The sequence below is a fragment of the Nyctereutes procyonoides genome, unplaced genomic scaffold, assembly GCF_905146905.1.
Source record: "Nyctereutes procyonoides isolate TBG_1078 unplaced genomic scaffold, NYPRO_anot_genome, whole genome shotgun sequence".
NCBI classification, from domain to species: Eukaryota; Metazoa; Chordata; class Mammalia; order Carnivora; family Canidae; genus Nyctereutes; species Nyctereutes procyonoides.
In genome coordinates, this window is record NW_026575134.1 from 1,192,978 (window position 1) to 1,314,873 (window position 121,896).

The following is a 121,896-nucleotide window of genomic DNA, read 5'->3' on the forward strand; positions in this document are numbered from 1 at the left end:
AAGGAGAGGATGGAGACACAGGACCAGTGCCTGGGGAGGAAGAAGTGGAAGGGCAAGGTGGGGAGGGGACAGGGGGCGGGCGTGCCTTTCCATTCAGCTGTCACACGCTTGCCCACTTAAGGATTCACCAGATGCAATTCAGACGCCTTTTTAAAGGGGTTTTTGAGATCTCAGACCCTCTCTTACTTCTTAAGCATGCATTCCATACTTCCAAAAACTAGGATGAGCGTATTTCTTGGAATGCTCCAAGCATTTTCAAATCATGTGTCCGCTTCATTAACGCATGAACTGAAAATGAAGTTCACCTGCATTTTAAAAGTATTTGCCAGAAACCCATTAGATAAAAATTATCATATGTATGAAACTAGTGAGCTCATGTATTTTATGAGATTCTGGTCAAGACTGGTGCCAACATACAATTAAGTAAAGTTACGGAGGATTTATAACTGTTGCTAACACTGGAAAATATATGAATATTTATTTGATTTCAGATTGTAAAGTCTTTGGGGCATTTATGGAAACACAGTGAGTCATTGGTTATTGGCTAGTGCTCTAACACAGATTTCTTCTTTTAATTTTTAGGCCTTTTTCCCCACTGCAATGTCATTTACAACTTTAGTGTTTTGGGGGAGTCTCAGTGGCTCAGTGGGTGAAGCATCTGCCTTGGGCTCGGGTCATGATCCCAGGGTCCTAGGGTGGAGCCCCACATCGGGTTCCCTGCTCAGCGGCCGGGGGGGGGGTCTGTTTCTCCCTCTCTCTCTACCTCTCCCCCAGCTCAGGCTCTCTCTCTCTCTCCCTCTCTCAAATAAATAAAATCTTAAAAGAAAAGTTAAATTGAGTTTTTCATCAATTTAATATGCAAACAACATACCAGCAACAGACCTAAAGGTGGATGCAGTAAATGAATCGCAGAAATGTTCACATAATGTACAAATAAATCAGTAAATGGAAGAAAATATGGGGAGAGTGGCCTAGAGAAACAATTCTGGAAACCAAGTGACTTCAGACAGAAATCCTTTCTGTGTGTCTCTGATCTTGCCTACCCCTTTGTTGTGTTGATACGTGTGTTCACGGCACAGGGGAGCAAAAGCATATCCCTGTGTGTGTGTTCAGAAGGGGGAGCGGAGCAGAGCTGCCTACGTGTGGCCAGGAACCCACCTACATCTCCCTCCCTCTTTTGGATGAACCCAGGGAAAGAGCTTCATGTTGGAAAGCGTCCTTAAAATTTGAAAAAAAAAAAGATGTGTTATTTAGAATAAAAAAAAAAACCTTTTCAGATTAGAAGGAGGAGGAGGAAGAGGAGGAGGAAAAGAAGGAAAAAAAAAGAAGAGGAAAAAATAATTTTATTACCGAGTAAAGGCACCATGTGAAACAGTGCCTGGCGGTTCTTACCGTCTACGTGGCTGGGCCCCTGGCAGAGGCCTGGAAGTGCACTGAGGAACTCCCAGCCCACCTGGGAGTACAGAGACTGTGCTTGCCACCGGCAGAGAGTCCAGTGACCATGCAGGCTGACCCCTGGATGCAGAGAAGCCACCCCCACCTCCCCACGAGCAGCTCCCATAATAATGAATGGAAACAAGGCCTTGCTTCCCGTGCAGGGGATGGAAATGCTCTTCTCTGGGCAATTCAACTAACCCCTAGGAAACACCTAAAGATAGTGTCAATAATTACCCTCACAAACAGCTCGAAGTAGTTGGGGTCAAAATTAACGAGCTCTACTCATTTCAGAGCTTCCAATTAGCTTTCAATCCCCTACTCCTAATTACGAGAAGACAGTCATGTATTACCATATATCTGAGAAAGCTCCTATCTAGGAAAAGAGAGACTTCCGGAAATAATCAGGGGGGAAAAGCAATTTGGAGGAAAGAGAGATCATGCTGGCAGAAGAAAACTAAAACAAAACAAAATTAACACGCTCAGAGGAAGAAACTACAATATATGCTATTTTATATATATATATATATGTATACGTTATCTTTTATATATATTTCATGTTCTTATATGTAGTGAATGTAGAAATAAATATAAGAATTCTTAATAAATAAGAATATACTTATATATAAATAATTCTCAATAAACAAGAATATAATTCTTATACATGAATAATATTAATAAGTAAGAATTATATGTACGTATTTGCCATATATGTGCCATTGATTTAGGTCATATGTATAATATTCAATAAAAAGTGAAGAATTTATAAGAACTAAAGCCATAATAGCATGAATATAAAACCAAATTGAAGAATGTACAAGGAAAGTCAAAGAAACCTATGAAAAATGATTAGAAAAACTAAAACATGAAAAATATAAAATGTAAGAAATGTAGTTTCAGGAAAGAGGCTCCAACAGCCCAGTAAAAGGAGTTCCAAGAAAATATAACCAAGAAAACAAAGTCATGACAACCATCAGCGAAGTAATTCAAGGAACCTTCCAAGAACAAAGGACATGAAGGGTTCAGTTAAAAGGCCTTGTTTCTGTTTTCCAATTAAGATCTAAGAAGCTGAGAAGCGTTACTCGAAACCTCACTACAAGAAAAAAAAAAGGGATAATTTAAAAATCAGACTTGTTCTCGAATCCATCAGAGAGCCGAGACTGTAAGATAAAATCTTGAAGACAGACTTCTCACCAGAAAATGTTCAAGGGAGAGGAAATGAGGGATATGCTTAAAGTACGAATTACAAGAATTACAAACAAGGTGAACCCAGAATTCTATTGAAAAATACCTTTCAATAAAAGGCAAAATACAGGCTTTTTCAGGTAAGCACAAGCTTACGAAAGCCGTTAGCAGCTGACGCGCACTGGAGGAACTGGTAGCCGCGGCTCTTCAGGCAAAGGCTAGGATGGCAGGCAGAAACGCGGATCTGCGAGCGACGCGCACGAAGGTACACAGAGATCTATTGTTCCTTGTGTGTAATTGCTCTAAAATATGATGAGCTGTGAAAAACAACAGAGCAACCACACATTCCATGTTTATATCCTATGTAAAAGTAAAACGTACGACGAAACAAACATCACAAATGATGGGAGGGAAAAGTTGGATGAATCCAGCTGAAAGATCTTTACGCGTTTCCGGCAGTATAATATTTGAAGATGTGGATGTGATTTGGATGTGATTAACTCAAAATATATACATCTAAACCCCCCTCCAAAAAAACACCCAAAAATAGATGTTAAAAAAGAAGACCAAATGATAATCCAAAAATGGGTATAGAAGGGAATCACAAAAAAAAAAAAAAAAAAAATACTGAACTAAGGGGGCTGCCTGGCTGGCTTAGTAGGCAGAGCACACGACTCTTGATCTTAGGGTTGTGAATCCAAGTCCCACGTTGGGTGTAGAGATTACTTCAAAATAAAATACATTTTTTAAAGATTTTATTTATTTATTCATGAGAGGCACAGAGAGAGAGAGAGAGACAGAGAGAGGCAGAGACACAGGCAGAGGGAGAAGCAGGCTCCATGCAGGGAGCCCGACGTGGGACTCGATCCCGGGACTCAAGGATCACACCCTAGGCCGAACAAAGGCAGGCGCTAAACTGCTGAGCCACCCAGGGATCCCCTAAAATAAAATATTTTTTAAAAATACTGAATGGTTGCAATAAAAGAAAAAAGAGAAAAAGTGATAAAAGTTCAAATAAAACATGACTAGCAAGATAATAGATCCTAATGCAATCATATCAAAAACCTCATTAGATATAAACGATGTAAGCATAACATCTAAAAGCAGAGATCACCAGAATGGATAACGTAGTAAGACCCAAATATATGCTATCTGTAACAGAGCCGCTGTAAATATAAAGACGTGCATGCACCTGGCTGGCTTAGTCAGTGGAGCATACAACTCTTGATCTCCACATTGTGAGTTCGAGCCCCATGTGGGGCATAGAGATCATTAAATAAATAAATAAATAAATAAATAAATAAATAAATAAATAATAGATGGGTAAAAGCTGAAGGATGTAAAAAGATATATTTTTCAAATTGAAAGAAAAATGGAACATCTATACAAATATTAGACATAGTACCTTTAATAATGCTGCCAGGGATAAAGAGGGTCACTGCATAATTTTCCTTGTAGCAACGATGCTTCAAAATACACAAAATGAAAAGAGAAATATAGAAGTCCACGATTGTAATCGGAGACTTCAACACTCCTTTATTGGTAATCAGTACAATAAAAAAATACGTAGATATAATGGACCCGAATGACACTATCAACTAATTTGACCTAAGTGATATTTAGGGAACACTTCCAGCAATCCGAGATACATGTGCTTTTCAAATGTACATGGCACAATTGCCAAAATAGACTTTATTTTTGGCCCAAAACCCCCAACTCTTAACAAATTGAAGATTTTGAAATTATACCAAAAATGTTCTTGGGTCACAATGAGAATAAAGTGGAAACAAACAGAAAATCATAGCTGGAAAAAAATCCCCAAATATTTGGGAATTAAACAAAACACTTAAATAATCCAGAACAAGATAATTAATAGCAAATACTTAAACAAGAATAACATCACAGCACATCAAAATTTGTGGAATGTAGCTAAATAAGCATTTTCCCTTGGGGGAAAACATAGCAGCAAATACTTACATTACAGAGGAAGGATCTAGTAAATCAATCACCTAAATTGTCATTTTTGAGAAACCAAAAAATGAAGAATAAAGTAAGTCCAAAGCAAGTAGGAGGAAGAAAAGAATTAAGAACCAAGGTCAATTCAATTTGAATAGAAAAGCGATAGGAAGAAAAGCCAGCGAAACGAAAGACTGCTTCTTTGAGAGACATCAATAAAATTGTATAAGCTCTAACCAGAATGACCAATAAAAAATACAGAAGAAAGAAATTACAAGCATTAGGAATAAGAGTGGTGACATCTCTCTACAAGCCCACTAAGTGCCTTAAAGGGATGATAAGGGAAGAGTTGGCACGGCTCTCCTCCAGGAACCCAACAGTTTACATGAAATGGAAAACTCTTTAAAAGACTTGTCTGATTTGTCTTCTGTCTATTAGAGAAATTAATTTGACAGTTAAGGACCTTCCAGCACAGAAAACTGCAGGCGCAGGCGCCTCCACTGTCCAATTCGGGCAAGTCCTTAAGGAGGAGAAAACAGGGATCCCTGGGTGGCGCAGCGGTTTGGCGCCTGCCTTTGGCCCAGGGCGCGATCCTGGAGACCCGGGATCGAATCCGACGTCGGGCTCCCGGTGCATGGAGCCTGCTTCTCCCTCTGCCTGTGTCTATGCCTCTCTCTCTCTCCCTCTGTGACTATCATAAATAAATAAATAAAAAAACATTTAAAAAAAAAAAAAGGAGGAGAAAACATACCCAAGCGGTCAAGCTCAACAAGAACATCAAGGGGAGAACGTATCTGATGATGCAGGCCTCACTTTGAGACCAAACCCAACAAAGATCGTACCCATAGAGGAAACCACAGAATAATATCATTTGTTGCATACAGATGCATACACTCCCAATAAATCCTCACAAATAAAACCCAGAAATATCTACAAAAGATTCGCACATCACGACCAAGTCCGTTTCTCTCTAGAATGCAAGTTGGCTCAACATTTGAACGTCAATCAGTGAGATCCATCATGTATCACAGATTCCATGTTAAACGTTTTTTTTTTTCCCGCAATAAAAATAAAACACTTTTTGAAAAAAGAACTGGGTTTAAGAGTAAGAAGTCATTGGAAAATTTGAGGAGAGGCCCTGTGCTCAGTGACCGTGGCTCTCCGAAAGCCGGGACGATGGTTTGCATTTTTTTTTAGAAATGAAGTATTTTTAATTAAGGTTTGCCCATTGTTTACACTCAAGGCTAGTGCATACCTAACAGATGAGAGTCTAGTGTAAACAGAACGCTCATATGCCCTGGGAAACGCAGGAAATTCACTGGACTTGCTTTATTGCAATATTTTGCTCTATTGTTGTGGTTTGGAACCGAACTGATAACATCTCCAAGGTGTGCCTGTACCTTCAAAATCAAAATTTAGAAAGGACAGCAACCAGCCAGGCATTTTACATATCTGAAGACGCGACGATGTTTCTGCACACATTCTCTCCCAGGAAAATCAATGAGCAGAAGCACAGATCTCCCCAAATGGCCCTGCTAATGAGGATTCCAAGGCAACTACTTGTATTTTTGGGAGTAAAAACTAAAATAGCCCAGAACGCATCTCTTAATTAAAACCAAGGATTTTTATTTTTACGTGACGGCTAGTTATTTTTCTCGGTTATGTCAATTATACGGAATACAAGTTGTGTAAAAGGGTGTCTGATTTCGGACCCGTAGTGCATGAAGACCAGCGGCTGTCCTGCTCTGCACAAAGTCCCCGTGGCAGCGGAAAGGCAGGGAGTTCTAGAAAACGGCATTCAGATAAGCCACGTTTTAGTGGTTACCTGGATGGCTTCTGCTTGGGAAACGGAACACTGCTTGTTGTCTCATACCAACTGTGCTTTATATGGAAAAGCACACAGGGCTCGTAAATTGTCGACTTCTATAGGTTTTCAAAGGTCAGAATTTTCCTCGTTTAGGTAGTAAAGTCGGTGCGGGTGGGTGTGGGTAGGCTCCCGGGTATGGCACAGCGCTCCGACAGCCTGTAGCCGCCTTCACCGCGTTAATTCAACCGAAACAAGTCTTGCGGGTTGGAAACTGTAGTTAAGGACGTAGAGCGTTAAGAACGAAAGTCCAACGGGCACCTGGGTGGCTCAGTTGGTGAAGCATCCGACTCTTGACTTCAGCTCGGGTCATGATCTGAGGGTCACGGGATCGAGGCCCAGGGCCAACTCTGTGCTCAGCAAAGGGTCTGCTTGAGGTTCTCTCTCCTTCTCCCTCTGCCCTCCCGCTTGTACACTCGCTCTCTCGCTCGCTGTCTCAAATAAGTAAATAAATAAATCCTTAAAAAAATAAAAAGCCCAACCCTCTGGGACGGAGGCCCGCTGCTGTGCCCGAGGCTCACCCCGCACCTCACGGCAACAGTGCCTCAGCACACCTTCAAAACTGGATGGATGCACCCAGATTGGGGCATTTCTTTTTTTTGTTTAAGATTTTATTTATTTATGAAAGAATGTGCGAGCGCGGGGGAGGAGCAGAGGGAGGAGCAGACTCCCGTTGGAGCAGGGAGCCGGATGTGGGGCTGGGTCCCAGGCCGCCGAGACCATGACCTGAGCCCAAGGCAGATGCTTCACTGACTGAGCCCCCCAGGCACGCGACCTGGGTCTCCTTTTTTTTCTTATAAACTATAATACAGTCATTGTGGGAGGATAGGAAGCATAGATTTAAAAAAAAAAAAAGACCATGAGAAAGTCACATAGAATTCCATTTTCTAGAAAGAACCACTGTTCACGCAGTGGCTGTGTGCTTGCGGTTCACACGCACATGCATGTAAAATGCTTGGTCTTTCTTAACCTCCTTCCTCTCAGAGCGCCAGGCTCTGCACCGGGTGAGTAAACGCCGCTCCTCCTTTCAGGGACCCCTGCTTCGGGTTTGGCCCCGTTTACTGGACGATTTGTAGCTGGAGGCTGGAGAAGCAGCTTTATCCATGAAGATGGACTTGCAAGGACGTGAAATGGCAAAAGACCCTGGGACACTGTGTGGGCGAGCACTCTGTATTCTACTCGATGAACCCCCCAGCGAAGAACCTCTTGCGGTGAGTCTTCTGCACACACGGCAGCTCCCCAGGGTCCCGGCCGGGAGGATGAAGCGCGTGAGGATGCGGAGCTCGCCGAGGGGCAAGGCCCCGGGTAAACCCCCAAGGAGCCGCAGCGCATGCCCGGAGCTCACCTCGGGGCCCGGGGCGGGGGGCAGGGGGGCAGCTTGCTCCGCGGGCCGGACAGGGCTGCGTCAGACCAAAGAGGGTCAGGGCACCGGTGGCGAGGACGCACCCCGACGGGACCCACAGGAGGGGAGCACAGAGGGCGCCGCTGGACATGCTGCACCTGCCCAGCCCTGGACACGCTGCACCTGCCCGACCCCTGGACATGCTGCCCCTGCCCGGCCCTGGACACGTGGCACCTTCCCAGCCCTGGACATGCTGCCCCTGCCCGGCCCTGAACACATGGTACCTGCCTGGCCCTGGACACGCAGCACCTGCCCGGCCCCGTGGGGTAGGAGTCACAGTGGAGACATCCCGACATCCCGGGTGCAGGGCAGATCTGAGCTCGGCCTCCTGCCCCAGGCGGGTGGAGGGGCGTGTGGTCGGCCTCGAGCTGGCTGTGAATCCAGCAGAAGCTCTAGGGGCAAACATCCCCCCTGCTTAGGACAGGTTTGCGGGGCCCAACACGGGGGAGCAGCAGCATCCTTGCAGGGGTGCTGGGGGGGCTTCCTTGGGGGGAAACATCGCAGGAAATCATGGCCCGACGCCCTCCGTCTGAAGGGGCCCCCCTGACTGGGTTTTGTAAACAGTGAGCAACGGAGGCTCAGGGCCCCAAACCTGCCCCCAGGCCCACGGATGGTGAAGGAGGGAAGCCCGTGAAAGCTGCCGGCCCTTAGCTCTCCAGACCATCCCCCTGGGGTCCCATCACCACCTCCAGGCAACACCCGAAGGGGACTTTTACATGAAAGCAAGGCCCACGCTTGTGGAGGAGGCCGGGTGGGGAGGAGGACAAGGCCGAGAGCCAGCCGGAGCGTGCAGACCCGCAAGTGCCCGTCAGCGTGGGGGACTGACGGCTGCTTCCTCCCGACCCCACAGTCTAGACCAGGACTCTGAGGTGCCCGGTTTCACCAGGACCTGTGTTCTCATAAGCTGCCCGTGATCCCGCAGCACAGAGCTACAACCACAGATGGGGGTGAGCCCCGACCTCCCGGGGCGACAGGTGGAACCCACCCAGGTCCACAGCTTGCAAAGCACAGGCCCACTTGGGGGATTCGGAGCAGAAGCCAAGCACTGGAGCAGAGCGCTCCCGGGCCAGCCCTTGCCCGTTCCCCGCCCTAACCAGGCTGCGTGTCCCCGGCGCCTTGGTTCCAGGCAGGGAAGGCCACACTGAAATCCCAACATGCTGGGCTGGGAGCCCCTTCTCGGATGGAGCTGGGCACGCGGGGGGAGAGCTGGGGAAGGAAGGCTGGGAGAGATTGGGAAGCAGCAGCAGAGAAGGAGCATGACCCCGCTCCAGAGCCCTGGCAGGTGGACATCTTTCCAGTAAACTAGGGGCCAACTGGGGAAATGACTTTGCCCAGTTCCCAAAGCAGGTGGAAGTGTCTCTGAAAATGCTTTTAGATTTAAAAAAAAAAAAAAAAAAAAAAAAGGATGTAAGACAGTATTCCCTGCTAACCCAGACATTCAAATTGTAAGCTCTGTTTCTGGCTCGCTCTACAAGGACCTCTCTCTAAAAGCACAGGCTCCTGGGTTCTCTCACTTCCATGATCTGTGGGCAGACCTGTGCCTTCGTGACAGATTTTTTTCCAAAGCAAAGAAAGAGCCCCAGTCACCTGTCACAGGAAGATACTAACTTTAAGCAACACAGTGTAATAGAAACACTACATGCACCAGCCAACAGTGAGGCCCCAGCCGCTAGCTGCATAGACGACCGCACTGTCCCCTAGGAGTTCTTATTTGTCACGGCAGTAAACGTGCTATGGATGAGATTAATCTTCCAACAAAGAGGCATCAAAAGCTATTTCTAGACCATTAGAGATGGCCTAGCGCTACTTCTAAGAATTCCAGTATCTTCTGTGTTTGGATCAGTTTTATAGTTTCTTCGGCAATAAATGGCTGCCACTCAAGATGGCCCTTGCCTCCGTTGGCATGGGGTGGAACAGCTCCTCCATCTGCCAGCAAGTGCCAAGGGGATGGGAAAGCCAACTATTCCCTGGACTCAAAGCTACGGAGAAGCAAGCAATTAGCTGCTGTTAGTGGAACAGATGGGCATCGGGCAAAGGAGAAGCCAGGGGATTCTAAATGGGATGTCTGAGATCGCACGCATCGTTCAGCGAGACAAGGAGTCTGGAGTAACAATCCCCAGGACAAAGAACAGAATGGCACCTGAGGACTTCAGAATTACAAATGTGTGCGTAAGCATCAATGTAGTCAGCATTTTTAAGAGTTGCCTTGCAGGTCATTACAAAAAGTCGCTTCTGTTGTCATGTCGATGGTCACAAGCTGAGGCCCAGTGAGTCTACAGATGTTACACACACACACACCCTCCTCATATCCATATAGAGAGTAAAAAGAATCTATCAGAATGGGAAAGAGCTTTCTCTTGGGTCAGGAATTTTTGTTGCTTTATTTTCTTAATGCAAGGTTCTAATTCTCCAAATGTCCTTACACGAACATAGGTTTTTTATTAAATGCCCTTCATATGATCCTTAATATCAATAGAAAGAGTGTGTCCCTTCCCACAAGGAAATTACAGTATAATGAAAGAAATGTTAGTCCCCGAAAACATTTGCTTCGATCCTTTCCACAAATCCCAGGATCATGAAGTGATTTCACTGTATGTCAAAAATCTCTATCAGCAAAACTCTGATCACACAGAAGAAAGAATGTCAAAAACTCATTTTTTCACCTTTTGATTTAGGAAGAAAAAAAAAGGAGAGACTTTTATGATAATGTCTTCTTGTAGAAACTGCTAACATAAAAGGAACTGGTATTATGCAACAGAAATAGGGTCCTCAGGTTTAGCAAATAAAAATGCAGGATTCTCAGTTAAATTTGAATTTCTGATAAACAACATACAATATTCCTAGAATAAGTATGCTTCCTGCAGTGGTTATGCCTTCCCAAGTGGAAAAGGTCCCAATCCCAAGTGGAAAAGGTCTAGGATAAGAAGACTTATTTTTTATTTTGATTTATTTATTTTATTTATTTGTTTGAGAAAGAGAGAGAACACAAGTGGGGGGCAGAGGGAAAGGGAGAAGCAGACTCGTTGCTGAGCAGGGAGCTGAATTCCAGACTCTGCTGGATCCCAGGATCCTGAGATCATGACCTGAGCCACCCAGGCGACCCAGAACACTTCTCTTTTAATCTTAAACTCTTACCCTGGTCTTAGGACCTGGAATTCAGTTTTCCATATTAAATAGGACCACAGGCTACTAACTGTCTTGATGTCCTATGTAGAGGCTTCTCATGCCCTATAAGAAGCTTCCCAAAGGTTGTGATGGCTTAAAATATTTTTTGCCAAATTTGGGCCTGAGCATCTTGAGACACAGGCTTTTAGGTATTTGTTCTGTTTGATTTAAATTTTTTAGTTTCAGCTTTTTAATATATTTTTAAATCATATAAGCAGGTACCACTTCCTGTTAGTATTCAGAAGACTGTGGGAAAAAAAATTACTCCCATCACACCAACAAAAAGGCAAAGGAAGGTTTCTAACAAGTCATGGAAAAGCTGTGGGTGCAAAGAAACTGAAAGAACTAAAGTCTAGAAGGACAAGCCTGTCCTAGTGATGGAGGGCAGCCAACACTTTTTCCTGTTGCTACTGAGCTTGGTGGCAGGAATGGGGGGGGGAGGGTGGCTAACTCAACCTGAGGAAGTGCAAGAGTGCTCAGATATAAAGACACCACACAAGCTGCTGATAAACATTTGGGACAGCATGCCACTCTTGAGTCTCGGGAAAAAATAAGGGCAAAGATAATCCATCCCCTCCACCATAATTATGTAACCTATGACTTTTGCTGGGCGTCTTGGACGGGGGGTAAGGTTGGACCATGAAACTCCCATCTGTGAATCTCACTCCTGCACCATCTGGAACTCAGCCACTGGCCTCACAATTTCCGTAGCCAGCAGCCTCTGGGTCTTCTAGATGTGAGACACTGCAGCCTAGTGGTTTTCCTGTGTGACCCCAGAGCCCCAGGACCTTGCAAGAGGAAGAAGCATGGACTCACCTCCAAAGCATCTGAAGTGACAGGTGAGCTGAATCTAAATAAAGATGTAACCAAATACCAGCCCAATTCAGCTTGTGTTAAAAATGAGGGTAGACATCCCTTTGCATTTCAGAAACTTAGAAGCCAAGCTGATAAATGAAGTAATTCTGGTGCTTGCATTGCTGCTATAAGTATAAAAGTCCATCTAACCAGTTCAAGTCATGATCGAATCAAACTCATCAGTCCAAATATTCTAGTTGTCCTATAGATAAAAGAGAGCGTTTCCTAAAATAAAGAGAAAATATCTGTATCTATATCATGTGAATCGGTATATGTCTATACCTAAACTGTATTTGTCTACACACATATGTATACTTTTTTTCAGCATATATCGTATTATCCTCTTAGAAAACATCCAGTACATCAGCACACAAAAAATAAAGAAATATGCAAGGAAATAAATGATAGCAAACTGTACTCCAGAGAGCCAACAGATGGCTCACCTTTCAGAATCAGCAGATAAGTACTTTACCACACCTATTAAATGAACATATTTTTTAAAAGTATAGGCAAAGAGTAAAAAGATGAAGAATTTTAGGAGAGACCAAAAAAAAAACCCTATATAAAATGACAGTAGAATAATGAAAAGTGAACTGGAAGAAAAGTCAATATAAATCATCCAAGTTGAATTATAGGCTGGGAAAATACTGTTTTTTTTTTTTTCAAAAAAAATGAATAGAGGAAATAAACAAAGTAGATACTAAAAAGACAATACAAAAGATCGATGGAACTGAGAACTGATTTTTTGAAAAGATAAATAGAACTTTAGCTAGACTCATCAAGAAAAAGAGAGAGGACTCAAATAAATAAAATCATAAATGAAAGAGGAGACATTATAATGGATACCACAGAAATACAAGTAACACTATGAACACTTAGACACCAATCAAATGGACAAACTATGAGAAATGGATAAGTTCCTAGAAACCTCGAACCTACCAGGACTGATCATGAAGAATTAGAAAATTTGAACAGATCAATAATGAGAAAGGAGATTGGATCAGTTACCAAAAACCTCCCAATAAACAAAAAGCCCAGGACCAGATGGCTTCACAGGTAAGTTCTATCAAATATTTAAGTAAGAATACCAACTCTTTTCAAACTGTTCTAAAAAATACAAGAGGAGGGAACACTTCCAAATGTATTTTATGATGTAATCATTACCCTGATACTAAAACCACATGAGGACATGACAAAAAAAAAAAAAAAAAAAAAGAAAAGAAAAGAAAAGAAAAGAAAAGAAAAAAAGAAAGAAAATTACAGGTCAGCATCCTGGATAAACATAGGTACAAAAATTATCAACAAAATATTAGCAAAGCAAATGCAGTAATACAATCGAATCACACATGATGATCAAATGGGATTTATTCCAGTGATGCAAAGATGGTTCAAAACATGCAAACCAAACAATGTGATACACGCCATTAACAAAGCTAAACATAAAACTAATATGATCATAGGGGTGCTTGGCTGGCTTAGTCAGTACAGCATGTGACTCTTAATCTCAGGGTTGTGAGTTCCAACCCCACGTTGGGCATAGAGATTCCATAAGAAAATTAAAAAATAAATAAAATGATTATCTCAATAGATGCAGAAAAAGCACTTCATGAAATTCAATAACCATTTATTATAAACACTCTCATCAAATTATGTACAGTAGGTGGGGACCCTAACATAATGAAGGCCATATGTGACAAGCACACAGTCAATATCATCTCAATGGTGGAAGGCTGATAGCTTTTCCTCTAAGACCAGAAACAAGACAAGAGTGCCCATACTCACCCTTTTTATATATAGTATAAAGTATAATATTGGGAGTCTTATCCAGAGCAAGGACAAGAAAGAAAAGGCATTCAAATCAGAAAAGACATAAAACTGCCTCTATTTGCAGACAACATGAGATTACAAATAGAGAACACCACAGATTCCACCAAAAACCTGTTATAACTAAAAAACAAATTCAGTAATGGCTTTTACTGTATTATAGGATACAAAATCTATGTACAGAAATCATTGTATTCCTATACATTAATAACCATCTATCGAAGGAGTTGAGAAAACAATCCTATTTATTTTTTTAACAATCCTATTTATAATTGCATCAAAAAGAATAAAACACCTAGAACAAATTCAACTGAAAAAGTGAAAGATTTTTACACCGACAGCTCTAAGTCACTGATGAAAAAATTAATGACACAAATGAAAAATAATCCATGCTTATGGTTCGGAAGAATCAATATTGTCAAAATGTCCATACTATACACAGCAATCTTGATATTTAATGTTGTCCCTATCAAAGTGCCTACCCAATGGCATTTTTTCATTGCAACAGAACAAACAATCTTGAAATTTCAAGCTACATTACAAAGCTAGAGTAATCAAAACAGTATGGTACTGGCATACAAACAGATCCATAAATGGAAGGGACAGCAGAGACAGCCCAGAAATAAACTCATGCATATGTGGTCAATGCATATACATATGTGGTCAACTAATGTGCAAAAGTGGAACCAAAAGATATTATGGGAAAAGTATAATCTCTTCAATAAAAAGTGTTAGGAGACATGGCCAGCTTGTGTGCAAGAGAATGAAACTAGACCTCTATCTTACTTAATACACCCAAATCGATCCAAAATGGATTAAAGACTTCAAGGTAAGACCTGAAACAAACACGCAAACAAAAAAACCTGTAGAAGAAAGCACAGGAGTAAGCTCCTTGACATCAGTCTTAGAATGATTTTTTTTTGGGATCTGATACCAAAAGAAAAGGCAACAAAGGCAAAAATAAACAAGAGGGTTACTTCAAACTAAAAAGCTTCTGCACAGCAAAAGAAAACATCAACAAAATGAAAGGGCACCTGCTAAATGAGAGAAGACATTTATGAATGATTTATCTGATAAGGGCTTAATGTCAAACCCTACGGTCCGCAGACACCTGGAGGCCTCTGCCTGCTTCAAACCTTGTGTGGAGTGGTGATGAGGGACGGTGGGGACAGTGGGGGAGTTTGAGTAACTACCTCTCCTTGAACCCCAGATCCACTGTCATCCTGACCAAGGACTGGAGATTCGCCTTCAGAGTGGCTCGGCCGCCGCTTAGGAGGAGGAGCCCCTGGTGGTAAAGTGCATGCTGATTGGATCCTGCCAGATGTGCAAATAGAAGGCGTTCAAGTCGAGATGATGCTGAAACGTCCCTCAGTTTCTCCAAAACCCATCTTCACTCTTCTGTTGTTTTGGAGGTGGGGGGGGGCAGAGAGGGAGAGAGAGAGAGTCTTCAAACAGACACCCCGCTGAGTGTGGAGCCCCATGTAGGGCTTAATCTTGTGACCCTGAGATCATGATCTGAGCTGAAATCGAGAGTCACACACTTTAAAGTGACTGAACCACCCAGGTGCCCCTCTTCTATTATAATTTTGACTAAGTTTTCATGTGTGGCTTGTGAAATCAGAGGAGGAGCAGTTGTTGCCCATATATGTTATATCACATGTTTAGCTGGCTGTGCCAATGCTTTCAAGGTCACCAGCTAGCTTCATGAGTACATGCAAATAGAAAGCAGAATGACTCTTTTTTTCTACCATAAAAATGAATGAATATCCCTTAAAGCAAAGAATTCATATTAAACTTTGTATTAAAAAAAATAAATCTGCAAGTAAGACACCCTTATTTAAAAGAAAAAATATGTATAATTAAATATATATATTTATATAAAGAATGCATACAATTCAATATTTAAAAACAAACAATCCAGGGACTCCTGGATTGGCTCATTGGTTGAGTATCTGCCTTTGCCTGGGTGTGATCCCAGGATCCTGAGATCGAGGCCCCATGGGGCTCCCCACAGGGAGCCTGCTTCTCCCTCTGCCTGTGTCTGCCTCTCTCTGTGTGTCTCTCATGAATAAATAAATAAAATCTTAAAGAAAGTAAAGTTGCAAAAAGAGTAGATCTTAAAAGCTCTTAACACAAGAAAAAAAGTTTGTAATTATACAAGGTGTATAATGTCAACTAAATTTATCACAGTAATCATTTTGCAATACATACATATATCAAATCAGGACGTTGTACACCTACAATAAATCTCAATAAAGGAGGGGGAAAAATAATTGTTAAAAAAGTGACCTGGGTTGTCAAGCATTTGGAAGTAGGTGTAATTGGAGCCCCAGTAGAAGAATAGGAGGGAGAGACAATCCAGGAAAGAAAAATGATTTTTTTAGATGTTGGCCAAAGGGCACCTAGGTAGCTCAGTCAATTAAGGGTCTGCATTTGGCTCAAGTCAGGACTTGTGGGATCTAGCCTCTCATGGGACCCTGTGCTCAGCAGGAAGCCTGTTTCTCCTTCTCCCTCTGCCCTCCCCCTGCTGGTGCGCAAGCTCTCTCTCAAATAAATAAACAAATAAATCTTTTAAAAAATAAATAAATAAAAATGTTGGCCAAAATTTGTCAAACTTGATCAAAAACAGCAATCCAGATATTCAGAAAGCTCTGTAAATTTAATCAGGATCGATACGAAATGATAACTGACAACAACATACAAATGGCTTAAAACCACTGATTTCTACAAAATCTTAAATGGAACCAAAGAAAAATCCACAATAGATACAAGGGATCAATGTATTGTGTTTTTTGTTTGCTCGTATGTTTTTTAATGCTGGATTTCTCATTCAAAACAATGGAAGATCAAAATACTGAGATCATACCTTTAAAGATCTATGGAAAATAAAAAATCTATCACCCTAGAATTCAATATCCAAGTAATCAGAATTTTCCATAATGAAAGTCAATGTTGTGATAAATGAAGGCTAAGAGATGTTGCTGCTTAACCGTCAGACCTGCTACTGGGAGTTTTAAAGGCTGGAAATAAACCCCATGAGGATATGAAGTGGAAACCTGTATCCAGAGAAAGAAATGAAAAGCCCTGGAAAGAGTAAGTCTGTAAGTAAATAGAGATATTATTTTCTCTTTTCCCCTATTTAAAAAAAATCTAAGTGGCTGTTAAAAGTAAAAAAAAAAAAAAAGTATATGTTGTAGTGTTTATAACACATGCAGAAGTGAACTACATAACCACAACAGCATGAAGAATAGGATGGGGTGTATCTGAAATTATGATGTAAAGGTCTTGTATTATGGACGAAGTGCTACAGCATTAATCAAGGCTGACCATGATTAAGGTAAGGATACCCGATATAACCCCCAGAGCAACTGTGACAAAAGTAACACAGACATTTAGCTTAAAAAGCCGACAGAAGATAGGTCATGACATAACAACAGCAACAAAAAAAACCTAATCATTCCAGAAAAATAAAAACAAAAAGAGGAACAAAGAAATAAAGATCGTAAGGGACAAACAGAAAACAAACATCAAGATGGTAGACGTAAACCTGACTGTAGCAACAATTACAGTAAATAAAAATGCACTAAACACTTCCAATAAAAGGCAGAGATTTTCACTTAAAACGTATTAAAGACGGAGAACAGAGAGATGTTCATGCCTGGGGATGGCCAGCTGGGCCTTGCCCACCTTCATGCTGTTTCTGGGCAAGAATGTTAATGCAAAAGGTTAAATACAGAGGGATGCAGACGCGGATTGAAAGAAGAGAGAACGAGAGCTCACACAAACCATAAGCCTAGGAAGACGGGCGTGACTCCCTCAGACAGGATGGAATTTCAGAGAATTGCCAACATGAAAGCAGATGGCGAGGGGACGTAAGTGTTGCTAAGAGAGTCATTTAAAGTAGTGCCCAGGGGGTCCTAAGGAAGCCCCCCCCCGCCCCACCCGCCCCTGCTGGGGCCAGCCCAGCTCTCCCGCTGCCATTGCCCAAACACGGGGACTTCCCCCTTTGGGTCCCTGCGGCGCGTCGGTTGCACCTGGATGGCCTCCTACCCCACGTCGCTCTACTCTGGGCTGAGGCAGAGATAATGCAGCATCTGTGAGCTAAATAGCCCATCATGTATTAGATTGTCAGTTTAATTTTGCCAGCACCAATCATAATTCTTTCAAAACAAGTTATGTAACCTAGTGTTTTTTGCCTCTGCAAGCCTGCACTCCCCACTTGCAATTCGGAGCACACGTTCAATTTGGGTCAACTCTGTGTCTCCCTGATTGCAAGCCCCGAGACCCCAAATAAACCCTTTTGGTTGCTCTACAGCCTCTCCCTGGTTGGCGCCAGATATAAGGGGAGTCTTTTTCATGGTGACAGAAAGGTCAAATAATCAAAAAGTCATAGCAATCCCCAATGTGTATGAAAAGATGTAACCATCTGAAAGCTCACGGAGCAAACATGGGCAGAACTGAATGCACTCGGAGCACACGGTCATAGTTGGAGATTTTAATGCCCCATAAACGATAGAACACTTTTTTTCAAGCAGAAATTCACTAAGAATAGAGAAGATATGAATAAAATTCTCAACACAATTGACATTTATAAAACACCACACCTGATACCTGCAGAATACAAAATGTTTTCCAGGGCTCGTGGAATATTGACCAAGAGGGATCATGCTGGGCCATGAAAAGAGGCCCCGCACACTTCAAACAGACTGCAATCATGAATATGACGTCCTCTGACATCTCGATTACATTAGAATTCAGTATTAGTGATCGCAAAATATGCAGAAAATACTTGGAAAATTTGCAGCCGACTTTAAATAAGAAAGGGGTCCCCAAAAAAATCCCCAGAAAAATCAGGAAATATTTTGAACTGAATGACGAGAAGACATTTACAGGATGTCGTGTAGTGTCTTTTGAAGTAAAATTAATAGCTCTAAATAGTTATATCGTAACAAAAGAATGTAAAAATTAATTGTGTCAGCTTCCCATATAAAAACACTAGGGAAAAAAGAGCAATGAAATGGAAAACAAATTTTAGAGCATAACTCTAGAGCCCAACTTTGGTGCCTTTGAAGGATTGATGGGAACTTCCAAGGGAATAGAAGAAAACCCCTGTTACACGGAAGAAATTGGAGTGACAACCAGAGACTGGATTGTTCAGGCATTAAAAGGATGGCAAAGGCACATTATCAGCACGACTATGTGAAAATAATTTGACATCTTAAATAAAATGACCAAAGGTTTTGAAAATATCTTACCAAAGTGTCACAGATGAGACGATCTGAACTGTCAGATGTTTATTTTTTAAATTGGATTTATAATTAAAAATCTACTCACGGGTGTCGGTGCACAGCCTCGGGAGCTTCCTGGTGAGATCCGAAGCCAGCCCTGGCCTCGGAGGGCGGGGGGCCGAAGACAGGTAGCCTCCCCGCACGGGCACCCGGCAGAGGTCACGAGCAAGGGGCCTCACGCATGGGCCTGGTCTCGGGTGCCACGGGGTGAGGAGCCCTCCGCCCCACTCCCAAATCGTGCGGACGCGGTCCCTGGGCTCAGTCGCTGAACCACGTGGGTAGGCTCTGCTGCACATCACTGCCGCGGGCTGTGTCCCTGGGGCAGCTTCTGGCAGCAGGGAAGGCGAGGGGGACCGGCTCCCCCAGAGCAGGGGAGAGGCTGGGGAGCCGTCGGTCACCCAGGTCCACGGGCAGCCACGGCCTCTCGATGACCCCCTTCAACAACAAACCCCTGCAGGTGTGGATGCCTTCGCTGGGGGGTTACATCGGACCCCTAATGAAAGACATCATCTGAAGCTCTTGCAAAAGCGAGAGGATGAGACGACGCTTCGCAGTTTCTCCTGTGCAGCCAGCATTGCCCAGCAGCAGAGCCCGACGGAGAGCTCACAAGGAAAAAATTACGGACCGATATGTCTTGTGAGCATAAACATAAAAATCTGCATGAAATATCAGCAGGTTGAATCCAGCACCGCGACCGAACAGGGCTCGACCCAGGAACGCCGCATTTGCTCAACGTTCGAAGATCAATCAGCGTTAATTCAGACGCTAGGAGGAAACCTGTGATCGGGTTAACAGATGCAGAACACAGGGACAGAACTCGGCACTTGCTCCTCATAAAAACAATCAGCAAAGAAAAAGTAGGGAGGGATTTCTTCAATCCGAAAAGGACGTCAGATACAAAAACCTAGAGCCGGCACATGCTTAATCATGTACTTTTGAACCCTTCCCATGTATGATTGGAGACAAGGCTCTGATCCTTTATTCCGTGTTTTGGTGGTGGTCCCCGAAGAATGTAGGCAAGCGTGAAAAGATAACAACTAGTAAGGACCGAAAAATAATTAAAGCTGGCTTTATTTGAAGTCCCTATGAGTTCTGCTTAGAAAATCGTGAAGAAAAAAAAAAGGAGAGAAAAAAAAAAAAGAGAAAATCGTGAAGAATGTGAAAAATAATTATTAGAATTAATAAGCGAACTTAGCCGAGTAACAATAATGCCCTGATTCGTCATCCTCCCGCTCAGAAACACGGACACCTATAGTCCCAAAAAGACTCGTACAAGAATGATCAAATCGGCCGTTATCGATGAAGCAGAAACCACGCGCACGTCCACTGGCGGGTGAGCGGAAGGACCAGCCGACAGCAGGATGCTGCTCGCAAGGACAACGGGCGGCTTCTCGGTGCCCAGAGCCTGTGAAGTGTCCCAGGAGCATCGCAGTGGGTGACAGACCCGGCCCCGGGAGGCCTGTGGTGCCAGGGATGCCGTGGGCACCGGCCACCACCCAGCAAGACAGAAGTGATTTGGAATATAACTACGTGACGCTGTTAATGCCACTTAAAAAGACACTGCACTACCTCCCGTAAACGTCTTCTCGTCATAAATCAAATCTTTAAAAGAAATATAAAGTCTGCAGGTTTTCCGGATATTTTCTACGTATTTTGTAATCACTAATATTGAAGTTTAATCGAAATGTCAGGGCAGCCCGGGTGGCTCAGGGGTTGAGCATCTGACTTTGGCCCAGGGCGGGATACTGGAGACCCGGGATCGAGTCCCACGTCGGGCTCCCCGCATGGAGCCTGCTTCTCCCTCTGCCTGTGTCTCTGCCTCTCTCTCTGTGTCTCTCGTGAATAAATAAATAAAATGTTTGAAAAAAATAATAACTGAAATGGCAGAGGACGCGCTCTATATGATTGCAGTCTTTCAAAACGCGCGGGGATGCAATTCACGGCCCAGCATGATGTCTGTCGGCCAAGGCGGGAAGGACACGTGGGGCGGTCAGGCAAGGGACGACTGAGCAGGGAGCGAGGCCAGGCGGGGTCTACCCCGAGTGCAGTGTTGGCCACACCTGGACACACATTTGTCGACACGCGCCAGAGTGAACACAAGCTGTGCGATGTGTTGTATGTAAACAGCTCCTCGAAAAAGTCGGTCAGAAACCGCAGAGGATGTTCGGGGCCCCCGACGGCCCGCTGGTGGGGGAAGGCGACACGAGGTGGCCTCCGTGCCGCTGCGACACGTGGCACAACTCCAGCGCTCGCAGACTTGCTGCAGAGCGACAGGGAGGCTCCACGAGCAAACGCGGCCGTGCTCCGTGGTGGAGGCTGCCGGGACCTGGTGGGGAGCGCGGACAAGGCCTGGAGGGTGCAGCCCCCACGAGGCCGAGCTCAGAACCCGCGGACCTGGGGACGGGAGCCTCCCCTGTCGTCCGTCCTCGTAACCAGAGGGGGCTCGGCGCAGTTTCGTTAGTCCTGGGGTCCCTTTGATATCTGACCTGCAAATTCATTTTCATAGTCGCTTCCAAGCCATAAGCCCAAGACAAGAGTCTGTAGGCGGTTACGGTTACGTCCGCATGTATTTAAGTGGGATCACAATAAAAGGAATGTGCGTAAACACTGGGGGGCTGTGAGAATATTTTCTCCTTCGAAAGGGATCAATACGTTATTCAAGGCTGGGAAATGCTGAGTATTTCTAAATGGTGTTATAATTGGAAGAGCTCCAGAAGGCTTGATTGGATGCTGGGGCTGCCAGAAAAAAATGCAGCAGAGCTGGCAACGGGGACGCTTTGCACAATTCAGAAACAGTTCTGCCTCTGAGCGCACAGAGGCCGATTTGCTGGAAGAGCATGAAAGGAATTCTTGTGCGAAAGGAAGCGGGGGCCCAGTATCCAAGGGAGGGGGCATTTTGGAGGATGCCCAGGACGGGGCTGAGGCCATCTACAGTCTGACCATTGTGGGGGGACCCGGGGCTCTGCAGATACGCTTGGGGCCGCCGTCTGAGTTGGGGTGTCCCGGAATTCACAGAACTGTGTTATGTCTCGGGGCTTTGGGGTTTGCAAGGGAGAGAAAACGCCAATTCAAATCACCCTCCTCCCCTCTCCCCCCGGCCCCGGGCAAGAGAGAGATTGAGAGAGAGAGAGACAGAGAGAGAGAGACCTGGGCTTTGGCGACTGGAGACACCGGGGAGAAACTTCTTGAGGCTGTGAGGGCCTCACGTAAACATTCTTAGGACTTAATTTGTCTTGTTTTCTTGCTTTGGTTTTCTTCCGTGCCGGCTCCATTTCGGGTACAACCTCTCACTCCTGAAGCCCCTAGCAGATCCGCCGCCCTTCATAGTCTTAAGACTCGATTCTAGGGGCACCCGGGTGGCCCCATGGGTGCAGCGTCTGCCTTCAGCTCGGGTCATGATCCTGGGGTCCCCAATCGAGTCCTGCATCAGGATCTCTGCTCAGCGGGGAGTCTGCTCCTCCCTCTGCCTCTGCCCCTCCCCCCCTGCTTGTGCTCTCCTTCTCACTCTCTGTCTCAAATACGTAAATCAAAATCAAAAAAAAAAAAAAAAAAAAAAGCTCAAGTCCAGTGGGAAAGAGAAAAACTTTTGTTATCAGATGGCTCCAGTGTGAGTCTCTTGGTCCCCAGTGAGCTCACATGAGCATCCGTGGCCACCCCCTGCGGCCCAGGGACCAGGCTGCCGGTGGCCCCTGCCCCAAGCGACGGCTCTGCCTGAGAAGCAGGCGACTGAGAAGCGGTGCAGAGCTTGGCTCTCCAGAGGAAAATCAGATTAGGGTTTGTTACCAGAAACAAGCATATAGGCCCTGGATTTCAGGCAGTTATATTTCTAGAGCCACGGAGATTCCTGTAGCTATTTACCTGCCCACAGGCTCCAATGCAATAACTAATGAGCACGATTGTCACGAATCATGAGCCCAGAGGCTCATGTGTGAAGCCCAGCCCAGCCTGTGAGCCCCAGGCAGGGCCCCAGACCCAACCGTGTTCAGAACTCCCTCCCTCCTGCAGCTCCCCATCCTCAGATCCCATCACCAGAGCAGCTGATGACATCGGGGAGAACATGAGATGCCCCCAGGCTATTTCAAAGTCCCCTTGGTATATCATGGAAGGTTCTAGAAGCAGCTTGGGGTCTGGGAGAGAAGTCATCCCAGGAAGGCTTGTTGCCTGATTTTCTACCAAAGACACATGTGCCACCCGTTCATGTTCTCAATCCACCTGGACATACCCTCCTCGCCACGCTACTGGCTGCTGGGCCCAGCCCAGCAAGGCAAGCCCCGCACAAGCCATGCTGGGGGCCCTGGGAGCACGGGACAGAGGCGCTGGGTCTCTGGCTGGGCCATGGCTGGGCCTGGCGCCGACTCCTGCAAAGACCGTGGGCCAGAGAAGCAGTCAGGAGGGAACACATCCCGCATTAGCAGTGCCCCAGGGGCACCGGGGGGCTCAGTCAGTGAGGCGGCTGCCTTTGGCTCAGGTCACCATCCTGGGGTCCCGAGCAGGGGGCCTGCTTCTCCCTCTCCCTCTCCCTGCCGAGCCCCCTGCTGGTGCTCTCTCTCTCTCTCTCTCTCTCTCTCTTTCTCTGTGTCAAATAAATGAATAAATAAAAATCATAAAAAAAAAAAAAGGTGGTTGAGAGTGGCTTCCGGATTCTCTTTATCAACACCAAGGAGGTCCTGCCCGTAGTCCGGGTGGCACCCGGCACCTGCCATAGACTTCCTCCTCTGGAACTGTCTAGAAGAAGGAGAAAACCTTAAACAGGGCAGCTGAGCTCTTTCCATTACCCTGCGGTGCACGTGGGCCCTGTCCTCCCAGGCACGTGGACCTCGCCACACCTCTGACCTAGGTGCCTGCTGTGCCCCCTGGGCCGACACGCTCTGCTGGGCCCGTGCCCCACGATGATGGCTTCTGACACTGTCCTATGGGCCAGCGTGTGTGGGGCCTGGGATGTTAACGCAGGGCATGACTTGATAGTATATTAAAAACAGATCCCTGGAAACCTCCTTTCAAGGAACACACTTTTGCCACTGATTTTAGAAGAACGTCTGTGAGTCATCCACTCGCTTATCTGAACAGATGCCGCGGACTTTTGGCCTGACGGCCGGAGGGAGGCCTCTCCGAGGTGCAGGGCAAGGGCCTCCCCGGGAGCAGTAACTGCGCCCCAGGCGTTGCCTCTGCTGACTGCGAGCCCAGCCCGGGGCACAGCCTTAATCACTGGCTCCCTTTGCAGCCAGGCTGCTCCTCTGCGCATGTGCAGAAGAAGCCACCCGAGGGCCAGGGGTGGCTTGTCCCACTCGTCAGGTTGAGCTAGTGGTCATCCTTCTGTCGGGGCCACAAAAGCCCTGCTCACCCTGGATTTCCCAGGGAGGGGCCTGTATCCTAACGCCGCAAGATGAAGGTTTTACAGCTTTTCCCTTCTGCGGCTTCTCCTTTCCCCTTTTCCTCATTCCTCTGCTGGATCCGAGCCACTCTTCATCAGGTCATCCTGCCTCAGTTACAGGGCACACGGCCTGGTCTACCCCTTCCGTGTCCCAGGGCTTCTCTGGGCCTGGGGGTGAGGGGCCCAGTGTGCGCAGTCCCAAGAGAGGCAGGATGGGGGTTGGGAGAGGCCGCGGGTCCAGTCCAGGAAGGGACTGACACAGTGTCCCCCCTGCAGACCACCCGTGGTGCCCCCCACCGGGGACAACAGAAGCCCAACCAGAGTCTGAGGTTTCAGTGTCAGCTGGGCTCTAGCTCTGTTAGCCGTGACCCCAGCGGGTCTCGCCGGGAGGGGAAGGGAAGATTCCTTGTATCCATATAAAATCCTTCCATAGTCTTATTTAAAATGGAACAGAGGACTGAAGAGTCACCTTGGAGCTTGGCCTGGAACCAGTGTCCTGTGCCTGCTGCTGGGGATGGGCGCCGGCTCCCAGACTCCCTGCGAGGGTGCTAACCCGGCCCCCAGAGGGGCACGTGCGTGGAGACACTGGGTTCGCACGGACAAGGGGGCAGGAACACACCACAGTGCCCGGGCACCTCGGGCTCCCCATCCGTTTGGAGGCTTTCTTGTCTTCCTTTTGAAGATGAGAAGACAAAGGTCCTGAGACACCCGGTGACTCATGCCGGGTCCCAAAAGCTGCCCTTGCTGGATCCCAGATGACTCCCATGTCACCTCACCCACTGATTGGAAATCTTTCTGCTGCCATCTCTGTATCTGCAGCCTGAGGAGACAGTAGGCAAATACAGAGGGGAGGGGAGGGGGAGGGGAGGGGAGGGGAGGGGAGGGGAGGGGAGGGGAGGAGAGGAGAGGAGAGGAGAGAGGGAGGGAGGGAGGGAGGGAGGGAAGGAAGGAAGGAAGGAAGGAAGGAAGGAAGGAAGGAAGGAAGGAAGGAAGGAAGGATCATTTTGCTAATGCAATAAATTGCAAATCCTTCTGATGCCTGCAAAGTCCCAATAGTTCCTTGAATTTCTCGGCTAATCAAGGCTGCATGGGTATTATTACCTAAAAGGACAGAAGTCCTTCTAGAACTGCACCCCCCCTTTCTTCCCACCACCTCTGAGAGCTTCTGAGGGAAAGTGGTGTGGATGCTGGCTCGCACAATTAGCTCCTAATTTTGTCAGGCTTCTCCCCGCGAGCCGCTCCGTCTCATAATCACGGCTCTCCGCTGTGCCCCGGAGGCTGCGACAAAGGCTCGCTGATTCAACGGGAGCTGTGATTGAGGTGGGATCGATGCAGAGACATCACCAGTCCCTCAGTCGGACCCCCGGCCACTTTGCCAGCCAGAAGCGGAAGCTTGCGGGCACACAGGGTTTTGTTATCAGCCCATGGGCTTGGGGCTACCCCCAGGCCACGACCTGAAAAGAAACAGGATACACGGTGGCAGCAGACTTAGCCTGGGTGGCCGGGCTGCTGCACCCCCCACGGGAATGTGGCCTGCTTCTTGAGGTCAGGTGACAGGAAGGAGGGACGGTAGGGACTCCAAGGCAGAAAGGCTCAAATCATTTTGGACATACAGGCCCTCTACCCAGCCATGGTTGTTTCTTCTTCTTTCTTCTTCCTTCTTCTTCTTCTTCTTTCTTCTTCTTCTTTCTTCTTCTTCTTTCTTCTTCTTCTTTCTTCTTCTTCTTCTTCTTTTTTTGATTTTTCATGTTTTTTTTTTTTGGGGGGGGATTTGGTTTTTGTTTTTGTGTGTGCCTGTGTGTATAAGGGGAAGCGGCTTCTCTCCACCGCCTGCAGCCTCTTTGTCCGTCTGTTTGTCCACTCTATGGGGAGGAGGAGCGGCACCCGGGGGCTCAGTTGGTTGAGCGCCCCCCTGCTCATCTCAACTCAGGTCTTGATCTCAGGGTCCTGAGTTCAAGTCTCAGTTGGGCTCCAGGCTCCACCTTCAGGGCACTTAAGAGAGAGGGGGGGGGATGGGGGCCCTCCTCCCACGCGCACTCCCCAGCCCAGAGCCTGACCTGGCCTGGAAGAAGTGTTTGGCCCCAACGTTTTCGGGGATTCTCCGAGGACACTGCCCCGGGCGGGGCTGCAAATCCCTATAGAGATGCCCTTAGGGGAGTTCAGGGGAACAGGTACCGTTTTCCCTTCATCCAAGAAAAGTGGCGCATCCCCTGGCCAAGATCAAAGGGCGAGCGGGCGAACCCGGGGCTGCACAGGGCTCTGCTGAGCAGTTTAGCATCCGCAGAAAATTAATCCGAATGTTTCTATTTGGGGCCGAAGAGCGCGCCCGGGGAGACTGAGGCGGGAGCGAGGTGGTCCGCTGCCGGGGCTGTAGAGTGTCTATGCCTTTGGGCTCTGACCCTAAGGGGGAGGGCAACTCCCCGCGGGCTAAGGCCCGCGGCCCAGGGTCTCTCCAAGCCCCGCACCGTTGGCCTGGGGCTCTTCAGCCGCCACAGCCACAGCCACAACCACAGCCACAGCCACAGCCACAGCCACAGCCACGCGGCCGAGGCCGAGGCCGGAGGGGCCAATTAGGCAGGAGGAAGCCGGGGAAGAGCATGGAGGCGGCGGGAGGCGCGGGTGAGGGGGGGCGACTCGGCGGGAGCCGGCGGGCGCCCACAGGTGGGCGGGGCGCGGGGGGTCCCCGACCCCAGACCCCGGACCCCGGACCGGGACCCCGCGGCGCAGCCTCGCCAGGCGGCGGGGCCGCGGAGCAGAGAGCGGGGAGGGGGAGCTCGCGGGGGGGGGGGGGGTGAGGGCGGGAGGATCCGGGGCGGGAGGATCCAGGGGGCGGGGAGCGCGCAGGGGGCGGGGGGGGGCGGGGGGGGCGGGAGGGAGCGCGCGGAGCGGGGTGCGCAGGGAGGGCGGGGGGGTGCGCGGAGGGGCGCGCGGGGGGCGGGGGTGCGGGGGGCGGGGGGGGCGGGGGGGGGCGGAGGGAGCGCGCGGAGCGGGGTGCGCAGGGAGGGCGGGGGGGTGCGCGGAGGGGCGCGCGGGGGCGGGGGTGCGGGGAGCGCGGGGGCGCCCCGGGGGCGGAGGGGAGCGCGCGGGGGTGCGAGGGGCGCGCGGGGGGCGGGGTTGCGGGGAGCGCGGGGGAGCGCGCGGGGGGGGGCAGGGCGTGCGCGCGGGGGGCGGGGGTGCGCGCGGGGGGGCGGGGGGGCGGTGAGCGCGGGGGGGCCCCCCGGGGGCGGAGGGGAGCGCGCGGGGGTGCGGGGGGCGCGCAGGGGGGCGGGGGGGGCGCGCGGGCTCCCACGCCGGCCTCGGTGGCCCGCGGCGCGCTCCGGCGGCTCGTGTCCCTGGGCGGCGGCGCGGCGGCGGGGCTGCGGGGTCCCGCGCGGAGGTGTCCCCAGCCCGCGGGGTGCAGAGCGCGGGCGGCGGCGCCGCGGGGACGAGAGCCGGGGCGGAGCGGCCGCGGGCGGCGCGGGCACGGAGGCGACTCGGGCAACGCGCGGAGCAGCCCGCGGAGCAGCCCGCGGAGCCGCCCCGGCCGGGTGCACGCGCCGGGCGGAGCGCGCAGGTGGGGCGCGGGGCCCCCGCCCCGGAGGATGTGCGCCGGCGCCCCGGGCCCGCGCCCGCCGCTGCTGTCCCCGAGCCCGCGGCGAGCCCGGCGTCCGGCCCGCGCTCTGCGCTCATGTATGTAGGCTGCGCGCCTCCCCGGGCCGGGGGTGCATGCGGGGCGTCGGCGCCTGGCGCGCCCTTCCTCCTTCCCGCAGCTCGGAGGACCTCCCCCGGCCCCCGCCTCCGGCCCCGACCTGGAGTTCGCAGATGGGGGGGGGGTGCGGCTCGCCCGCGCTGAGGTCCTCGGCCCGGCTGGGAGTGAGCACAGGGCAGGACTGTCCCAGCCCTACGTGGGGTGGGGGTGGGGTGGGGTGGGGGTGGGGGGGCGGGGGCGACCCCTGGGCGCGCCGGGCGGAGGCCGCTGGCTGCGGGGCGCGGCGGAGAGAGGCTGCGCGGCCCGCACCCCGCGGCGTCGACGGCTCCCTTGGCCCCTTCGGGCCGCAGAAACTTTGGGACCCGGAGAGGCTTTCGGGGCTGGGGAGAGTGACAGGGACGTGCCCCCGCCCTGCATCCCCGGCCTCCCCGACGCGCACCCTGGGGCCGCCGGGACCCTCGTGCTCCGTCGCTGCGCCCCCCTCCCGGGTGGAAGCGGCCCGCGCGGGGGTCTCCCACCTAAGCGCCGCCGGGAGCCGACCGGCCGGCTGGGGGGAGGGGGCGGGCGTGGAGGAGCCGGAGCCCCCGGGACCCCGCCCCGGTGCCTGCGGTGCTCGGGGCCGTCCTTCCGCGCTGGGGGCCAGGGAGGAGGGGGCGGGGAGGCGGCGTCCGCTCCCGGCGCTCCAGGCTTTTGAAAAGTTGTTGGAGATGCGTCCCGGGCCCCGGGAGCTCCGCGAAGCCCCTCCCGCGCCCTCGGCCTCGCGCCCTCGGGCAGCCCCCGCGCACGGGCCCCGCGCGCAACTCCACTGCGGGATCCTCAGGCATGTGGCGAGCCCCGGGGAGGGGCGCGGGGGGGGGGCTCCCGGGCTCCGGATCGCGCGGCGCTGTCCGCGGTGTGCGGGGGGCGCGGGCCCGGCTGCCCCGTGCGCCCCCCGCCCCGCCCCGCCCCGCCCCGCGCGGCCCCTCCGCGGCAGAGCCGGCGTCCGCCTGGGCACCGGCACCGGCTCCGGCTCCGGCTCCGGCTCGGGCACCGGGGAGGTCCGGGCTGGCTGCCCCCGCCCGCGCCGCGCGGCTCGTTCGTCTGGAGCGCGGCCGGGGCCGGGCGGGGGCCGGCGGGGCCGGGCGCGCGCGGGCCGCGGGGCTCAGCTGTGCTGCTGTTCTCTCCGCAGGGACGGCGGCTCCCGGCTGGCGGCGGCGCGCCCCCGGGCCGTGAATGCGACTCGCCCCTCGGCCGCGCCCCCCGCCCGCCCGCCCGCCGGGACGCGGGAGGGGATGCCCCGCGGCGCTGCCATGGCCGTGGGCGCGCTGTCCAGCTCGCTCCTGGTCACCTGCTGCCTGATGGTGGCTCTGTGCAGCCCGAGCATCCCGCTGGAGAAGCTGGCCCAGGCGCCCGCGCAGCCGGGCCAGGAGAAGCGCGAGCACGCGTCTCGGGACGGCCCGGGGCGGGTGGCCGAGCTCGGGCGGCCCGCGAGGGACGAGGGCGGCGGCGGCCGCGACTGGAAGAGCAGGGGCGGCCGCGGGCTGGGCGGCCGGGACGCGTGGAGCAGGCAGAAGCAGGCCTGGGCCGCCCAGGGCGCCGGGGGCGCCAAGGCCGGGGACCTGCAGGGCCGGGCGCGCGGGGACACCCCGCAGGGGGAGTCCCCGGCCCCCGCCGCGCAGGACGCCGCCCGCGCCGACCCGGCGCCCACGCCCGAGCCGCCCGAGGAGTACGCGTACCCGGACTACCGCGGCAAGGGCTGCGTGGACGAGAGCGGCTTCGTGTACGCCATCGGGGAGAAGTTCGCGCCGGGCCCCTCGGCCTGCCCCTGCCTGTGCACCGAGGAGGGGCCGCTGTGCGCGCAGCCCGAGTGCCCGCGCCTGCACCCGCGCTGCATCCACGTCGACACGAGCCAGTGCTGCCCGCAGTGCAAGGAGAGGAAGAACTACTGCGAGTTCCGGGGCAGGACCTACCAGACTCTGGAGGAGTTCGTGGTAAGAGGCGAGCGCCCGCCGGCCCACCTTGCACCTCCCAGCGCCCGGGGCGCGACCCCCCCCCGTGCGCCCCGTGCGCCCCACTTTGAAGAAGAGGCGCACGGCTGTGCCCGCGTCCCCTCGGCACGATCCCTCTTTGGGTGCAGAGGTAATCTCCAGAGCGGTGTGGCCCATCCGAGTCCGCGGTGACTCCCGGGGCCTTGGGGTCTCCCCCGGGGAGGGGTCGGGTCTGGAGAGGGCGAGGCCCCGGGGCGGGGCGCGGCGGGGCGGGGCGGGGCGGGGCGGGGCGCGCTCCCGTTGCCGCGGCTGCGAACTCAACCTGTTTCCAAGCGCAGGCTGATTTGCGAGCCATTTGGGATACATCCTTCGGCTAATGGCTAATGAAGGAAGACCAGTCACATCAATAAGCCATTTCCCCAGATTAGGGGGTGGGGTGTCATGCACAAGTTCTGAAAAGGAAAAGGAGAGGAAAATGCTTGCTCATGGGCCGCCGGGACGTCGAGGAGGGCAGAGGCAGGAGGCCCAGGGGTAGGGTTAGAAATCGTGCAGGTCCGGGTGGGTACCGGGAACACTGTGCAAGGGCGCCCGGGCTCCTGGATGCCCGCGCTGTGTGTCGGGCTCCCGTGCGGTTTCCAGGTGCGTGGACTTAGCTAACCCGCACACCACGCCGCCAAACAGGTTATTACCTAAGATCTCCAGTTGATGGAGAGGAGGAAACCGAGGCCGGAATCTTTACATAATGTGGTGAAGGCGAGGCGGCTGTTGAGAAGCAGACTCGTGTGTCGGTCGGGCCAAGCCGTTCGGTTCCACTGTGACACCTTCTCCCCCCACACTCTGTGGGACACACAAGCCCCCCCGTCCAGCCGGGGGCAGGTTTGCATGGAGGTGCTGGCTGGCACCACTGTGGGCCCCTTGGGGAACTTGGCAGCCCTGCCTGTCACTGGCGGGCTGGGCTGAAACGCTCAGCTCCTCTTCCAGCCCCCCCCCCCCCCCCCAGCAAGGCAGGCTCAACCTGTGGCCGGGCTGGACGTGGCCCGCTGACGTGGCGCCTGGGAGGTTTCCTGGGCGGAAGGGGGCAGCGTGCAGGTGCAGCCGCGGAAGCCGAACGGAGAAGGCAGTTGGGAAGGATCCCTGCCCGCTGCTGGAGGCCGCCCAGCGCCCAGCCTCGGAGACCTGCACCTCAGGGTACGCCCGGGATGCGATGGCACCGCGTGGATTTCAGGAATAAATCATCAGGGTTGTAGAGCCAGAAAGCCAGGAAGGCCGGGCCTGGAGATAAAGTGGAGGCAAAGCTGGGATTTAGTCAGGAAACCGGGGTGTCCATCCCGACCTTGCCACTAACCAGCGGAGCGCTTGTCCCCTCCAGGTTCGTGTTCCTCGTCCGCCAGGTGAGGGGCCGCCAGGTGAGCTGAGGCTTGCTGGGGCTCTGGCAGCCTGAGGCTCGGGGCCCACCTCCACGCCCACTGCCTGGGGGTACAGCTGTTCACGGGGGCCCCTTGGAGAAGCAAAGAAAAATTGGTGGGGCGACTCCTCCGACCCAGGCCGGGCCTGCGCCATGAGGACGGTGGGAGCGGGCGGCCCCGTGCTCTGGCTGGGGGCCTGCTCAGGCCTCTCGGGGCGCTGGCGCGGAGGCGAGGCCAGAGGAGGGCCCTTCTGTGCTGGCCTGCGCAGGGCTGTCGCCGAGGGCCCCGCACACAGATCTCTTGAGTTTGAGGCTCGTAAGGAAACCTAGGACGCAGGAGAACACACGCCAGCTGTAGGGTTTTAATTAATGACGTTGATTGTGAGCCCTGGGTGTCGTCGGCCGAGGAATCGCCGCATTTTTGATCTGGAAAGCCCGAGCACATCACGTGGCCGTCGCGTCCCCGAGATGGCAGACAGAAGGGAGAGTTTACACTTTGGCTTCCGGGCTCGGCCACTGAGCGTGGGGCCCCCCAAAGCCGCCTTTGCGGGGGGACGAGGGAGCCCTTCCCGGACTCCCCACTTCCAAAGGGAGGGGCTCAGTGAGGAGACTGTGTTTCAGGCTCTGGACACGGGCGACGTTAGCAACAAAAGGGAGATTGCAAAGATTATGATCTTGGGAAGATTGAGGTACCGGCGAGCCCCTTTATAGAGCATGAAGAGCATCTTCCATCCTCAGGTGACGCCTCACCTCTAACTTTCATCCAATCACCACCGGCTGCCGGGCCGTGCGCGGCGAGGGTGTTGCAGAGCTGCCGCGAGCTTTCAGCTGTGTGCTTGCTCCTGTGACGCGTGAAGATCTCACGCCTGGACGGTGTGCACCCCGTGCCCCTGCGTTTCTGTTGCTGTCAGGAACATTCTAGGCATTTCCCTAAGTCACTGTGGTTTGGTGCAAGTCATTTCGCGTCCGCGTCTTTGTTTCCTCTCACGTACCAGAAGGGCTGTGGCACGTTGCTGGGGGTGTCAGAGGGACGAGGGTGCGGGGCCAGCACTGAGCCCCGGGCGTCTTGGGGGTTGCCGTCGCGCAGAATTGCAGGGCTGGGCGGCCGTGTCCACCTGCCTGGTCTGGGGGCGCGGAGCTTCGCAGGGAGCCCCGCCACTGTGGTTGCCGTGTGCAGAGCAGGGGCGTGGAGAGGGGCTGTGGAGAGGCCTTGCCGTGGGAAAACGCTCTGCTCTTCTCTGAAGATGTAATTGAGGCGAAGCTTGTGGGACCGTGGGGTCCTGCGTGGAAGGCTGTGGACTGTGGCAGGGAGGAGGTGGCAAGGCGGCCGGTTCTGGGCCTCCTTCCCTGGGAGGCACCTGTGCTCTCTGCTGGGGGGGGGTCCTGCTGGGGCTGGGGCTGGGGGCTCACCCTGGGCCTCCTTCCCTGGGAGGCTCCTGTGCTCTCTGCTGGGGGGGGTCCTGCTGGGGGCTGGGGGGTCACCCTGGGTCTCCTTCCCTGGGAGGCTCCTGTGCTCTCTGCTGGGGGGAGTCCTCCTGGGGGCTGGGGGGTCACCCTGGGCCTCCTTCCCTGGGAGGCACCAGTGCTCTCTGCTGGGGGGGGTCCTCCTGGGGGCTGGGGGCTCACCCTGGGCCTCCTTCCCTGGGAGGCTCCTGTGCTCTCTGCTGGGGGGAGTCCTCCTGGGGGCTGGGGGGTCACCCTGGGCCTCCTTCCCTGAGAGGCACCAGTGCTCTCTGCTGGGGGGGGGTCCTCCTGGGGGCTGGGGGCTCACCCTGGGCCTCCTTCCCTGGGAGGCTCCTGTGCTCTCTGCTGGGGGGCGTCCTCCTGGGGGCTGGGGGCTCACCCTGGGCCTCCTTCCGGAAGCCACTAGAACAGTAGATCCTGCCCAGGGCCTACAAGGCAGGTTTGGCCCCAGGGGGGGCCTCCCCCGGGCCCCCTCCGTGCCGGGTGCCTCTCCGTCTTGGACACGTGGCTCCCTGCCCAGGTCCCACAGTGAGCTCCGTCTTTTCCCTCCTCTCCGGGCGCCCCCCCCCCCCCCCCCCCCCGTCCCAGCCCTGCTCCGCTCCTCACCGCCTGCTTGATCTCAGCCCGGTGTCGGCAGACGACCTCACTCACTGCTTCCAAGGCGCCCCGTTAGGCTGCTCATAATAAGATGCCCACATTTTTCTGGGGGCATTTGCAACTCAACTTGTATATGCAAACCAAACACCGAGTAACGAAGAGCATATTCCGCGCTGGCTCTCAAATTCTCCCAAGTAGCCTGGTGGTCAGCTTACGCCAGCAGGTATCCGACTTAGAATAAGGAAGCTGGTCTGTGGGTTTCTGTTTTTGTGTAACAATGGTGTTTTCACGTGCTGTCTGCCTCCCAGGTCTGTTCACTCGTGGGGCCGCTGTGACAAAGTGCCGCTGACCAGGCGGCTCCAACGGTAGAGACTCGTTGATTCACGGCCCTCGAGGCTGGAGGTCTGAGATCGAGGTGTGGGCCGGGCTGGTTCCTTCCGAGGCCTCTCTCCTGGGCATGTAGACGGCCGTCTTCTCCCGTGTCCCCACCAGGGCCACCTGTGTCCTCCTCGTAGCAGACGGGGGCCCACCTGTATGGCCTCATTTTGACGTATCTCGTCTCGTGTCTCGAAATACAGTCACGCTCAGAGATACCAGGGGTCGGCACTCGAACGTGGGAATCTGGGAGGGAGGACGCGCTCCGGGCTGTAACGCAGCTGTCACGGGTGTCGAGGCCACAGTTGACCGCAGATGCAGGAGCCCAGGGAGGCACAAGGAGTGTGGGTGGAGGGGGTCGCGGGGAAGGCTGCAGGGGCAGGTGCGATGGAAGGGAGGCTTTACAAAGACGGCTGGGAGGGATTGATGACAAACTGGACCCCGAGAAGCAGAGCCAGCAGCCTGCCCGAGCCCGCTCGGTCCATCTGTCCCATTCTGGGCACCACGTGAGGGGCTACTCTACTACCTCTGCCCTGGGGTCCGAGCTCTTGGGGGCTCCACGGGGCAGTTTCCAATCCGTCCCAACAGCTACCAGGCGGGCCAGCAGCACACCCAAGCTGGATCCTCCTGTGGAGCCGCAAAGTAAGTCATCCCCGTCCCAGGGTGTCCTGACCCCCAGAAGCGGGGTCTGCGGGCTCATTTCAGCGTGCTGTGGGACCCGCTTAGACGGCTCTCGTGGCCAGTGGGACACCCGTTCGGTCTCGGCACAGCGGCCCTCGTAGGGAGCAGGAGCTCCAAGGGGCGGTTGTGTTCTCGTTGAAGAAAAGGGGGAACTGAATTATGAACGAGCACGGCCCGCTCGACTGTCTTTGAGAGCGAGAGGCCTGTTGGACGGGAGGCAGCTGGCTGGAGACCCACAGGCACGGGGCCGGGGTGGACCCAGGCTCCCCCAGGGTGTCACTGTCTGCCCCGAGATTCACCCCGCTGTGCAACCTCATTTCCAGAAGTTCAGCGATGAAAAAAATTCTTCCATGAGATTTGGAATCCAAAGATCTCCACCGACGGAGATCTCCGTGCCGTTACCAGGAGGTGCCGGCGGGGAGGGAGACCCAGGCGTCGTACTTTTCGGTTTTATGGTGTTTATTTTCCCTTGGCTGATGTCCCCTAACACAGAACAACACTGCTATTATTTACCTTTGCAGAGAACGCGGAGTCCAGCTGTGTGAAGCTGGCGTTCTTAAGCTGGCCCTGATGCTCGTGCTGTGTGCTCCTTCTGAGTTTGTTTTGGTTTCAAGTCAGATTTTCTAAATTCTGGACTTTTCAGTTTCTACCTTTCTATCCAAAGCCATGTAAATAGGTAACAGTTATTTATTTATTTATTTTAAGGATTTTTATTTATTTATTTGAGAGAGGGAGAGGGTGCACATACACAGGAGTGGGTGGGGGCGGTGGGGGAGGAGGAGCAGGGAGCCCGATGTGGGCCTCGATCCCAGGACCCTGAGATCAGGACCTGAGCTAAAGGCAGATGCTTCAATGACGGAGCCCCCCGCCCAGTCGCCCCTAAATGGTAACAGTTTCTTTATTTTATTTTATTTTATTTTATTTTATTTTATTTTATTTTATTTTTATTTTATTTATTTTACTTTATTTTATTTTATTTTATTTTATTATTTTATTATTTTATTTTATTATTTTATTTTATTTTTCTATTTTATTTTATTTTATTTTATTTATTTTATTTTATTTTTTTATTATTTTAATTTTTGGTAACAGTTTCTTTAAAGGGAGAAGTCCATATGCTTCCTTGGGAACGTTTTCAAGTGTGGTCAGATGTTGAGCTTTAAGATTCAATGCAGTTAAGAAGCTTGACCAAAGCCACAGAGCCAGTACGTGGGAGGACCGGGGTCTGAGTCCTAGGCTGTTGCACGCTGATAATCGTGGGCTTCCACTGGCACCGTCTTAGGTTCGTGACCAAATGGTGATGAAGTGTCATCTTGTGCGTGACAGAGAGAGTTCTAGGCACGTGAAGAAGGGAAAGCTCCTGCAGGTTCAGAGCACCTGCCTCACATTCGTGTCCGGGAGATGTGGGGTCAGCTTGACCAAGCGTTTATCGATGTGGGTTTATGCCCTATTTGAGGCCGTCTAGGACAAAGTAAATACCCGTGTCCTTCAACGAATGCCATCTCGAGTTGGAACGAGGACAGAAGCGTTTACTTGAAGGAGCTCCCTAAGGGCAAGGGGGGGGGAGGATTCCCGTGGGCAGTGGACAGAACAACAGATCCCCAGACGTGGGCGGGACCCCAGGCGTTGTCAGGCCCGCAGCAGGCAGACTGGTGGCCCGAGGCCAGCTCCAGCCCGGGGAGGTGTTCTGCTTGGCTCACCACACGGAAGGCGTCTGTTTGGCTAGTACAGATATTTAACAAACGAGTCGCTCGTCTCTATACCTCGATTGCCAATTTGCTGTCAAAATGGAATGATTCCCAAATGGCAGCCACCTGCCGACGCTGTGCTGGGCTGCTCCCGTGGAAGGGCCCTTGCCCTCCAGCTGACCGCAGCCCACGTGGCGCGATTCACCCCCGGCCCTACGGCCACAGGGCTGTGTAATGCCTCTCTGGTTAGGAGAGATGCCCGCTGAGGAGCCCGGGTCCCGTGCTAGCATGCCCTGCCCCTTCCGTGTGAGTAGAGTCAGCGTCTTCTAGAACTTCGAGGACAGAGAACTTGCCAGCTAAAGAGCTCTGTGTGAGCCATTTTTCCGTTGCGTCCCTGTGTCCCTGAGCAATTCTCAGACCTGCTTGTCTTCCCTGTGGCACGGAGCGGAGAGTATCCTGATTATCTCTCTGTTTATGAGAAGTAGATGAAATATATGTGAAAGCAATTTGAACCTACACATCTCTGAACAAATTAAAAAAAAAAAAAAAAAAGAAACAAAAAAGCCTGCAGCTAGGTTGGTGTGGTTTCTCGGTGTGTCTTGTTGCCTGTGCCATCTCGTGGGGATGACTACCCCCTGGCGGGGTGTTTGGTCCCTGGTAAGCCTTCCTGCAGAGGCTTGTCATCAGGGAGGGGCTCTCTGGGGCCTGCCCATAAGTATTTCCTTGGTGAACGGCATCTCTGAATCTGATAAATCCCCCAAAAGAATTTACTCTTGCATGCTTTTTAATTCAAGACATTTTTTATTTTTCTTTTCTTTCTTTTTTTTTTTTTTTGGATAAATGTTTGCCAGGCACTGCACAAGGTACTGCAGACATGATGACAAACCTTGGAGTGCCTCCAATAAACAGGCAGTGACCCCAGAGTGTGTGATACGCTGTGAGGAGCATCATGGGGCTCTGCAGGGTACACAGGTGGAAGCCGCCCATCGAGACTCCCTGGTTGCTGGCTTGTTTTTAAGCGACCGAGCAGTCCTGGGGCAGGTTTCTAGGGAAGAGATGAGAGTTTGTCTCAAAGAGAACAATTGAGAGTCTGGGTGGAGGATACGATTTTCCACGCCAGCCTACATACCCTATAGCCATCCTTCGTGGTATGGTTCTGACCACATAGCTGGAAATCCTTTTCTTGCTGCTTCTGTTCCAAGCCTGAGATCCTGCCAGCTGGATTTCACTTCTCATTCTATTTCTGTCGGGCACTGGGGTGCGGCCAGGACATGGAGTGCCTTTCGAATCTGCAGAAAAGGATGATGTCAGGCATCTGCCCATGGCCCTGCAAGTTCTCTCGGAAGCCCTAGGCCCCTGGAAAAGCATAGGGATGGAAAATTAAGATGGCATGTGGCTCTGAGCATTTCCAGAAATGATTTTGCTTTAAACATGATGAGACCACCCCTTGCTTGCCTGGGAATATGTAACAATGATAGCCTGAAAACCTACCACTTACAAAACTTGTGAAATCCCAGATATCATATAAAACACATTTTCTTAAAAGCACAGCTGAAATGGCAAAAAAAAAAAAAAAAAAAAAAAAGAGAGAAATTAATCCCTGGAAGTAGAATCCAGACAGGAAAGTCAGCCCTGCAGCAGTGGCCACCTGAGAGCATCTCCTGATGCCAGGGGTCCAGGCCTTGGGTGCTCAGGGCCAGGCGGGGGCACGTGACAAGCCCAGGGCCCCGAGGAGAGAGCATCAGGTCAGGATGCGTTGCAGGAGACCGTGCTCCCCCCAAGAGCACGTCCTGCAAAGAAGCAGCAGACTGCCCTGCGTGGGCCTCAGGGCTGAGCCCAGTCGACAGGCTTGCTCTGAACACTTGCTGTCTCCAGGGCACACGGTCTCTTATGAGCATGAAGCCCGTATTCATGCTCCCCTGAGTGGCCCCCCCCCAAAACCCGGGTGGGGTATTTTCATTTAAAGGAGCCACTGGTATCTGCCAGTAGCCGATGCTCCCAGGAGGAATGCACACTCCACCCGGGCTGCAAAGAATCTCCACAAACCGTGTTCCAAGGAATGTGACAGCACAACGGGAATCACACACGAGGAGGGATGTCATAAGCAGAAGTCCGCTGAGACCAAAGTAGTCCAGTAGGACCCAGATGTGGGGGTATAAATAGGGCTGCTTAATGTGCAGAAATACACGTGTTGACATCAACTGTACGGGTAAGCATAGTCCAGATACTAGTCAGCTTCGTGAAAGAGGTGGGACTTATATAAAGAGAGGGTATGAGAGTCTGGATTAATGCTCAACAGGGGAGAACTCAACAGCACATCAGGTGGTTTACGGGTCAATTCAGCGAACCGGCAGATAGATTTGTAGAGGTCACCCAGGTCAGACAGGGACACACAGATGGAACATAGGAAGGAGATGTTTGGATCCACGGAGGACACGGAGAGGACATTCAATACGGATCAGATCAGAGTTCTGCGAGAGGTGGTAGAGAGAATATGGGAGAAACGAGGGGTTGGTGTCTCAGGCTTTTGGATGGAAAGACTGATATTTTCTGATTCAAGAATCCCCCCTGAACCTAAAGAAAGAGAAACCAAAAGGTCGTCCGACCCCCTCGCCATGTTGTAGTGAGACGGCAAAGCACCCAAGGCTAGAGGTTTTAAGAGCAACCAGAGAGAAAAGACTTGACCTGCAAGAGAGCAGCATCTAGGTGGACGGCCGGCTTCTTGTCAGCAGTGGGAAACCCAAACGGTAGAGCATCTTTAAAGGAGCAAAGAGGGAAGAAGAGTTAACCCAATTTCTATATCCAGCAAAACTATCCTTCAGGAAGGAGCCTGAACAAAGATATTTTATTTTTTTAGAATTATTTTCTTTTAGGATTTCATTTACTTATTTACAGAGTGTGAGCTGGGGAAGGGCAGAGACTCTCAAGCAGACTCAGCACTGAGTGTGGAGCCTTACCCGGGGCTCAGTCCCACGACCCCCCGAGATCATGACCTGAGCTGAAATCAGGAGTCAGATGCTTAACTGACTGAGCCACCCAGGTGTTCCTGATCAAAGTTATTTTTTTTTTTTTAAGATTTCATTTATTTATTAGAGACACACACACAGAGATATAGACAGACAGGCAGAGGGAGAAGCAGGCTCCATGCAGGGAGCCTGATGTGAGACTCGATCTCGGGTCTCCAGGATCATGCCCTGGGCTGAAGGTGGCACTAAACCGCTGAGCCACTGAGGCAGCCCCGATCAAAGATATTTTTAAACAAAAATAGAGCGCATGCTGTCAAACGAGCATGCAGGGCAGCCTCTGACAGCCACCGTCAGCAGTGCGGGCGCTGAACGCCCCACCTGCCTGAGGAGGGGAGTGGTCTCCGGGCTGAATTTTGGGTTGGGCACTTTATTCTTGAACAAACAGGAAATGCCCTTTGATAGAACTTAAATGTTCTTGGAAAAAGGTTATTATGGGGGGGGGGCAGCTAGCTCAGCTCTAGGCCCAGTAATGCCACAGGTGAGCGGTTCCAGAGGCCCCTCCTGCTTTCCAGGGCTGTTGGACACGGACACCACCAAGCTTTTATGGCCTGTGGGTCATTGTCCTGACCTTCCTGTGGTAACACGTCCAGGCGACAAGCCCCCCTTGCTTGGCGCGCCATTTTTGTGCTCCACGAGGCAGCTCGGAAGAAAATGGTAATGCCTCTACCCGGATCTGCCGGTGGGTTGGTCCTTCTGGAGGGTCTCTCTGCTTTCCCCGTGGGTTCATGTGCTACACGAACATATTTCTCTCATTCAGCTTTATTTATTTTTTTAAAGATTTTATTTATTTATTCATGAGAGACATAGAGAAAGAGAGAGAGAGGCAGAGACACAGGCAGAGGGGGAAGCAGGCTCCATGCAGGGAGCCTGATTTGCGGACTCGATCCCAGGACCCTGGGGTCACACCCTGGACCAAAGGCAGATGCTCGACCACTGACCCACCCGGGCATCCCCCTCATTCAGCTTTAAAAACAATTTCTTATTTATATTTTACTTTCAAACCTCATGTGTCTCTTGAAAAGGTATCTCGGTGTCTCCGTAGAGGCTTAAGGCAGATAGAACACACGCTTAGTTTCAGGCGAGCCCAGACTCATTTATTAATCCCCACCAGGGTGTCAGAAGCGATCGCCGTGCTCCTGGTCACACTGTGCATCCTTGACAGTTATGTTCCGGGGACACGAGCCTTCGGCCAGCGGACGGGCTGTCACGGTGGCGTCTCTGTCCCCACGGGAGCAGTGCAGGAGGCCAGCAGTCCCCTGTCTCGTCCCTGCCCACCTGTGCCTCGACCCGCTGGTAGCTTCTCCGTGTCGCGCATGCGGACGTGTCAGGGGCGCAGAGGTCGGCAGGGAAAGAAATCCGACAAGGCCACTGCCTTTCCTGGGGCCTGTGCGGAGCGGGACGGGGCAGCCTGAGGGATCAGCTGTGTTCTGATGCCAGCCTCAGCTCAGGTCGCCTCCCGCTGACGGCAGAGTCGCCCTCTGGTCGCTGTGGCCTCCGGGAAGCCAAGGAGGGAAGCACATCTTGCTCCTGGGGGCGGCGGGCGGCTGTCGGGACCACGCGGCTTGTGAGAGAGCCCAGCTTAGAGCCCCGCGGAAAGGGACCTCGTTACCTGGAGGGATGGCTGGCGGCGTCCTGTCGTGATTCCAGGAGGCTTGGAAGAGGCCCAGCTCCAGGGAGAAGCACGGGGCCCGTGTGTTAGGCGACAGCGCCCGCTGCCCTGGGCTCCGGCCCTGGTCCAGCACCTTCTGGGTAGTTGGCAGCTCACACTCGCTGAACGGAGCCTCAAGGCAGCCAGACTCTGACCTCAGATGCCGTCCAGACGGGTGTCTGGGGCCACCTGAACCCTGGGGAGTGCGAGCCCTGGGCCTGGGGCCTGGCCAGCTTGGGGGAGAGGAAATGCACCTATTCCTTGGCCACTTTGATTCCTCTCCGCGAAGATGCGCCTTATTACTGTCCTCTCAAATGCGGGATGCCGCAGCTGGGCGGCATGGCTGTTTTCTGGGGTCTGTGTGTGCGCACCTGTGAGGACGACGTCGGCCTCTTGCGTCCCGTGCGTCGTTTCCCTTCTAGAGCGCCGCAGTCCCCACCCCTCCCTACTAGGCACCTGTTCACCAGCTTGTTTCCTTACCCCGTAGGCCCCTTAAAAAAAAAAATCTAAATTTGTGACCCTTGCGAAGGCCAATCCCCTGCCACACCCTCACACCCACCTTTGAAAAGCCTCGTCTTTGGAAGACACTTGATTTTAGTCATTTGTATATGAAGGGAGAGGCCGTGGTCTCCGCTTCTTTCTCTCGGGGGTTTACTCGGCTCTCACCCTCCACTCCAATTCTGAAACAGATTTTAAAACAGGGTGCGGGCCGGGGCTGGCCCTCGGGAGCACGCACGTGCCTCCACCGCACACACTCACAGACACTTGCTTCTCCCCGTGGGGGAGGCCGGGAGCCCGACCCCGAGGTGCCAGCGGGACCTGCTTCATTCGTGGCCGGGAGGTGGCCGCCTTCTCCCCGCGTCCTCCCGTGGGCAGTGCTCCCGCGGGGGCCCCAGCCTCCTGACCTCGGCTCCTAGCGTCCCCGCCCCCCCAACCCCATCCCGCTGAGAACGAAGGCTCCGGCCTGGGAGTCCTGGGGAGATGCCAGCCGCGCAGCCCAGAGCGGGAGGCTGGCGTGGTCCGACTGCGTCCCGGGGCTGCATCTGGAGCCCAGGAGGAGTGGCCTCCTCGCCGTTGTCCTGACCCCGCAGCGGGTGCCCTGAGCACAGTGCACTGTCCACGTTGCCCGCCCGGCCCCTCCTGGGCGAGTCCCGCGCGGTCGGTGTTAAGCCGAGGGAGTTCGTCCCGGGGGACTGGAAGGGCATCCTTGCCGCAAGCTAAACCCGCAGAGGGGAGGGCCATCCCCCGCCCGGCCTCGGCTGTCGGACTGTCGTCCTGTTGATGGGTCGTGCGGCCCGGGCCAAGACGGGAAAGCTGTCAGCTTCCGGGGGGCAGTTCTTAATTAAGTCCCTTGGTGTGCAGGTCCGCCTCTGACAGAAAGCGGAAGGACAAAGAGAACAAAACAATGCAGTCCTCCTTCCGACGGGCGTGGGAGGCAGAGGCTTCCTAGGGCTGCGGGGCCGGGGCAGGTGTTGGAGGCGGGAGGGTGGCCGGGCAGGAGCCCCATTCCCCTCAGGCCCGGGAGGCAGGTGCGGAGGGGCGCGTGGGGACCTGGCCCTGAGGCTGGGGGCACCCTGGGGGCTCCTTCGTGGCCCCTCGGATGGGGGCGGGACAGGGCCCTGCGGTGCCACCGCCTTCGTGACATGGCTCCAGGGGAGGAAACTGGCTGGGCCCTGGGGATGGGCTGAGTCTCGGTGACAGCGCGGTCCCCCCCCCCCTGCCCCCAGCTTCCTGCAGGGGCAGGGGGAGGCTGGGAGAGGTGGCCTGCCGGTGCCTTCCTGGGACTGCCCCGGGGTGGGGGGCGGCCTCACCGGGTCCCTGTCCAGGTGCCGTGCACGTGTTCCTGGCGATGCTCAGACTCCTGGGTGTGTTTTGCTCCAGAAACAAACAAAAAAGGCACAGAAACCCCCACCTGAAGGGCAGGGCCCGCAGTCCTCTCGGGCTCCCGGGTCGCAGGGCTCCGGCGGCAGCGGTCCCACCCGAGACTTCCCTGTGGGCAGTGGGAGCCCGGAGCTCCGGCGCCGGCTCAGCCGCTGGAAAGGACGCCTCTGCCATCTGGTGACCAGAACGCGACGGTGACTCGTGGGCCTGCTGCCTGTCATCCCCACCCGGAGCCACCCGGCCGTCCGCCCGCGGCCCAGGCACCTCGTGGCCCCTTCACCAGGGTCAGGATGTGCAGGTGGGGCCCAGGTGCGGGGGCGGGGGAGGGACACCCCATAGTTTTGGGACAATTGCCCTGGGCTGTGGCCCCCGCACCTGCCGATGGGCGAGACCATGGCCCTTGGAGCTCTTGGGAGTGTCATGGTTTGGGGTAGTTACTCGGCATTGCAGGATTCCTCCCTGCTTGAAGACGTCTCTCACCTCCTTCGTTCCTCCCCAGACCGTGCCAGGGGCTCACGCCGCCGTAGGGTGTCGGGGAGGGCGGCTCGGCCCCCAGAGAGGGACCCTGGCAGGTGCAGGGCTCCCGTGGGGCTGAGACCGCGTGTGGGTGCTGTGCCCCCCAGGGCTGCGGCCAGGGCCTCCCTGCCGGGGGGCTTGGGGCCTCCGTGACGCCCTGACCCCCCAGGACCCCCCCGGGCCCCTCGCCCTCCCCGCCGTCCCCGGCCATGGTCCCTCCCTTTCTGATCAGAGGCCACAGCTTTGCCTCACAGGTTCTGACCATGCACGTGCTGAGTCAGCTCCGGCCACTCTTGCCCTCCCGTCAGCGTCTCATTGACGCGTCCTCGTCCTACCGGGCCGAGCACCGTGCCGCGCGGTGACCTGACCGCTCCTGACCCGGGGCTGCGGGACCCCTCAAGGCAGGGGGCCGTGGGGTCGCGCAGACGTGGGGGGCTGGTGTCGGGACCTGGGGAGGCTGGTGCTGCAGTCGCCGTCCTAGGACCTGTGTGTCCGTCGTCCCCAACCCGCAGGCTGCACACCGTCCGCTGGCTCAGAGAGCAAGTCTGGGTCCCCAGCCACTCGGGACAGACCTTGGCTCTCCAAAGGGAAGCCCAGCAGACGGAGCAGGAGGGTTAGGAGGGGGGGCAGGAGGGGCTGGGAGTGACCTCTGACTCCGCCTGGGGACTGCTCGGGGCGGCTCCCGCAGGGTCTTGGGGCCCTGCCTCCCCACGTCGGGCAGGCGCTGCATCTCCGGGTGCACCCGGCTCACCCGCTCTCGGCCCCGTCCCGCTGGGGACCTGCCTTCTCTTCCGCGTGTGGATGACACATGGCCCCTGCCCGCGGAGAGGCTCGTCTGTGTCCCCCCGCCCGGGTGTGGGCGCCCCACATGGCCCCGCTGTTTCCCAGGTGCTGAGCGACCGTTCTGCAGCCGAGCCGTCCATCGCCTTTCCAGGGTTTTCTGTCGTAGGCGGTGCTCCGGGCTCACTCTGTGACCACCCCTGAGTGTGACCGACGTGCCGCCTCGGCTTTGAGTCGTCCCGAATCCGGCGGCTGCTACCCTGGTGCTTGGGACGGGACCGAGTGCTGGAGCCCCGAGCTCCTGGGCCTCCGGGGAGGAGGGGAGGGAGCGGCTGCCGGATGCCAGGCCCTGCTCCATTCTCAGGTTCGTCTCACTTCGCGGCGTTGCCGACCTGGTAGTTTGGGGAGTTTGGGGGTCACGAAGGGAACAGCTCTGCTGATGGTGGACACGGAGCCGGAGACGAGTCTAGCTGACGGGGAGCCCTGTGCTCTCAGCCCCTCTTCTGCTGCTTCTCTCCGGGCTGACACCCACCCCATCTCCCAGCACGCTCCAGCGTTTTGGGGACGGTCTGCCTCCCATGCGCCTGCCCCTAGGGAAGCCTCTGCCTCTAGCATGGGATGGGTTGCTGGCCACCAGGAGCCACCAGGAGCCTCCAGGAGCCACAAGGAGCCTCCAGGAACTTCCAGGAGCCACCAGGAGCCTCCAGGAGCCACCAGGAACCTCCAGGAGCCACCAGGAGCCACCAGGAGCCTCCAGGAGCCACCAGGAGCCTCCAGGAGCCACCTGGAGCCACCAGGAGCCACCAGGAGCCACCAGGAGCCTCCAGGAGCCACCTGGAGCCACCAGGAGCCACCAGGAGCCTCCAGGACCTTCCAGGAGCCACCAGGAGCCTCCAGGAGCCACCTGGAGCCACCAGGAGCCTCCAGGAGCCACCAGGAGCCTCCAGGAACTTCCAGGAGCCACCAGGAACCTCCAGGAGCCACCAGGAGCCTCCAGGAGCCACAAGGAGCCTCCAGGAACTTCCAGGAGCCACCAGGAGCCTCCAGGAGCCACCAGGAACCTCCAGGAGCCACCGCATCGGGTGCCACTGGGGTTTCGCGGCCGCTCCTCCAGGAATCATGGTACAAAGTTCCAGACTGGACTCTAGCAACGGTGACAGGATTCGGGGGACCCGCGGCGCGGTGCACCTCTCCCGCGGCCCTGTCTGGCAGCACACAGCCAGAGGGAGGCCGAAGCTGTTGATGCTGCACTTGGGGGACGTGGGTGGGTGAGTGGCCAGCGGACGAGTGAACGCGGTGGGTGGGAAAGACGCAGTCTCAGCCTCCCCGAGGGGACGGGACTTGGGACACGCAAGACCGGGCTTCCTCGTGGTCAGGGCGACTGCGATCCCAGCTGCGACGTCGCACGAGGTGCGCTTCCCGCCGGCCGGCGCCTGTCGACAACCCAGCTGGCTGATGTAGAACATACGGGAGGAGGTCCAAGGGGCGCACGTCGGCCTCCTCAGGACCGTCCCACCCGCCTGTGCCCCTCTGCCGTCGACATCCTCACTGATTGCATCCGGGCACTTGATTCAAGCAACACCCTCCGAGTGGGCGTCCCTGCACACGGAAGAGCCGCTCCCCTCCAGGCCGGGGCGCCTGTGCCCACGCGGCCGGTTGGAAACAGGAGTGACCTGGATCTCCCGGCCCTACTGCTGGCGTCGGGCTGCGGACACAAGCACCTGACCGGGAGGCCGTGTGGCCGGGGCGCCAGCTCCGTGCCTCTTCCAGGGCCCACGGCCGCTGCCCGGCTCGCGCACCTGCCCCAGTTCCCGCCCCCGCTCCTCCTTCCTTCCAGAAACAGGGCGGGAGCCGGACTCGCCCGTCTGGCTTCGGGCCTGGGGTGGGCGCAGGGCTACCGCGGAGCCGGCCGTGCGCGTCCACCCGGTCCCTGCTCTGCCGCCCTCCGGCCCGCGGTGCAGACGCTCCCTCCACGCCCGGGGTCCCTGGAGGCTGTGCGTGCAAATCCTGTCCATCCCGTACTCGGGGCTGTGCCCGGAGGATGGCAGGGCGTGTGTGTCGCACGCTGTGCTGCACACGCTGGACGAGCTGCTTGGCCAGCAAGGGGCACTGTGGGGTCGAGGTTAGGTCGCCGCTGGCCACTCGTCCGTCGGGGAGAGGACAGCTTTGGAAGCAGAGGCAGGGGGCCAGTCTGTCGGCAGAGAGGCGCCCGGAAGTTGGCGCGTCCGGTCCTGGAGGCGGCGGTGGGGACGCGGCGGGACGCGGGACACGGCGATGGCGGGAGGACTTACAGAGCTCGGGCTGCCAGGGGAGGACCACGCGGCCTCGGGGCCACTCCCATGCGGACACGGCAGCCGAGTCCTCCCGCGCCGGCTGCTGGGTGCACATGAGCACGTGGGGTTGGGCTGGCAGCGTTGGGGGCTCACAGCTCCGCAGGCTTCCTGCCTGAGTGCTGCGTGAGGCCTGGGGAGCATCAGGGGTGACAGGCTCCACGGGGGACCGTGCCACGGGTGCGCCGCGGGAGGCTTCCCAGAGGGGACGCACTCGGGCTGAGCGTCAAGTGCCGAGGGTCCGGCCGATGCTGAGCCCTCCCCGGGGAACGGGACAGCACACGCGGCGGCGGAGTGCAAAGCCCATGTCCGCGTGGAGCCGCGCTTGGCTCGCGAGGGGCCGGCCGGGCTTTGGTTGGCTGCGTTGTCGCCAGCCAGGTGGGTGGCCCGGGGCCCAGCAGGAGGTCTGTGTCGTGGGCTGGGGCCCACCCGCAGGCCCACAGGGGTCCAGTAGGTGAGTGTATTCCCGGGATCTGTGACCAGATCGGGGAGCTCGGCTCAGAGGGGACCCTTCTCCGGTGGGTCGGCGGCGTCCACGTGTCCTCCGAGGGGATGGGGGTCTGGCCTCCTGCGTGGGCCACCGGGCTCAGCGTGGGGCTCGGCGGGGCTGGACCCCTGTGCGAGGGCGGAGCCGGGCCAGTGGCCGGAGGTGAGGTCGGAGCATGATGTGCGCGCCTGGGAGGGTCCTGCCTCTGAGCCTCAGCTCATGTGTGGGATTCATTTATTTGAGAGACGGAGGGAGGGAGGGAGGGAGGGAGGGTCGGAGGGAGACAGGGAATCCCAGACTCCGGCTTGACCCCGCGACCCCGAGGCCATGACCTGAGCCAAATCCCGCTCAGCCGTTCGAGCCCTGAACCACCTGCTGCCCCCCACCCCCCGCCACCTCATGGTCTTGAGACATCGACGTCCGAGCCATTGGGGCAGGATTCCTACACGTCCTGCGGCAGCAAGACTCCCCGGGGACCTTGATAGGGTTGCAGAGCCTCCAGGGAAAGAGGCTCCGGCCGGGACGTGTGTGCCCAGGCCTGTCCTCCCAGGTGCCCTGCCCAGTGTGGGGCTGCGGGCCGAGGCCCACTCTGTCACGCCGCCCGGCATCTGCGTCCTTTGGAGGCCTGGCCGCCCCTTCCTTCGAGGCCCCACAAGCTTCCTGCGTCCCCACAGGGCAGCCTGGGCCATGGCGCCAGCCTGTGCCCCTCTCTAGGACAGACCCCAGCGATTCCGGGCCCCCTTGTTCCTCTAGAACGACCGTCCCCTCCGGCTGGGCCGCCCTTGCCTGGCCCAGGGCCCCCACGGGGCTCTGACGCGCCAGGAACCCCACCTTTCGACCTGCACAGCCTTTCCCTGTGGTGCCTGCTACCTAGTCCACCTTCGGGGGGGGGGTTGTTGCGGGTGGGGGGGGCCGCAGAGGCCCTGCCAGGAGCAGGGGAGCCCGTGGTGCCCGCCACCCTCCTGGGAACCGCAGCCCCACTGCGTCCAGACAGACGGGCGTCTGCTCCCCAGGCCCTGGGTCTCCCTCACACCCGTGCACACGCCCACCCACACACGCACACAGCCGCACCGCCCTCGCACTCGGCACCCACTCGCAGCCCGACCGGCTACGGGCCAGAGCCGGACCACGGCCCTGAATCCCGCCCAGCTGAGCCCCGGCCCCGAAGCAGCCGGGCGGGGCCGTGCAGGTCTGAATTCTCCTTTGTGGCGGCCGTGAGCGCGCGTACCCCCGGGGGCCCAGGCCCTGCGCAGGACGCCCGGCTGCACCCCCCACGCGCACATGCACGTCCACTGTGTTTCTGCGTTGCAGCTTCTGCCTCTGTTTCCCCTTTGTCCTGCCTCAACCGCCAGGAGACATCACTCCCCTCGTGTTTTTTTTTTTTTTCTAAGTCGACTATGGTGTATGTATATATTTTTGTATATGTTTTATTGGAGTTCGGTTTGCCAACATATAGCATAGCACCCGGTGCTCTCCTGTCAGGTGCCCCCCTCAGGGCCCGTCCCCCACCCCCGTCCCCGCCCACCTCCCCTTCCACCACCCCGTGTTCGTTTCCCAGAGTCCAGGACAATAAATAATCGGGCAGGGGCGGCGGCGGGCGGAGCCGGCGGGAGGGCGCGGGGCTCGGCCGATGGGGCAGCGGCTGCAAGTGCGGGGGACAGGGCCAGCAGGTCCGGGAGAGGCCGTGGTCACCAAGGTCACCCAGCGGGAGGGAGCCCCATGCGCTCGGTGGGACCGCACCTACCGTCCCCTTCCCCAGGGCGGCCTCCTCAGGACACGTGGCCCCGAGGCTGTCCTGGGACGGCCCCACCAGGGACCTCCTCCCTCACCCCTGCCCCCGCTCTGCTCTGCCATCCACCTCTGTGGGGGGCAACTGGGGGAGGGAGGACCTGCATGTACCAGGTGGGGGGGGGCGTGTGCACCAGGTGGGGGGGCAGGGGCTGTGTGCACCAGGTGGGGGGGGGCGTGTGCACCAGGTGGTGGGGGGCGTGTGCACCAGGCGGGGGGGCAGGGGCTGTGTGCACCGGGCCGGGGGGTGGCTATGAGCACCAGGCTGGGGGGGCTGTGTGCATTGGGCCAGCGGCCAGTGACACGCAGCCTCCCGCTCGGCCTGGGGCCGGAACCTGTTTGACGTCGTAACACACCTGGGCATCCGCAGGGGGCCGGGGGGGGGGCGCGGTGGGGGGGTGGGCACACCGAGTCTGACCCCGCCTCTGTTGCAGGTGTCTCCGTGCGAGCGCTGCCGCTGCGAGGCCAGCGGGGAGGTGCTGTGCACAGTGTCCGCCTGTCCGCAGACGGAGTGCGTGGACCCCGTGTACGAGCCGGACCAGTGCTGCCCCATCTGCAAGAACGGTAGGCCCCGTGCCCGGCGCACCCGAAGCCCCAGAGCCACCCCTTGCCACCCCCCGCCGCCCCCAGACCCCGTGGGGGCCTCGCGCCTTCCCCCGAACCCCCTCACCCTCCAGGGCCGCGCCCTCCCCGCATGTCCTTCATCTGCTGCCCCCCTCCCCCCGTGGGGCCGCCCCCTGCAGTCCCCTCACTCAGGTTGGCTGCCTGCTTCCCGGGGGAGGAGGGGTGTCTGCGTGGGAAGGCTTGAACCCCTGTCTACCAGCCTCACATGCACCCCACATGGCCGCTGGGCTGCAGGGGCCATCAGAGCTGTCCCCGGGGCGACGTGCTCCCCGCGGGTGTCAGCCCGTGTCCCTGAGCTGTCAAGGGGTGTGCTGGGGAGAAATTCAGTTTCCAGAGTGCGGAGAGTCACTTATTTTAATTTAACTTTGTTTGCTCTTTGCAAAGCAGTTTTTCTCTTTCCAAGACAAATCAAACTTGCCGGTTGGGCTCATTTACTTTTCATTACTAAGTGAATTAAACTTGGGACGTAATTGAATATTTTTCATAAGTAAATCAGGCAGGAGGAGAACCCCTCTGCAGCGAGAGCCAGTGGCAGAGCAAAAGCCTCAAGGATGTCCTTGATCACCGCTGGCTCGGGGAGCGCACTGCCTCATCCTGGACACTGGGAGTTGCCTTGTGTGTGGAAGTGCCGAGCGCCGCGTGGGCCTTCAGGGGTTTGAGTCCCTGCGAGCAGGACGGGGTGTCCGTGGCCCCGGGACATGGCGCTGGGACTTGAGGTCGAAGCCACAGACTGGCTCCCAACAATGCAAGTGATTCCCCAGCCCGAGCAGGCGGGAGAGGGGTGGCTGTGTCCGTAGGTGGCTACCTCATCACCCTGGGGTCGCGGGGCCCCTGCGATCGGGCTGTGAAGGTGGCGGGTGATGACACAAGGCTGTTGGTGCCTAAGAGGAGCCTGAGCTCTGCAGTCAGGCCGTTGGAAGCCGAGGGGCGCAGAGGCCCTGGTGCACGCAGATGCTGTGGGCTGCGGGGCCTGGGGGTCCAGGGCCTGTGGATGCCCTGCAGGGGGTACATGCAGATGCTGGGGGTCCAGGGGGTCGGGGGAGCCGTAGAGGCCCTGCAGGGGTTCATGCAGATGCCAGAGGCTGCGGGGGCCGGGGGCCAGGGGCCAGGGGCCGTGGATGCCCTGCAGGGGTTACATGCAGATGCTGGGGGTCAAGAGGGTCGGAGGGGCCGCAGGGACCAGGGGCCAGGGGCCATGGATGCCCTGCAGGGGGTACATAGATGCTAGGGGCCGGGGGGTGCCCTTCAGGGGTACACGCAGATGCCAGGGGCTGCGGGGGTCACAGGGGCCGGGGGGCCGGGAGTCGTGGATGCCCTCCAGGGGTACATGCAGATGCCAGGGTCGGGGGGGTTACCCCTGAAGGTCTCACCCCCGGTGCACGGTGCAAGGGGCCTGCGGGTGCCGGTGGGCCCCTGAGATCCGGGCGGCGCGTGTCCAGGCTGCGGTCCCTGCTCGGAGGCAGGGGCGTGCACTGCACAAGTAACCTGGCGGGGAGTCCGCGCTGTTTCGTGAGCGGCTTACCTGGGGGCGCTCAAATATTCGGTTTCTTAAGAATCCAAGATAGCGTGTGTCTCTCTCGCCAAGCGCGGTAGGACACTAAGTTTGGGCATTAAAGAGGGAGTCTGGGCGTTTCCAAAAGATGGAAGATGCGATGTCAGCCTCTGAGGAGGTCCTAATCCTTGGAACTTGGTAAAGGTTTGACACCCACAGAGAAGCTGGACCGCCTGGACGGTGCCCAGGTGTGTGCCCTGCACTGCAGTTACCTTTCACGACCCTTTTGCCGTTTTTGCTTCATCTCTCGGGTCCCTGTCCTTGTCCCTGCTCCTCCCCGTCTCTGGGCATAACCCAGCGCCCTCAGTACATTTACTTCGTCGCTCTTTCCCGTCATACACCCTGGAGACCTTCCGTTTACACCACCCCTCGCACGAAGCCTACACGGTGCATTTCCAGATTTTTCTTTGCAGCTTTTTGCTCTTAGGATTTATCCCAGTTAAGGCACAAGAGTCAGCTAACGATGTTTAGAAATCATGTAAAAAAAAAAAAAAAAGAAATCACGTGGATTAATTCTTTTTTTCTCATCCCCATGACGTTGGTTTTATAAGTGAAAGTTTGTGCCTCTTGATCCCCTACACCAGTTCCTCCCAGCCCCACCCCTTCCCCTTGGCGGTCACCAGTCGCTGGTTTGTTCCCGAATTAACTCCTAATTGGTATGCGCATGTTAAAGTTTCAAGGATTCTCACTTTGAGAGAGGGCTGGGCATGGAAAGAGGCAGGATTTGGGGGATGGCATATTAGAGATTCTTAGAAGGAGCTTAAATATGTTTTTTAGAACCAGATTCAAGAAGGATTACAGATTATAGGATTTGTATGAAAAGGCTTGATCCAATTATGTCAAAACATCAACAACTTCTTACTTGCAGGAGTACCAAGTAGAAAGAAGTTTAAATGTGCCCAATGGTATAAACACTAATGAGTTTCAGCATATTCACAGATGCAACGGGGCTTTCTGCCGGCTACAGATAGCATTCTGACCCCGACAGGGTGGATGGCCTTGGGATTCTTACCAAAAGGTTGGCTTGAAAAATGAATTTCTGTTGAACGTGACAGCTCTGTAATAATTAACTGAGTTTGGCGACTCATTTATGGTAGTCCATCCCTGCCACCCGCACACGGAAAACAATGTTTTCGTAAGAAAATATTACACGTGGACTCACAGATTATAAGACATCAAAAACAATGCCTTACGCAAAATGAAATGGGTGGATATTCAGTCTGGGTAGACTACGAAGGCTGAAATCCCGATCTCAGGAAACAGGCCTCTCCTCTGCATCCTCTAGTGTCTTGACCTGTCGCGTGAAATCCTTCCTTCTCCCGACGGAGGGAGAATTGGAGATTGGTTGCCAGCTGCCAACGTCACCTGCCTCAAAGGAGCAAAAGTTTGAATCCGAGAATGCGTGAGATATAAATAAATGATCACAACTCAAGTACGACTTCATATATTCACTTTGGTGACTTGTATAGTTCAGTCCCCCGGGGATTTTCTTTTGATAAAATGGCTTGTGTGGCGCTGCCTTTTTTTTTTTTCCTTCTTCTTTTTCCCAGTGATACAAACAGCAAATGTGATTTATATGGATTTTTCAAGGTTTCGGGTTTGCTCTGGCGACAGGTGTGCTCGCAGGGGGGTTCCCAGCACTCATCCCACCCAAGCCCCTTAGTCTCAGGACACTTGTGATGTGAGAGATCAGGAGACTCTGCTCTGCACCTGGGCACGCTCTTCCTTCGTGCATGCAAGCAGGGCACGGCCTTGACTCTGTTGGGATCAGCTCTGGTTCTCTAAAGGGGAAGAGCACACCCAAGGGGGCATGAGGCATTTCGAGAGCACCAAGGCCCTGAGTTTGAAGACTGTACATGTGCAGTGTCTCTGCCACGAACAATACAGTTGACCCTTGAACGACATGGGTTTAAACCATGTGTGGGTCCACTTATTTGCAGGTTTTTTTTTTCCCCAATAAAGAAAGGACAGTTCTATAAATGTCTTTTCACTTCCTCATGAATTTCTTAACATGTTCTCTTCTCTAGCTTACTTTCTTGTAAGAGTACAGAAAATAACACATACAGCATACAAAATACCTGTTAATCAATTCTTTGTGTTATTGGTAAGACTCCTGGTCAACCCTAGGCCGTGAGTAGTTAAGTTTTCGGGAAGTCAGAAGTTACACACAGATTTTTGACCGCACAGCAGTCAGTACCAGAAACTCCTACACTGTTCCAGGGTCGACTAGTTACTTGCAGCTTTATTTCCACAAGAAAATAAATATGGCTTTTTGGGGAAGGAAATGAAGACTTTTATAAAAAGTTTTTAAGAAAAACATCTTATTATTTTTTTTATTTTTGAAAGATTTTATTTATTTATTCATGAGAGATGCAGAGAGAGAGGCAGAGACACAGGCAGAGGGAGAAGCAGGCTCCATGCAGGGATCCCGATGTGGGACTCGATCCCGGGACCCCAGGACCACACCCTGGGCTGAAGGCGGCGCTAAACCACTGAGCCACCTGGGCTGCCCAAAAAATATTTTATTTTTAAGAAAAATACTGAGACTTCAAAGCACTAGGAGCCTTCCATGAAAAGCACATGAGAAACAAAGACTAAGAATTTGGGTTTTCTGTTTTTTTGTTGTTGTTCTCTCACGTATTTCAAGTGGGATAAGATCATAATTAAACCACATGTGGTGAGTTGGACAGTACCAAGTGGTGCGTGTGCATGTGCGTATGTGTAAGAGAGAGAGAGAGAAGGAGAGAAATTCCTATCAAGGTCCTTCTCACAAGGAAAAACCTACTCTCATTTGACCTCATCACTGAATCTTTCCAAAATCTTTACCAAAGAAATAGTACCAATATTATGGAAATGCTTAGATGACATGGTTTTCTCCGTCAAAGATATAAAGAACACTACAAATATCAGAATTAACCCTTAATACAAAGTCGTTGTACAAGGTCAATGTGCAAAAATTAGCCATGTCTCTATACACCAGCAACCGATAGAATGACTTCAAAACTAATCTTTAAAATAGCATCATACATATGAAATATTGTACCGTGTTCGTAATTGGGAGACTCAATAATGTAAAAATTGTCAGTCTGTCTCAGAGGAAACTCTTGGTTCAGCACGATTTCAGTAAAAATGAAACCCAATGATTTTTGGGTATGTGTGTGGATGTTAATATTAACATTGATGTTAATAATTAATAATAAATAATTAGCATTAATATTAACATCCAAAATAATTGTAAAATCCACACGGAAATATAAAAGTTAAAGGCTAGCCAGGAAAACAGCAAAGCTGGAAAATGTATGCTACAAAAGTAATGAATATACTGTGATACAGTCTTGAAGATAAAACGATTGATCAGTGAGAGAAGAACGGAATCAGAAAGGACCCAGACATAAGGGTCACTAGATGTACAGCTAAGCTGGTCCTGCAGTGTGGTGGGGAAGGGGCGTCTTTCCAGTAAATGGTGCCTGGTTGACTGGATACGAGGTGTAAGATACCTTGCCTTCTACCTCACACTGTACAAAAAAAATCAATTCCAGATAGCATTTAAATATGAAGGTTAAAATAATAATGCTTTTAGAGGAAAACATAAGAGACCATTTTTATGATTTTCAGTAGGCAAAGATTAACTTAAAAGGACACTAAGAACATTAACCATGGGGATCCCTGGGTGGCGCAGCAGTTTGGCGCCTGCCTTTGGCCCAGGGCGCGATCCTGGAGACCCGGGATCGAATCCCACGTCGGGCTCCCGGTGCATGGAGCCTGCTTCTCCCTCTGCCTGTGTCTCTGCCTCTCTCTCTCCTCTCTCTCTCTCTCTGTGACTATCATAAATAAATAAAAAAAAATTTATAAAAAATAAAAAAGAACATTAACCATGATGAAAGGAATTGGTAAATTAGACTTTGTTAAAATTAAGAACCTCTGTTCATCAAACAACCTTTTTTTTTTTTAAGCCAGCAGGGCAAAGCAACCCATATATTTGGGGGAAAATGCAGTACATATATCTGATAAAGAACCAAACAACCCCAACACATTAAAGCAAAGTTTAGAGCTAAAAAAGAAAGAAAAATGTGATGAGGATTCCCAACGCTCTTTTGACCTCAGTGTCCTTCTTCTCTTTATTGATCAGAGAGACAGGTATTCTCACTGAGTTTTGAGCACTGCCACTCCCCACTCCTTCCACAACATAACACTGGTGTGACAGGGCCTATTGGTACAAATACATGAGTGGGGGAAGAAAAAATTAGATTTCTTATTTTAGTGAAATTAAATCAGTATTACTCTAAAGGAGATTGTGATAAATTGAGATGCATGTTAAAATTCTTAGAATGGTAATTAAAATCAACAAAGGAATCAAACATGGCACGCTAAAATTATTTATCTGACTTTAAAAAGGCAGTCAGGGAGGAGCAGAAGGATAAAAGGCCAGGAAACATGCAGAAAACAAATGGAAAACGTCTAGGCGCTTAATAATAAATACCCAAAATGCATGAAGTGAAAATTGACACAGTTCAAAGGAGAAAAAGGAACTTTGAATAACTGTAGTTAGAAATTTCAACAAACATTCAATAATTCAAAGAGAAATTAGAAGATTACCAAGGATATTAGAAGACTTGAACGACTCTCAACTAACTTGACCTGACGTATGTGTAGAAAATGGTGCCCAGCCACTGAAGAATTCCTTACAAGGAAGGGTGGACGTTCTCGGGGTAGACCATTTGTCAGGACATAGAACAAGTCTTCACATATTAACATAAAGGACAATCATAAAATATGTTCTTTAATCATGACAGGATTCAACAGGACTCAACGGAATTGGGATCCCTGGGTGGCTCAGCGGTTTAACACCGTCTTCAGCCCAGGGCGTGATCCGTGACCCCGGGATCGAGTCCCACATTGGGCTCCTGGCATAGAGCCTGCTTCTCCCTCTGCCTACCTCCCTGCCTCTCCTCTCTCTCTCTCTCTCTCTCTCTCTCTGTCTCTCATGAATAAATAAATAAATAAAATCTTTAAAAAAAAAGGATTCAACAGAATTAAACAAGCACTATAAACAAAAATCTTGTGAAACTAAATAAAAACATACTATATGTCTCCGAAAATTGAGAACATATGTCCACATAAAGATGTGTATGGAAATGTTCATAGCAGTATTATCCAAATAGCTAAAAAAAAAAAAAAAAAAAAAAAAGAAAAGAAAAAGAAAGAAAGAAAGAAAATGGAAATAACCCAATGCCCAAGGACTGGTAAATGGATCAACAACGTGAGGTATACGTACATAATGAGATACCGTTTACCAATAAAAAATGAGTAATGGGATGTGCTACAACAGAACGGCCCTCAAAATCATCGCTGAATGAAAGAAGCCGATCACAAAAGCCGACCTGCTGTAGGAGTCTATTTTTGTGGAAGGTCTAGAGTAGGCAAATTTACATATAAGGGAGAAAGTCTGTCACTAGAGGCCTAGGCCTGGGGTCGAAGAGGGAGGTTTCCCTGCGAATGGACGTGAGGGGATTTATTGAGGTGACGGAATGTTTATAAATTGGGTGGTTAAATATATTTACTAAAATTATTAAACTATATGCTTACAGTGGGTAAGTTTTATGGTATTTAAAATTTATCTCAATAATGCTGCTAGAAGTATTGACAGTCTCTTAAAAAGATAGACAAAGTTGGGGCGCCTGGGGGCTCAGGTGGTGAAGCATCTGACTTCAGCTCAGGTCGTGATCTCGGGGCCCTGGGATTGAGCCCCGCATTGGACTCCATGCTCAGCGGAGGAGTCTGCTTCTCCTTCTCCCTCTGCCCCCACTTCCCGCTCGCGATCTCTCTCAAATAAATAAATAATTTTTTTTTTAAATGAAAAAGTGTAACTTTTGCAATTTGCCTCAACTCACTCCCGAGGCTACGCTAAGTACGCGCCCTTTCATCGTCCCTCGGAGACCACCTTTTCAAATCCTGGTCTGGAGCCTTTGATAACTATGGGCTCTTCTAATGAAGCCTGTTGAAGCTGAGCCCCTGCTGGGTGTTGAGCCCTGCTGGGTGTTGAGCCCCTGCTGGGTGTTGAGCCCCTGCTGGGTGTTGAGCCCCTGCTGGGTGTATACTGTCGTTGACGTTCAAGAGCTAGAGGGTGGTAAAGAATAGCAGACGTACAATCCCAGCCGAGGTGGACGGCTTCTCCCAGACTGGCCGTGCTCCGGCTCCCCTGTGCTAGCACCGACGTCCGGCTCCCCACAGGTACCCCGTCCGGTTATCCTTCGCCTGCACTGTAGATACCTGTCCTCCTTCCAGTGCGCACTTCTCCTAGTCATTCTAGACTCTTCCTCTTCATGACTGAACTCCCCAGAACCTGGGGCCGCCAGTACCAGGAGAACGGGGGCCGTGAGGTGCCTGTAGGCCTCAGGCAGGTAGATATTGTGCTCTTGTGGGAGCCCAGACCCCGGGATGCAACTTGCACCCAGCTGAACCCTGGTGAGCATCAGAATTGCTTCTAGGGCTTATCCAAACACAGCCCTGCTGGGCACCCCTGCCGGAGCTCCTGACCTGGAAGGTTTGGGGCCTGAGAGTTTGTATTTTTTAAAAGGAAACTTTATGCCTGACATGCAGCTTGAATTCTACCCAGAGATCAAAAGTCTCACGCTCCTGCTTTGGTTGCTCCTGGGGTGGGAGCCCCCCTGGAGAACCATCGATTTCAGGCAGGCACTTTCTCACTCTGTCCTCCTGGTCAAGTGTAAGAAGAGAAGGACACGGAGGAGCTGTGAGGCTTTACACATGCGTGACATCATCCAGAAATTTGGATGCATTTCCTTTTTTTAGAAAGGTTTTATTTATTTATTTGAGAGGTGGGGAGAGAGAGCAAAGAGAGAGGGAGAATCAGACTCCCGCTGAGCAGGGAACCTGATGCAGGACTCGATCCCAGGACCCTGAGATCATGACCTGAGCCAAAAGCAGACACTTAACCCACTGATCGACCCAGGCGCCCCTGGATGCGTTTCCAAAGGCATTATTTTATAGCTGGTGTTTCTCTAGAGATTTTAGAGTTTATGGAAATCTATAACAGGTAATAATATATTAAAAGATTGAACTATCAGGGCGGAGAGAAAATGACTTGCGTGGCAAATCAGAAAGGCTCCTCGCGGCCTGTGCTCTCCGTCACCCCACACGGCTCGTAGGGTAGATGGGCCGCGGATCGGACTCTCAGCTTCCTAGAAGCCAAAGCAAGAGTGAGAAGGGTAAGAAATGGGACCTACAAAGAGAAATACACCACAATTCTGCTTTTCAGTAGAAATTACTTCCTAGTGGACAGTTTGCCTTGGAATAACACAAGACTGGATTTTTTTTTTTTTTTTTTTTTTTTTTTTTACAAATATAAAAGCTTTTAAGGGCGCCTGGCTGGCTCTGTTGTAGATGCAAGCGGCTCTTGATCTCGGCGTCATGAGTTCCAGCCCTGCGTTGGGTGCAGGGATTACTTTAAAAAAATCTTTAAAAAAGAAAAGAAATGCAAAAGTTTTATTCGGTTTCTATTAGCATTTCCCAACACATAGATCAAGAGCTCAACTCCGGAGTGCTGACGTGTTTCTTCTCCACGCGTCTTTTACTTAGATTTTGGTGTTCTGGGAAGAGTGATGCGGATGGCATCCCATTAATGCTCATGAAGTGAGCATCAATCATCCTTTCTTTCTTTCTGAAGATTTTTATTTATTTATTTATTTACTTACTTATTTATAGAGAGGGGGGTGTGGGGGTGGGGGTGGGGAGCAGACTCCTCGCTGAGCATAGAGCTGATGCGGGGCTCCATCTCATGACCCCGAGAGCATGACCTGAGCCGAAACCAAGAGTCAGATGCTTAACTGACAGAGGCACCATTTGTTCTTTATTTTTTTCATTTTTTTATTTTTAGATTTTATTTATTTATTCGTGAGAGGCACACACAGAGAGAGGCAGAGACACAGGCAGAGGGGAAGCAGCCCCCACGCAGGGAGCCTGACATGGGACTTGATCCTGATCCCGGGACCCCGGATCGCGCCCTGGGCCCAAGGCGGATGCTCAACCCGCTGAGCCGCCCGGGCGTCCCTCATTTGCTCTTGAATGTCCCCTGGTGTCCTCCTCGCTCCCTTCACCAGCCCCTCGCTCCCTGGAGGTTGCACATTCCAGGCTCAGATCTTCGGGATCCACAGGGGAGCTGGGATGGCTCTCAGGGCTCCTCCTTTCTGTTAGATAGAGACGAGGGATGAATAGAGCGTGAAATCTTAAATTCAGGAGCTTAGTTTGTCTCCATCTCCTCCTGAGATCTTTGCCTGAGCCGCTCTTCTTTGTAAATGTGTGAGTAGCTTAAAAGGACCCTTCTGTTTGCAAACATCCTATTTGTAAGATAAATAGCTCAAGTGAGACCCCGACTGCCCCAAAGTGCTTGCTCCCTGATTATCATGAAGAACTACTTTTCAGAGTGAGGCGTAATTCTTAAACTCCCGGGCAGGAAGTGTATGACGGTGGCTTTTGTTGTTGTCATTGTCGTTTCCTAAAGTCAAACTGCATTTGGCCATGAATTTAAAAAAATAAATAAATAAATACAAATAAAAATTAAAAAGAATTTCAGACAAAGCAGGGCCTCTCAGGTCAGCAGCTCGCGTCCACCAGGCTTGGCCATTTCCGTTGTGTCCTGCACCTGGGATCTTGCTGGGGACCGGACCTGGAGTCCCTCTTTCGTCCCCCTTGTTTGTGAAGAGGTGTGTTCGCTTGTCCTCACCTGCAACACCTTCTCTGGGCTGCTTCTGAAGGCAGGTTCATGGCACTGTTGCTGCTTCTCAGAGGCCAGAGCCCTAATCACCTTGCATCCTGATGCAGGAGCCGGGGGGACATCATGAGTTAGCCGTGGTCTTCTCTTGAACACTTGGCCTTTTTTTTTTTTTTTTTTTTGGACGATGAGAGAGGAGTGTGTATACGTGCACGTGTGCCCTCACACAGGTGCACGGGCGCACGTATGTAGCTCTTATAAAACATTGAGGCACCCCTTACCTATTTTACTGCAGGTACAAAGAGGAGTCGAGCGATGGTGCAGGCCCTTAATGAGCTCACAGTCCAGGGGGACGCTAGGCCTGTAAGTGACTCGTGTCTGCTGCTTTGCTGGGATTTAGGATGACAGCGGGGAGGGGGACCTCTGAGTAACACGGCAGTAAGCGTTACCGTGTGAGTGGCCTTTTTTTGTTTTTTCATAATTTCATTTGGATCAATTCCCAGCAGTGAGACGATTAGATCAAAGGGCTGGAACATTTTTGTGATTCGGATACGTATCGTCATGTTGTTTTGAGGAAGGGGGTGCGCATTTATAAAGTTTTTGGTCTTGTGGTAACCTTGCTAATCCTTTTAATTTATAGAAAATGTTGTTGTTTTCATACTAAGCACCCAGACTCTAAAATATTCCATGGCATTTTTTTTTCTTCCCTGTAACGTAGTCTACTCTGCTGCCTTCTTAACAAAATAACTTGGAGCAGGACTTTAACAGCCCGTGATGTCTGAAAGTCGCTGCTGTGGAAACCACATCCCAGGGGCCCTGCAATACAGACAGGTGTGGAAAGAGAGTTTGCTCAAGGCCCTGGGTTCCTCTGTGCCTTTTCGTATCCGTAGAGGGGACGTAGGGCCACGTCAGTGGAGGTCTTGTAACAGTCAAGGCCCAGGGTGGGCTCACAAGGGCTTCATTGGTTCAGTCCAGATTCTGACATCATCACTGTCTGCTCTAGGAGGTGCATTGGCAAACGGGAAGAGCTCTGGAAGCACAAGCTCCTGGGAGAGGAGCGGGGAGCTCTGGACACGGGAGGAGCCAGGACGGTGGTCCCGGGCGGGGGGCACGTGCAGGAGTGAAGGGGCTGGGATAGCCTGGACGGGGGAGAGAGGACTGGGGGGCTGAAGGATGGGCGCAGAGAAGCTCGCCAAGGACCTTTGTGCCAGGCCAGTGGTCAGGGAGGCGCCCCACAGGGGGCTTTAGGGTAGACGAGGCACGAATGTATTTGAACCGAAGCAGCCAGTCTGGGTTGGGGCTCGGCCCCGGGGACAGCAGGCTGTGGGCTGGGTGGAAGCAGAGTCTTTGCGGACGCCCTTGCTGGGCATTTAGAGCTGGCAAGTTAGGCTAGATTCCTTGAAGAGGTGTGGAGACCCCTGGCTTTGGAGCCAAGCAGGTGTGACCTTCCGGCCGGCCCGTGGCGCCTCGGGGGCTCAGACACATCAACGCCTTCTGCGGGGTCAAGACTCAAGCTCCGTTTCCTCCGTCCCGAGCTCCGCTGCCCGTTGTGCTTCTTCACAGTCACGCTTGTCGCCAGGTTATCGCCGGAGGGGCCCCGGATTCGTAGCAGGGACGCTGTGGCCGTGTGCCCGGCCTCAGGCAGACGGAGGGGGCCGAAGGGCTTGCGCTTCCCTTTGTCTCCGGACTATCGAGTCATCGTCTTTGGCCGTTACTCATCTGGTAAGAGCCGCTTGGTCGTCAGTCCGGGAGCCTACGTGTCCCCAGCCTGTGTCCTGGGCAAAAGGGAAGTCAGTTGTCGCCCTGTGCGGTCAAGCCGTCCATGCCGAGGCGGGCGGGTGTCTCCGCGCGTCCAAAGCACGGTCCGTGGGCCATCACCGCAGGAGCGTGAGCCGCATCCGGGGCGCTCGGCGGGGTGCGTCTGGGAGACACGGGCCGGCGCTGTGAAGACAGGAGCCCGCGGCCCGGTTCCCCAGGCGGCCTCCGTGTCCAGGAGAACGAGCCACGGAATATTCTTGGAGCGGAGCTTGGGGCTGCGCCGGGAATATAAAGCACCGTCTCTGTTGATCAGAAGACACATTTGGCGCTTACGGAAAACCCACACCTTCTATTTGTCTTGCAGGAAGATAAACCTTAGGTGTAAAGGTGCCCATTTCCCCAGGAGGGATCCATCAACCGCCGGTTCTGAAAATTGTGTCTCATCTTTTCTAGAACAAATGCCTTCACTTAAGGGCGCTTACGGTTTGGCAACCCCGATGGCTGCGTGCTGAATTTATCTTTAACCAGACATTTGCTGAGTCTCTTGAAAGCACATCAGCCAACACTAAGGAAAGCATTATCGTACCGGACAAATCATCACCAGTTCTTTCATGAGAAGCAGTTACATTTCATAGATAATGAGAATTGGGAGCCCTGAAAGGAGGGTCTGGGTTTTAACCTGTGTCCATTAAAAAAAAAAAAAAATTATTCATGAGAGACAGAGAGACAGAGGCAGAGACCCAGGCAGAGGGAGAAGCAGGCTCCCTGTGGCGAGCCCGATGCAGGACTCGATCCCGGGACCTGGGAGTCACGGCCTGAGCTGAAGGGAGATGCTCCACCCCCGAGCCCCCGGGGGCCCCTTAACCTCTCTCTGTCCCAACTTGATTCTCAGAACACGGGAGACAAAAGCAGTTGTTGGAACAAATTGTGGTCGCGTGAGGCGCTGACCCTGGTGGGTAAGACCTCGGACCCCAGCAGGTGGGAGGCGCTTCCGACCGTGAGAACAGGCCCTGGAGCCCAGGTCACACGTGGACGGGAGCGGAGGCTGCTCTTTGGCTCTAACGCGCACACGTGTCCCACATCAGTTCTCGGCAACCCACTTCGGACGCACGGAGAGAACAGGGGTGCTTTGTCGGGCGAAGGCACCATGGTTTCTTGTTTTCCCCCCGTCTTACTTGTATCAGTAAGTCATTTTGTACATGAACAAGATACTCGCTTAAAATAACATGCGCACGCTTTGCAGACCCACAGAGAGACGGAGAGACTCATAAAATCCAGGCAGGGGCCCTGGGAACCCTGGCAGGGTGGCGGGCGGGTTCCACTCGGCCCTGCCGCCACCTGCATCCCCTCTGGTCCTCACTCTCCTCATCTGTAAAAGGAAGTAGGTCACATGGGAGAGAAGACATATGAAGGCGCCTTTGGGATTTCTTTAAAAGGTTATTATTTAAAGGGGAGGAAATGCCTTAGAACATAAAAGTGGTATGACTAATACGGTTGACCTTGAACCACCCAGGTTTGAACTATGCGCTTCTACATGGATTTTTTTCGATAAATGTAAAGGACTCTAATGCATTTTCTCTTCCTGATGATTTTCTTTTTTTTTTTTAAGTTTTTTTTTAAGATTTTTTTTTTTTAAAGAGAGATTGAGCACGAGCAGGGGCAGAGGGAGAGGAAGAGGGAGTGGGAGAGACAGGCTCCCCGGTGAGCAGGGAGCCTGACACGGACACGGGGTCAATCCTGGGATCCTGAGTCGAAGGCACACACTTCCCCATCTGAGCCCCCCACGTGCCCCCCGATGATTTTCTTAAAAACATCTTCTTGGGATCCCTGGGTGGCGCCTGCCTTTGGCCCGGGGCGCGATCCTGGAGACCCGGGATCGAGTCCCACGTCGGGCTCCCGGTGCATGGAGCCTGCTTCTCCCTCTGCCTGTGTCTCTGCCTCTCTCTCTCTCTCTGTGACTATCATAAAATTAATAAAAATTAAAAAAAAACATCTTCTTTTCTGTGGGCTCCTTTATCGTGAGAACACGGTATATATTACATACAATGCACAAAATATGTGTTGGCCGACGGCTTAAGGTGTTGGTGAGGCCTCTGGGCAGCAGCAGGCTGTAGGTGGTTCTGTCTGGGGGGGTCAAGAGTAACATGGATTTTCGACTGTGTGGGTGGTCAGTGCCCATAACCTCCGTGTTATTCAAGGGTCAACTGTATTTACGAGACGTGTTGCACAGTTTCCCCCTGAAAAGTGCAAATTTACTTACCTCCTAACGCTTAGACCTTTGGAGCCCTCCCACCGGCCCCCGGGCACGGCACGGCACCCGCACCCCTCTGCAGCCACCTTCTCGTGGCAGAGACACAGGCCAAGGGAGAAGCAGGCTCATCCCTTCGCTGCTCTTCCTCCGTTGCTCAGTTCCCGGGAATGCCTCGAAGCCCTTCTAGAACAAGCAAACCCCCATCTGTTCTCAAGGGCCAGTGCCCGTGCGCCTCGCTTGCCTGTTCCCAGGCGCCCCACCCTGGCATCCAGACCCCGAGGAACCATTCCTTGGTGGCCTGGTTCTCCCCAGGAGCCCCAGGACAGCCCAGGGCTAGGGGACTGGGCTAGCTCATCTCATGCCCCGAGGGGACGGCTGCGCAGACTAACGGGGAAGCCACCGTGCCCCGGGGTCATGTATCTCGAGGTCTTCATCTCCTCCGAATGAAGCCAGCGCAGAGGGGCCAGCTGCCCTGCGAGCTGTGAGAGGGTGACCACGCCACGCTTCTGGAAACCCCCGGAGGAATTTTTGTCTCTTTACCCCCGTGGCTACTTCACCGGCCCTGTACCCCTGGGCTTCCCCGGGCTTCCCCGGGCTTCTTCCCCGGGCTCCGAGCCATCTCGGGCCACGCACGCCCCTCACGCCACTGCTTCCAACCGCAGGCCCCGTGAACGCTCCTCGCCAAGGCAGCCTCGTGTTCATTATCTCAGCGAACAGCCTCGGGTGACCGGATGACAGAGGTGCCTGGTCTGTTCCCTCCAGGCCCCAGCAGTAATGAAAAGCCCGAAGGAGGGCTCGTTCCTTAAGATCTTACAGGCAGGCGAGAAGAAGAACCTGTTTGTTTTGAAGCAAACCGGTTTTGCCCGTCTCGTCTCGCTTTAGAAGAGCTGTGTCAGAGAATGTAAATTTATGTGACAAAACAATAATCACAACGAAATGCGGTGTCTGCAAAAGGGGCCTTTGACCGCTGGTGAAAGGTCTCCCTAGTAACAGCTTGTTCACAAATTCTAACGGGCCTGACGATCATTCGATCATTCGGGTTTTGCTTGTGTTCTGAGGGCTGTGCATCCCTTAGGCTGTGCATCCTTGCTGCATCCCTTACGGCTCCTCCCATCCTTTAAACCAATGGTGCCCTTACGGCTGCTGACTAAACGGGTAGAAATCGGTCATTTGAAATGACCAAAAAGCTAAAAAGTGATAATCATACCCCAAAGAAGCAACGTGCATCCACGTAAGCCGAGGCGGGTGCATCCACGGGGAGCAGCGCAGGGGATCCCCAGAAGGCGGTCGGCGTGCGCAGAGGGGAGCCGTCCCGCGGCCCGGGGTGCGCTCCGGGGAGCTCTGTTCGCGGCTGATCACTTTATGAGCAATGAGCTGAAAAAAAGGGGGGGAGGAAAGGGATAAGATTGGGAGGAAAAGTGAACATTTAGCAAACAGTATTATTGACTTTGTATTTCTCGAGGCTCTTTTTTTTTTTTAAGATTTTATTTATTTATCCATAAGACACACACACACAGAGGCAGAGACACAGGCCGAGGGAGAAGCAGGCTCCCTGCAGGACTCGATCCCAGGACCCCGGGGTCACACCCTGAGCTGAAGGCAGACGCTCACCCCATGAGCCACCCCGGCATCCCCCACTCTTGTTTCAGCTCAGGTCCAGATCTCCTGGGTCGTGAGATCGAGTCCCACGTTTGGCTCCCCACTCGGCAGGAGTCGGTTTGGATAGTCTCTCCCTCTTCCCCACTTGTGCGTGTGCTCTCTCTCCCTCTGTCTCTCTCTCAAATAGATTTAAAAAAATAAAAATCAAATTAAAAAAAGAAAACATTGCTACCAGTTCAGAAGTTAGTACTGATTTTAAGAAGACTGTCTAGGGGATCCCTGGGTGGCGCAGTGGTTTGGCGCCTGCCTTTGGCCCAGGGCGCGATCCTGGAGACCCGGGATCGAGTCCCACGTCGGGCTCCCGGTGCATGGAGCCTGCTTCTCCCTCTGCCTGTGTCTCTGCCTCTCTCTCTCATTCTCTCTGTGTGACTATCATAAATAAATAAAAATTTAAAAAAAAGAAGACTGTCTAAAAATGATGATTTCAGGTGGAAGGCTACCGAAGGCATATTTAGCTGGCATATTCATATTCTCTGAATCATGAATTCTCACGAGAGCCACTAACAGTGGGTTAATGCACTCATTTTCAGTTGCATGTTTTTGGTTGTTTTTTTTTCTTTTTCTTTTTCTTTTTTTTGGTTTTTGGTTTTTGTACAAAAGGTAAAACAACAGCTCTTAATCTGGTGTCTCCAATACCAGAAGTAAAATGCAGGGGGGAAAAAAGCCAGATACCTCGGATAGAAAATCAACTTCATTATTTTCCAAACCAAAGTCAGTTTTGTTTTGTTTTGTTTTGTTCTTTTTTTGTTTTGTTTTGTTTTTGAGATTCAGTTCCTGGAATCAAAGCAAAATTTTTGAAAGTTAATTCTATCAAAGGTAAAACATGAAAAGCAATTGCTAAGTCTATTTTTGATGCATTTTAATAAGCTCAAGGTTGCAAGTAAAATCATTGTCTGGCTGCTATTATGAATACATTTTTGGCAGAGTATCACCATAAAAACATGATCTTGGGCGCCCGGGTGGCCCAGTGGGTGAAGTGTCCAACTCTTGATTTCAGCTCAGGTCACGATCTCAGGGTCATGAGGTCAAGCCCCAGGTCGGGCTCTACGCCGCCGGGTGTGGAGTCTGCTTAAGATTCTCTCTCGCTGTCTCTGCTCCTACGCCAGCCCCAACCCCCACCTCGCTCTCTCTCTTTGTGAGGCAAAACAAAGCAAAACAGAACAAAACAAAACAAAACAAAAAAACCCCACTGTGATCTTGCTAACTTCATGACTCAGTAGGATAGAAACGCATTTGAAGTTGAGTGTGGTGCACACGATATTTGCGATTGCATCCGAGCAAACTGTGGTAGTATCCGAGAGATAAATATGGAGGCTCTAATTGTCAAAATTTCAAACTAATCCAAGCACATCATTTTGTGAAGAGAAAAAAAAAAATCGCTGGCTGATTTGTTGGTGCCTCTTTCGCCTGCTGAGTTTTCTTCAGAAACAGGTGAACCTTGGAAGGTCTGTAAAGTCAGCCTAAGTGCCTAATAGTGCTTTTTGACATATATTTTTTTTTTAAATAAAGGCATTGTCTGTATATTTCTTTTGAGATCAATTGGGAATCTTTGGTCAAAGTGTTCGACAAATAGAAGATTTTAGCTTTTGACGTCTTAGAAAGTTGCCACTGTGAAAGCCAAATTTGTGAACCAGATGGTACTTCGATGGCTCTGGGCAGACTGAGCAGTGTACACAACGGGCCGCCGCCGTGTGTGATTTAGTTTTCACATCGTCGCGTGTGGGGATATATCGGTGTGAGAAGAATATTTCTATGGAGCTCGTATGTTAAATTGGATCTCTAGGTACTCCGTACTGAAATGACACAAATTTTAGAAGCTCTGTGGCTTTTCTAGCATTTGAATTCTGGGAACACTTAAAAAAAAAAATCATAAACAGAGACAAATTATATGGTGAATTTTGTCTTAAAACATATTTTTTTAAGGAAAATTACTCTGCAGTGCTATAAGGGTAGTACCTATGAAAATATTTGGCATATCCATAAAAACCATTATTAGAAATGAAAATGTCTGCTGCTTAACACTTTTTCTGAGTTTGCCAGGTAGTAGCTCAGCACCCATAGAGAGAGAATTTTCTCAATTAAAAACACACTCTTTAGAGAAGTCTATTCAATTTACTAATAATTCCAAATTTGTAGGCCCCATAAAATATAATTTGGAAAAAAATTCCAGGTAATTTTATGGAAACATTTAAAATAGTAAGACTATTGAAAAAATCTCTCAAAAATGGGATTGTATCCTGAAGGAACTGAAATGAAGTTTCTGGACTATACCAAAAATAATGATTCCCGGTGTAGGGGAGAAGAAAGTTTTCCTTGTCCCTGGCTGGGTGTCAAAAGAAAACTGATAGAGACAGATTAAGAGAAAAGCACACAAATTTCATTAAATTTCTACACATTTATGGAGTCTTCACAAGGGAATAAAGACCTGAAAAATGACCACAGCAGGCAGCTCTTTGACCTTTTAGACAAACAAACATCGCACCTGGGAAGAACTGCCAAGCGTGTTTGGGCCCGGGGGTAGTTGGTGTCGAAGAATCACGAGGCTGGGGCTCCCGCCTGGCTCACTCAGATGAGATGGGACTCCTGATCTCAGGGTTGTGCGTCTGAGCCCCTTTGGGGTGTAGATATTACTAAAATAAAAGAAATCAACTTAAAAGAAGGAAGTACTAGGAAGGGTGGCTTAGCAAGGTTGGTTTGTACAGATTTTCCTTCCTGGTTAAATTAATTTTGTTTGATCATATATAAATGTCACAGTACTTTAAGCTCGGTTTTAGCGTTTACAGTGTTGCAGCAGTTTTAGTTGATACGTAACAAAGAGCCCCGTTTGCGACCGTGTGGTTCACCTCTCAGCCCCCACCAGACACCTGTTCTGAGGCAACTGTTGGTCGGATTTCTGTCACAAGAGGTTTTTTTTTTTTACCTACCATTTATGGAATTTCACAAAAATGGAATCATAGAGTGTGAGTCTTTGTGTCTGGCTCGTTTCACCTGCCAGGTTTTTGAGATTCACGCACGCAGTTGTTGCACGCACCGGTCCTCTTACCCGCTGAGTAGCATTCCGCTGTACACCGCGGCTGATTGCGTTCCTGCGTGGAGAGACCACAGCGTATTGAATTCCACTTAAGAATATACTGTGGTGCGTCCGTGGACGACTTGATGGTCACTTGAGTCGTTCCCGGTTTCTGACCAGTATGAGTAGGGCTCCTGTGAATCCTCACGTATAAGCCTTTGTGCAGAGCTAGGGTCTCGCAGATGCCTAGCGAAGGGATTGCCGGGGGTGAGTGTGTGTGTTTGTCTGACTTTGACAGCACAAAGGAATTCAGATCCCTGGAAGGAAGACCTCTGTTAGGACTCCAAAGGGCAAGGCTCCGAGGGGCCACGCAGCTGGTGCTTCCAGGGACAGGGTGAAAGCAAACCGCAGCCATAAGAGGTGCCTTGTGTGTGGCAGGTGACACTCAGGTGACCAGGTGGAGCTACCTAGACTTCCTGGGGCTGGGTTTTCAGTAATTCCGTGATCCCAGGTGAGAAGGGGCCATTCTTGGGTGTGAAGTATCAGGGTTTCGGCCGCTGGAGATGTGTGGGTCCCAACTCAGGAGCGTTAGTGTTTGCTAAGGGAAGGAGCTGGACTGGGCGCTTAGCAAACCGCCTTCAAGGGGGTGTTGACAGTTTCAACCATGACTTCAAAACTGGGTCCGTACATTCTGAAATATATTGCACACTCACGTCACGTCCTTGCCGGTGCTTGGCATTGGCAGTGTTTAGTTTTAGAAATCCGGGTAGTTCTAGTGAACTTCAGCTTGACTTTCCCTCAGGGCTGCTGCTGCTGAGCATCTTTTGACATGCTTATGTCATGAAAGGCCTGCTCAAGTCTCTGGCTCATTTTTTTATGGAGGTATTTGGTTTTCATGATTGACTTCGCGTAATGCACCTCCTTTGCGACCCATAGTGACTACTTTCTCTCAGCCTGTGTCTGGCTTTTCCATTTTCTTAATGGCATCTTTCAAAGAGTGGAAGTTTTAAATTTTGGTGAAGTCTAATCATCAGTTTTTCTTTTACGGTTTACACCGTTTATCTATGACGTGTTTGCCTAATTACAGATTAGGAAAATTTCTCTTATGTTGTCCTTCCGACGTTTTATGATTTTAAGTCAGATTTGTTGACTGTGGTCCATACTCGTAATAAATGGTGGAAGATTAAGGGTGATGCTTACGTTTATCCCATGTTGATATCCGAGCACTGTATGTTGAAAAGAACATCTTTTCCCTATTGAATTGTCATGACTTTTTTTTTTTTTTTTTTTTTTTTTGTCAAAAAGCAATTCATTGAAGTTTGGCCTAATTCTTGGCCATCTTTATTCTAGTCCATTTATCTACCCATTTATCTTTATGCTAATGTCAGACCCTTGATGATTGCAGAATCATATTAACTCTAATATAATTGGGAGTTGGGAAATGTAAGATTTTTTTTTAAGATTTTATTTATTTGAGAGAGAGCATGGGCAGGGGAGAGGGGCAGAGGGAAAGAGAGAAGCAGGCTCCCCACTGATCGGGGAAACTTACTTGGGATCATGACTTGAGCTGAAGCCAGACACTTCCCTGAGTAAGGCACCCCGGGGGCCCCAGGAGCTATAAGAAGTTCAACTTTGTTTTTAATTGCTTTGTTTTTTGCATTGTGAAAATTTTAAATCAGGTTTCAGTTTCAGCCTATTTGGATTTTTCTTGAGATCTATTGAGTTTAGAGAATAATATCAAGGAGAATAGACAACTTAGCCAGATTGAGTCTTCAGGTCCTTCATGGTATGTCCCTCCATTTGGGTCCTTAATTACTTTAGATGATGTTTTAGAGTTTTTAGTGCACAGATCTCGCACAACTATTGTTAATTTAATTCCTAGTATTATTTTTCCCTAATGTGAAATGGAAATGTTTTATTACATTTCATTTTCCATTTTTTTTGTTGCTTTGGCATAGGAATGCATTTGATTTTTGTTAATTCACCTCGCATCCTCCCACCTTGCTAAATACACCAGATTTGCAAGTCTTTCAGCCATTACTTCTGTGTTTTTTTCTCTCTCCTGTCCTCCTTGGATTCCAGTACACATAGGAAAATTTCCTATATTGCCCCACAAGTCTTTGAGCACTTCGTATTGTTTCTCTTATTTCCTTTCTGTTGTTTAATTAGATGGTTTCTATTGACACACCTTGAAGTTCACTGATTCTTTCCTCTGCTCTCTAGTGTGCTGTGGAGTTTTTGTCATATCAGGAATTCCACTAAATCATTTTTAATTTTCATTTCTCTGTGTCCTATCATTAAGATTCATTAAGACCATATTTAAAGAATATGTACATATCTTTTTTATAGATTTATTTATTTATTAGACACACACACACACACACACAGAAGGGGAAGGGGCAGAGGGAGAGAGAGAATCTCCACCAGACTCTGGATGCAGCAGGGAGCCCGACATGGGGCTCAGTGTGGGGCTCAATCTCACAACCCTGAGATGGTGACCTGAGGCGAAATCAAGAGTCAGATGCTTAACCAGCTGAGCCACCCATGTGCCCCTGGACATATCTTAATAGATGCGTTGATGCCTTTGTCTGTGGATCCAACATCTAGACCCTCTCAGACTTAGTTTCTAATAGTCTCGTTCCTTCTGCTTCGGGTAGACCTATTTGTTGTCATTTCTTTTTGTGGCTACTAATTTTTACTTAAAAACTGTACATTATAGATATGTTGCTGCAGCAACTCTGGATTCTGTTGTTTCCTCTAAGGATTGACGGTTTTCTGCTCCCGTGGGTGCTAGGCTTACCTGAACTCACACTGTAAATGCAGGCCTCTCCCAGGAGTCTGGCAGCCTCGCCCTGTCCTTTGTGCTTACGGCTGCTTCTTTTCCAGCCAGGCCCTCTTGGGTCTTGCTGTACCTGGGCAGGTTAGTGGCCAGCTGTGTACTCATGCCATTTATGCTGTGATTAGGTCCAGCTTTTTTTTTTTTAAGATTTTATTTGTTTATTCATGAGAGTCACAGAGAGAGAGAGAGACAGAGACAGAGAAAGACAGGCAGAGGGAGAAGCAGGCTCCATGCAGGGAGCCCGATGTGGGACTCGATCCCAGGACTGTGGATCATGCCCTGAGCCAAAGGCAGATGCTCAACCACTGAGCCACCCAGGTGTCCCTGGGTCCAGCCTTTCCATCAGCTTTCTTGTTTCCAATTTTCTCTCCGACTTTCCAGTTTCTCTACCCATCCCACCTGTGTCCTGTGACATCTGCTGCCAGCAAGTCTTCAGCTTTCTCTTGCACAAACTACACTTCTGCTAGGAAATGCATGTTGTCAAAGGGTAGCATAGTCACAGATGTGACTCGCTATGCTCTGTCTTTCAAGGATAGACGTCCTCCTCATTTGCACCTACTTTTTAGCAAGTTCCTCCGACTCTGTGCTGCACACGTGTACTTGCTAGGAATCCAGGTCGATTTTGTACTTGGATTTTGCATCTTATCCTTCTGTGGCAACTCTCCCTTCAAGCCTGTAAACTTCCAGCTGTTCGATCAACGCTGACTCTGTCCTTAGGGCAGTGAGACTGATTTTTCTGTGACTAGAGGAGAAAGAGGGTGTTGGGAGTGCCTTCAAGCAAAAAGCCACACCCTCATTACTCCCATGCTTTGCTGTCTGTGCCTGTTAAGCATAAACACTCTTGGGTTTTTTGCCTGCTTTTGGTGGCTTTCCAGTACCTTCTAATAGTTCATCTTTTTGTGTTGTTTTCATCATTGTCAACTGTAGGTTTTTTTCAACTGCATTACCACCATTGCAGGATGTCTACTTCTACTTTTTTAAATGAAAATGTGAGAATTCTTTAACACATTCAGTTCAATAATCCACAAATAAAATCTTGTAGCCAAAAAAAGAAAAGAAATGGTTAAACATTTTAGGACCTCTAAAAAAAGTGATCATGGACTAGGCCATTAATAGATTATTGATGGATTCAAGAAGGTGAAGCCCGTAATCAGGGAAGCAGTGATTTTCAGTCACGTACCTGCCATGTGCCAGATGTGGTTCTAAGTACAGGGTATGCAGATAAGCAAGCATGGGTCTGTATCTGGAGGTACCTATGTGTCTGGCCTGAACAATTCCAATTAAAAAAGAAAAATTCTCCTCTCCATTATTTTTAGCTTAATGAAGAAATAAGGCTGAAATCATATAATGTTTAGGAATGAATGGAGGGTGCCTGGGCAGCATAGTCCATTTAGGGTCTGACTGTTGGTTTCCAACCAGGTCACGATCTCATGGTCATGAGATCCAGTACAGCATCTGGCTCTGCCCTGAGCGTAGTGCCTGCTTGTCCCTCTCCCTCCCCCTGCTCACTCGCTCTCAAATAAATAAATAAGTAAATAAATAAATAAATAGAAATAAATATTACCTGTCAAAAAAATGAGTGACAATTTTTTAAGGGTTTATTCATTTCAGTGAGTGAGTGTGCAGTGGGGGAGGAGGGAGTGGAGTGCAGAGGAAGAGGAGAGAGACTCTCAAGCGGACTGCACTGAGCCCAGAGGGTGATGTGGGGCTCAATCAATCTCACAACTCTGAGATCAGATCTGAGCTGAAACCAAGAATCAGACGCTGAACCCGCTGCACCACCCAGGTGCCCCAATGAGTGATAATTTTTATTATTGATATTTTTGTATACTACAACCTGGTCAGAAGTTTTTAGCAGGTACGTGCTAAGTCTATAGTAGATTTCTTATGCGTGGAGATAGATTTGAATTCCTTTTTGAAACTTTGGAAAACATTTTCACAAAAGCTGACATAAGTTATTCTGACACCTAATTAAGTGTACTGTATAAATATACATATGAATTCAGCAGGTACTGTGTATTATTTGCCCTGTGGTAAATTTAGCATTGCATGAATTATTTATATTTTCTAGGGTGAAACTTTCATCTTTAGCAAGTCAGGACAAAGTAATGTATTCACAACTAGTTTTTCTTTGTCTTATATGCACCATATGTGTACATATCTCATCTCTGTAACTTTCCCCTGCTTTAATATAATATTTACTGTATTTTCAGTTATTCTTATAATTTCTTAGTGTGGTGTTTCATAGTCTTCTTTTTAAAGATTTATTTATTTTAGAGAGAGAGGGAATGAGTGGGAGGGGCAGGGGGAAAGAGAGAGAATTCCTCAACTATGTGATCATGACCTGAGCTGAAATCAAGAGGGAGATGCTTCACCAGCTGAGCCACCCAGGTGCCTCGGTGTTTCATAGTCTGATACTACAGTTAGATATTACAGATTGCAGTTGTGTTCTTGAGTTAAGGCTTGTAATTTTTGTATTTTTTGTAGTTTTCAATGTTTTTGGTTTTTCATACTTGATTTTTATACGTTTATACTCATGCCAGGTAGATTGAAGCTTTGCCCATTCTAAAACTTTAGTGTATATATTTTGATCTTCAGTGTCTTTTTTTAGTTTGAAAAGTTTCAATTGCCTTAAATTTTATTATTCATCTTAAAGGCAGCAAGGTCTAATTTTTTACACAAGAGTTCAACCCATTTTGGTATTTTTATAGATACTGAATCCCATTTTCCCATAGGTTCAGCATTGTTGCTAGTCTTTTGTTGTCTCTCTTTTTATTGAGGTATAACTGACACATATTAGTTTCAGATTTGCAACATTATAATTGAATATTTGTGTACACTGTCACCATACAGAGTTACACATTTTTCTTATGACCAGAACTGTTAAGATTTACTCTCTTGACGACTTTCAGATATGCACAGTATTATCAATTATAGTCACCTCTCCATCCATTGCATCCCCATGACTTATTTATTTTATGAAACTTTGTATTTCTTGACCCCTTTCACCCACTTTACCACCTCTAGACACCATCCCCTCAGGCAGCCATCATTCTGTTCTCTTTATCTCTGAATTTTGTTGTGTTTGTTCATTTGTTTTGTTTTGCAGATTCCACATATAAGTGAGATCATATGGTTTCTGTCTTTCTCTGTCCAACATAGTTCACGTAGTAATAACCTTGGATCCAACCATTGTGTTGTAAATGGCAAGATTTCATTCTTTTTTTATGACCAGGGAGCATTCTATTGTATATATGTATCACATCTGCTTTACTCATTCATTCATCAGTAGACCTTTAGGTTGTTTCCGTATCTCAGCTTTTGTAAAAACTACTGTGAAAACAGAGGAGTGCATATATCTTTTCAAATTAGTGTTTTGGTTTCCTTTGGATGAATACCCGGAAGTGGAATTGCTGGATCATATGGTGGTTTCATTTTTAATTATTTGAGGAACCTCCACACCATTTTCCACAGTGGCTATGCCTATAGTGAATAAGAGTTCCCCTGTCTCCACATCTTTGCCAATAGTTGTTATTTCTCATCTTTTAGATGTGAGGTCGTATCTCATAAGTGTTTTTGATTTGCATTTTCCTGATAATCAGTGATGTTTAGCATCTTTTCGTGTGCTTGTTTGCCATCTGTTTGCCATCTGGATGTCTTCTTTGGAAAAATACCTCTGCCCATTTTTAATCAGATTATTATTATTATTGTTTGCTGCTGAGTTGTGTAAGTTCTTTATTCATTTTGTATATTAACCCTTTTTCAGATATATGACTTGCAAATATTTTTCCCAGTCAGTGGCATGCCTTTTCGTTTTGTTGACGTTGACCTTTGCTGTGCAGAAGCTTTTGATGTAGTACCACTTGTTTGGGATTTTATTGTCTTTGCTTTTGGGTTTCAATCCAAATAATCACCAGGACCAGTGTCAAAGAGCTTGCCACCTATGTTTTCATCTGTGAGTTACATGGTCTTGGGTCTTACATTCGAGTTTTCAGTCCACTTTGAGTTGATTTTTGCATATGGCATAAGGTAGTAGTCTAGTTTCATGTTTTTGCTTGTGGCTGTCTAATTTTCCCAACACTATTTATTGAAGAGACCCTCCTTTTGCCACTTTATGTTCTTAACACCTTTGTTATGAATTAATTGACAATATATGTGTGAGTTCATTTTTTGGGTTCTCTATTCTGTTTTGCTGATCTATGTGTCGATTTTTATGCCAATACCATGTTGTTTTGATTACTGTAGCTTTGTGATGTCATTTGAAATATGTGAGTATGATGCCTCCATTGTTGTACTTTTTTTCCTCAAGCTTGCTTTAGCTCTTTGGAGTCTTCTGTAGTTTCATACAAATTTTATGATTGTTCTATTTCTGTAAAAAAATACAATTGGAATTTTGATAGGGATTGCATTGATCACTTTGGGTAATGTGGACATTTTAACAATATCAATTCTTCCAACCAATGAGCACAAAATATCTTTCCATATATTTGTTCTTTCTGCATCTTCATGCATCAGTGGCTTACAGTTTTCAATGTACAAGTCTTTCTCCTCCTTGGTTCAGTTTATTCCCAGGTATTTTATTCTACTTGATGCAATTGTAAATAGTATTTCCTTAATTTCCCTTCCTGATAGTTCTAGTGTATAGAAACACGACATACTTTTATATGTCAACTTTGTACCACAACTTTACAGAATTTATTAGTTCTACCAGTTTTTTGTTGAAGATTTTAGGGTTTTATATATATACATATAATCATGTCATTTGTAAATAGTGACAATTTTACTTCTTTCTTTCCTGTTTGGATGGCTATTATTTCTTTTTCTTGCCTAATTGCAGTGGCTAAGACTTTCAATACTATGTTGAGTAAAAGTGGCAAGAATGGGCATCCTTGACTTGTTCCTGATCTTAGAGGAAAAGACTTCAGCTTTTCCACTCTTGAGTATATTTGCCTGGATCACGCCCTGAGCTGAAGGGAGATGCTTAACCACTGAGCCACCCAGGCATCCCTGTGCAGCTATTTTTATTTTTGTCTTTAACCTTCATACTAGCTTTGTAAGAGAATAATCCACTGCTTTTACTATGTATTTACTTTTATCATAGGGATTTTTACATTTTTTGATTACTAATTAGTACCCCTTTTATTCAGCTAAAAGAATGTTTAACATTTTTTAAAGATTTTATTTATTTATATTTATTTATTTATTTATTTATTTGAGAGAGAGAGAGCATATTAGTGGGGAAGGAGCAGAGGGAGAGAGACAAGCAACCTCTATGCTGAGTGCAGAGCCTGATACAGAGCTTGATCTCTTGACCCTGAGATCATGACCTGAGCCTAAATCAAGAGTTGGATGCTGAACCTACTGAGCCACCAAGGCGCCCCTCCCTTTAACATTTTAACAAAAGACTGGCTCTGTGGTGTGGAATTCTTTTAGCTTTTGCTCATCTGAAAAACTCTATATCTTTCCTTCAAATCTGAATGATAAACTTTCTGGGTAGAGTATTTTTGTTAGGAACTATCTCTTTTAGTGTTTTGCATGTATTTTACCACTTCCTTCTGATCTGTGAAGTTTCTGCTGAAAATCTCCTAATAGTCAAATGGAGGTTCCTTTGTATGCACCAAGTTGTTTTCCTCTTGCTGCTTTCAAGATTCTCTCTTTAACTTTTGACATTTTAATTATATGTTTTGGTGTGGATCTCTTTGGATTCCTCTTGTGTGGAAGTTTCTGGATGTCTGTTTTCTTCCCCAGGTTAGGTAAGGTTTCAGACATTACTTATTCAAATATGTTTTCCACTTTTCTCTTTATCTTCTCTTCATGGGACCTCTATCATGTGAATATTGTTCCCTTTGATGTTATCCCATAGGTCCCTTAAGCTATCTCCAGTTTTTAAATTCATCTTTGTTTTTGTTTCTCTCTGTGGGTGAGTTCCACTGCCCTATCTTCCAGATCACTGATTCTTTCTTCTACTCCATCTAGTCTGCTGCTGAACCCTCTATTGTAGTATTCAGTTCAGTTATTTTGTTCTTAAGCTCTGTGACTTCTGTTTGGTATATTTTTATGAAAGAAGAAAAGAAAGAAAAAGAAAAGAAAAGAAAAAGAAAAGAAAAGAAAAGAAAAGAAAAGAAAGAAAGAAAGAAAGAAAGAAAGAAAGAAAGAAAAGCAAGAAAGCAAAAAAGCTAGAAAGAAAGTGAGGGAGCGAGGAGGGAAGGAAAAATATATACTTTCTTATATATCTTTGTTGAAGTTCTCACTATGTTCACCCATTTTTCTGGGTTTAGTGAACATCTTTATGATCATTACTTTGAAATCTTCACCAGGTAAATTACTTATCTGTGTTTCATTAAGGTCTCTCTCTCTCTCTCTCTCTGTGTGCTGTGTGTGTGTGTGTGTGTGTGTGTATGTGTGAGGTTTTATCTTGTTCTTTCACTTGGAGCATATATCTCTATTTCCTTGTTTTGTTTAACATGCTGTGGTTCTTTCTATGTATTAAGCAAAACAGATACATCTCTCAGTCTTGAAGAGTTGGCCTTGCATAGGAGATGAATCTTATCATTCCACTTTGCTCTAGCTCTTGGTTGTCTTTCTGGGCTTTGTGATTTTTTTTTATGGAGCCTGGTTTATTCCTAAAAGATCCAAGATGTCGAAGGTGTCAGTGTTCCACAGGGAAAGACGTCAGTTAGCACCTAATTGCAGGTTGACTGGAAGCAGGAAGACCCTCAGGCAGCAGCTTTTGAGTTTTCTAAGATTTTATTTTTAGAGAGAGCATGAGTGTGAGTGGGGGGGGGAGGGGCAGAGGAAGAGAGAGAGAAGCAGCCTCCCTGCTGAGCTTGGAGCCTGATGCAGGGCTTAATCTCACAATCCCGAGATCATGACCTGAGCCAAAATCAGGAGTTGGTTGCTTAACTGACTGGGTCCCCCAGCCCCCCCCCCCCAGGCGGTAGCTTTTAAAGTATTCAAACATCTATAATCCTCTGAAACCACAGTTGTAATCCTTGCTGGTCACTAGACTAGGTGATCAGGAGGTGTCTCCTGGGCAATGGTTGCAAAAATCAGAGCCCTAGACAAGTGCAGAAGCTCCTTTCTGGGAGCTACTGGTGAGATTTAGTGAGACTGAGGGAGAACCCAAAGATGGTGTCCCCCTGATCCTAAGAACCGTAGCCTCTAGATATGATGTGAACCTGGAGCCTGTCCCTCAGGCTGAAGCCCTAGGACAAGTAAATAGGCCTTTTTCAGAGAAAGACAGGAGGTCTAGTTCAATCTACTATCTGTGAAGTACTGTGGGGATAGTAACCTGCCAAGAACCATCTCTCCAGTAGTTTCAGATCCGTGGGACCCAGAAATGCAACATGTCCCCCACCCAAGAACCATGTGATCAAGGAGCATCCCCTGGGTGGGCTGCATGTATCCACTGGCTTTAGCAAATCATCAGGATAGCACAGAGCCACGGTGTGTCTGCCAACTTTAGAGTACCAGCAGGAGAGCTCAGGGCTGGGATCCACCTGCCCATTTTAGTGGGAGCAGCAGGAGAGCTTAGGGACTGTGTGCACCTGCCAGAGCTAGCAAGGTAGGGAAACAGTGCACAAATGACAACCCACACTGCCTCCACGTCTGGAGGCAGTTCTGATAGGCCCCAGCCCTCCAGCAGACCCCTTAAGATTTGCAAATGAATCTCCCTAACTTATAGTCTAGGTACTTCTTAAAATGCTGCTTTTGTGCCAGGCCAGGGTGAGTCTGCATATGAGTCCTTTAAGAGCAGTGTTACAGTTCCCTATGTCCTTTGGGTCTCCTGGACGTGAGCCCCGTCGGTTCTCGAGGCCAGATGTTCTGGGAGCTCCTCTGTCCAGTGCAGCTCCTAAGGGTTGGGGTACCTGCTGTGGGGCAGGAGCCCCTTGCTTCTCAGAGAGAAGCCCAGGATTTGTGAGATCTCTCCCGATGTGGGTCACTGCACCAGGGGTGGCACTTTGGCAAGACCGCATCTTGATATGGTCCTTTTAGTGCTTGTGAAGGAGCTGGTCAGCCAGTTTTCAGGTGTTTCTCTGAGGAAATTATTGGATATGCAGCTGTAGGTTCAGTGTTTCCATGGGAGGAGGGGAGTTCTGGATCTGCTTGTACCGCCATCTTGGTGGCCTATTGTCTTCTTTTATTTCTGTATTTATTATTCTAATTTCTTTGTATGAGACAAGAAGTAATTGCATGTGATTAAATTTATTTTCTAGGACTGTTTTTGAGTGTAGTCGACACACAATGTTACATTAGTTTTAGGGGTATGACTTAATCAATCGAAGAGATTTATACATCATACTGTGTTCACCATAAATGTAGCTACCAGCTATCCCGTTCCATTATTACAATAATTGACTGTATTCCCTGTGCTGTGTCTCCCATCCCTGTGACTTACTCACTCTGTAACCAGAAGCCTGTATCTCCCATCCTCTTCACCCATTTTGCTCACCCTCCACCCCCTTCCCCTCTGGCACCCATCGGTTTGTTCTATTTATAGATCTAACTTGTTTATTCATTTTTTTAAGTTTTATTTATTTGTTTGAGAGAGAGAGCACGAGACTGGGAGGAGCAAAGGCAGAGAGAGTAGCAGAATCCCCACTGAGCAGGGGGCCTGACGCAGAGCTCGATCTCCCAGGACCCTGGGATCACAACCGCAGCCAAAAGCAGATGCTTAAACTACTGAGCCACCCAGGTGCCCCATTTATTAATTTTTTTATTCTACTTATGAGTGGAATTATATGGTATATGTCTTTCTCAGTCTGACTTACTATAATATTACATTTTAAAAAGGTGCTTTCATTGCTTTCTGCCATTCTTACAGGAAATCCTCTTGTTTATGATAATCACCATGTGAGATGTCCACCTTATACAGGGAACAATTGTACGCTATCTGTAACGTCCTATGGACTCTCTGCCTCCCTGACTTTCTGGGAATCTTCTCTGATGGGCATCAGGGACAGGCCCTCTGGACATCCCTTCACTTCTTAGTTCTTTAGTTTTGTAGCCCGAGGCTGATGTCTGAATATGTTTTCAAAGTGAATTTTGGTTGTTTCTGTATTCTGATCAAGCTTGTATGGAGGCATGACTTACATGCAGTAAAGTGCATGTATCCTAATTATCCAGTTTGATTTGATGTGTACATTTACGTCATGTACATCCACCTACCCATCACCCCAGAAAATTACTTCAGGTACACAGCATTTAATCTTCACCCCACTCCACTTGCCAGAGGAACCTATGTTCTAGTTTCTATTTCTATAGATAATTTTTGCATGTTTGTAGACTTCATATAAGTGGAGTCACACATGAGATATTATGTGCCTGGCTTCTTTCACTCAAGCAGCATTTCTGGTAGTCTTCCATGACACTGGCTTATCTGTGTTTTGGCTCCTTTTTCTTGCTGAGTGGTTCTCTGCTGCACAGATAGGCTACAACCTGGAGATCTATTTCCCTGCTGATGGACATATGAGTCACTTCCAGGTCTGGCTATAATGAATGCAGTGCCATGAACGTTTGTGTACCAGTCCTTGCATGGACATACACTCCTGCGGCTATTGACTGAACCATAAGAAGTCTGCCGTGCACTAGGTCTATGCTTAAAGTCACAAGAAATTGACAATTTTCAAGTGTTTGATACCATTTCACACAGCTCTCATGGAAGGCTTGTCTTTTTATGGATTTATCCACTTGAGGCCTTTTTGCTACAAAATGATTAACACATTAAACACCATCAAGCCCAGCTATGGTTCTCGAGTGCACCCAGCACCTGGTTTTGGTGGGAGGGATGATGTCCTGAGACTGTTTACTTGCTGCAAACGGTTCCAAGTATCTGGAAGCCGAGCTTCCCAGGGCTTCATTTGTATATCAGCAACTCTTTTTTTGGTTATTGTTGCTTCTCTACTTAATCTGCTCTCAGATCTCTATTGCTGCTTATAATGATTTTTCTAGCCATGGGAGTGTGTTCAAGGATTTTTCTTGTGTCCTCCAGCTACTGAGACATTTTCTTCTGCCTTCAAAAGAACATCAACACAGCGGAGGGTGGTGTTTGAAGGGGTGGCTTCCCTTCTCTTGGCTGTGTTTGTTTTCTCCTTGAAGGTCTCCCCTGGTTCCAAGTTCCTGGGAGCAAATCTGAGGCATTCTCCTTTTCTCTGTTCTTACAAGTCATAGGATTTTCAATTTTCCTTTAAAGTTTAAGAAAGCATGGGATGCCTGGGTAGCTCAGCAGTTGAGCGAATGCCTTGGGCTCAGGGCGTGACTCCAGTTCCCGGGATTGAGTCCCACAGCAGGCTCCCTGCACGGAGCCTGCTTCTCCGTCTGCCTTTGTCTCTGCCTCTTTCTCTGTGTCTCTCATGAAAAAATAAATAGAATCTTAAAAAAAAAAAAAGGTTAAAAAAAAGTTTAAAAAAGTATCCTTATCAAGTAGAAGTCCCAGAATGGAAGTGAAGCCACTTCCTTAGGAACTCTGGGTGGTGCTGGGTGCTCTATGTGGTTGGAGTTCTCTGATCTCTCTGGAGTCTTGATTTCCTGGTAGGGGGAGTTAACTGGAATTTGTGAATTCACCTTGTGTTGCTTTTGTTTTCCTGTCCATTTGTCTGGTGATAGTTTTCCTGGACTAGCATATATCTCACGTTAATCTTCCATTGTTCCTTTCTAGTCAGTGGTGTTAACCTTCTGGAAAGTTCATTAATCCCCAAGTCCTCTGAATTCATGTTTTAGCATGGCCTATGCAATAGTGTGTGCTTGTCACTTCCTCTAGGGAGTAACCCTTCTTCTGCTGCTTCGGGGAGGCTGTTCCTGGCTCCCAAGGGGAGGACACGTGTCCCCAGCTGCCTGTTCTTGTGTTGTTCCAACAAACTTGCTTCTGGCGGTTCTTTGGGGTTGTCCTAATTAATTTTGAGTGAAATATTATTATTTTTTTGTGAAATGTTATTCTGTGCTTTAGATTGTTTGTACTTTAATCTTTTTAAGATTCATTTATTTTATTTTAGAGAGAAAGAGCATGAGCAGGAGGGATGGAGGGAGAAGGAGAGAGACAATCTCAAGCAGACCTTGATTCTCTGTGCTGAGCACTGAGCCCAATGTGGGGTCCGATTCCATGACCATGACCTTGAGATCAGGAGCTGAGCTGAAACCAAGTGTTTGATGTTCAGCTGACTGAGCCACTCAGGAGCCCTTGGCACTTTAAGTTTTTAAGTTGTTTCAGCCACAGTCATAAAAAAAGAATCATTCCATGTAGTGTGGACACCAGGATTTAGGGATGATACTACAAATGTTGTATTTCTTTAGCATAATTATTTAATCTGGAGAAGAGAAGATTTTAAGGTTTCAAGGGAGAAATGTAATAACTGAGCCCTTATTTAATGGGGAAGAAACTAGATTTATTCTGCATAGCTTAGAGGGCCCTTGTGGATAGAATGAATGCACAGGTGGCAGATTTTGGCTCAGTGTAAAGAGAAACTTTTAATAATGACTAAGGGTGCATTTGTCATGATGAGCACTGAATAAAGGACAGAAAAGTTGAGTCACTATAGTCTACACCTGAAACTAATACAACACTGTGTTAATTATACTGGAATTAAGAAATTTAATTAAAAAATCCTACTTAGTAGGACTAGACTTTCATTCAAGAGGATTATTGCAAGGGGGGAAGGGAGCATTGCAAAAGCCAAAAACACTGTGGCCATAAGACCTGCAGGTGCCCTCAGGCCATATGGGTTTTCTTTGATAGGAATAAACAAGGCAGAGATAACTGGGTTTGGGAACATAGGATGAAGGGAAGGAATGATTGAAAATACGTCAGAGAACATTCTACCTGAGGCCAATGTGTTCCAGGTAGGGGCAGCATTGTTTGCTGCTCAGGCTGACAGTGGGCCTGAGGAGAAGTTAGCATGCATTTTGTTCTGATCGATCAGTGGGGATAAATCAGTCCCGCTAATCACTTGTGAGAGCAGAGTAGGAGTATAGAGTTTCTGTGTCTGGCTCTGTCATGAGTGAAGAAGGGAGCATCTATGAAACTCATCTAAGTCATGTGGGGAAGAGTCATTCTTGGTAGTCAGTCATTTTCCAGAAGGCAAGACGATGGACCTACCAAAGAAGGACCTACAGAAAAAAACTCAGCATTGTCAAGACTTTCTCATGTATTCTTAGCTTCTTGGCAGTGATCTGTGCCCCATAGTCATTTTGCTTTCCTCGACCATTTATCAAATGCCTACCACATGCTCCACTAGGCCCCAGAGTTAATGATGTGCCCCATAAATTGACCCCGCCCCAAGGAGATCACCCTAAAAATGTTTCAGGGAGAAAGGCATTTCCAGAATTGCAGCTCTAGACCATGTATGTCTTGAGTGGGAAATGCACAGAATCCAGGAAATCAGGATGAGTAGAATCAGGACTAAAGACACCCCAGGAAGCCTATGTGACTTGCTAATGGATTGAATTGGGGCATTAAAGAGAGATGTGCAGATTAAGTACAAGAAATTCAGCCTAAGCAGCTAGAAGAACAGCATTGATATCTGTTGATGCTGAGAATGTGGGCACACCAAGATGGTAGGGATGGGTTAGGAGTCCGGTTTTAGATGAGTCCAATTTGGCAAGGCTGTTAGAGATTCAAGAGGTTTTATCACTTAGAGAATTGGAGTCTGTCAGGAGGCGCCCAGGCCGGAGAGGCAGATGTGAAAGTGGTCTTTGCATCATCATATCCAGGGTCTGGAAGGTTGGCCTTGTACCACGGGGGCAGTGTATTGGTTGGGCAAGACTAACAGTGGTTTCCCAGAGTCATTGGCTGATGCATAGGATTTGGGAGTGAGGTAGGGTTACTATTTTCCAAAAACAATCCTCCCTGATCCTTGAGCAGGGCTGTTGCGTTTAACTGAATAACATTTCATGGGTTATATGGGCCTTGGGGCAAACTTCAAGGTTGACTTGATGCAATTCATTTGGTATGTTCCTCTGTCTTCTGCTCATTATCCCCAAGGGCTAATTCATTTCCAGGAGGGACTCTGTGGGAATTAAATAGTTCAATTATATGGAGAGTGAATCTAGGCAGAGAGCTTTCATCACACATTAAGAAGCCCATGCTGGAAATAAGATACAAAGCTTTACGAATAGAATTCCCATTATGCAAATATATATTCTTCCAACAAGCTAATGAGCAAGTTGACTATTCAGCAGTTTCGTCAGTCCTACTAAGTGTCAGTGTCTGCATTATAGGCTGAGGTATCAGTAGAAAATGCAAGATTTTCTGGAAACATGGGAGACAGTGCTGAGGCTCATGAGTCTTCCTACCACTCACAAGAAATGCTGGAAAAAATATATATATTTTTGTTTTTGATATGTGTAGCTTCATCTGAAAGTGAAAAAGTAAGTAAAATCCCCCAGGTGCTAGGCATGAAGTGGAAACCAGATTAATATCAGACAGTCCAGGCTTCTGCAGAGACAGTCATTATTGCGGTGACCTGGCAGTTTGGGACTGGCTGGAGGCCCCAGCGATTGGCCTTGTGGTCCCCCATGGGGATGGGGCATTTGGCTGTAGGTGACACAGGTAGGGGAGGAAAATAAATCCCTCTAACTTTATGAGTTCTTGCCTAAAGCCCCTGTAACAAAAGACAGACTTAAATGGGAGAAAAGTAAACAGATTTATTAACTGTACACTCCATGTCTACTTGGAGAGACCCAGAAAAAGCAAATAAGTCTCCAAGATGTTGGGGCGTGGAAGCCAGTTATGGGAGGTGATCAGGAAAACAGCAAACTAGGGTAAGGTTGTTAGGAGATTTAAGGCACTGCCTTTCCCAACAATAAGAGTTTCTTATGATTTAGCCTGCTTTCTCTTCCGCATATGAATCATGATTTCTCTTATAAATTTTCCTTCGAAAGGGCAATCTCTGTTTGCAGAGATTTCCCTGTGTTTGCAGCCTCTCAAAAATAATCAGCCTCAAATGGTCCTTATACTAAAGAGGCATATTTTAGGGTGGTGTATTCTGCTCCCCACCCCACGCATGGGCTTTGGGTGCAGATTTTTCTGTGTGCAGGGTGAGGATCAGAAAAAAACAGGGTTAGAAATTGTCAAGGGGCAGCAGCATGGACAGTTGTTGCAAGGGGCAAGACTGAATCTCCTCAGCCCACTTCAGTCGGGGAGAGAGACCAGTGTAGACAGAGCTCAATGTCAGCCAAGATAGGCAAGGAAGTTTTAGCAGAGAACAGAGGGAACAAAGGGGTTTTGGGGAAGTGAAAAAGGAGGAGCAAAGAGGGGATTTGGAGGCTGGGGAAATGGGAGTTTCCAGAAGAGAGGTGGTGGAGAGTGACCGAACGTGGCTTGGCTGTGGGTTGGATGAAGTAGTTTAGCAAAGTTTAGCAGCTTTGCATTTTCTTGAGCAGAGACTCCACAAAGACTAGAGGAGCTGGGGTGGCCTCAGTGGGCCATGCAGGTGGGAGCCAGCTACAGACAGGTTGGGCTCAGCACAGTCTCAGGGGGCCCGTCACACTTGGGAGTTCAAAGCTCACAAATTAACATTTAGACACATGGAACACTGTGGAAGGAAGCTCACACCACCCCTGTGACACTTTCACAAATCAGGAACAAAGGAATCCCTGAAACTATAAAACTGCACTGAAAATAAGGTCACAGTGAAAAATAATGATGGACTCACAGTATGAAGCATAAAATAGAGAAAAGACACAAGCAATATTTAGAAAAAGACATGAGACATAGTCACAACTATAATTGGGTTTATAATATTTAGAAGAATACAATGAATAATTTTGTGCAAAAATATTGAAAATGTGAGTGACATAGACATTTTTGGAGAAAGATAAATTTCCAAAATTGATCCAAGAAAAGAATAAAAACCCAAACCACCATGCAAACATTAAAAAAAAAAATGGAATCAGTGATTTAGTTTTTAAAAGTCTGATCACAAAGAATAGGTCCGGATTGTCTTACAGACTTTCAAGAAACAGGTAACCCTTGCACTTCTATACAGGGTGTGGTTGACAAAGGATGCCAAAGTCACTCAGCCCTTCCTGAAGCAAAAGAAAAGAAAAAATCTTTGACAAAGGTAGTGTCTGTAACAGTCCCACAAACACAGATAAAACAATCACTACATAAAATATCATCAAACCGAATCCATCAAAGTGGCACGAAAACCCCTTGATGATCAAACAGCATTTATCCATGAATTCAGGGACGGCCACGATAAGAAAATCAGTTGAGATAATCAGTCATATAAAGGGATTAAATGTGCGATTCTTTTAGCAGGCTTCAGAGAAGTATCTGACAACACTCGGTTCTTACTCATGACCAAAAAATAAAAACCACCATAAATGAGGAATAAAAGCGAAGTTTAAAATCTGATACAGTATGAAAACAAGACAAGGACCTAAAGGAAATATATTTAAAGGTGAAACATGCTAAGTATTCTCTTCAAGAAAAAGGAAAGACTACCTGTTCTCATCATTTTCTTTTTTTTTTTTTTTTTTTTTACTCAACATTTTATTGGAAATCCTAACAAATACAAGGAGACAAGTGGAAGATGCACGGGAATAAGAATTGGAAGAGGAGTGAAGGCAATGTGGTAACTGGACTGATGTGAGTCCTAGTGTCAACCCTATGGGACGTCATCACGCAAAGGAGACTTTATTTGCAGCAAATCACGGGGAATAGCTTCCACAGCCCTGGCTCCCCAAGTAAGGGTGAGTGGGTTCCTTCTGTTTAGGGTCAGGATGACTGAAGACTCAGGGGAGTGTTGTCATCACATGTGAGGGTGGGCATACGAGTGCACAGGTGTGCTTAGAGCACATGCCTCGACGTGGGTGGGATGTGAGCTTACTGACGCGTGTGCTCCTCCTAGAGTGGAGACCTCAACATTATAATGAAGCAAAGGTATTTCTTGGCTCATTTGCACTGGTGTTGACTTGGTGGCTGAGCTCAAGCCGGCCTCGGCTGCCTTAGGCTGGCTAGTTCTGAGGAGTCTGGGCCTATTCTGTGATCGAAGACCAATAGGGTCAGGAATGCAAGACCTGGCTTGCTCCTGGGCTGGGACCGTACCAGTTGACCTAGAGTCCAGGCTTCTGCAGAGACAGCTAGTAAGGTTTCAGTTCTCTTCCCAGAAGACAGAATGTACAAAATCCAAAGAATCTAAAGATAAGCCATCCGAGCTAGTAAGAGAGTGCACTAAATTGTCAATACGAAAATAAAAAGGAAAGGAAAAGAGAAGAAAAGAAAAGGAAAGGCCAGTGGTTTTCCTATGCACCAAAACCGACTAATTAGAAAGTGTGACAAATGGGTTATTGACTGATGTCACTGGAAGGACACGTACAAACTATCGTCATTGGCCATCTGGCTTGTTAATACTTTTCGTTTCCTTCCTGACGTATTTCCCCCCATTTTGTTATAATGACCGTCAGGGGAAAGAAGAAAATGGAAGCCTTTATCGTGATGTGGGTAAGTTCCTTATACAAAACAATTGAAGATAAATTCAGTTGCTTTAGATGAAAATGACATTCCTTGGCTTTCTCTCCCCGGAGGTCGTCTGTAGATAGTAGCGAATAGAAGCGGGAGGACAAGGCTTCGTTAAGCGGCTTTCATTCTGGTTTTAACCACAGTCTGTGATGCTGTTTTCTTAGATTATTAACCCAATACAGGCATCAGGCCGCCTCTTTAATTTGGACACAAGATTTCAGCCGGGCCATTCCAGAGGTGTATTGGCACATAGAACACAAATCAGTAGCCGTCTTTGACTTAAAGTAAATTAAGAGATAGCTGCCTAGGTTGACGACGTTCATTAATATTTTTACGATTTTACCAACAATATCGCAAGAAGTGGTGTTTTGTCCATGGCTCTTATTCCAGACTCATTTAAAATCTATACTTAAGTGCGCACCAAATTCATAAAAGTATTTCTCGGGCTCTGGCAAAATAATTCAGAATTTGGGGACACAAAAGGATAGTTGTGCGCTCAAAAGGAAACCAGACCTCTATTTAGTTGTAGACGTGTCTATATTATGTGTTCTGCTCGGAGAGAAGTCAGGTCACAGGTTCACACAACCTTTGTCCTGCCCTTGAGCAAAATTTCAAAAGACGCGAGAACGTGCGCACAATTAATTGCTACAGAATATAGTCAGTAATTACTCGAAGTTTGAGTCTTTGAAGTCTAAGTTATTTGGTCTGTGTGACATCAAAAATTGGCTTCTTGAGATGATGTCACGTGGCAACCATTGAAGTGAGTTGAGAAACTTAACTGAAACGACCCAGTTCTTTTCAAACATTTTTATTAAACATATTCCATAGAGATGCGAGGGTTTTAAATTAAGAATTGCAACTGTGATATTCAATGAGGGAATATTTAAATAACCGGAGCTCTGTGGAACTCAGTGGACCGTGCAAACGTTTTTCATACTGCCTTGTGTAATCAAACTTAATTAAATTCAGACATACTTAGAATAATTGGTGAAAAAGGGTGTCTGTCGTTTGCAAAACTCTGGCATTCAGTGCGAGGGAAGCCATACCAACAAGGACCTGGATCAGGCGACAGCACAGCTGGAGGACCCTGGGGTCCAGGATGTGTGACGGGGGGCTTTTGCGTCCCCCCTTCTTAGGCACCAGTGGAGACCCCGTACTCCAAGCCCTCCCCGGAGGCCCGAAGGCCGGGCTGGGCCACGGAGGCGCTCCGGCAGCGGCTCCCGTGCACCCTCCGGTGCGGGCCTCTGCACCCTGCGCTCATGGGCCCTTTCTGATGATGTTGGGCCGCGGGCCGCGGGCCATTGGGTCACGGTCAGGGCCAGGTTCCCACAGAAGCGCCTGTTTGGACGGTCCTTTGCTTTCGCTTATGGTGCGAATTGTGAGATGATGTTTCTCCCCCCAGGTATCTGGGGCCCTTACTTCCACGCAGCACCAGGAGCTTTACGCCTAATAAGCTGCGGACTCACCAGTTGGGTCTGTGGGTGGGGCGTCCGGGAAGCTTCTCGGGGGCCCGCGGCAGCGGCCCAGGACCTCCGGTTCACTCTGAGCCGGCCCGTGTGTGGCCCGTGGTGCCCCATCCTGGTGGGCCCCAAGGCCACGATAGCCTCAGGTCAGGCCGCGGGGATGAGATGTGTGGGGGGGAACCCAGACGTGGTGGCCGCGGCTCAGGGAGGCACCCACCACCTTGCGCGGAGCTAGAAGTCGCACCTACACGCAGACGCCCTGCAGGCCCGCTTGGCGGTGCGGGCCGCTGGGGCCCACGTCCTGCGGGACCTGGACACGGGCCTCCTCCAGCCGACCTCCCGGGAGGCCAGGTGTCCTGCGGGCGCTCGTGCGCACCTGCCTCCTCGCCTGCCTCCCCATCCGGTGTCCTTGTGCACACACTGCGCCATGTGCCGTGGGCTGTGGGCACGCGTGACGCAGAGCCCGTTGCGGGGAAGCAGAGCTCGCCTCTCCCCGTGGCCCGGCACCAGAACCTGTGTGGGGTCCGGCCTCAGCCCTTGGGGTCACCAGCCAGGAGCCACACCGGGCTTGATGGAGAACGGGGTGATGTCGGGAGCATCCTGGAAACGCTCGGGCAGCCCGTGCCGATTCTTCCCTCGGGTGCTTGCGTGAAAAGTAATGGCTGTTGCCACACCGCGGCTTACACGAGAATGCTGTTGCAGGCAATGAAAGTCTTGGAAAAAAATCTCTCCTCCATCCGCCTTAACAGAATGGGAAAAAAATGCCATGACTTATTTTTATTTTACTTTACTTTTATTTTGCTTCATCTTATTTTATTTCACTTTTTATTTTTTTTTTTTAATTTTACTTTGATTGTAAGCAGATGCCTGTCAGGCACGGCAGTTCAGGCAGGTCAGTGCGGGAGAACAGAAAATTCCAGATAACAGGAGCACAAAGCACGGGTCAGGGTCCAAATGTGTGTGGGGGAGTCCACCCTGGGGGGCACTGGATGGCGTGAGATGAATCTGTGGGATTCACGCAGAAGTAGATAAACAGATCACCCTGAACCCGTGTCAGTGAGCTTAACTGGAAGCCCTTGCCAGGACGGTCCGCGCCCGTGCGCCTGGTTAACTGTCATCGACGCTACGGAGCATCAACACGGGAGGTGATGTAATAAGCAGGGCAAAGGCAACGTGAGCGATTGCTGTGGGGCTGCGGACGGAAGAGAGCCCCGCAGGACCCGCAGGAAAGAGCCCTGCTTCCCCTGCTGAGTCACGGGGCCCGATGCCTCCGTGAGGTCATCCACGTGCCTTGGCGCCCAGACGACTTACTTCCCATGACCCAGAAGACGCGGCAAATACAGGAATTCCAGTACTTGCCCATATTCTTGTAAATCCAGATTCACATTCTGCTTTTTTTTAAAAAAAATATTTTCATTTACTTATTCATGAGAGACACAGAGAGAGAAAGAGGAACAGACCCAGGCAGAGGGAGAAGCAGGCTCCATGCAGGGAGCCCGACGCGGGACTCGATCCAGGGACCCCGGGTCACGCCCTATGCCAAAGGCAGATGCTCACCCACTGAGCCGCCCAGGCGTCCCAGTTTTTTCCTTTTTCGTTTCCATTTTTATACCGAGGTAGAGTTGACCCGTGCCGTGTCTGTGTCTGGAAGCATGTGTGCATTTCATCTGACTTAGGGAGCACACTTATTCATATAAAATCTAATCCTTCTTACTTTTGCAGGTTCCCATTCTTATTTCCACCTTTAGTTCTTTGTCTTCTATCTCTCTCTCTCTCTCTCTCTCTCTTTTTTTTTTTTTTGGCCTCTAGCTACAATTTGTCTACAGTGTTGATCTTTACAAAGAACCCGCTCTCTGTTTTTCGTTTATTCTCTCAATTGTCTTCCTGTTCTCTGTGTCATCTGGGCTTTCAAGTTTATCGTTTCCTTTCTCCTGTTAGCGGTGGACCTCGTGTAGGCCTTTTCCCGAGTTCTTTAAGGCGTAAGTCTGCTGGATTGATACAAGAGTCTTCTTATAACGTAAGGATTCACAGCTATGAATTTCCTTCTTAGCACGGCTTTCACTGCATCCCATAAATTCTGATGTGCTTTCATAAGTTTATTTTTTTATTTTATTTTTTCATAAGTTTATTATTGAAAAACTGGAGATGTGATCACTACAACGTGACAGAGGCAGCGGTCAGATTCTCGTGGCTGCACCAGGTCGGCCTGGCTGTCGCGTCCGAGGCTGTCGCAATCGGCTCGTGTGGTGATTTTTCTCAACCTTTTTTGTGCAGAATGTGTGCCTTGTCATCGTGCCACCGAGTCTCTGTTCCTTAGCAGCCGTTTCGCATGTGTGGGGTCAGAAATGTCCTTGAGTGTCAGGGAAGAGACGGCAGGCTGTGCGGACAGACATGCTGTCCACACCCGGCCCCGGCCCCGTGCTTAGCGGGGCTCCTGCAGGCTGCATGGATCAGCCAGCCTGAGCTGGGAGCTTAGGGTCTTTGCAGGACTTTCCTGAGCACGCGTGTGGCTTGCAGTGCGTCCGTGGCTCGCGAGCTCCCCGCCTCAGCACCTCGGAGCACTCGGCACCCCAAGGACACTTGGCCCCGGGCTTCCCCTCCTTCGCTGTGGGAGGCGGCAGGCTGCGACGTCCATGAGGCCGGGGTGCTGCAGGCGGTCACCATGCACGTTCCACCCTGAGCGGCGGGGTCCAAGCTCACAGAAGCCCGTGACGGTCCTGCCGGGCCTGGCAGCTCCAAGCACCCGTCCACGCACTGGGTGCCGCTCCCTGTGCCCAGGCCCGGCTCCCGCAGGAGGGGCAGCTGCAGCCTTCGAGGGGCGCACGGGGTGGGGGGCCTCCGTTCCTCCACTGCCTGCCCCTTGGTTCCGCGGCCACGGCTCGCGGGCGGTGCCTGCTTGTCAGCCCCGCTGCCCGGCTCTGCCGTCTGGCCCACGTGGCCCCACGTGTCCTGAAAGGTCTCATTCTTGGTTGTAAATAATCATGAGTGGTACGTGGCGTGTGGCACGTTTTCCAGCTGGAACAGGTCGTGTAGAAATGTACTTTGGTCTATTGCTTTCATGAGCACATGGACGTGAGCGAGGGGGGACTGTCCTGGAAGCGGGGCCGGGGCGAGGCGGGCAAGGTGAGAGCGTCTTGAGGGGCTGCGACCGGATCGTGCCTGACCTCCCCTCCGTCGCATCACAGGTCCTCTCCCTTCCGCGGGGTCACCTGTGTAAATCACTGAAACGTAGCAGTTTCCTCACCCACACCCACTGCCTCCCAGTCCCCCCACAGCCCCCCCAGTTACCCCAGCGTGTCTGCATCCTGGTGGCTCGGCCCCGAGGGGCATTTACCGGTGCCATGGCCGATGCCATCGTGATCTCAGCAGCCGTCTGGACCAGCTGAGGCCTGCACTCGCCTGACATCCTTAGCGTCGAGGCCGCGCCATGTGCTCCTCTGAGAGCCTTTCTCTCCTTGGCCATAAGAGAAATGAGAGACTCTTATGTTTCACCCCCGAAATGCCTGGCCCCCCAGATTCCAGTACATTCTGCTTCTAAGCGAAATAGTTCCTCCTTGTCCCCCCATTCACACGCTGCTGTTCCCGGCTGGGAGGACAGTGACTCCCAGGTGCATCCCAAAGCGAGTGAGGTGCCAGCTGCCCTGGATGTCACATGTGCCAGCAGTGTCACCCCCGCCAGATCCCGGCTTGGCCGGCGGCGTCCGTCTGCACTACCCGCCAGGCCTCCGCCTGGCGGCCCAGGCCCCACGCCCGCGCCACACGGCAGCTCTCAGCTGGTCCCTGGTGGCCTCGGGGCCACAGGACAGGTGACAGGTCAGGCCAGAGGGTGAGCCCTTGGCAGGTCCACTCGTTAGCTGATGCGCCACAGGCTGGAGCAGGTCACATGGCCACGTCCTGGCTCAGAAGATGGAGAATCCGACCCTGGTTCTTCCTGGAGGGAGACGCGGGGTCTCGTCACACAGGGGTGCCAGGAGCCGCGTCGGCAGCGCGAGGAGAGCTGCGGTTTCCCGTTCGCTAGAAGGGGGCTCGTGGGAGCCGCCGTCCGTCGGGGCTGGACCCGTGCCTGGAGCCGGGCTCTGAGCGGCGCAGCCCTGTGTCCCCGCTGTGGGCTTGGCTTGCACGCACATTTGCTCCGTGCCAACCTGGGCAGCGGCGGGGGGGGGGGTGCCGAAGGCGGTGAGGGCCGGGGGATCCAGGGAGGCCCCTGGGGCCTCTTGCGGCTGAGACAGGCCTAGGTGAGACTCCACCGGGGCAGGCGTCATCGTCCGGGCCTGGTGACCTTCGTTATCCCGTACGTCGCTGCAGAGACGATGGCTCGTGGAATTCAATAGCAACACCCAGCGCTGCTGCCAGCGGTCCGGGGCAGGCTTCGCTAGAGTCCAGCGTATGCGGAACAGGGTGCGGGAAAATCCTTCCGCTGTAGCCGCCTCGCTGCGCGGAGACTTAGACTAACCGCACCACCTCCCGACTTCCCAGAGAAATTATGTTGCCCCCAAAGCCGTCACTGCGATATGTATGTAAAGATCTTTCGCTCCCGGAGATGGCCGGGGAGGAGGAGCAGGGGGAGAGCGCGGAGAGCTGTGCCTCAGCCCCTCGTCGGTGCCGGAACCTGCCTGGGCCTCGCGGTGCGCCGACCGGCCACACCACATGTGCTGGCCCGGGGCCCCGTGCAGGGCATGGCCCCGTGCTGCGCTGGAAGGACCAGAGGCCCGAGCAGCTCGCCCCTGCAAGCTCTGGCTCCGGGAGCGGGGAGAGGACGAGTCCGTGGTGGGCTGGCTGAGGAAGGGCACGCACGCGGTCCTCAGTGACTTCAGGGGACGATGTACTGGTAGACGGGATGCTTGGTGGGGTTTCCAGGGTGTGGTTTCAGATAGAAAAGCAAGAGACAGAGACGTGGTTTTCCGTAAGAGAAGCGTTAAACAGAAGAAACCAAGACCTGTGTGTTTTTCTTCATCCGGTTCCCAAGTGACAGGAGGATGGGAGGAAGCACGCGAGGGTGCAGCACTGTGGGTTTGCACACACATGGGGTGGGGATTTGGGTGAAGGAAGGGGGAAATCCAAACACATGAATAAATGGTTTCTTTTCTTTTTGAGGGACTTAGAGGAGGAGGGGGGGAGAGGGGACCTCCAGCAGGCTCTGCGCTGGGCTGGGCTCAATCTCACAACCTGGGGATCATGGCCTGAGCTGAAATCAAGAGTCTGATGCTTAAATGACTGAACCATCATGTGCCCCTAAATAATTTCTTTAAAAAATAGAAATGACAGGGACGCCTGGGGGGCTCAGCAGCTGAGCATCTGCCTCTGGCTCGGGGTGTGACCCCGGGTCCCGGGATCGAGTCCCGCATTGGGCTCCCCACAGGGAGCCTGCTTCTCTCTCTTTCTGTGTCTCTGCCTCTCTCTGTGTGTCTCATGAACAAATAAACAAAATCTTAAAAAAAAAAAGATAAAAGAAATGATAGTAGAAAATAGCATGGGTTATATAATCAGACTTCTGGGAAATTGCACACCCGAGCACACATGTACCTGGGCATGCACAGCACACACACACAGGGAAAGAGAGACGGAGAGAGAAGCGGGTGGGAAGAAGGAGGAGACGAGGAGAAGTGACAAGACCACGTACACGAACAATCACTAAGAGCAAACCCAGGAAGGGCACCATAGATAGAACAGCTGGGTACAAAGCAGAAAAAAGTAGTTACGCTACAGAAAGAAGTAGAAGCAAACCCCAAACCTCTAACTGCAGTGGACTGGTCCCAGTTAGAGGGCGGATCAGGGAGTGGGGGGTGGAGGGGGCAGATGAAGGGGCTTGAGAAAGTGCCGCTTCTGTGTCCTGGGACAACCACCCGCACATCACACCCAGTTGCGTCCCAGGGAAACCGCGGGAGAAATCCTTGTAAATCATCCCAGAGGAAAAGCGGTTGCCCGTGGACGGCGTCCGTGCATGGCGGCCAACATGCATGTCCGGGTGTGGAGAGCAGGTGGTTTGGGCCTAGAGGCTGCAGTTTGTCAAGCTCCCTTTGCAGACGAGGCCAGAGGAGACCCCTGCGTATCCACAAGGACAAGGAACGTGCCCCTGCCCGTTATTGCCGAAAGACGCAGGGCAGGTGCACCTCAGCGAATCGAGCGTCGTGCATGCAGGAGGGGACGGTGCCCAAGAGTGTGCCCCATGCGAATGATCTCCAAATGGGTGATTTTCAAAAGCCCAGTGGTGGGCATGTTGCAGTAGCAGGGGCGTCGCGGGCTCAGAGAGCGGGCAGGTCCCCATGGGAGCCCTGGCAGGGAAAGGCCTCCCTCACGTGCACACCTAAGTCCTGGCTAGCGCAGACGTCCGTGTGTGAGAGCAGGTGATCGGGTCTTCGGGAATCTTACAGGCAGTGAAGATGTTCTCGACCAAGATAAAAATAAGATAAAATAAAATACAAGAAAATAAAAGAGAAGAAAAGAAAAAAACCGTGTGACATTTTTTTCTTCAGTAAAATATAACAAAGGCTGCGAAGATAAGGACTTGGTATCCGAATTGAATTAAACTATGAACGAATAAAAAAGTGTTGAGAGGGAGCAGGTGCAGGAGAAGGAAATATTGCTGAAAATAAGTCTACGGAGCACATATCCAAACTTGCTGGTTGCGAGGGGACCGCCAAACACTACCGAGGAAAGCGAAGCCCCACCCTGTACTTAGAGGAATGACTGTGACAGCCACCAGCGAGGATGCGGACTGGCCATGTTGCACCCAGAAGGGCAGCTCTGGGAAAAAAGGGATAAAAGGGAAAAAAGCCTGGCTGCGTATTTTACGTTTGTAAGTGAGCACAGCAAAGCAATTTGCAGCAACCGTGCATCTTTGATTCCGGGGAGAGAGAGAAGCCCGCGTGGAATTCGTACAGGGACCTGGGACTGCATGCACGGGTGCGATTGTTGTTTTTAGTGACAGAAGGAAGCAGGAGTCCGAGTAGCGGTCATCGGTGGAAGGGTGGAGGGAGGACTCGTGCACCCCATGCGCTGTACTGCTGCCGGGCACGCAGAGCATGGTTGCAAGACGTGGTAACTACGTGAAAACCGAGGAAGCACGATGCGTCCGTGTGAGCACGTGACGGTGCACTGGTTTCGGTGTAAACATCAAAAGCAGATAATGAAAATCAGTGCATTTTGTTGATGGGGGTGTGTGTCCGTGGAGCCGCAGTGCACAGCACAGCTGGACGGGGTGCTCTCTGCCGCGGGGGACAGAGTGGGACTGGTGGGCGGGCAGGTGGGCCCGTCACCCCGCGGTCGCAGCGGCGGCCTGGAACAGTGAAGCCGCGAGCCCGCAGCTGCACACACGTGGACAACACGGGAGGAGGCTGGCGTGGCCGCCACGTGAGGCACCACGACGAGGGCGTTCATGCCGGGCCCGACTCTGTCCTGGGACTTCAGCGCTTACTGCACGAGTGGTGGAGCGTGTCGCAGCCCGCGGGCCATGAACCCGTCGGCCTCCGCCTTCGCCTCCTCTGTGCATGTGGTTCCCCCCACCTGTTCCCTCCTGCTGGACGGAGCGCTGCTGGGACTCCAGGCTCCCCCGGAGGTTGTTCTGAGTTACATGAAGACGTAGTTGAAGTGGTTTCACCATCATGATACTATTCATGTGCGTAGACTAAGACTGAGAGACAGGACTAGACGCTGTTGGTGACCTTGTTTCTAGAAATAAAAAAAAGAAGAGAGTCCCTAACAGACATGAGTAATGGGGGAAATACGGGTACGTGGATGTGATCCAGTCACGGGCCGGGTGGGGCCTCACCAGCAGCGCGTGTCCCTGTGCCACACGCTCTGGTTGGACCCGGAGATGCTCTCTGCAGGGTCCGTGTGCGGGTTCGCACTTCAGCTAAATCCTGGTTTGAGGAAGCCGTGTGAGTGAGTGAGGGCAGCCCCGGAAGAGGGGCCGGGCAAGAGTCTCCCCGTCAGAGCCTCTAAGATCCCCTCCTCCTCCCTTCCGCGAGGCCGTCTGTGCACTCAGTTATCACCTGTTGGGTACGCATAAATACGGTCTGATTAGCTGGAAAACGAGTCTCTTAATTACAGTGTGGACTTGCTTTATTTGCTCAGCCGTCACATCTCAGGCGTGTGACACAACCTGCCAAGTCAACTTCAAACACAGGGCCTAAATTTATCAGCGTGCAGCCTCCGACGCGCTCATTCCATGGCCCCCCTGCTCCACTCCTTCCTTCCAACAGGTCGGGAGGGCGCGCAGCCATGGTTGCTCCCTGTTCGCCCCGGAGTAGCTGGACCTTCAGCCTGAGGGCCGATCTCTCCCAGGACGAGGGGCGATGCCAGAAGGACGGGACGGAGGCAGGCCGCCACAGTGTCCCCTGCTGCTGGCATCAAAGTCCTCAGAGAAATGATGTGTGGACCCCTGGTGCTCTCTGGGCGGGTCGCTGGCGCTCACCAGCCTCCCTGCAGCCACCTGTTCGCTCATTCATCCTTTTGCCCTCCTCCCCTGGGGAGGCTCCTGGAGGGACATGCTGTGGTTTGTCACTGCTGGATGTGCCAGCTAGTGGGGGGAGGGAGTGGAGGGGACACACAGAGCCTGGAATCAGGGTCACAGGCTTTACGTTGAGTCATGACTTATCCCCTGGACAGTCACTGTCAGCTGCTTTCATTTGGCCTTGAGGATGATGATGATGACGATGATGACGATGACATGATGATGACGATGATGACCATGACGATGATGATGATGATAACAATTATGATGACGATGACGACAGTGATGATGACGATGATGACGATGATGACGATGACATGATGATGACGATGATGATGACCATGACGATGATGATGACCATGACGATGATGATGATAACAATTATGATGATGATGACGACAGTGATGATGACGATGATGACGATGACATGATGATGACAATGATGATAATGATTGATGATGATGATGACGATGATGACGATGATGATGCTGAAGAAGAGATGGGCGGTTCTCCGTCCCTGTCATCCCCCTCCCCCATCTGCTCCCCCTCCCCTTGAATCTGGGCTCCATGCTGTGGCTGTGGTGATAATGCAGGTGTTCCACTGAGGGCCTTAGCACCTGTATCAGCTACATTAGGTTTTCCTGTCCTTTTTTAATTCTTCTTAGACGTTTAAGTGGTTTTTATTCAATTTACCCCCCCAACAGCTCCAAAGCTATCCATCACCTTATTAGGTAATTAGTTATTTATTTTTTTGATGAGAACACTTAAGAGCTACTCTCTCAGCAGACTTCACATATTCAGTACACAGAGGCTACCTGTAGCTACCTGGCTGTACGTCAGATCTCCGGGACCTACTCACCTCACCACTGAGAGTTCGCACCCTCTGACGGCTCTCTCCCGACAGCCCCAGCCCCCGGTTGACCACTGTCTGTTTCCGTCTGATTGATCTTGAGGTTCGGCACATAAGTGAGATCATGGGGTCTTTGCCTTTCTGTGTCCGGCTTACTTCACGTAGCCTAAGATCCTCCGTTGCTTCCATGGGGTCGCGCGTGGCAGGACTTCCTTCTGTCTTAAGGCCAAGTAATGTTGAACCGTGTACACACCACATTCTCTCCATCCGTTCATCCGTCAGCAGACATTTAGGTCGCTCTCGTGTCCTGGCTGCAGGGAACTTGGGGGTGCAGACGTCTCTCTCAGACGGCGTTTTTATTTCCCTCGTGTGATAGCTGGATCCCATGGTAGTTCTGCTTTAGGTTGTTTTGGGAACGTCTATGCTCTTTTCCATAGTGGGCGCTCCAGTTCAGTCCCTGACCCCCCCCCCCGCGGCGTATGAGAGCCCCTTAATCCAGGTCTCCGCTGACACTTTGCTGCTTTGTTTTGTTTTGCTTAACAGTGGCCATTGTAACAGGTGTGAGGTGATAGCTCACTGAGGTTTTGACTTGCGCTTCCCGGATGATGAGGGATGCCGACCATCTTTTCATGTACCTGTTGGCCCCCTGGATGTCTTCTTGAGGAAGACGCCTCTTCAGGTCCCCTGCCGATTTTTTATTTGGGTGATTTGTTTGTGTGGCTTTGCTATTGAGTCGTATACGTTCCTTATGTATTTTGGATATTGACCCTTACCGGGCCATGTGGTTCGCAACGATTTCTCCCGCTCCATAGGTTGCCTTGCATTTTGTTGATTGTTTCCTTTACTGTGTAGAAGCTTTTCAACTTGATACAGTCCCCCTGGTTTATTTTTGCTTTTTTTTTTTCCCTGTGTGCTTTTGGTGTCCCCTCCAAGAAATCATCACCAAGACCCATGTCAAGGAGCTTTTTCTCTCAGTTTCCTTCTAGGAGTTTTATGGTTTCAGGTCTTATGTTTAAGCCTTTGATCCATTTTGAGTTGATTTTTATGTCTGGTGTAAGGAAGGGGTCCAATTTTTGCCATTTGCATGTGGAAATCCAGTTCTGCTGGCATCATTTATTGAAGAGATTGTCCTTCCCCGTTGTGTACTCTTGGCACTTTTATGGAAGATTAAGTTACATACATATGCATATATATATATATATGACTTAATATATTATGTAAATATTACATATACATGATTTAGATATATATCTTTAAATAAATACAAAGAATCTTATTTTTAAAAGAAATAAACAAAAAAAGAAATAAACAGACATTAAGATAAAAATGTTTGTTTTTTGGTGTAGTCAAGTAATTAGTTGAGTAAAGTTTTGCTATTCTTTGTTTAAACTTGTCCTGAAAATAAATTATATTTTTATACCATTTTACATGCCTGAGAGCAAATGAACACAGCTTCTCCATAAGCATCCAAGTGCCATCTGCTTGCTTAACTGTTGCACGCAGATTTTTTTCTGTTTTAAAAATTATTTAACACAGAAAATGATTGTGTATAAATATTTAAGAATAGATTTACACGTGCCATCAAAACAGACTAGAGATATCATTAATACACGCATTCTGTTCTTTTGTTAATTTATCAGAGAACAGAACGAAGGGAGCGACACTCTCTTCCCTACCAAGAGCTTGTCCGATATTTGCAATACAAGTAGGAGCAGAGGTTCCTGGATCTCCCTCTCCGTTCTGCAAAGCCTCCCCGCACCCCGCCCGACCTCATCTTAAACGTTCGCACATAGGTCATAACAATAAAAAGCAAACGAGGAAAACGTTTTCTCGTATCAGTAAGCCCCCACTGCCTTCACTTCTGTGTTCTCTTTTATTCTCTCCCACTGGAATGGTTGGATACAACAGTGTCGCTGGGAAGGAAAGGAGATGGGGAGGAGGGAAGGAGGGGAAAAAAGCGACAGACAGACAGACAGACAGACAGACATTGTCCCGCAGGGCTGGCAAGCGCGTGGCTTCCCCGCCCCCGATTTCAGGTGAAGAGGTGACCGCGGAACCGTCCTGGAGCCACATGTGAGCAACGTTGCATTCGAGAAGCCCGAGAAGAACCTACGCAAACGAGGTCGATTCTCTGTTCTAATTCCTGAAAGGGGATTAAGGCAATTTTCAAGCAGTAATTATGCACTTTTCTCATCTGAATTCCCCTGCCCCTTGTCCTCCCTGGAGCTGAGTCACGCCCGTCATCGGGCCTGGGAGGGAGGCACCTGTCCTCCCGTCCGTCCCCTGCCGCCGTCACCCGGGGTTTCTCTGCCCTCGTCTGTCCTCCGAGACAGAGAATCCGAGACAAGCCCAGAAACAGACCCAGAAAGCGACTTCTTTGACCAAACCGATGAGAGTACAACCTCCAACAAGGCAAGTAAAGGAAAAGATGAGAAGATGAGAAGCATTACCTTGTAAAATTAGGAGACCTGAAGAGGCTATCACAGCTGTGGGGCTGAGTTCACAATATTGAAGAAGCCATTGTACACGTGTGAGGCTTAGCACATAATTGATTATTTAATTAATAAAGTTTCGAAGTCTCAAAGACGTGAAGTATTTCTGGGTTTGCTAAAAATGCTTCAGAAGGAGAAGCGGAAAATTGGAACGGTCTTAAAAGCTTGTAAGAAATTGAAATGGTTGTTAAATAATTTAGTTTCAGGAGGGTTTTCGTGGTGACTTCACAAGCTTTCAAGAAGCAAATAGTATGTCTCTAGTTGGAGGGGCGCTCGGGGGCTCAGTGAGTTTCGGCTCAGGTCGTGAGCTTGTGAAAGGAGACGTAGTTTCTCAACACATTTCATGAAATCAGGGTATTTCTTCCACAACCAAATTCAAAGAAATAGCTCTGTAAGAGGCTACAGAAACCCCCACTCACTGGGATGCCTGGGACGGTCACTTAAATATCAGCAAAGCACATGCTAGGAGGCAGTCACTCGGGAAGAACGTAGGCTTCGTTCTAAAAACGTCTTTAAATACAAGGGGTGTCTGGACTCCAGCTCCCTCTAAGAGTGAAAGGCCAGGATAGGCTTTTAAGGCTGAACACCTGTTCCCACTTGGCCTGGAGGGTCTACGACGTCGGAGACGACACGAGGCCAGTACCACGGTCGCAGGATTGGGGGCCAAAAGGATGCGTTTCTGCTCACTTTCTTTTTTTTTTTTTTAAAGATTTTATTTATTCATTCATGAGAGACACAGAGAGAGAGGCAGAGACACAGGCAGAGGGAGAAGCAGGCTCCAAGCGGGGAGCCCGATGGGACTCGATCCCAGGACCCCGGGGGGTCATGCCCTGGGCCCAAGGCAGGTGCTCAACCGCTGAGCCACCCAGGCTGCCCCTCGGAGTTGAACTTGTGACGTGATTTCACAAAGGTGCGGTGGGTGCGGAGCGGGCGGGGAGAAGCCGGGGGGGGTGCGCGCTCAGGATGCGGGGAGCCGGGCGCACCCCCCGGGGCGCACCCAGGGCACTGACCCACGCGGCTGCGGCTCACCCGGAGTGAAAGCCCTGTTCCTGGGTGGAGGCGCCCTTGGCCGCGGCGGCACTTGTGGAGTCTCCTGGGGCCCCAAACGCGCCGCCAGAACGCCTCAGGTTACAGACGCGACTCACAGGCATGTGACTGTACCTCCTGGTGTTGGGTCCAGAGGCATTTTCCTTCGGGTATTTCACGGGTACGCGTGAAGCCTACACTTTCTTCATTTTTTCTTTTTTAGATTTCATTTTTATTACAAAGTTTCCCTATTCATTTCTTTATATATCCTATGACGAGCTATTTTTCTTTTTTTTTTTTTGGTAGGAATGATGTGTTGTTTAAAATTAATCTTTCTATTTAGGATTTCTCGTCGGTGATTTGTGTTTGTGCTCCTTGCCGGCCACATCTTCGTTGGCTCCTTTTGGTTTCTCTATGTTGCTCTTATTTGCAAACGTTGAGCCTGTAGCAGGCACGGAGATCTCTTCCGATGAGACCTTTCCACTTCATATTTTATGGCTCCTTTTTTGTTTTTTGTTTTTTGTTTTTTTTGAGTTTTTTTTTTTTTTTTTTTTGGTTTGCTTTTTTGTACTTTGCTCTTAGCCTGTTCTGTTTGCTTATATCTTCTCGGTGTTTTTAAACGTATCTTACGCGGGCTCCTGCTGGAGTTTGGCCTCATTCATTTCTGGAGCGTTCTGCGGGCTCCGCGTGGCAGCGCGCGGCCCCCTTGCCTGCTGGAGCCCGAAGGCTGCACATTGTCTCTGGGCCTTCGGGAGGGGCTTCCTCGACGTGGTTTTAGGGGGCGTTGACATCGTGTTCCTTTTGTATCTGATTCTCCATGGTTTTCCTGTTGTGGATAGCGTATGTTTTATTTTTCCGTGACGCAGAACGACCCCCGCTCCTCGCTCTTTGTGGCACGTGGTGTGTACACGTGTGCGTTGCCGGAACCGAACCGCGGGGTCTCGCGCGTGGCCTAGCCCAGCTCCCGCTGGCAGCTCCGGGTTGGACTCCGTGGGACGACTGCCCACATCCCTTTCCTGCATCTTTAAGCAGTTTTTTCCCTGTTGCTATTCCAAACGCCGGTCGTCAACACCATCACGTCACCAACTGCCTTTTTTGGTTGTTTTCTTTCTCCTGCTTGCAGTCCTGGTCCCCAGGACCTAGGGGCAAGCCTGGCCTTGCTTCTCCTTACCTGCCCACGATAACGTGGGTTTACCTATGTGGTCGGCCCAGCCGCTGTGCCTCCGGAGTTCAGTTCTCAGGCGACGGCGTCGCGGTCACATGGGGCTGGAAGGCCGTGGTGCTGCTACATGCTCTTCTATCGGGAATACAAGGATTTGGGTTTTTCCTTCTGATTTCCTAGCACTGCGATTTACCCCCAGCTTGCCGGGCCACGTTAGGGGAGCCCGCGAGCCCCGCTGCGCTCAGGGGAGGGGTCGCTGCAGGTGCGGGGCCTGGGAGCCCTTCCGTGGTGGGACCATCCCAGTGCAGCCGTGGCCCCGGCCCGGCCTCGGGGCGCAGAGGGCGCTCAGCACCTGGGGGGCTGGGCCGGGAAGCCACCTGGCGGGGGGAACATGGGCTCCGCGGGCCCAGCCCTCACCGGAGGCCACACGCACCATCCTGTCCTAGTTACGCACGTTGGGCTCCGTACGTCTTAGATGAATCCACGGCACCGAGGGGGACCACGGCCCAGGGGCCACCTGCCCGTGGCTTTTCAGGCAGGATGCCACCTCGGCTCCATTTTGGTGGTGACTTTGAGGACGTGCCCCGGCCTTGCATGCATCACTGAAACAGACTGCTCCGTCGTACGCGAGGTGTCCTCCCGTGTGGGGACAGAGGGAAGGTGTGCGTGACACGGGGAGGGTAGCCCGGGGCAGGAGGCCGTCCTGGGCGTGGACCCAGGGCCATCAGGCGGCTGCAGGGCGGTGGCCTGGGCTGAAGTCGGGACGCACGAGCAGCCCCTGTGGACCTGTCCCCTTGGAGCTAAACCCAGGAACCCGCACGTGGCTTCCAGGTGACCCACACGCTGTGGGAGGGAGAGCCGTGCTGGAAGGAACACGGGCTTAACGAACACGGTTTCCAATCTCCCACTCGGATTCGAGAAGCCTTCCCTGGTCCTCGGCAACGGCACACACGTGTCCTGTCCCTGTGTGTCGCCGTCACTCACACCTGGGGTCTGGGAACAGGGCGGCCACCTGGCACGGCGGACAGCGGACGGCATCCAGAAAGTCCGAGAGACAGATGCACGTTGTGCGGACCCGAGGCGTCCCGCGTGCCGTCACCGCCGCGCTCTCGGTGTTTCTAGGCCTCTGTTCTCCCGTCGTGGGGGGCGGGAGTCGGACACGAGGTTTCCAGGTCTGACGGTTTGGAAGCCGAACATTCTAAAGCCCAACTCTGCTGCCTTCGGTCGACAGCGGCGCCTCTGCTGCGGGAGCCAACGGAGGAGACACGGAGCTAAAGCAGAGCGAGGCCTTCGCCACCCAGAGCCACACGGGGGGGGGGGGCGGGGATTACCGTCCTCGTCGTCGTAGGGCAGGCCCATTTGCTGCAGACCTTGAAGTCGTATTTTTACATGAATTACAAACGATGACATTATGTCTTCGCATGAGTGGGTAGAGACACACAAAATTGTTCTTGACTTGCTAATGACCGGAGAGCAGGGAGATGAAAGAGCTTGTTTAAAACCGGGGACAAGGGGGATCCCTGGGTGGCTCAGCGGTTTGGCGCCTGCCTTTGGACCGGGGCACGATCCTGGAGACCCGGGATCAAGTCCTGCATCGGGCTCCCAGCATGGGGCCTGCTTCTCCCTCTGCCTGTGTCTCTGCCTCTCTCTCTCTCTCTCTCTCTGTGTTTATCATAAATAAATAAATAAATAAATAAATAAATAAATAAATAAATAAATAAATCTTCAACAAATAAAATAAAACTGGGGACGTGGGGCGCCTGGTGGCTCAGGTCATGATCCCGGGGTCCTGGGATCGAGTCCCGCGTCGGGCTCCCTGCTCAGCGGGGCCCCTCGTCTCCCTCTGCCCCTCACTCTGTTCTCTGTCTCCTTCTCTCAAATAAATAAGTTAATTAAATTAAAAATAAACCCAGAGATGTAGACAGTCCGTTCAGACGGGAGCGCGCAGAGAAGACTCAGACCAGCTCCGCAAGCATCGCTGCCCCCCCGGCCTCCCTGGGGGGACGTCCTACCGACGCCACAGGCGCACAGCCCACCGCACAGGGCTACGTGGGGTCTGCCCCTCTCACCTGGCAGCTGTGAGTCCGATGTGCTTTGAGAACAAAATGTTAAGTCCATGTTCCACTGTTGGCGGCCGGAAGTGAGGGCATATGAGGGAGCCCCCCCTTCCCCCCCATCTCGGGCAGGAGAGAGCAGACACGTATATTCCAAACAAAAACAAGCAAAGAAACTGGTTTGGAGGCAGCAGAGAGCAGGTGCTGTGGGAACAGGGGGCGCACCTGCCGTTGCTCCTCTGGGCGTCGATGTGTCCCCAGGGCTGGGGTAGGTGTCCCCCCACCAGCCGGAGCCCGGGGTATGTGTGTGTGTGTGTGTGTGTGTGTGTGTGTTCAGGGAGCAGAGCCCAGGGCGGGGTTGGGGGGTGGGGGTGGGGGCTTAGGGAGCGAAGCCCAGGGCAGGGAGTTGGGGGGGGGGTTCAGGGAGCAGAGCCCGGGGCCACGGCGGCCAGGAGGCTGGACACTGTGCCAGGAGCCAGGAGCCAGGAGCAGGGCTCGATGGGCGGGCGGGTGGGCTCCCAGGACTCGGGGGCACAATCACCCTTCGGGAACCAGGCCGGGTGCGCAGCCCCTAGAAGCACAGCAGGAGCAGGGCGGGGAGCACCTGCTGCCCAGCCCTGAACCAGGGGCGGCCCGGCTCCCTGGGCGGCAGGCAGGTAACAAGCTAAGACAGCGGAGCTAAAGGAGGGAAAGCGCTGGATTCATCCACAAGAAGACCGCGAAGGGAGAGAAAGCAAGAGGAACAAACGGGACGAACAGAAAGTAAATCCAGGGGCACAGATCTAAGCCCAAAGGTACGCAGCTTTGCGTCCAGTAGACGTCAAGTGTCATTAAACGATACAGATTTCCACGCAGCACTTTTTAGACTCTAGATGCTGCTTTCAAGAGATGCTTTAACTCTAGGTTTAAATATATATATATTGGATGTGAACACAGGCAAAGACGGACCCCGTAACGTAACCGGTGGGAGCAGTTGGCCCTACATGATGTCAGAGATTTTAGATCCTAAGGCAAGAAGCATCAGGGGAGACCAATGATAAAAGGATCGATATAACGGTCACACGTCACACGTCACTCATCAAAATATGTATGTGCCCAATGGCATGACCTTAAAGTAGGTAAAAAAGAAAAATAAGAGAAGAGTAGAGACAATAATTCTGTAATTATAATTGGATACTTTATTCACAGCCATGTATCAGACACAGGCAGGACCCATCCGCGGTATGTGAAGAGTCTTACAAATAAACAAGAAACTCTGGACAATGAGGTAGGAAATAAATGCATATGACCTGCATGGCGCCTTCTGAATGTCAACACCGAAAACCTGAGTGATCAAGGAAATGCAAATTAAAACCACACCCTAGGGATCCCTGGGTGGCGCAGCGGTTTGGCGCCTGCCTTTGGCCCAGGGCACGATCCTGGAGACCCGGGATCAAATCCTACATCGGGCTCCCGGTGCATGGAGCCTGCTTCTCCATCTGCCTATGTCTCTGCCTCTCTCTTCTTTCTCTGTGACTATCATAAATAAATAAAAATTAAAAAATAAAATAAAATAAAATAAATAAAAATAAATAAAAATAAAACCACACCCTAGGCGTGCCTGGGTGGCTCAGTTGCTTAGGCAGCTGGATCTTTTTTTTTTTTTAAGTTTTTTATACTATTTTATTTATTTATTTATTTATTTATTTATTTATTTATTTATTTATTTATTTATTCATTTATTCATTCATGACAGGCAGAGGGAGAGAGAGAGAGGCAGAGACAGGCAGAGGGAGAAGCAGGCTCCATGCAGGGAGCCTGATGCAGGACTCAATCCCAGGACCCCGAGGTCAGATGCTCAACCCCTGAGCCCCCAGGCGTCCCTAGGCCTCTGGCTTTTGACCTCAGCTCAGGTCATGGCCTCAGGTTCATGAGATCGAGCCCCACATCGGGCTCCACACTGAGCTGGAGCCTGTTTGAGATTCTCTGTCTCTGTCTCTCTCTCTCCCCCTCCCCATCTTGTGCTCTCTCTCCTCCTCCTCCCCTTAAATTAAAAAAAATACTTAAAAAATAATGGAAAAATAAAACTACAACCCAATATTATGACACATGCAGCCGATCTGATAAAATATAATACAGACTAACAGTGTCAAGTGTTGCGCAGGACCCGGATGAACTGCAGTCACCACATCCTGACCCTGAGGGTCCGAACTGGCACCCCCGCTGTGGGGCAATGTGTGTGTCTGGGTTTGCAGCAGGGCCGCAGGGCCGCACACCGGTGAGCCGAGCACCCCACTCCTTGGGGCCGGAGCGCACCCTGGACTCACACCTAAGCGTGTAGACAGCGGCCGCCTTTACTCCGAGAACGGCTGCCCTGGTCCCACTCCAGCCGTCTGCCGGGGACAGAAGTTCGGAGGCCAGACACCTGTCAGTAGTAGGATAAATAAGGTGTAGAATATTCCCGAAACGGAACAGGAATGAGCCAAAGATGTGGGGGCAGAGGGACGGATCCTGGGCGGCGCCCCGAGGAGGAGGCCCGCTGCGCGGGATCCGGGGCCGACGGTTCTCCTGCCACCAGGTGCGGACACGGGCAACCCTGGGGGGCGCGGTGCGTGGACCCAGGGCCCCGGGGGTCCTCAGGCCACAGCAGCGCCCCGCCCCTCGGCTTGTGTGCGGCCTCACCGGTGCGTCGGCTCAGGAACACTCACCCAGCGCTGCGACCGAGTATTTGTGCGTTTTTCTGGACGATGAAAAGTTGACGTCAGCAGTGTCCAGAGAAGCGCGGGCTGCCCAGGTAGCAGGTGCGCGCCGGGCGGGCCCATCACAGGCAGTGGCCTCCCCCCGTGCTGCACAGGCGTGTGGCAGGCGACACGGCGGTCCCCAACGGCTCCTTATGCGTGCGTTACTTTTAACGGAGCCCCAGACCCACAGCCAGCGGCCGGGGCCTGCCGTCTTCTCCTGGTCTGCGTGGACTGATGACAGGACCTATAGTTCTGGAGCCAAGCTCAGTACAGATTGCCCCCGTGGTTGCCACCCAGTGTCAAGGTGAGCAGTGTGCCCGTGGGCCGCGGGGTGGGGGCGGGAGCATGGCCTGGGCTGCCCCCGGGGCCCCCTGTGTGATCTGCGGGTGCCGGGGGGGGGGCGTCTGTCCCCCTCTCTGCCCTTCTGTTATGGCCTCATGTTTCAAACGCTGCTCCGTGGATTAGAAACGCGCGTCGGGATGTTAGCAGCTGCTTGTGCACCAAGGCCTCCGTGCTCGGGGAGCGGGGGGAGAGTCCGGAGAGGGGGTGTCGAGCCCTTCCTGCAAGGCTCTCGGGCCGGGTGGGCCCCGCCTCACCCCTGGGGTCTGCAGACGGAAATCCCACTGTGGCCTCGAATGGAGCCTGCCCCGACTTCGCTGACGGTGGGGGCTTTTTTTCTTTTTTTTGAAACAGCAGACCTTTCACCATATTTCAAAATTTCAGAAAATACTTCTTGCATTTCTGCATAGGATTTACTAACGCGTTTTCTGAGAATGTCTCACTTAAAAACGAGGGACTGTTTCGTTCCTTGGATTTCGGCGCAGGCCGGGGGTGTACGATGAATCAGAACTTACCGACTGGAGGGACCGGAGTGAGAGGACCTGGAGTTAGCGCCTCCGTTCCGGGAATCCGGGAAGGACGCGCTCCTGAAAGGAAGCGTGAACGGTGTGGGACACCGTGTCCTCCCCACACACTCCCGGAGCTGCTCCCAGGGAAGGACACTCACTTCACAGAGTAGTGTTCTTTTGGAGAAAAAGGTTCCTTTTGCAGAAACCGAGTCTATTTCCTTTTGGTACATAATTTACTGCCATTTAAAATTTTTCCCCATTTTAATTGTCCTTTTTGCTGCTTTCTGGTTAAGAAATGCCTCTGTACTAGATCCTTCCCGGAAGAACGTGGGTGTGCACATGGACACGTGTGCTCACACATACCTGAGCATGCACTTGGTGGTTTTGTTTAACGCGGCGGGAGATGAGACTGCACATTGGGGAAACAGTATTTCCCGTCTTTTTTTGAAACCAGTGACCTGCGAATCTAACATACGCCAGGTGCGTGTCAAGGAAATTGAAATGCATTCGTGGCTTCCTCTGTAAATACCAGTGGGGGGATTTCACGTTCAGAAGAGACAGATTTGTGGGTTGGAAACGTGATTTGCAACAGGGGAGACAAACGTCGCCGTTTCAAGACCGGGAACTGATACCGAGTTGTGCATCGTTGGGAATTATTTTTTAACATCATGGGTCCCAAGGAAAGGAAATGCCAGTCGTCTAGTGCCCCGAATAAAGTGGGCCGCCTTGAGCCAGTGCTGGCCCCACGGGGCTCCGACACCGCGAGGACCCCTGCTCCAGGGCCCTGTCGTTCTCGTGCTCCGGGCTGTGCCTCGGTGTTCAGTCTTTGATGGAAGAGAAGGAGATACGCCTCCAGGCACCGGCGTAGGTTTGCCTTCAGCAATACCACGTCTTCTTGCCTCCTGGCATTGCTTGTGGCTGAGACCCACGGGATGTTATACTATATGTTGGCAAATCGGGCTCCAATAAGCCAAGTTAGCAGAAGCAGAAGTTGTTTTTTTTCCCCCCCTCAAGATTCTTAGTAGCTCTGGAGTTACAAATCTGTAAAACTAAATGTGTCATGAAAAGGAAGATACAACCCATCCACACCCTTGAGACAACAGCTAAAGCAGTTCCAGGAGGGAAATTTATGGAACTGAATGCTGACATTAAAAGAGAAGAAAATTCTTACATCAGTTAAGTCATCACTTCAAGAAACTAGAGTAGTAACAAGAAGAAAATAGTAAAGATGGGAACAAAAAAATCAATAAAACCGAAAACAGAAAATCACTAGAGAAATATCAATGAAAGAAAAGCTAGTTCTTTGGAAAGATCCACAAAATTTATAAACTTCCAGCAAAACAGGATTTTAGGGGGGAGAAGATGCAAACTAAAACAGGATAATGCCTATATTTATGCTTATGAATAAGTGAAATGAATACTAATATGGATGCAATGGCTGGGAGGGAGGAATTGGGATTATTTGTTATTTGTCATTATTCACACTAGTCTTGAAGCACAACAGTGTTGTTTGCAAGTGAGCTTGGATTAGTTTAAAAAAAAAAAGTGCAACATATGCTTAAAAAGGAGAGAAAATGTAATCATATAAAATGCTAAGTTAAATCCAGAAAAGGCAGAAAGAAAAATACAAAAATAGGAACAAAAATGAAGGCAACAAATAAAAAGAGTAACAAATATGGGAGATACAAATCCAGTTATATCAGTAATCACTTTATTTGTTTAAAGCTTTATTTTAGAGAAAGCATGCATGTGTGTGCACAAGTGGGGCGAGGGGCAGAGAGAGAGAGAATCTACAAGCAGACTCCCCACTGAGCACGGAGCCTGACGTGGGGCTCAGTCTCACCACCCTGAGATCATGATCTGAGCCAAAACCAAGAGTTGGGCACCTAACTGAGCCACCCGGGTGCCCCTCAATATTCACTTTAAATGTTAATGGCCTAAGAGATAGAAGTAGAGTAGTTCAGAACTTAAGACCCACCTATGTGGGGGCACCTGGGTGTCTCAGTGGGTGAGCATCTGCCTTTGGCTCAGGTCATGATCCTGGGGTCCTGGGATCGAGTCCTGCATAGGGCTCCTCATAGGGAGCCTGCTTCTCCCTCTGCCTCTCTCTTTGTGTCTCTCATGAATAAATAAATACAATCTTATAAAAAAGCTCTGTACTATGAGAACCCACCTTAAATATAAAATATATAAATACATACATACATATATATATATATATATATATATATATATGAAGTAAGTGGGTGGAGAAAAATATATCATTCTAACACTAATAAAAAGAAAGCAGGAGTAGCTGTATTAATTTCAGCGTAGACTTCAAAGCAAAGAAGGTATCCAAGATAAAGGAGGTGATTACTAATGATAAACGGGTCACCTCTCCAAGAAGACGTAACGATCCGCCATGTGTACTCACCGACAACAGTGTCAGGATACATGAGGCAGAAAATGATGGAAGGGATACATGAATTCACTACTACAGTTGGAGACGTCAACATCTCCTATTGGAAACGGACAGATCCAGCAGGCAGGAAATCAGTAAGGACATAGTTGAACTCAGTACCATCAATCAACTGCATATAATTGATACCTGTTGACTACTTTATCCAACAATGGCACAACGCACATCCTTCTCAAGTTCACATGGAACGTTTACCAAGATGGAGCGCGATCTGGGTCATAAACACGCTGTGACACATCTAGAAGAATAGAAATCATATAGTGTCTACTCTCAGACCCCAGTGGAATTAAACCAGGAATCAATAACAGAAGGGTAACTGGAAAATCCACAGATACTTGGAGATACACAACAGCCTTCTAAAAACACATCGATCAAAAAAGACATCTCAAGAGAAGTTTTAAAACATTTTGAACTTCATTAAAGTGAAAACACAACCGATCAGAATTTGTGGGATGCAGCAAAAGTGGTGCTTGGAGAGGGATACGTAAGGCATTGAATGCGTATATTGGAAAATAACAAAGTAATGAAATCATTCTAAACTCCCACCTAAGGAACCGAAAAAGAGACAAGCAAATTAAATCCAAAGGAAGCAGAAGGAAAGAAAAAAAAAAAAGTAAAAATCTGAGCAGAAATCAATCACATTGAAAATGTGAAATTCAGAGATAAAGTCAAAGAAACTGAGCTGGTTCTTTGGAAAACTCAGTGAAGTTGAGAAGCCTCAACCAGGCTCACTGAGGAAAAAAGAGAGAGGACACAATTTACTAATCTCAGAAATAGGGGGCATCACTCCAGATCCTACAGATGTTAGACAGATAACAGAGGAATTCTATAGGGACAATTCTGTGCCCACAAGTTCAACAACCCACGTGAAATGACAGTGCAGTATTGGCAAAAGCATCGATAGATAAATCAATAAACAGAATTGAGGCCCCCCCCCAATACACCCAAATACGTATAGCGACCTGATCTTCGAGAATGAGGTGAACACAGTGCAGTGAAGAAAAGATCATCTTTTCAACCAACGGTGTCGAGCAGTTGGGCATCCACACGAAAAATCTATGACCGTGTGGTACTCGTCCTCCTCCGAATGACTTGTTTCACTCCGCACCGTACTCTCCGGGTCCATCCACGTGGTTGCACGTGGCAAGATGCATTCTTCCCAGCGGCGGGGTAGCAGTCCAGCGCGCGTAGATTCCACGCCTTCTTCGCCCGTTCGCCTACCAGTGGGCCTTCAGGCTGCTGCTCTGGCGCGGCGGTTGTCCACCACGCTGCAACGCCCAGGGGTGCACAGAGCTTCCAGTTAGTGGGTTTGTCTTTTGGGTAAATACCCAGTACTGGAGCCTCTGGATTGGATGGTATTTCCATATTTCATTTTCCGAGGAACCCCCATGCGGTGTCCACAGTGGTCGCAGCAGTTTACACTGCCACCAGCCGTGCACAGGGGCCCCTCCCTCTACATCGTCGCCAGCGCTTGTTATTTCTTGGCGTTTGATTTTAGCCACTCTGACAGCTGCGAGGCGGTATCTCATGGTGCTTTTGGTTTCCATTTCCCTGACGGCGAGTCATGTTGAGGATCTTGGCCTGTGTCTGCTGGCCACCTGGATGTCTTCCTTGGAAAAGTGTCCGTTCGGGGTCCCCTGCCCTTCTCTAAAGGAGGCTGTTAAAGCCCAAAACAATGAAATTACTTAGTCCAGGGTCACATAACCATTAAGCAGCGCCATCCGATTTTGAATCTAGATGTTTCGGGAGAGGGGACCTGCAAGTGCAATTAGGGTGTGTCTTCGATGTGTAAGGCATACTGAGAGATATTAGGGCCAATTAGGAGACTGTGTCCTTGGATTAAACTCCATAAAAGAGATAAACAGAAAGAAGCACACTGCAGAGAGCTAGAGTGGACTGTCAAAATCACAGGTCTCACGCGCCAAGTGGGCCAAGTGTAGACAAAGTGGGTCCCACCCAGAACGGCTGCCGTGGCGCTGTTGGGCCCTGACCTCATGGAGCTGAGGAAGCCGTCCTGGGCCGAGGATGTCAGGAAGCAGCCCCGAGTGGGTTGTGCAGGCATGTGCGGGCTAGAGGGCCTCACGTCGGCCGTCTGGGTGGGCAAGGGTCTGTATCTAAAATATGGCAAAGCCGGTGGAGGGGAGGGACCTAACTGCACCCCGGGTGTCTGAGGTGTCAGCGGGCGGGACACAGGGGACCCTGCTCGAGAGAGGGAGAGGGTTGGAGCTGCAATTTGGATCCACTCCCAGATGGATGATTGTTAACTGCTCGAGGTCTCCAACCGAGGTAAAGTAAGTCCCGGGAGGAGCCCTGTGGGAAGGGCTGGGGGCGAGAAGCAGGCAGAGTCCCCGCGGGAGCAGGGGCCCTGTGTGCCGGGGCGCAGGGACCACGCGGTGGCATCGAGGAGCTGCTGCGCTTGACCACTGGGCTAACGTGAAAACTGTAGCCGCGAAACCGTGAGTTCCTGTGCTTGGGACTCCTCTGCCTAGAAGCTTCGGAGCCAGTCTTGCTTCTGGAGCTTGGTTGGATCCGCTTATGTTTAAGAACTGTGTAGACGAATGTTTCTCGTGCCCTTAGGACGGCGTCCCTCCCAGCCCGGCTCGGGGTGGTGGGAGCGCATTATCGAGGACCTAGAAGTGAAGAGGGGGCGGGGGGGTGGGGATCTGCGTCGGCGCTCAGGCTCGGGCTGGAGGCCCTACGCTGACCCCGCACCTGTCACATCCCAACCGGGTGTGCGAACCACAACACAGTAACTTCTGTTCGACTCGTGTCTTGGAAACCACGTCTCTGCACCCTTGACCTTCCACGAAGGAAGATGCACGGGGCTGGGAAGCGCACGGCGGAGCGGTCGGGGGGTGCAGAGGCCTGGTCACCGCGAAGCCGGTGGCAGCGGCAGCAGCCCCGGGGCCGAGGACCCAAGCCCACCCGGGGGGGGGAGGGGGACAGGTGGCCAGTGTTGCCAGCGCCCCACAGCCCACTCTGGCAGGTGTGGAAGCTACACGGCGCCCACCGTTGCCCCGAGCAGCTGGCCCGTGTGCACTGCCCCTTGCAAAGCTGCCGTGAAGAATAAACCCGGTTCTTTGAAAGCCCCCGTTAAATCATTTTTCCCCTACGACTGCTTAGAATTCATTAAATCAAAAGACTGCAGGTTCGACTCCTGTCTCAGGCCCACAAATGGAACAGCGGGTGGAAGCGGCAGTGTTGCCATAACAAACCTAAACCACACCAGTTTCCTTTCGGGGCCGAAAGTGGGAGTATTTCCTTCTAGGCCGAGCCCTTCGCAGCGTCATTCCTGAGACCGTGGACAAACCACCCGGGCAACGCGCGAGGTGCGCCTGCACGCTCCTGACCTAGACCGTTTTTGTGTGTTTCAGGCCCAAACTGCTTCGCGGAAACCGCGGTCATCCCGGCTGGAAGAGAGGTCAAGACTGATGAATGTACCATATGTCACTGTACTTACGAGGAGGGGACGTGGAGGATCGAGAGGCAGGCCATGTGTACGAGGCACGAGTGCCGGCAGATGTAGAAACGGGACCATAACAAAACAGACGTTTTTCTAGGACATTTTACGGATGGGAACCTTCCAGAGGACCCTGGGGAGCATCCTGCAACGGGAGGAGACGTCGGATGAGGAACGTGGAAGGTGGCGGCGCTTCTGCGATCCTTGCTCCCCCGAGAGAAAGAAATGGGTACATTTCAAAACGTCCACGAGAACTCGGGGCATGAGCCCCCTCTCTAAATAAATGTGCTATTTTCACAGTAAGTACACCGAGGAGCACTATTATATATTCGATGTATTTCTATAATCCCTCCATTAGAGAGCTTATATACGTGTTTTCTATAGATACAGATTAAAAATGCCGTGTTGTCAACCGTCCTCACTGTGTACCTGCCTGTCGCCTCCAGTTCGGGTCCCGTCCGCGAGCTCGGTGGCGGCTGCCGACGCTGCTTCTCTTGCGGGGCCGGCGCCCGCCCGTCGATGCACCACGAGGCCACGGGACCCTGAGATCCGGCCCCGTCCCGTTCCATCACAGAGACAGGCCTCGAGTCTGTCCTTAGAGACCCAGCACGTCAGTAGCTTGCCTTCCCAGTGACGACCCCCTGCCTTTACCGTCCCTGCTCCCAGGCGCTGGGAGATGGGGGGACAGAGATATGCGGTGTTCGGGGCCCCAGAGCGACCCAGACGTGTACCTTCCCCCCATGCACACTTCTTTCTCTCCTAAGCCCCCCGCGGGCCTCGCAGCAGGGGACGATGACGTAGGCACCGTGGCTCCAGAACCTGCAGTGGGTGGGCCCGGCTGGGTGCAGGGCCCCCGCCGTCCACGCAGCGGACGCAGGTTTCTTGCTGGAAGGACCAGCCACCCTCCGGAAGAGACCGGGTAACATCTGAAGGGCCTCCCCGCGTGAGCCACGCTCGGGGAGCAGAGAGGGGACAGCGGGAGCCCCTGCGCGCTGCTCCTTCGGTTGCTTACCTGTGATCCCACATGGATTTTCTTTCTCTTCGCTTGGACAGGGAATAAAAGAAGCCACTGGAAATTTCCTGATCCCTGGTCCCCGCATCCTAGAGAATATTTCTGCCTTTAGCAACCTCGTTGACACCTGGCACACTGACGAGGAAGGGCGCTGGTCTTGACAGGTGTGCGGGGAGACATGATTATAATCGCTATTTGACTCCTTATAGGTTTTTCCCCCATATTTTTTTTTACTCCAAAATTTTTTTATTTTTATTTATTTATTTATTTATTTATTTTAACTCCAAAATTTTGAATTGAGCACCTATTAAGTACCAACCATTGGATGACCAAAAAAAAGGGGGGGGGAATAGAGCATGGTTTCTCGCCTTCATGGGCCTTTGGCCTAACAAGAGTAAGAACTGAGAGTGCCTCGGGGCAGCAGGTCAGTCCGTCAGCAAAGAGGCTGGAAAGCTGTCCTGAGAAGAGCAGGGAATACGGAAACACCCTCCAGCACTGAAATCGTTCACTCCTTAAAGGTCGACTAATCAAGAAAAATGGATATACGTGTCGTTATTGAAAACGTGAACCGCTGTGTACCTTAATACATGGACAGCCGGCATTAGCGGAAGCTTCCAGAACTTTCCACATGCTCACAGTCCGTGTGCATCTTGTTTATCAAGAACACCTTGGTCCAAACGGGCTCCATGCGCCTAGAGTTTTGAGAAAATCCTCAGGGGAAGGATTAGCGAGTTGCTTTGGAAAACTGAACATTTGGCAGTAAAGGCTCCTTGATGTCGGCCATCGTCACTCTATTATCCCAAGGTAGATTTTTTTTTTTTTTTTGAGACCAGGTTATGCAAGTGATGGTTTTGCCAACAGTGGGCTCTCCTTCCCCCGGGGGGGGGGGGCGGGAGGTGGGTCATTAGCTGTCCTAACAGGACACCTGTGTGTCATGCGCCTTTCAGCTAGTGGATGCACTAAACACATCTCACTGCTTAAAATCAAACATCAAGATAGAAAACACCTGAATTGTCTGAAATTGGATTTTTTAGACATTGCATGCACATAACGATCGTGCTGGGGGGACGGAGGAGCGTTTCTTAAACATACGATGCTGCAGGCCTCGCAGCGTGTGAGCACGTATCTCTGAGACGCCGTTGGACGGCGCACGGGAGATGATGCACACCAGCTTAGCCAAAACTTGAGAGCTCACCTCTATTATTTCTAAACATACGGAAAACAGAATTATAGACACAAGCCGAACCTAACAAATATTAACAGTTTATTATATTTGCCTTAACAGGCGAGAGATCAAGCCTACTGTTACTATTAAGTCTTTAAAAATCAGATGCTTTTCTGCAACGCACTAGGGAGCGGTGAGGGCACCTGGCTGGCTGTCGGTGGAGCACACGACTCTTGATCTCGGGGTCACGAGCTCGAGCCCCACACTGAGGGTGGAGGTTACGTAAGCAATTCAGGAAGGGTGACCAGGTGCCCCCCATCCGTGCGAGGAGGCCGGCCACATCGTTGGCCCGTGCAACTTGACCTGATGTTGCAGGCCGCCCGCCCGCCCGCCGGCTGTTCTGTGCTGCAGGCTGTGCGGGGCAGGTGCGTGCTCTCCTGCAGAGACCGCCGCTCACCCGCGGGGTGAAGGCCTCCGAGCCGTGCCACGTCCCACCTCCAGGGCCCCCTGGCTCACCCCCCTGCCCCGCAGCTTCCCGTCCGCCAGGCTCACCTCCCGGACACAGGGCGTCCGCGCCCCTGAGCTGGGCCGAGCTCCCCGCGGGCGGCCTGGCATCTTCAGGGCTCCCCGCAGCCTCCCACTGCCGCCGGGCCCGGGCCTCGCCGCGCCCTGAACCAGCCCCTGCCTCTCAGCCCTGGGGGCCCAAGGACTGTCCCGCGGCGCCTCCGCCGTGCCACCCATTTGGTATTTGACGCTCGCACGGTTTAACGATTTAGAGACCACATCATACTTCTCATCACCCACTTTGTCTGTTTGCTCTCTTATTTATCCTAAAATCTCCTTATTTCAGGCCGTGGAACATTTGGTCCCTGGAAGGTCATCCAAGGCCCTTATGTTAAAGGCGTGTTGAGTCGTAGTCGGTGTATTAACCCAGAGTCCTCTGCTGTCCGCGCGTGAGGCCAGCAGCTGTTCTGAAGAGCAGCGCAAGCTCCGGGGGCTGTTGGCCTTCCGCTGTCGCTGCTGTCCCTGTCGCGTGCTTTCTCGGGCGACTTGCAAATCTCCGTGTCGGGGGACGGCAACCCGACCGGGACCAAACCCCACCAGCCCTTTTTGATGCAAGTCAGGAAACAAATCGCTTTTGGTGTGAAATTTCTGATGGTGGAAATAATTTCTTACATTGAGGTCCTTAGTGACGGTTAAACAAGTGGAGTTTACAGCTTTGGTCTTTGCCGTATTTACTTACCTGGTTTCAACTTTCAGAATATGAACTTCTTGTCTTAGACCTTCACAGTCCAGTGTGTATGCAGACTTTCATCTGCACACATAACATAGTCACTCGATGGGTGTCGAATAAGGTAATTGGGTCATTTCTGCAGAAACACACGTTTCCGGAGGCCGTTGGAAAAGTGTTAGGAGGTGGTGCTTGTCTATGTTCCACCAGATGCCGACGTTCACTCAAGAGGTTTGCAGAGCACGTGGTGTTTGTTTTTTTGTACACCTAATTTTTATTTTTATTATTTTTTTTACATTTTTATTTTACTTCCAATTAGTTAACTACGGTATTATGTTTGTTTCAGGTGTACAATACAGTGATTTAACAATTCTATGCATCACCTGGTGCTCATGACAACAGGTGCACTCCTCCATCCCCACCCCCTGCCCACCTCCCCTCTGGTGACCAGCAGTGTGTTCTCTAGAGCAAAGAGTCTGTCCCTTGCTTTGCCTCTCTCTTTTTCCCCTTTGCTCATTTGTTTTCTTAAACTCCACAAATGACTGAAATCCTATGGTATTTGTTTTTCTCTGAGTCATTTTGCTTAACATTTTACTCTCTAGATACACTGATGTTGTTGTAAATGGCAGGAATGGCGGGATTTCACTTTTTTAAGGGTGAGGAATATATATTTTCCAACCATACATATATGTTCCATATATATACACGTGTATATATATATATATATATATATACACGTGTATATATATACACACACACATACCGCATCCTCTTTATCCACCCATCAGGTGATGGGCTGCCTCCATAATTTGGCTATTGTAGATAATGCTACTATTTGGATGTAGTAGTCCCAGTAGTTCATTTTTTATTGTTTCCCTTGCCTCAAGAGTCATTTCTAGAAAGAAAAATTGCCATGGCTGATGTCGAAGAAGTTCCTCTGTTCTTTTCTAAGATTTTTATGTTTTCAAGGTCTCTCATTTAGGTCTTTAATCCATTTTGAATTTATTTTTGTATATGGCATAAGAAAGTGGTCCAGTTTCATTCTTTTGCATGTGGCTGTCCAGTTTCCCCAACACATGTGTTGAAGAGATGGTGTTTTTTCTATTGGATATTCTTTCCTGTTTTGACAAAGACTAATTGGCATTTAGTTGTGGGTTTATTTCTGGATTTTATATTCTATTGTATTGATCTATGTGTCCATGTCTGTACTAGTACCACAGAGGTTTTTTTTCTTAATTTGTTTCTTTGTTTTTATTAGTTTTAGGGGTAGGATTTAGTGATTCATCAGTTGCATATAACACTCAGTGCTCATTACTGTACCACAGTGTTCTGATCACTACAGCTTTGTAATATAACTTGAAGCCTGGAATTGTGATGCCTCCAAATTTGCTTTCTGTTTTCAAGATCGCTTTGGCTACTTAGGGTCTTTTGTGGATCTATACAAATTTTAGGATTGTTTGTTCTGTGAAAAACATTGTTGGTATTTTGATAGGAATTGCATTAAATGTGGAGATTGCTTTGGGAAATATAGACATTGTAACAATATTTGTTCTTCCAATCCATGAGCATGGGATGTCTCTCCATTTCTTTGTGTCATCTTCAATTTCTTACATAAATGTTTTACAGTTTTCAGAGTCTAGGTCTTTCACCTGTTTGGCTGGGTTTATTCCTAGGTATCTTATTATTTTGGGTGCCAAACAACTAATTTTTAAGGGAATAAATCCTGTTGAAGACTAAGTCACACCGACATTCATGCAAGGCATGCTCGCTCAACATGTCAATAACATTAGGAAGATTTAAGTGAACATGCACTCTAAATGCTTGGCACACGGGCATTTGATGGTCCAAGAGATCGGTACTGTTCAACTCCTTCCTGTGAGTTCAGAGTAGTATGCGAACCCTATGACTTACATGTTACATGGGTGCAGAATTACCAACAATAATCAAAAGATATACCTGAAGTCACTTTAGTACATCATTGACACATTCTGATGAGTTAAAGCAATTGAAAATATTGCCTCCATAGTTTCAAATCAATTTTCAGGAAACATAAACATTTCTCACTCTTACTTAAAAGTTAGTAATATTTAATGATTTTCCTTCTTTTAAAGATTATTTATTTTTTTTAAACGATTTTATTCACTTATTCATAGAGACAGAGAGAGAGGCAGAGACACAGGCAGAGGGAGAAGCAGGCTCCATGCAGAGAGCCTGACGTGGGACTCGATCCAGGGTCTCCAGGATCACGCCCTGGGCTGCAGGTTGCGCTAAACCGCTGCGCCACCGGGGCTGCCCTAAAGATTTTTTATTTATTCATCTGAGAGAGAGAGCACTCGAGTGTGAGCACGAGCACTGGGGGGTGGGGAGGTCAGAGGGAGAGGGAGAAACAGACTCCCTGCTGAGCAGGGAGCCTGATGCGGGGCTCAACCCCAGGACCCTGGGATCATGGTCTGAGCCAAAGGCAGATGCTTAGCCGACTGAGCCATCCAGGGGCCCCTGATTGATTTTCTATTTTAAAAATTCCTGGAACTTAAGTTTTAGGCAGAACTGTTTTCAAATACACTATGGGAATATCCCTTTTCCCATTTTCCTTTATTTATTATGTTTACATTATGAAATGAATACAATTCTCTTTTTATTTGATTTCATCAGGAATCCCTTCCTAAGCATGTGTTTCTTATAATTAGAATTTTTAAAGTGAAAAGTATCCAAGAAGTAATGTCTTTCTATGAAACTACTAAGGTTTTATAAATGTATATGAGATTTAACAATCTTAAAAAAATCCACCACCAGGCAATTAATAAACATAAATTCTAAGCCAAGAATTATGCTAGGCGCTTTCATTAGTTATTTATTTTACTTATTGGATGTATTTATTTATTTATTTATTTAAGATTTACTTATTTATTTGAGAGAGAGAGAGTGAGCAGGGTGGGGCGGGTAAAGGGAGAAAGAGAGAAGCAGAGCAGACTCTCCACTGAGCGCAGAGCCCGACAACAGGGCTCAATTCAGGGCTCAATCTCAAGACTCTGAAAACATGACCTGAGCTGAAATCAAGAGTCAGAGACTTAACCAGCTGAGCCACCCAGGTGCCCTAGAGGTGCTTTCATTTATTATCTCATTTAGCCTCAATATCCCCAGGGAGCCCTTGTTTGCAGAAAAGTCAATGTGGGCTTGGGGAAGTTCAGAAATAGTCATAGATTTCAGGCTAGTGAACGATGGGTTTAAGACCCAAACTCTGGCTTACGCTCCAGCCTGCGATTTGAAGTCTTATCATTCACTGTTAAAGGAAGGGCCTCTAGATAGAAGACCTGGTTTTCAAAGTGCTCTTGTGTTCTGCTCCTCACAAGTGCCGGGAATAGACAGCCTCCCAATCCCCTAATTCAACTATGGAAATCTTGACATTTGTCAAAGTAAAAAGTAGCTCCTCACACAATATCGTGACCTCCCTCACCCAAATGTTCGTCATACATTTTGATTCCTATCTGAACGATAACCAGATTTCTTGTTAAAATAGTATTCAAGCATCAGTGGAGTTTTATAGGTCTTCTTTTAGGTAGGGTCCTCCCACTGAGGGCCAGGTATCTGGCCAAACGTCATGACCCCGTCTTCCTGAAGCCAAGTGAAGCCAACTGCCAATGTTTATTGCGTGCCAGTTATATGACAAGCACTACGACAGGCATTTCAAATGCTTTCATTTGATTTCTTCCTTTTGTCCACTCTGCTGTATCGGTGAGGAAATTAACACATGGTGGGTAACTTGTTCAGTGTCAGGGAGAGAAGTGAGGTCATCTCCATCTGGTTCCATTTTCCTGCATGGGGCATGGTCAGGGCTGAGATGGATCGCGCTGCTTGCGTCAAATATCCTTCCACCAGAGTGGAAGTGGTATCACTCTACAGATATTTATTGGGTGTATGGTACGTGTCAAGTAGGGTTTAGGCCTCAGTAACTACG

At 50.7% G+C, this 121,896-nt stretch overlaps 1 protein-coding gene across 1 annotated transcript; it reads left to right on the forward strand.

Moving 5' to 3' along the window:
* Positions 1-29,303: 29,303 nt before the first annotated feature.
* Positions 29,304-114,836, forward strand: VWC2 (von Willebrand factor C domain containing 2). Its single transcript, XM_055301216.1, has 3 exons — positions 29,304-30,002; positions 49,100-49,229; positions 114,448-114,836. Exons 1-3 carry the CDS (start codon positions 29,304-29,306, stop codon positions 114,597-114,599), a joined length of 981 nt encoding a protein of 326 aa, XP_055157191.1. The 3' UTR covers positions 114,600-114,836.
* Positions 114,837-121,896: the final 7,060 nt, after the last annotated feature.

What these genes read in the sequence shown, in the direction of transcription:
- VWC2 (XM_055301216.1), top strand. Translation starts at nt 29,304, where the DNA reads ATGCCCCGCGGCGCTGCCATGGCCGTGGGCGCGCTGTCCAGCTCGCTC. An exon ending in AGACTCTGGAGGAGTTCGTG is followed by an intron (nt 30,003 to 49,099) that starts GTAAGAGGCGAG and finishes CCTCTGTTGCAG; the next exon opens with GTGTCTCCGTGCGAGCGCTG. An exon ending in CTGCCCCATCTGCAAGAACG is followed by an intron (nt 49,230 to 114,447) that starts GTAGGCCCCGTG and finishes TGTGTGTTTCAG; the next exon opens with GCCCAAACTGCTTCGCGGAA.